Genomic DNA, 144179 nt, shown 5'->3' on the forward strand with positions numbered 1-144179 from the left:
CCCTATTTTTTTCTCAGAATTTCGAATATCTTACGTTGTCGAACGCTTCTGCCAGGTCGACAAATCCAATAAACGTGTACTGATTTTTCTTCAGTCTTGCTTCCATTATGGAAATAAAAAAAAAGAAAAAAAAAAGAAATCTTAAGTTCTCTAGTTAACATGAGACACTCAACACATATATTCGTCAACGATGACTACGACAGAACTTGTTTTCTTCTGTCCCTTCTTTTAATCGTGCGCCTATAAACAGATGTGCTGTAATCGAGAATTTTGTTATTTAAACGTTGCCGTGTTGTCAACTGAAAGCTTGCTATCTTTGCAAATGTTTGTGTGATAATTTATTACGCCGGAATCGCTTTTTATATATATATATATATATATATATATATATATATATATATATATATATATATATATATAAAATGCCGGTTTTGGGTAGCGTTAGCCGGCCGGAGTGGCCGAGCGGTTAAAGGCGCTACAGTCTGGAACCGCACGACCGCTACGGTCGCAGGTTCGAATCCTGCCTCGGGCATGGATGTGTGTGATGTCCTTAGGTTAGTTAGGTTTAAGTAGTTCTAAGTTCTAGGGGACTTATGACCACAGCAGTTGACTCCCATAGTGCTCAGAGCCATTTGAACCATTTTTTGGGTAGCGTTACTACCTTCAAGTGTGATAAATCAGTGAAAAAGCTTTGTGCAGATGTATAACAAAACCAGGTATTCACTTCCAATACCATGAAATCAACCCAAATATTTAAGTGAATGTACATCATATAGTCACATGGTGAAGATATTTGTACGAGGTTATTTTAATGAATTGATCACATTTGAATATGTAAACTACTCGTCGAAACCTGTAATGCGAACATTTTATACATGCAGGGTACCTTAATTTGTGCACACAACACTGTGTTCGCTGTTTTTCTCTGTGTCGAACAGTCTTCCCAAAAACATGTCACGTAATTTGCTACCTGATGTTTTCTATATGGTCATAACTGCAGTACGAAGTGGACGATGCCTGTCAGTATGGGCCAACAGTTTTGCTTCCATGTGACCATACCTGAACACCTCACCCTTTTGCCCAGGCGAAAAAAACCGTTAATGTCTTGCTCTTGCCACATGTACTAGAAGTTACTAACTAACCTAAAAACGAATGACTTGTAATAGCTATAATTATTAGTAAACAAATGACGTAAATACTGTTGTAATTCTGTTCAGTACACCGTCCTCAGCCACGAATACAAGTCTGCACTTATACCCGTTACACCTTGTACTTAAGCGATCGTGACATAGTAAATTATTACACAAAAAATGTTGTAACTTCAGTTACTAAATGTTAATGGGAAAAGGAAAGAGGCAAACCTACGCCATTCTGGTCTCAGATGGGCCGCCCAGAGTGACCGACGGCCGTGTAATCCTTGGACAGTGGCGTCATCTGAATGCGGTATGAAGAAGCTTGGGGTCAGCACACTACGTTATCGGCTCTCCAGACCTTGGAGCCGCTACTTCTCGTTCAAATAGCTTCTTAGCTGGTATCGCGAAGCAGAGTAGATGCTATTCGAGCCCTTTCACCAAGGAAAATTCTCTGGCAGCATCGGGAATTGAACCAGGGCCCTCTGAAAGGCAGTCCATCTGTACTGACAAGTCGGTAAATGAGGCAGACGGAAAAAGGAATCACAATATCCTCTACTCACGGACTGCCACTGAATATGATCGCTTTGCTTAACATCTGTTTAATCAAAATTACGACAATAAAGAAAAAATAATATTTACACTACTGGTCATTAAAAGTGCTACACCACGAAGATGACGTGCTACAGACACGAAATTAAACCGACACGAAGAAGATGCTGTGATATGCAAATGATTAACTTTTCAGAGCATTCACACAAGGCTGGCGCCGGTGGCGACACCTACAACGTGTTGACATGAGTAAAATTTCCAACTGATTTCTCATACACAAACAGCAGTTGACCGGCGCTGCCTGGTGAAACGTTGTTGTGATGCCTCGTGTAAGGAGGAGAAATGCATACCATCACGTTTCCGACTTTGGTAAAGGTCGGATTGTAGTCTATCGCGATAGCGGTTTATCGTATCGCGACATTGCTGCTCGCATTGGACCAGGTCCAATGACTGATAGCAGAATATGGAATCGGTGGGTTCAGAAGGGTAATACGGAACGCCGTGCTGGATCCCAACGGCCTCGTATCACCAGCAGTCGAGATGACAGGCATCTTATCCGCATAACTGTAACGGATCGTGCAGGCACATCGCGATCCCTGAGTCAACAGATGGGGACAACCATCTGGACGAACAGTTCGACGACGTTTTCAGCAGCATGGACTATCAGCTCGGAGACTGTGGCTGCGGTTAACCTTGACGCTGCATCACAGACAGGAGCGCCTGCTATCGTGTGCTCAACGACGAACCTGGGTGCGCGAATGGCAAAACGTCATTTTTTCGGATGAATCCAGGTTCTGTTTACAGCATCATGATGGTCGCAGCCGTGTTTGGCGACATCCCGGTGAACGCACACTGGAAACGTGTATTCGTCATCGCCATACTGGCGTATCACCCGGCGTTATGGTATGGGGTGCCATTGGTTACACGTTTCGGTCACCTCTTGTTGGCATTGACGGCACTTTGAACAGTGGACGTTACATTTCAGATGTGTTACGACCCGTGGCTCTACCCTTCATTCGATCCCTGCCAAACCCTACATTTCAGCAGGATAATGACGACCGCATGTTGCAGGTCTTGTACGGGCCTTTCTGGATACAGAAAATGTTCGACTGCTGCCCTGGGGAGCACATGCTCCAGATCTCTAACCAATTGAAAACATTTGGTCAATAATGGCCGAGCAACTGGCTCGTCACAATACGCCAGTCACTACTCTTGATGAACTGTGGTATGGTGTTGAAGCTACATGGGCAGTTGTACCTGTACGCGCCATCCAAGCTCTGTTTGACTCAATTCCCAGGCGTATCAAGGCCGTTATTACGGCCAGAGGTGGTTGTTCTGGGTACTGATTTCTCAGGATCTATGCACCCAAATTGCGTGAAAATGTAATCACATGTCCGTTCTAGTATAATATATTTGTCCAATGAATGCCCGTTTATCATCTGCATTTCTTCTTGGTGTAGCATTTTTAATGGCCAGTAGTGTATTACGTAAGTTACCTAAAGACGGATTCCACACGGGATATTAAAGCGCAGTTTGCAATAGCCTCGTCTCTGATTCGTTTCCGTATTTCGCAAGTACTATCGCACTGGGAAAAAAATCTGGTACACAATGGAAAATATCAACAAAATTAAACAGAGTGAGTGACTACCAATTTTGTACAGCTGCGGTTGCGAGTCGGATGAAACAATACGGCGCGTTTCGGCTTTTCGGCTGTGTTAATATTTTGCCTGCGGCGAGTCGTATTTAGAAATCTCGGCGTGTCGGATTATGAAGAGGAATTGCGATGCGCTTCGCGGGTTTTTAATAAAGTCTTTGATCGGCCGCGAGCGCGTGAAGCAGGCGAGTGAGCTTTGCGTGTGGCGGAAACACATGCGCGCGGCTTCGGAACCGTTTAGGCCGTCCCTCCCCATCCCCCAGACGGCACCTGGCCTCGGCGTTTACACGGCCGACCTGAAATAACGAAGGGCAGCCACAAATGCGCCTATACTGGCCGAGATCAAAAGCCCGGCAGACACCTAAAAGCGGGCTTTACACGTTGTCTGCCCTTTCTCCTCGCCGCAGCGCACCTCTGCCCTCCTCGGCCCCAGGCCGAGCCGCCAATTTCCGCACGCCCGGGCCACGGTGTAAGCTCGGCGCAAGCAAGCCCGCCGCGGAAGCACACGGCTCTGCTCGCCACCGGATATTTCGCGCCCCTACGGAACACGGCCTTTCGCAACACCGCCGATAGTCTGCTCGATGGCGCAATATTTTGTGCGAACACCCAAGGCAGCAATATTGCTGTGACTGTTTGTCACATATGAACTGGGTTGTTAACAGGTGGCAAACGACATGATTAATTCACGCACGAAATGTAAGAACTGAAATATATTTACAATGATAAGGAACACTTATCTTTTGTTATACAACTTCTTCTTCCCGCTTATGGCCTCACCGTTGAGCGCCCATTAGCTCCAAAAATCGTCACCACCACCACCATCATTATCAGAAACAACAACGACTTCTTCTTTGCTGTGACTATGGGTCAGAGCGTAGGTACATGAACAGGGTGTTTCCGTAAGAGCGTGCAAAAATTTAGCAGGTACGGAACCTGGGATCAGGGAAGCCATCTTAAGGAGAGAATAGGAATAAAATCACATTACTGTCTACTTATTTATTTGCGTTAGGTACAGTTGACTTCAAATGCCATCATTGACACAATGAACGCATCATTTGTACAGTATCTTACAAAATGTGCTGCGACTGACGGGCATCAACGTGAGTGAAAGCACCCTCACAAATATCCCTGGTGTGTTTCGAATCACATCGCAGGCAGTTACAATTCGGGCAACTAATTCCATCTGCGTATGCACTAGGGTGTCATATTCAAGTGGCTTCAGATATCCCCACAGCAAATAATGAAGGGGATTAGGTCAGGGCATGGAATAGGACCTCCTCTAGTCCAGCGACCAGGAAATACGGCATTGAGATGGTTGCGGACAAAAAAAAGGTTCAAATGGCTCTTAGCACTATGGGACTTAACATCTGAGGTCATCAGTCCCCTAGAGCTTAGAACTACTTAAACCTAACTAACCTATCACACACATCCATGCCCGAGGCAGGATTCGAACCTGCGACCGTAGCAGTCGCGCGGTTCCAGACTGTAGCGCCTAGAACCGCTCGGCCACAACGGCCGGCGGTTGCGGACATCCTCACCGGCAAGTGAGGCGGTGAACCTTCATGTTGTATCCACATCCTCACACGAACAGCCAGGAGTACATTGTCCAACAACTCAGGTAGAACTCCTTGCACGAATCTCAATTACGGATAGTCATTCAGACTTCGTAGTAATCAGTCTCGTCTTCCTTGTTTCCTTGCAGGAAATAAATACATGTAAATGAACAGCACAGTACGTGTAAGCTTGTACACATATTAATTGTAAATAGGCTGTAATGCTAGACAAAGCGGTAGACAAGTTTACTTCCGTATCACCTTAAGCTGGCTTCTGGGGCCACAGGATCAAAATGTTCAAATGTGTGTGAAATCTTATGGGACTTAACTGCTAAGGTCATCAGTCCCTAAGCTTACACACTATTTAACCTAAATTATCCTAAGGACAAACACACACACCCATGCCCGAGGGAGGACTCGAACCTCCGCCGGAACCAGCCGCACAGACCATGACTGCAGGGCCCAAGACCGCTCGGCTAATCCCGCACGGCGCCACATGATCCCCACCTCAAATTCTTCAGTGGAGCATTCTCTATGTCATGTTACTATTTTGCAAGCTCTTACGGGAACACCATTGTAGACCTATACATTGTTAGAAGCATTCTTAACACTTGTGCTGAAACAGAATGGGTTAGCGTTACAACTCGAAGCACTGTCCAGTAGAAACTTATTCTCGTAGCACCGTTCGTTCAGTAGAAATGCTTTCTCGTAGACTTGTTCAAAGACGAAGTTCACAAACGTACGCAAGGACTTGTAGAATAACTTGAAGAGTATTAACTGATTGTCTCTAACTCCGGTGTCAGTGGACACGGTGCTCTTGTCGCTGATTACTGTTTACTAGGCGTTGACTGAAACGTAGCCTGACGTAGAACTAACCTCGTGTCCATGTGTTAGTCTGTTTCGAGACAGGCCTCCGACAATGGCGCGTAGAACTTCGTTGGGCGTGTCTTACTGCCTCTGTCTCATTGGTGTTGCCAGCGATGCTCCGATAGCAAGCAGCATCTTCTTGGTGTCGACAGCGGGCGTCTGCGCTACGACTATGGACTACACCACAAATTTAAATGGAGTAGTAATCCAGGCAAAGGCTTATTACATACATCACAGAGCTTCACTAAGCATGTTTCTTTTCGGTTTAGTACATTTCTTTAAGTGATTTTGAATCTCCTCTGAAGCGGGCACGTCTACTTCTGAACGATCTTAGGTGTACATTTCGGTTTGAGATGAACGATATGTGTAGAGTGCTTCAAATATGACATAAGCGCTGTGTCTGGCGTTGAGCGAAATCCAACATCCCCGATGACGCAGTGGTCCGTTGTTCGGGAGAAGTCCAACATCCCTGATGTCGCAATTGTTCGTTATTCGGATTGTGGCAGAATTGGGGTGAAAGGAATGGAAAGGAAACCGGATGGGAAAGAGATGGTAAAGAAATGATGACTTCCAGCGGCACAGGGCATTGCCGCAATGCAACGACGAGAGTTGAAAGTTTTTGCCGGGCCAGGACTCGAACCCGGATGCTCCGCTTCTCTAGAACCGTTGCCTTAACCGCCCCGGCCATCCGGACACTGTTTCCGTTGGACCCAAATTCTCAACTTTCCGCTCACCGCACCACAACGATTCCATCCCACACGCAGATTTCTAATTCCCGTACGAATACGGACATTGGTTATGGATCCCCACTGAAACTTTTTCAACAAACAGCCACAACCATTCTTCTTTTGTTCCTTCCGACCTTAACTTGTTACCGTTTACTTAAAGCGTTCACTTCTCCACTTCATTTACAATCCACACCATTGTTCGCGTCTGTGAGAGAACTGTAATTCTTTATCAGAATTTTTTTAAGCAATGTGACATAACTTATCAGTAGAGTAGTGTTATTTTAAATAGATATCTTTGTTACTGGATATGCTGTATGACAAATAATGTCTTGAGTCAGATTGTTATAACTATAAATGTCTGATAAATATGAAATTGTGTAGAAGAAATTCGTCTTGGAGGAACAGGGAAGCAGATTTTCGTATTAAAGTGCTATTTAATAGTGCTGTAGTTTGCTTTCATTGGGTTCGTGTATATTTTTCTTTTCTTTAATAATATTACCTTCCTCTGATGCGACTGCTTCGCCAGGAACCGGCGGAGAACTTCGATTAAAATTCTGAATCCTGAGAATGGAGCTTTTAGTCTGAAATACGTTTAAATGATTATAAAAACGTAGTACCGCCAGTTGACGGGCGTTTATTAACAAAACATAATTGTCATATAGAGGTTCTGTTTGTCACTATGAATTTGTAACAAGTAGATTAACTCAGGAAATTGGCAAAAAAATCTGTAATCAAGAACTTCACGCTATCACTTCCTCTTTTTTTCCCCATCCATTTACTGGACATGAATAGGACTATTTCTTGCAGTACCTGAACTGAGCCAGCGACCTCTATGTCGCGTCGACTGCACACCTAGGCTTCAGGCTAACGGGTTTCTTATTATATGTACATCTACTCAGTAAAACCCACTCAACAATCTGTGAATTTTTAGCGATTGACATCGTTACCGCTTATAAACGCCGCAGAAGTAGGTTTTTCTAACTGTCTCGCGCAGACCTTTCTGATAACCCTACAACACTAATTTCAAGCGGTAATGTGAGAAAGTTAATAAGCTGACAAAGGGGGGCGCAGTTTAAAGGAAAAATGGCGTGTAGCATAGGAATGCGATCATCGTCAAAGTACTAACATTCTAAAGATATTATTTCGCTTCATAAATTGGCAGAATCGATTGAGTTGTTTAACTGACGAGAGTCCGTCTTTCGGGTAGGACACTGCCGAAATTAGAAAGGCCTGCTATATGAAAGGCAAGATACGGGGCGAACGTTATGGAGAGGTTTTAGGCAGATCTCTCTCTCTCTCTCTTTCTTTCTTTTTCTTTCTCTTTTTGCGCTGTCAAACTCGCGTTATAGCCAGATGCAGAATGAATGAAATTCCGCATCAATAGGAGATCCCTTTTTACGTGAACGACGATTGTAAGCTTGCCCCGCAGTTTTTATTCTGAACAGTTTGTGACAGAAAGGATCCGTCCTCGCTGAGCGAGGCCTGTGCTTTACAGCCGGGGGTAACGTGCGAAGTCTCATACGCTAGGCGAACTGTTTGGTCCAGATTCAGTTTGCAACTTCCGCTGACTGCTGCGCACATAAATCCAAGTCGCGAACAGGCGCCAGCACCGAGATCGAACGTATTACTCTTCTCCACTTCTGGGAGCTACGAACAGCAAGTTTTCTGTCTATAAGTCACGATTCCGGGAATAGTTTTCCTTGCCATTTATTCACTGTTGCGCAAGCATTTTCGATAATTTCGTCTCCGTGTCTCACGATGCTGTCGCATTCTTTTCCAGCAGTGCATGTGTTTGCAGTTTATCTGTTCTGACGTTATCATTGATTGATTACTCTTTTACCAGGAACGTGCTGTAGATACGGGACTTCCAAGATTTCAACAAGCACGTTGGTTCTCAAGTGAAGTTTTAAATTCTGTGGATGCAGAATTAAATCGCCAAGCGAAGGAGACGTTGCTCGCTTTCATCTGCTAATTGGAAGTCACTGGTGAGACTTAGGGGGAAGTTCATTGACTCTAACATTTTTTTATTATGATCAGAAGAAAGTCATTTGAGTGACTGAACTTTAGAGGTAATACCCGGTGTGCCAGAAACAGAACACGAAGAAAGGAAGGAAGATTAGTACTCGATGTCTCCTCGGCAACGATGTCATTGGCGACGGAGCAACAAATGCCTTGAGCCCGCATCTCGTGGTCGTGCGGTAGCGTTCTCGCTTCCCACGCCCGGGTTCCCGGGTTCGATTCCCGGCGGGGTCAGGGATTTTCTCTGCCTCGTGATGGCTGGGTGTTGTGTGCTGTCCTTAGGTTAGTTAGGTTTAAGTAGTTCTAAGTTCTAGGGGACTTATGACCACAGCAGTTGAGTCCCATAGTGCTCAGAGCCATTTGAACAAATGCCTTGGGTTTTATAGCCACCACAGTAATCATTTAAAGAAACTTTTAAGGAACTCAGTTCGGATTGGCTTCATAAACAATGCTCAGTTATACTTTGGAGTATCCTCAAATTTTTGATACATTGAACAGAAGTTTTCCCTACTTTCTATACCACCGTACAGAGTAAGATTTGGCAAATTTGTTTAATTTTAACATTATGGTCAGATCTTCTACATACGGCCAAATTGGCCAGTATGTGCGCAAATAATGACTCCTAAATCTGCACTGATATTATAATCACTATTTTAAACACATGTGCGATTACTAAAGAATTGTTGCATTCTGGTGATCTTATTTAACGTAATAGATATTTAAGGATGTGGTCAGAGGTATATTTTAAGATGCAATTTGGCAGTGAACGCACCTTCCATTGCTAGCGGATCTGGCGTCACGTAGTTGGTGTGGGGAGACATTTGGAGAGCAAGTAGCACGTCATTATATTTTTGGCGGCCACGAGGACAACATCTACTCCACATAATAGTAAGGAGTGAGTTTCAACAAATACGTTTTAATTCGCTCGATCACAATATATATTCAAGTACTTAAGAATGTTTTCCATTTATGCATTTATAAACTGTGAATAGAACATTTCATAATCTCGAATTTGATGACAGCTCTGCTACTTTAGATTCAGTTGGTGTTCTTTTGTTTTTGTAAGGTTTGACTTGATATCTTTCTCTCTTCCCTTTATATCTCATTTATCCCTGCAGCACTCATCTCCCCCCCCCCCCCCCCCCCGCCACCTCCCACACGCTCTGCCAAAGAAAAAGAAGTTTCTCAACCCAGGTAACCTGTAAGGGCCACTTCTCTTGATTGCAATACTAGTGAAAAGTATCCTTTCTATTTTCCTATAACTGTTATAATTCTCGAGCTCCTTAGTTTACGGTCGCCGGCCGCTGTGGTCGAGCGGTTCTAGGCGCTTCAGTCTGGAACCGCGCGACTGCTACGGTTGCAGGTTCGAATCCTGCCTCGGGCATGGATGTGTGTGATCTCCTTAGGTTAGTTAGGTTTAAGCAGTTCTGAGTTTTAGGGGACTGATGACCTCTGATGTTAAGTCCCATACTGCTCAGAGACATTCGAACCAGTTTACTGTCGCATCTAAGACTGTAGTACAAACAACAGCAAAAGCGATTTCAGTTTACTTTCCTTCATGCGTCCCACACCACTGATATTCTTCAACTGTGAGGAGTATTTCTCATTTTGTCCATTTGTCTACCGTTTTCAAACGCAGGGGAAGCAGCCATCAAGAGTGTAACTGACTTTCTCCATTTTTCGCGCAATCGTTGTACATAGATGTAGCACTTGCTGCTCTAATAGTACGGCCTTCGCAAATGCGGCTAGTGTTCTCGTCTGCCGCCTTAGTCGGTCGGACTAATACCGCTGTTCGACTAGCGGTCTCGTATGGTATTTAACAGGCTCGTGCAACTTTTATGGGATGGCGACATGAAGGGCATCCGGCCACCCTCTGACACTAACATTGCCAAATCCACAGTAAGAGTGCTGACCCCGCGTTGCAGTAGGACAAAGGCCCAATGAAATGATGATTAAACTGAGAGGCTGCTCAGATTAACTCCTGATTCGTTGATACAGTTTAAGAACAGCCGACAGCCTATAACACTCGTGTGGGGCACCCCAGATATCACTTCTGTTTCACTAGACGACCTCCCATGAATTAGAACGAACTGTGACCTTTCTGACAATAAACCACGAATCCAGTTGCGCAACTGAGATGATACTCCATAGGCAGGCAATCTGATTAGAAGCCACTTACTAGTGAGGATCGTTGTCAGAGCCTTCTGGAAATCTAGACATATGTGATCAACTTCCTATCGTTAGCACTAATTTCTTCGTTTGAATAAAGAGCCAGTTGTGTTTCAGGAGGACTATTGATACCGTTGGAACCCAGCATATGATCCGACCTGCTAGATGCCTTGTGCTGAAATCGCTTAGGTACGCAGCGTTCCCCTGACTCACTGCTCGCCGGTATGCGGAGCGAGCAGTGTGCGTTTAAGTCGTAAATCGTGCGGCGAGATAACGTCAGAGCCACGTCGCAGATAAGGCTGTGTCAATAGGAGCGATCGGCCGACGCCGGCGTGGTGTCGCAGCGCGGCTGCCCGCCTGCCTCCCTCTCTCCCTCCCCCTCCCCCCCCCCCCCCCACCGGCAGTCGCGTCTTTCCACCCTGCACAGTGGATCTGCCTGAAGGCACGCAATCTGTGTAAAACAACTGCACGCTTCTGCTTGTTTCCCTACCGTGTGCATTTTCTGGTTATTCTGAACTTGCCTGATGGAGTACATGTACATTTGTGTGGAAGGTTTCGCGGTGAATCAACACAAATCACCAGCTCAAAAGTGGTTCAAATGGCCCTAAGTATGGGACTTAACATCTGAGGTCATCAGTCCCCTAGACTTCGAACTACTATAACCTAACCAACCTAAGGACATCACACACATCCATGCCCGAGGCAGGATTCGAACCTGCGATCGTAGCAGCCGCACGGTTCAAAACTGAAGCGCCTAGAATTGACAAACCACGTGTTACGAAATTTGTAACTTCTTTTGATAACATTGGTGCACAAAAAATTTCTGTCACAAAAAGAAAACACGCTGTTTCTGGAAGATAATTCGTCCCTGAATCCAGTCCTTAGTTTCCACATGATACTCCTTTTTGTAAATTCTTACTTCAGTATATGTATTACAGCATTATATGTGTCCGGCAAAAGGAGTAGAAAAAAAATGTTTGTCAGTACACAAATTAATCAAAGAAATGAGCACCATAGCAGTAATGAAAAGTGAATAAACATACTTAATAATATTTTCTTCCCGTTTTCCTACGATAGCCTCAGGAACGTGAGGTTTACCATTGGAGTAAATTAGGAAATTGCATAGTTTTCTATGTTCAAAAATGGTTCAAATGGCTCTGAGGACTATGGGACTTAACTTCTGAGGTCATCAGACCCCTAGAACTTAGAACTACTTAAACCCAACTAACCTAAGGACGTCACAAACATCCATACCCGAGGCAGGATTCGAACCTGCGACCGCAGCGGTCACGCGGTTCAAGACTGTAGCGCCTAGAACCGCTCGGCCACTTCGGCCGGCCAGTTTTCTGTGTCTCAGAGGTGGTCCCAGTAACTTTTGGCTCACCCAAAAATCAGTATCTTTTGTAATCCGTCAGTTCCCTCCAAATCGTGGAGACACAATCGGACATGTGACGTGATGCTTTTAACCGGCTTGTCAGGAGCGTAACACATGTCCAATAGCGTATTTGGGGAGCCCGTTCTTTGTCTTAGTTGCCAGCGTTGCACTCAAAATAAAGTTCTTAGGATATTTTTACAAGGTGATTAAGTTTTTGCGATTTCAGAGGTAACTTACCACACTTATAACAAAAAGAATTTGGGGGAAAGGGGTTATTTATAAACGTGCGAAGCAATGTTTTCTTCTCAGTTCACACAGAACACAGACCTCCACAAACTACAGCAACTGACTTCACAAGATCAGAGCTCTACCACTACAGACGCTGATGCAGCAAACTCAACGCAATGCGATGCAACGTGAGCAAGACCCATCGGCCTCCTTCGTGCCCTGGCGGTGAATGTCAGACCTGAGGGTCATGCATGGAATCCCTTGTAGTATAACAGAAAACTGAGCCAGACAGGCAAAAATTGATTTCATTTTCGAATTCAGTAACCACTGCGTGGCTGGGGATACCATTCAGATTCCTCGTAAAAAAATGTTTCTGGCCAGTGTAATTGGATTTAATGTGGAGAGAATACCGAATACACATCTCCAGAGATCAGGGGCAAAACAGAACTGGCACAGAAAATACACTGGTGTGCAGAACCTAAGAACGAAATTAACTTACGCGTAATGAGTGCCTGCCAAGTGTCATAGCTCAATCAGACTTGGACCATACGAACAAATAAGTGTTACAGTATAGTACGGAAGGTAACTGAAAGAAATACACAGTGAGACGAACAGAAATGACACTTTTATTCGTAGACAACAATCACACAAAAGTCACCGCGAGTTATGACGGTACGCCTGGACCGTACAAAAGGGGGGTGGGGGGGGGGGGCGCATGGTTCTTAATAGGGTGTGTGATCACCACGAACGGCAACGCCTGCTCTGCGGCGAGTTCCGATGCTGGTCACAAGGCCGGTAAGATGCCTTGTCATAGAGCGTTCTCTTCCTAAGTGTGCGCGGTTGACAGATGCTGCATGGTCGTTGGTGCTTGTCTCCTCAATGCTTCCCACATGTTCTCGAGGGGGTTTAAGTCGGAGGAACAGGCAGGCCGGTCCATTCGCCGAATATCCTTTCGTTCCAGAAGATTCTCTACCTGCGCAGATCGATGCGGTCGCGCATTGCGATCTGTAAATATGTCCCCAGAATGAGATTTTCACTGTACAGCGGAGTATGCACCAATATGAAACTTCCTGTCAGATTAAAACTGTTTGCCAGACAGAGACTCGAACTCGGGACCTTTGCCTTTCGCGGGCAAGTGCTTTACCGACTGAGGTACCGAGTTCGAATCTCGGTCCGGCACAGTTTTAATGTGCCACGAAGTTTCAAGCGATATGTTGGCTGACTCTTGTGGAAAGGTACGTTTTCGGAAGTTTTAACAGTGAAGTGAGTCGTGCTTGGGTAGCTCAGGTGGTAGAGCACTTACCAGCGAAAGGCAAAGGTCTCAAGTTCGAGTCTCGGTCTGGCACACAGTTTTAATCTGCCAGGAAGTTTTATAAATATGTTGTCAGGGGCGAATGCACCCCTCAAAAGACGCTCGTGGGGAAAGAATACAGTGTCACTACAACACTGACCGGTGAGTGTGAAGTATTCAGAGATTTGGAGGTCTGTACGCGTATGTAATGTTATACCTTACCTCATTGTGGCACCCAGATCACCAAAACGATCGTGTTCGACAAAGTTTCTGGATGCATTATGTGTTCCCACGTCTCACCGTATTAGGGTACGTCCAGAATTATCAAACATCATCGTTCTGATGATGTAGGAGTCATGGTGTGCCGAGAAATGTGGCAAGAATACTGAATGCACTGCGCCATCAGCTACTTATAGTTCCAAAAATGCAGCTAGCATCATACAAACAAATCAATGTAATGTTCGCTTTGGCCGTTTCCCGCAACGTAAACAATAAATTTAAAGTTAAGCTTTTTAAACTTCCTTTAAAATTTGAATAAGATGTGTTTTATACAGAAACGTAATTTAAGATTTAAATGTAAAGTTATTAGCTTACCGTCACATCATTTTATGTGAATCACATTTATGTCATAAAATATGGTAACTGCAGATATTATAATCTAGCTCTTTTAAAGTTTTTATTGAGCAACAATTTACACCCGCCAGGTTAGCCGAGACCGGTAATGCGCTCCTACCTGGACTCGGGTAGGCGCGCCGGCCTCGGACCGAATCCACCTGGCGGATTACCGACATCGGCCGGTGTGCCGACCAGCCTGGATATGGTTTTTAGGCGGTTTTCCACATGCTGCTAGGTGAATACCGGGTTGGTCCCCACGTTCCGCCTCAGTTACCCGATTGACAGACACCTGACCACGTTTGCACTATTCCATGGATTACACTAGACGCAGACAGATGGGGTACACTAATTCCGTCCCGGGGAGTACGGCGTGGCGGCAGGAAGGGCATCCGGCCACCCCTTAAAATTACACTTGCCAAATCCGATCCTAACAATGCCGCCCTGCAAAACCGCGGGCCAAGGCACCAACAAAAAAACTGAACAAGAATTTACTAAAACAAATATCAATAGAAAGTGAATAGTTGGTCAGTATACCATTAGAGGGTAACTTTTATATACAGCACCTGTTCATGCACATTCATTAACAACGCGGTTTTCTGCAGTGGTGTTTTGTGATATTAAATCAGTGTATTTTATTGTGCTTTAATTTGAACGTCATCAGCATATTTTCTCTCATAATTTTTGACGTTATTGCCCACGTAGGTGTGAGGATGGCCGCTGCAGGCTGGAACCGGTCATTTCCTTCGAAATTATTGTGATTATGCAGGGAAACAAAATGTTTTCACAATTATCAGTCACTGTGTGTCTCCAGCTCTACTAAAATGTCGTTCTCTCCAAAACACCGAAATTCTGTGAATCTGCTGTACATGGACTGTGCCAACCTTGGTGCAACTTGGCAATTTTCACATCAGTTAACAAATAATTACCGTCACTGAAAGAAGCTGTAAGTGACAGAGAAAATCCTGGGAATTACTGAGAATGTGGTCTCAGGCCTTTGGATTTATCTTTTGTAAGTAATAAAATAAAAAAAATATGCTGCCGTCATTTTGATGTTATTATATTGCTTCCGTTGGTTGAGCTACTGATTCACCAATCATGGTAAGCTGATTATGCTATTATTGCTGATTATGCATACAGGCCTGAAGATTAGTGTACTGAATTACCAAAACTGGTTGCAATTTAATCAAATAACATCAAAACTATGGCTGCAAGTGTTTAATTTTATGACGTAAGCGTACGGCGGAAGCCCCGCAGACCACACAGGCACAGAGCTGTGGCGGTATCGTCGAGTCCGCCTGCAGTTCCAGTCAATTATTTGGTGTGCTAAACTGCACTTCCACAGAGCCTCCAGGAAGTATTTGGGCTGGAGCCAGTAGGTACGGCAGAAACTCGCCGGCGAACTCTGCCAGGCGGCGTGTAGCTCGCACTGGCGTTTGCAGAGTGAATTATTGGCCGCGGGCGGGAAGAGCAGAGCTCTGTTCTGGGCCTCACTTATTGATATTTATGGTGGGAACAGCGCGCTCCGGATCTGTGGCCGCCGCATCCAGCATCCAACAGACTTCGCTCCGGACTCGGAAGCGTTATCGCCTCCAGCAGCTGGCACGCGCCCTGTTTGGGCTACTGGGAGGCGTAATTTCATTTCACTCGAACATAATGTGCTGTCAGCGGCCTTAGCCAGTGGCAGCAATCTCGATGTAAACAATGTTCACTTTATGTGAATATTTCTGGCTTACGAGATCGTCAGTCACTTCGAGTATTTAGGGTCTGTTGTTACTGATACTGGTGACTGAGAGCCTTGAGATCCGTAGGAAGGACACCACCAACAGTGGCCAAGACAAAGCTCGCCCTCGTCCAAACTTTAACCTTCCCTGTGGTACCACATGCAGCAGGTATTTAGTCGATGACAGCAGATCGTCGCAGGATTGATACTCTGGAGATATGGTGTTACAGAAGATTACTTCGAATACTATGGATAGCACATCGCACTAATGAATCAGTCCTGTCGACACTTTTGAGTCAAAATTAGTTGAAATATTTTGGTCATCTACATCTACATGATTGCAATTCACATTTAAGTGCTTGGCAGACGAAAAACGTCTTTGCTTTAATGACTTCCATCCCAACTCGCGTATCATATCTGCCACACTCTCTCCCCTATTACGTGATAATACAAAACGAACTGCTCTTTTTTGGACCCTTTCGATGTTCTTCGTCAATCCCACCTGGTAAGGATCCCACACCGTGCAGCAATATTCTAATAGAGGACGAACGAGTGTAGTGTAAGCTGTCTCTTTAGTGGACTTGTTGCATCTTCTAAGTGTCCTGCCAATGAAACGCAACCTTTGGCTCGCCTTCCCCACAATAGTATCTATGTGGTCTTTCCAACTGAAGTTGTTCGTAATTTTAACATCCAGGTACTTAGTTGAATTGACAGCCTTGAGAATTGTACTATTTATCGAGTAATCGAATTCCAACGGATTTCTTTTGGAACTCATGTGGATCACCTCACACTTTTCGTTATTTAGCGTCAACTCCCACCTGCCACACCATACAGCAATCTTTTCTAAATCGCTTTGCAACTAATACTGATCTTCAGATGACCTTACTAGATGGTAAATTACAGCATGATCTGCGAACAACCTAAGAGAACTGCTCAGATTGTCACCCAGGTCATTTATATAGATCAGGAATAGCAGAGGTCCCAGGACACTTCCCTGGGGAACACCTTATATCACTTCAGTTTTACTCGATGATTTGCCGTCTATTACTACGAACTGCGACCTTCCTGACAGGAAATCACGAATCCAGTAGCACAACTGAGACGATACCCCATAGGCCCGCAGCTTGATTAGAAGTCGCTTGTGAGGAACGGTGTCAAAAGCTTTCCGGAAATCTAGAAATACGGAATCGAGAGTCCCTGTCGATAGCGGCCATTACTTCGTGCGAATAAAGAGCTAGCTGCGTTGCACAAGAACAATGTTTTCTGAAACCATGCTGATTGCGTATCAATAGATCGTTCCCTTCGAGATGATTCATAATGTTTGAATACAGTATTACATTGCCAGAATACAAGAGGCATTGGAAAGAACAGTAGTAGAGGGAAATGTCGACGGCCGAAGACCTAGAGGACGTCCGCCATTTCGGTGGATGGATCAGATTAAGAGCTTGGCCGGGAAAGGCATGCAACGAGCAAATCACCTTGTCCAAGACAGATCTTCGTGGATACTGGTCGTCAGGTGGCTTACCGCGTGGTACCACTACAGCCTTGCGTGCGGTTAGACCAGAGAGAGAGAGAGAGTGAGGGAGGGGGGGGGGGGACGGGAGGGGAGAGACAGAGAGAGACCTACCCGCCGTGTATAGCTGAAGAATAGCTCTTGGGTTTCCAGCTGAGTGCCGGTGTTGAAAACGCCGCGACGTTTCGAAGAGTGTCATACTCATCACCTTCTGGTAAAGTGTCGAGATACTGCGGATGGCGTAATATTTATACTAATGCTGTTGTCCCCTCCACTTAGCCACGGGTGGCTACGTCCTGCCCGACCGGCGGGCGGGGAAGGAAGTGCGCTTGTAGTAATGCGGTACCGGGAGTGCCGGAGATTGCGTTGCCATCGCTGTCATGGCATTCCGGATGCGCACCTTTGACGTACTGCCTCTGACGCAGGGTTCCGTGCCACTCTAAGTTGGTATCCTCCGTCCCTATTGACCTGATTGTCTTGAATCCTATTTCTATGGATTCCTTTATAATGATGTCCTAGCAACCGGTTGTTTGGCAAAGCACCTTGATGTTCTGGAAGTCAGAGGTATGGTTTGGTTCAAATGGCTCTGAGCACTATGGGACTCAACTGCTGTGGTCATCAGTCCCCTAGAACTTAGAACTACTTAAACCTAACTAACCTAAGGACATCACACACATCCATGCCCGAGGCAGGATTCGAACCTGCGACCGTAGCAGTCGCACGGTTCCGGACTGCGCGCCTAGAACCGCGAGACCACCGCGGCCGGCAGGTATGGTTTAATGGTATGCCCAGCTATCGCTGATTTATATTTGTATTGCAGTCGTCCATGCGCGATGTCCTCCTCACAACTTTTCGAAATAAAGCGCTGCGTTTGTCCAATGTTTTGTTGGCCACTTCGATATACAGTGTGTTATTTTTACCTTGAGATAACTAAATATCTCTAAAACGATTAATCGCACGAAAAAGTATTCTAGGTTAAAAGGTGATGTTAGTAAAGAGGAAATTTGGCCTGTACTAAAACTAGCCATCTGCTCACCACCCCTCCTGCGAGCGCGTGGTGAAATTTGTATTTTTAAAAGTGAAACTCCCATTTGTATTGCATATTCGGATTCTATGCCAAAAGATACGTACGGTTAACTCAAACCGTTGATTTCCCATTCGTGGCAGATGGCACTATAATCGACAAATTTCAGGTGCACCTTTGTTTACAGTTATGAACCGAAGCATTTGATTCTGCATTTCATTTAGGATTTGTGCCCTGTAGGTTGATATTTAAGTTCTAAATTTACTTGAGTGTTGCAAATGTGATGGTACAGTACAAATAATATGACCAGACATTGAAATTTAGGGAAAGTAAGCAACTTGTATGGGAAGGTAGTTTTCTGTTCCTTACGGAGTTGATTGTGGTGGGTCCCCAAGCCTGATGTCGGTGGCCGCCCTCGAACCCCGCCATCAGGGTGACTGATTTCGTTGTGTGTTTCCATCTCGCGGGTACAGGCAGAATACAAACCACAACCATCATAATAGAGTAAAATAATAATGACAGTCGCACCTGCCGTGCATACTCACCAAAATCAAGCACCGCAAAGGTGAGAGGCGATACCAAGCATCCCGTTGGGAACAGAAAGCTATTACATCCACGTTGTTGTTCCTAGATCAAGCTAAAACTAGGTATTGAAATAGCTAACCGTATTTTACTGTACAATCTAATTTGCATCACTAAAGGAAATTTCGATCATAAACATCCACCTTTAGAACACAAAGGTTTACATTTATATCGTAAATGAAATACAGAACCCAGTGCGTCGGTTATTAATTGCATAAACAAGGACTCTGGATATCTGTCGATTGCAGCGCCACCTACCACGAATAGAAAAAAAATAGTTTGAGTAAAACCTGCGTATTTTTTGCCGTAGAATCCGGGTATGCTATAAAAATGGGACCGGGCTTCCAGTTTGAAAATACGAAGTTGACTACGCCCACGGAAGAGGCGTCGTTAGGAGATGGCCAGTTGTATCATAGCTTGGTGTCCCCGTTACGTATATCAACTTCTCATCTACAACATTTTCTTAGTACGATCAGTCGTTTATGAGATATTTGCTTGTCTCAAACACACTGTATAGGATTTCCTGCCGACGAGGCCAACAATACATCGGGCAAACGCACCACTGTATTTCGAAACACTGCGCGGAGAACATCAGCAATGTACATCTACATCTACATTTATACTCCGCAAGCCACCCAACGGTGTGTGGCGGAGGGCACTTTACGTGCCACTGTCATTACCTCCCTTTCCTGTTCCAGTCGCGTATGGTTCGCGGGAAGAACGACTGTCTGAAAGCCTCCGTGCGCGCTCTAATCTCTCTAATTTTACATTCGTGATCTCCTCGGGAGGTATAAGTAGGGGGAAGCAATATACTCGATACCTCATCCAGAAACGCACCCTCTCGAAACCTGGCGAGCAAGCTACACCGCGATGCAGAGCGCCTCTCTTGCAGAGTCTGCCACTTGAGTGTATTAAACATATCCGTAACGCTATCACGGTTACCAAATAACCCTGTGACGAAACGCGCCGCTCTTCTTTGGATATTCTCTATCTCCTCCGTCAACCCGATCTGGTATGGATCCCACACTGATGAGCAATACTCAAGTATAGGTCGAACGAGTGTTTTGTAAGCCACCTCCTTTGTTGATGGACTACATTTTCTAAGCACTCTCACAATGAATGTACGACTGGGGCAGAGTATAGCATCAAGGAAGACCACGCTTTTGACTTTCAGAACACCTAGGTGCTATTGCAAGCAAATAATTATTGACACAGCGTTATAAAAGAATCAATCGAAGCAAGGATTCACGAGAATCTGGTCAGCAGGGACGAAGGATACCAGATTTATGCGGCATGGAATCCGCAATAGGGGCAATACGACGAGTTCGTGTGAAGCACCATTCATCAGGCAAAACGCGATTGGAATGGCCAGACGATGACGCGAGCACAGCTTCCAGCACATCCACTACCCCCACCACTGCAGCCTCCCCCCACCCTATTCACCCCCTCCCCCCACCCCCACCCCACACCCCACCCCACCCCTTGTCCATGGTCGGACAGCATCCGGCTGACGGCAGCCCGTTTGAGGGGGTACATCACTGTTATAAATATTACGGCATCCGCAGTATCTCGAAGACGATGAGACTGATCGAAACATTGCGGTGTTTTAACAGTGCCATCCCACTGGAAACCCGAGAGCCATTCATCAATGTTCAGTTTACAGCTGTATTACATGTACTTCACAAGCAACTGGACAAAAATTAGTCGCTCCCAGGGGTCATCACGACAATACGGTCTAGCAGAATTTGTGCCCATTCGATAGAGTGGCCCCAAATTGGTCTAGTGCGATGTTCGTTTAATAAATGTGTCTTAATACGGGCAGCAAAACAGGAAGAATAACAGGTAATCCAGCAGCCACTGTACTGCCCTGCCCCTCGCTGATTGCTACCGCCATGCAACAACGCTTCCCAGTCACTGCTCGTGGTCATTCTTCGTGTTTTGCTGTCCGTATTAATACACACTTGTAAAACGAATATCGCACTAGACTAATTTGGGACCGCTCTGCCGAAAGAGCACATAAAATTCCACTTTAAAAGTAATTTTGTTTGTAACGGGAAAAAAACCGACGCTTTCCGTCATATGAAAGACATGATCAGCAGTATTTGTTTGCGATGACTACATATTGCAAATTGCAAGAATCTGCCGAAACACAGGAGTAAATGCGCCACCGGCCGGAGTGGTCGAGCGGTTCTAGGCGCTACACTCTGGAACCGAGCGACCGCTACGGTCGCAGGTTCGAATCCTGCCTCAGGCATGGATGTGTTTGATGTCCTTAGGTTAGTTAGGTTTAATTAGTTCTAAGTTCTAGGCGACTGGTGACCTCAGAAGTTAAGTCGCATAGTACTCAGAGCCATTTGAACCATTTGAGTAAATGCGCCTGACGACTCTTTGGAGGGACACTCAGTGCTAGCAAGAAATCGAAAAATGTAGGAACTTTTACTTTGGCATGACTGACAACATTGGAAGGGCATACATAGACAATGATAGTACTGGCGTTGTCTGGGGCACCAGTAGTGTAGCCGTGTTACCATGTGTTCCAGATTTGCCAGGAACTTTCAGTTACTCTGATAATGCAGTTCAGTGGGTGGAAAAATGGTTCAAATGGCTCTGAGCACTATGGCACTTAACATCTGAGGTAATCAGTCCCCTAGAACTTAGAACTACTTAAACCTAACTTAGCTAAGGACATCACACACATCCATGCCCGAGGCAGGATTCGAACCTGCGACCGCAGCAGTCGGGCGGTTCTGGACTGAAGCGCCTAGAACCGCACGGCCATCGTGGCCGGCTCAGTGGATGGACTTCATTATTATATTTTATCCACAGGACATGTTATACTATGCCTTGTAAAGCCGCTCTGTTCTTGCATTTCCTCCATGGCAAGTGAGTTAATATAAATTTACTTTTTTGTTGCAGGTTTGTACCACAATGATGCCAAAATGGATGAGTTGGATACGATCTGACGTGTTCAGAGGCTTACGGAAGCATATTTGCAAACAAGAAAGTTGCTGACTTCAGTAAGGTATTTACTGCAAGTGTATTGATATATTTATAGTCATTATTCGATTATTATTATTCTAGCGTTATTCTTAACTGTGCGGAAAATTATTGAAGGCACTTTAAATCCCTGTGGGCAACTAGAAGAAAGTGAGTATTTTTATCATCATACGCATTTTGTTTTATAATACAAAACATCTTCAGTGTTATGTAATGAAACATATTCACAATTTGGTTTAGTTTCTAGATCTGAAAACAGTTCGTTAACGTATAAAAAATATTGAGGTGTGAGTTAATTACGATATTTTACGTTCCATTTTCGCTTACATCAGGAAGTGTCTGCTTCCACGTCGTCGAGGTATTCCTTCGTTTGGCGTTACTCTGTTTTTGTGTAGTCTCATATTGGTTCATCGCACCACACGTTTCTTGATATGTAATACGATACAATATAGTATTACTCTTCGTTTTAATACCATGGCACTCCGTCATCAGGCCACAAGTGTCCCATCGGGACCATTCGACCGCCGTGTCATCCTCAGCTGAGGATGCGGATAGGAGGGCCGTGTGGTCAGCACACCGCTCTCCCGGTCGTTATGATGGTTTTCTTGACCGGAGCCGCTACTATTCGGTCGAGTAGCTCCTCAATTGGCATCACGAGGCTGAGTGCACCCCGAAATAGGGCAACAGCGCATGGTGGCCTGGATGGTCACCCATCCAAGTGCCGGCCACGCCCGACAGCGCTTAACTTCAGTGATCTGACGGGAACCGGTGTATCCACTGCGGCAAGGCCGTTCCCCGTTTGAATACCATACTTCTCGCTAAACGTGTTTCTCTTTGTTTTTGTGTGAGTAATGTTGTCAATTGACAGTTTTGGTTTCCACTTGACCTAAAAATTTTCTTTTCGTCTATGGTTTGTCATCTGTGTATCATGTCGTTTTAAATTTCTTAATATGTATTTATCTAATACCTAAGTGTAATGAAGCAATATGGCTGTAGATCTAAATGAAGAGTATGTTCGGTGATATGGGGAGGAGGTTGAAAATGAATAAAGGTGTAAAGACAGTTAACTGTGAACGCAGAGCAGAGGAAAGGAAAGTGAACTGAACTGCTGCTGAGATGGGGAAGTTGAGGGGGGGGGGGGGAAGAAGGAGAAAGAGAGAAATATTTTTTTATGTGACTTGTTCAAGGGTTTTGTATTGTGTCTGGTTTCCACGATATATCTGCTCATTAAGTAGCTGTTTACTGCGTGGTATTACTTTGTGTACGTGGTAGTATTGCTCGAAAATCTTCCGATTTTTATGGTGCTGATATCGTTTTGTATTGTGCTTAGCATTTGATGTTCCTTTTTAAGGTGGCGTGCAAATTTTGAGTGCTTTGTACAATATTTCCATGCCCTGGCGTGCTCTTTAAACCTTTTGTCAAACGTCCTGCCAGTCATGCAAATGTATGTCCACGCAAATGAAGGTTTAATGCAGAAGGGGCCATCCCGGCATTTGTCTTTAACTACTGTGGGCAGCCAACGAAAAACGTTAGTCTGAATGGCTGTACTGGAATTTGAAACACTGTTCTTGCAGTCCACTGTCTTAACCACCGCGCTGGCTCAAACGGTTCTCGGTTTCTGGATTCCGAAGGAGCCTGCTCGTGAAGCCCGTACGCATGTACCGCAAGAAAGTTTTAACACACTGCAGAGATATAAATGTTGTCCCATGTTCTCGAAACACGATTAGCAGAAGTGAGATAAACTCGGCTACCGTGGATCCCTGGAAGACTAGTATTTACTCGCATTGTTGAATCAGGCTGTAGAACATATTTATCAGGATACATGCGGCACATAATCGGTCAATATTTTCTATACAAATATGCATGTTTTCTATTATGGACGAGGTATCTGCAGTGTTGCGTAAAGAGCATTACGAAGTGAGATTGAGATACAGCTCATTGCGGAACGTAGGTGACATAATGTAATAACATGCATACCATGCCTTGAGCCCACTCATTCAAGTTACCGCGAACACGAACGAGGCCGTTTATTTCGATATTCTCTGTTTACAAGTGTTGTCGTTTTTCTACGTCATCATGCTGAGTGTGCCGTGGAAGGAAGTCCACAGCCGTCTTCACAGGGCTACATGCGTACGTTACTGGTTTGGCGAATACTCTGGCGTCCTTTTGCATCTCGACTGGCCTCCTAAACCATCCTATCAAATTGTCGTAGAAAACGTCTAGGTGTATTTGGAGCAACGGATGAAGCGTAGCAATCATCGTCGCAGTTTAGTAGCTGTCCGGGAACTATTCATCAGTGAGTGATTTCAGCTGGATATGGCATTCCTGAAGAAAGTTGTGGATTCTGTCCCTATGATTATGAAGGCTAGTGGCGGTGTTACAGAGTATTAGCGTGATGACTCCCTCGGCTACACAGTGATCGCAGAGAGTACTCCAGGGCATTGTCTCCTTACTTAGCTAGCATTTGTCACGAATCGCTCGTCCAGCACAAAGCCCCAAGAGACTGGAAAAAAGCACATGTGACTCCTGTATATAAGAAGGGTAAAAGAACGGACCAGCAAAATTGCGGACCAAAATCCTCAGCATCGATCTGTTGCAGAAGTCTATGACATATTATGAGTTCGAATATAATAAATTTTCTTGAGACCGAAAAGCTTCCGTCCACGAATCAGCACGGTTTTAGAAAGCATCGCTCGTGCGAAACTCGGCTTTCGCTTTTCTCACATGATAGACTGCGGACTATGGATGAAGAGCAACAGGCATATTCCGAATTCCTCGATTCCCGAAAAGCATTTGACACGGTGTCACACTGCAGACTGTTAACAAAGATATGAGAATGTAGAATAGGTTTCCATATACGTGAGTGGCTGGAGAACTTCTTCAGTAATCGAGTGACATTATGTTGTCCTTGAGGGCTAGTGTTCATCGGAGACAAGAGTATCGTCAGGAGCGCCACAGGGAAGTGTGATCGCCGGTATTTTCTATGAACATAAATGATGTGGTGTACTGGGTGAGCAGCAGCCTGTGGGTTTTCGCTGATGACGCCGTGGTGTACGGAACACTGTCAAAGTTGAGTAACTGTAGGAGGAAACAGGATTACGTTTGGTTTATGGAACGCTCAACTGAGCGGTCGTGAGCGCCCGTGCAAAGCCCCAATTTTTTAACAGTAAAATTTTTTCACAGTCCAATCTAGCCACTGTCACGAATGATGTTGTTGTTGTTGTTGATGATGATGATGATGATGATGAGGAGGAGGAGGAGGAGGAGGAGGAGGACAACACAAACACCTAATCCCCGGGCAGAGAAAATCCCCAATCCTGCCGGGAATCGAAACCGGGACCCCGTGATCCGGAGGCAGCAACACTAGCCACTAGACCAGGAGCTGCGGACAGGATACATGATGACAAAGTTTTTAGCTGGTCTGATGAAAGTCAGCAACCTATAAATGTAGAGAAATGTAGAAAAATGGTGACGGGCAGGAGAAACAAACCCCTGATGTTCGGATAGAGCATTATTAGTGTTATGTTTGGCACAGTTAGGTCGTTTAAATTTCTGGGCGTAACGTTGCAAAGCGATATAAAATGGAACGAGTATGTGAGGATTATGGTAGACAAGGCGAATGGTCGACTACGGTTTATTGAGAGAATTTTGGGAAAATGTCGTTCACCTGTAAATGAGTCCGTGTATGGAAGCTAGTGCGACCTACTCTTAAGTACTGTTCGAGTGTTTGGGATCCGCACCAAATTGGATTAAAGGAAGGTTCATACAACAGGCATTAAGGAGATACTTCGGCAACCCAGATGCGAATCCCCGGAGAGACCCGGCACTGGAAGCTGACTGCTGAACGAGTCTACTGCCGCCAATATACTGTTGGCATAAGACCACGCAGATAAGGTACGCGAAGTTAGAGGTCATACGGAGGTACACAGACAGTAGTTTTTCCCTCGCTCTGTATGCGAGTGGAACATGAAAGGAAATGACTTGTAGTGGTAGTGTGTAGCCTACACTACGCACTGTAAGGTGGCTTGTGAAGTAGATCTATGTATGTAGATGTAGATGCGGATATAGATTCTCTAAGAACAGATACAGATCTAGAAACGATTTCTTGAGTTCGTGTAAGAGAATAAACGTAGAATAACTTAACTTCTGCGTGACTGAAAATATTTCGAGTTCAGCGGCTCCCAGAAACGTGGGGTGAATGATACACCTCGCAGGACCTGCGGCGAGGAACAACGAAGTCCAACGAACGAGTGTCTCGGGCGCTCAGTACTCACTGACGACACCGCCATTGTTCGGGCTGCATTGTGAGCGCCGTCTTACAAAAGCGTGCTGCCTGCGTCAGTGCCGCTGGCGCCACACCAGTGATTCACGACCCGTGCGATGCCTCCTGTAATCAACCCACTAATACCATTTCGCAGCGAGGGACTGAAGGCGGCGGTGACGTCAGATGAGGAATTGTTGCCTCCCGTAATTACTGCGATTCACTTCTCGTTAGTGCCGATGCGAGTCTTGTGCCCCTGAGCGCAGTGCTAACAAATCCGCTTAGCACGAGAACAGGCACGCCGAGTAACTTGATCCACTTCTGTCTGCATTGGTGCTGTATTAGTGAGAAACAGAGTTACAATCACGCATCAGAGGTAAGAGAGCAGAGTTGACCATTTTATAAGACTGCTTGGCTTGTTCGTCTTCTTCAGATTCTGTTTCACCTATAGTTTTTGATGAAAATGCTTAAAAATAAGACGATACGTTTAATTTTATCCATTGTTTCTCAATTAATCTGGGCACCAAAGTCACTTTATAAATGGTTCAATTTTTCAGCGACTGATGTCACGCAGAGAGATGAAAAATTTGTCGTGTGATTACTGCTCGTAACAACGTTATCTATGAAGTTACTTAAAAACTATAGCATTTGTCTTTAAAAAAAGCGCAGTACATTATATTAGATTGTCGATGCACTGTAATTCTGTCAGAGACGGCAAAGGACTCGGAGAAATAGTTCAGCGGAGCTGACAGTGTCAAGAAAATAGGTAATAACATGAACACGGACGTCAGCAAAAATGAAATAATGATAACGGAATGTAGTCGAACTAAATTCGGCTACGCTGAGAGAATTAGACTAGAAAGGAGACACTAAAGGTGGTAGTTTAGTTTTCATATTTTTGCAGTAAAATAATTGACGATGGCCAAAGTAGAAAGGATATGAAATGCAGCCTGGCAAGAGCTAGAAAAGAATTTATGAAAAAAGAAAATTTAGTGACATCAAAAATAAATTTAAACATTAGGACGTTCCTTTTTAAAGGTATTTATATGGAGTGCAGCTTTCTACGGAACTGAACGATTAACAATTCAGAAAAGAAGAGAAAAAAAACTTTTGAAATTTAATGCTACAGGAGAAAGCTGAAGATTAGATGCGTGGACCTGATAATTAATAAGGAGATATACTGACTCGAATTGGATAGATTGTAGTGGAGAGTTGCAACAACAGCAGCAGCAACAGCAACAACAGCAAGATCGACTCTGTTAAGATCTGCTGAGAAGAAAAGTACGAGCATATAATGCTTGCTTCTGTTTGCATAGAACTTTCTGATCTAGATGAAAGATAGGGCACAAGTACTCTATAGATGAACACCATAACGCAGTTTCACTTCAACTGCTTTCTATAAATTGCATGACAGAGCTCGAACTGACGTCCTATGTACCTAGAGCTATTTCATTTAATGTTTTACTGCAGACATTAATAAACTTTGTGTCATTATAATCTGATTTACGGGGATTCTTGATGCCATTAATATGTACCTTGTTCCATTTTTTTTAAAGCTATGGTTCATTTTGGCGGTAGATAAAAGAGTTGTGGTTATCAAAGCTGCAGTAAAATATCGTGTCATTTGCATAGATCGACTGTCAAAAACTCGTTAAGTGTATCAAACCTTCATAAAATATTAGTCTCCACCACATCTGATAATACACCCGCAATTGCCAAAGATATCTACATTCAGACAGGATTACCGAAACTTTAGATTCCAGCCGTCTGCTTTGACCTGTGATGTTATCAAGTTGGTGGGCACCCTTATTTCAGGAGTATACAATATGGCAAACATCATGTCACTCATTACACCCGTAAAGAAACACACATTACACGCGTAATATTTAAGTCCAGAAATAGAATGAAACTGACAGGACAGTCGTGGGAAATAGGAGTTTTGCAGGTGGACAAAATAAATATACAACAATAAGAATCAGTAAACTTTTCCAGGACAAATATTACCCGTAATTCAAACAAACGAAATCTTCAACAATCAACCCAACAAAAAATGGTATCGTGAATTTCGCTTGACCTGTACCCCGGCACCATTACTTATTTTCCTGACCTCTTGTTCTCAGTATTCTTACGTCTGTGCTTGTCACATCCTTAAGCACTACCTTCCCCAATTCTAGTGATCTTGTGGTTAGCATCGCTGTCTCTAGACTGCAGGGTCCTGGTTCGATTCCCTACCGTGTCGCAGATTTTCTTGGGGCTTGGCATTTGTGTTGTCTTAATACTTTTCTCTCATCTTCACCGACGCGCAAGTCGCCGAAGCGGCGTCACATGGAAGAACTTGCACCTAGTGTTTGAACAACCCAAGACATGGTCTCCCAGCTAATAATGCTGGACGATGATTTCATTTTCAGGTCTGGTGAACGAATTACGTAAGAAATAATAGCAATGAATTTGAAATCTGACGTTGCTTTTCCGTTACGTTCCCAGTGTGAAACGTAAATTTCGCCCACATTCGCCGCCTCGGTTTCCATGCCATTCCTCACACTGTTTTTCTTTAAGGGGACGTTTTCGTACGCATGGCTCAATCCTGAGATGAAAGAATGGTAACACGACAGCCCTTAGAAGACAGAGTTAAGTTACGGACATATGTGCAGGAAAGAAGCATTAAATTTAAGCTTCAGATTTTGGTTATGTTGCATCAGACGGTTTTTCTGTGAAAAGCCTATTTTCATTACAATCGTAGGGGTTGCCGTTTCCCCACACTATACGTTAATGATATTCGATCAAATTTCAGTACTGTGTAAGGAATTGACACTGCACTGTACGCTCGTTAAGAATTGTCTTGTCAGTTACCAGTGAGCTTCAAAAGGACTAGCCGGCCGAAGTGGCCGTGCGGTTAAAGGCGCTGCAGTCTGGAACCGCAAGACCGCTACGGTCGCAGGTTCGAATCCTGCCTCGGGCATGGATGTTTGTGATGTCCTTAGGTTAGTTAGGTTTAACTAGTTCTAAGTTCTAGGGGACTAATGACCTCAGCAGTTGAGTCCCATAGTGCTCAGAGCCATTTGATTTGAACCAAAAGGACTCACAGATGGTAGAAATTTTTGTCGAGTGGGCAAATATGCTGATGATAAAGTTCTCATCCAACTTGGCAGTACATCTTTCAAAATAAACTAACTAAAAGAAAGGTGGGATGTGGATCAAAGATCAACTGTTATGTAGATATTGCTAGAGACGGCCAGTTGAACAACGACGAGGAAGAAACTATCTTATTTTTTTATTTCTTAACAGTGAATGCAGTGACTCCAAATAAGCGCGCAAAATATGAGGCGAGTTTGAGTATCGTCTGGAAACATTGATCCTAAACATAATTTTTAAAGGGTGCCCCGAGGTAGTAGTCCATGGAAGTAAAAGATATATCGTTGTAAAATCGGATGGTTCATCTGAAAATAATAAGTCAGTATTCCTACGCTTAAGTTTAAATTAATCCCAAGTTCCTATCCTCATTCGCATCTTGTGATATCGGCTGAAGTAACCTTTGTTCTTCATAGAGTGACATATTGCTTGCGGAAAAGGGAATAACTGATGGTCCGTTGTTTGCTAGGCAGAGTCTTTAGTTTCTTCCTTAATAACTAAAAATTATTTTTTGTGCCTATATAATTCACGAGGTAATTTTTATTGTTAGATGAACACTCTTCTACAGTGGTGGAAAGCTTGGGACGAGTAGTCTAGAATGCTGTTGTTTTGTTGTTTATGATTAGAATCCAACTGGCGCGCCTGGAAGATTCTGCTCGCCAGCTGTGAGACGCAATATCAGACCACTTCCAGGAACATTGCGCAGGAAACACTGCAGATAACAGCCATATCGTCGACACTGCGCTGTAGAAGTGGGAGCATCCGAACATGACTTCCAAACACACACACACACACACACACATACACACGTCGCGCGGCTTTAATCGAGCGGTCTAAGGCGCTGCCGTCATGGACTGTGCGGCTGATCCCGGCGGAGGTTCGAGTCCTCCCTCGGGCGTGGGTGTGTGTGTTTGTCCTTAGGATAGTGTAGGTGAAGTAGTGTGTAAGCTTAGGGACTGATGACCTTAACAGTTAAGTCCCATAAGATTAAAAAAAAAAACCACACACACACACACACACACACACACACACACACACACACACATATATATATATATATATATATATATATATATATATATATATTCAATTTGTGGCTGTTTCTCAATTGACCATACTATTTTACTGGAAAAAGTTGGTTTTCAGGCTTAGTATTGAATCAAGTACGTAGTTAAACTTGCAACACAAGATGCGACTAGACTTCGTCCCCTCAGACATACAGCAAATTTCTTCAGAGTTATAGTAAAACAGGTCTATAATACAGAATGAGATTTTCACTCGTCATCGGAGTGTGCGCTGATATGAAACTTCCTGGCAGATTAAAACTGTGTGCCCGACCGAGACTCGAACTCGTGACCTTTGCCTTTCGCGGGCAAGTGCTCTGCCATCTGAGCTACCGAAGCACGACTCACGCCCGGTCCTCACAGCCTTACTTCTGCCAGTATCTCGTCTCCTACCTTCCAAACTTTACAGAAAATCTCCTGCGAAACTTGCAGAACTAGCACTCCTGAAAAAAGGATACTGCGGAGACATGGCTTAGTTCGAGTCTCGGTCGGGCACACAGTTTTAATCTGCCAGGAAGTTTCAGGTCTATAATAGTCTTTCTTTATTCATAGTGCATTTTTTTGTATTTAAAAATGTTGTAAATATACAGAGAAACTTGTATTTGAGATTAAATAGTCTAATGAAGCATGTACGTAACTTCTAGAAAGTAGTTCTGCCTTAGGAAATTAAATAAGATTGACTGTTCGAAAGAGATATGGCCTAACACGCGCGTGGAATGTGTTACATCACTTTGGGAACGTTCAGCGTAATTTAGTTGTCATTCGAGAAATAGTACCCATCACTACTCCACTAGAATGATAACAGGCAAGCGCGACTCATTACAGTACGCCAACTTCTGTTTAGTCATACGAAGAGGCGTGAATCAAGCTTTAAGGTACGAAGCAGTCGGTCTAGAAACACAGCTGATTTCAGAAGTGGTTTCGGAATGTATAAGAAAATTATAACTCGACTTGTAACTTCCAGTATAAAAACAAACACACAATATGGCAAATGCTGTACTGCTTCATCAAAGTTAATAGTGTATACGCTTTGCATATAAATGTGAAAAAAAAGTTTCTTCAGATTCAGAATGAAACTAAGTGCACTTTGGACAGGGCATTTGCAGGATTCAAAACCTACTCGAGAAAAATGTTGTATTGAAGATGATTTAAATGTATTACACCAACTGAAGAAGAATGAAATGGTTGCTGTATTTCTTCAAGTAATTTAATCTGCATTCGTGGAGCTCAACCGCCATTATCCTGGATAAATAGATGTTAACTTTTTGGCATCGTGAACAAACTGGCACAGGAAGAGTCCCGAAGCGTTTGAGATGTGGTACTACAAAACGATGTAGAAAATTTTGTCGACAGAAGAAGAATGAGCAGATTCTCAGGACAATTGGCGGGAGGACGGACATGTGGAAAACACTGACGAGAATAAGAGACAAAATAGTGAGAAATGTGTTAAGACCTCACCGGAATGCATTCGGGAGGACGACGGTTCAATCCCGCGTCCGGCCATCCTGATTTAGGTTTTCCGTGATTTCCCTAAATCACTCCAGGCAAATGCCGGGATGGTTCCTCTGAAAGGGCTCGGCCGACTTCCTTCCCCATTCTTCCCTAATACGATGAGACCGATGACCACGCTGTCTGGTCTCCTTCCCCAACCAACCAACCTCACCGGAATAAAACGATACTCGAGGAAGCTGTAGAGGCTAAAGACTGTAGGGTAAGACGGAGATTGGAATATATCTGATAAATGACTGAGAACATCGGGTACTAGTGCCGCTCTGATGAAGAGATTGGTATAGGAGAGGAATTCGTGACGGGCCGCATCAAAGCAGTCTGAGGACTGATGACTAAAAGAAATACACGAGTTACAAGAATTGGACAGAAATGTAGATACAGCACGAGAAATGCATGCTTCAACATAAGTGCAGGTGCTAGCCGAGCCTGCAGGCCTCACTCAGTACCTCGTAAGTGTTAATCGTGGGCAGGACAGTGTTCTGCATAGTTGTGAGTGTATAATGTTGGAGCTGAGAGATCGCGAACGTGTCCAAGTTGTTGGTGTTCGAATAGTGGGCGCTGCCGTAACCAAGGTAGCCTAAGTGTTGGATGTTTCAACAACACCGTTTCGAAGATTTAGACAGCATACAGGAAAAGCGGAAAAAAACATCATCCGCTGAGTCACAACGCGGACAAAAGCGCGTGTCGAGTGATCGTGATGGACGGACTATCTTTGAGACGAAACATAAAGAGGACGACAGCTGCAAAAGTCGCTGCAGAACTGAATTTCGCACTAGCGAACGTTGTCAGTACCGAAACAAACACAAAGGGAGTTCCATAAGTAGTGAAATGCATGGCGAGCTCGAATTCCAAAACAAGTCGTCAGCGATGATGCTCGTAGCAGGAAAAGTGGGTTCTAAGCCATAAAACGTGGGCTTTTGAGGTATGGAAAATCATTTTGTCGGATGAGTCTTGTTGCAGACTTTTTCCATCTCTCGGTCTAATTTCTGTCTTTAGAGTGAAACATGGCGGAGGATTGGTGATGGTTCTGACGGCCATGTAGTGGTATTCCGCGGGCCCCATGGTTACTCTTCATGGTTGCATTACTCTCACGAATTATGTGACCGTTTTGCCAATCAGGTCCATTCCATGGTACAATGTTGCCCAGCGGCGGTGCTGTGATCCAAGATGATAGCGCCTATGCTCACACAACTCACAACTTCGAGGACTGGTTTTCTGAGCATCTGCACTGGCCACCATAGTGATAAGATTTCAGTGTTACTGAAACTATATGGTCTACTTTGGACAGAAGGATGCGTGATCGCTGCCCACTTCCATCATCGTTTCTTGAGATTGCCACTGTTTTGAAGGAAGAAAGGTATTAGATTCCATTCATACAAGATATTTATATATCCGTTCTGAGACGACTGGAAAGTGTTTTGAATGTCAGCGGCTTGCCTACACCGTATTAGGCACGGTAATGTCTTGTTTTTGGTGTTTCCATATTTATACCCTCCACAGTGCCATCGCTAGCCATTCGTGGCCCAGAGCACAACGCGAGGCAGCCACATTCTCCGGAATTCTGGCTGAGGGACATTATGTGAATCCCGTTTCATTACTCTAATCCCCACGTTGGCTCATTTGTCCTCGACTCCAGGTAATTACTTAAGGCTTTGCGAAATTAATTGTACCGCAGTGGCTCTCTAGCGCTCAGTCGTTTCTCCATTTGCCAGACTCTGACGTGGCACACACGGTTTCGAGCTGGCAAACAAATGTTCGTACCAGTAAAATCGTGGACACGCATTTCCCAGTGTTCGTGCGCGAGCTGTAAATGGAAAGTACGTGGTGGGAGGGGTAAACGAAAGAGAGAGGCCAGATGGTAGGAACAGAAATTCGGCTTATCTGGCGCCCCACATAGCGGCGGTGGCAGCCGTGTGTCGGGGCGCGACTAGAAAGTGATTTAGAGTCGGCGCGCTAAACTCTGTGACCCGGTTCCATCCTCTGGCCGTTCGCAGTGGGCAATGGCTGCGACCGCACGCCGCAGCTGCGAGCCGCGTCCCTGCAGGACTAGCAGCGCCACATGTGTGTGTGTGTGTGTGTGTGTGTGTGTGCGCGTGCGTGCGTGCGCGTGCAGATTCATTTGTCGGCCAAAGCTCTTAGGCACTCGTTACCCTCCCGTTCTCTCGTCCCTCAGGTTCGTTTTCTCTGCTGAATCTGGAACTGGAGGAACTCGTTCCATATTTGAATACTGTGTAATACGTTAATCCTAGTGTTCCTGTGCTCATATAACGAGTTTAAGTAATAATTAATCAGTACTTGTTTCCGGAATGAATATCAACTCCGTAGCGAAGTGTGTCGGTCCGGTACACAGCTTTAATCTCCCAGGAAATTTCAAACCGAGGCTTATGTTCGGAAATATCGGTGGTCGAACACCTCCGATCCACGTTGAGATTTTCTGCTATTTTTATTTTATTGATCACTGGGTACACAAATACTGCGAGTTCAAACTTATTGGGCTACCTTTCTCCAAATTGCCCTTCTTCTTCTTTTTCTTTAGCGTTCCTCCCAGAGCCTCCTCTACAGCAGTACTCTATACCACTCTTCCCTCTATCTGTCTCTTCATTCTGCGTACGTAGCGCACCCTATAGCACCCTTAATCTGCAGCATGTATAATATACATGGTCGTCCCCCGCTATTTCTTCCCTCAATAGCTCCCTCTGCTATGGTTCCAGAGATGGTACTGTGTCTTAAAATATGCCCCACGTCTCTTCTTGTCTGGACGTCCATCCAGACAGAGAGAGAGCTGATTTGCTGTATTCTTATCAGCATCTCTTCCTGGACATCATTCTCTACCGATTGAGGTGGCGCAGTGGTTAGCAAACTAGTCTAGTATTCGGGAGGACGACGGTTTAGATTCTGGCCATCCTGATTTAGGTTTTCTGTGATTTCCCTAAATTGCTCCAGCCAAATGCCGGGATGGTTCCTCTGAAAGGGCACGGCCGACTTCCTTCCCCATCCTTCCCTAGTCTGATGGGACCAAAGACCTCGCTGTTTGGCCCCTTCCCCCAAATCAATCAACCAACAAACCTTCTTTAGCGACAGACCACCAGGACTTCTAGCCGTCTTCTTTCTCCTCTTTCTCCATTTCCTATAGGGTCACACACAGAGCAAATGATTCCATGATACATCTCTATACATCCAGATTGATGGTCTTGCTGGTGAGCGAGTTCTTTCTCAAATTAACTGCGGTTTTGGACTTCCATATTCTGCTCACAACATATTTCCAGCTTCCGCTATCCCTTATGATCCTGTTTTCCAAACTGGTAAATTCCTCTCTAATTTCTCTTCCAATTCTCACTCTTAAAGGTTCATATTCTTCTTCAGTACAGCACGCAATCGATTTAGTACTTTCCATGTTTTTTCTTTTGCCATACCGGTCCCACAAAACGATTTTAATTGTGATGGGGACCTTCTCTAGATCTTCTTTCGTCTCCATGACCATAGAAATTTCATTGACATTAACGATAATCTTTAAATAAGTAGTGGCCAGAAAGTCTGTGCATTATAGGTTAGCAAACTAATTTTAAATATGAAAAATACACCTCCCCCCCCACATACACACACGCTCTCTCTCTCTCTCTCTCTCTCTCTCTCTCATACACACACACACACACACACACACACACACACACACAAGAGTGATCTACTATATTTCATGTCAACTTTTAGAATAATCCCGCGAACTCATATTCACTACTGTGAAGAGTATCGGCACTTCGAGGCAGGCTCTTGTTCCAGTTAAAGAACTCCGTTAGTAGCCAGACTGATTTCTTCCTGTGTGCAAACAAGGGAGGTGTTATCTTCAAAAATCGTGTAATGTTTATACCAGAACGCTTGTGTCAAAAAAGGTTCGCTGCCTCTTCTTCCTCACCTTCGTCCAATACGAACTTGTATTCTATCCTCTAAAAATTTATTTTTTGTTTTCCTCCAGTTCTCGTTCCTACTGTTCCTCTTTTCGTCTAGATGACTGTATTTTTACTTTTCTTGTTGTTGCTGATCCATTGCAAATATTCTTAAGACAGAGATTTCAATATTTATAAGCTAATTTCACTCTGTTTCCCTGTGTGTATGTATGTGTGTGTGTGTGTGTGTGTGTGTGTGTGTGTGTGTGTGTGTGTGTGTAGATCTGCAGAGGTGACATTTCCAAGGAAAGCCAGTTGAGACGACTGACGTGCAGTTCCTTTATAAATAAAATTTCTCAGTAATAGCTCACCGGCACCACTGTCGAATCAGCGCAATCTAAATTCCTCTTACTCACACGGAAACAATTATGGGGTGAGCTGTACTGCACGAAGAGTTCCCAGAAAAGTAAAGCACTTCCGTCGCGTACAGGCGCTACTGCCACTGTCGTGAGAGGCAGCCCGACCTGTAAAGTGTGGCCGTGCCTGACACCTTTTCCTCGTGAATAGACACCACACGCCGTAACGTGTCGCCCACACCACCGGCCGGCGCGCTCTTCTCGGGTAACAGCGTCTTCTCGGAAATTCCGCTTGCTCCGGCGATCCTGTTCTGGCTGATACCTCCCGGGATGCTTTGATTTCTGCCGCCTGCTTCATTTCTCAAAGCGTTGCCTCATACCTCTTACATACACGTCGCTCGTGATTTCCTTACTACAGAAGGCTGCGACATTTACCAATCGGACCTACGGTGCCAGGGCAATCTAAAAAGCTGCCAGACTGTATCTCCTTTCGTCTCCGTAATTATATACATGTATAAGATGTATGGATATGTGTGTGTGTGTGTGTGTGTGTGTGTGCGTGTATGTTCCCTGCCTCCTCTTAAACCACGGGATCGATTTCATTCACGTGCCACATATTGCCTGGAAAGAAGTACTGTGGAATTACCTAGTCCTTTAAGGGAGGGGTGACTTCACTTGATTGCTTGTTTCCATGTCCCACCAACTTATTGCTGAAGGCGGGTTCTAAATTTGCTTCTTTGTCACTTTGTCTGGGTAACGAGACGGGTGACTGCCAGCCTCGGCCAGCACCCACATTCTCACGTACTGCTCCCCATGTCCCGCCAGGTTGAGGCGGGATGTTCATTTAGTGAGATTTCCTTGCAGATTAAAATTGTGTGCCAGACCGAGACTGAAACTCGCGACCTTTCCCTTTTGCGGGCGAGTGCTGTAGCGAGTGCAGTAAGACGCACGAGCCGTCCTCACAGCTTCACTTCCGCCAATACCTCTTCTACCTTCCAAATTCGTCTGCCAGGAAGTTTCATTTGAGCGCAGACTTCGCTGCTGAGTGAAAATTTCATTTTGCTTCTTTATTGTTTCATTTTTTTGTTATTGTTCTGCAGCTTTTAAAACCCACAGATGTAATATAAACTTTGGAAACAAAATTTGAATAATGAATAGGCAAAGGTCCCGAGTTCGAGTCTCGGTCGGGCACACAGTTTTAATCTGCCAGGAAGTTTCAATGAATAGATATTTAATAAACACAGAAGATAGGAGAGACGATAGAGGTTACTGCCACCACTGTCGTGACTATGTGTCAAAACCGCGGAATTATTTCTTCCAGCCGTTGAGCGCCAGTTACGCTTTTTAGAATTACACTACTGGCCATTAAAATTGCTTCACCACGAAGATGGCGTGCTACAGACGCGAAATTTAACCGACATGAAGAAGATGCTGTGATATGCAAATGACTAGTTTTTCAGAGCATTCACACAAGGTTGGCGCCGGTGCCGACACCTGCAACGCGCTGACATGAGGAAAGTTTCCAAGCGATTTCTCATACACAAACAGCAGTTGACCGGCGTTGCCTGGTGAAACGTTGTTGTGATGCCTCGTGTAAGGAGGAGAAATGCGTACCACCACGTTACCGACTTTGATAAAGGTCGGATTGTAGCCTATCACGATTGCGGTATATCGTATCGCGACATTGCTGCTCGTGTTGGTCGAGATCCAATGATTGTTAGCAATATGTGGAATCGGTGGGTTCAGGAGGGTAATACGGAACGCCGTGCTGGATCCCAACGGCCTCGTATCACTATCAGTCGAGATGACAGGCATCTTATCCGCATGGCTGTAACGGATCGTGCAGCCACGTCTCGATCCCTGAGTCAACAGATGGGGACGTTTGCAAGACAAGAACCATCTGCACGAACAGTTCGACGACGTTTGCAGCAGCATGGACTGTCAGCTCGGAGACCATGGCTGCGGTTACTCTGGACGCTGCATCACAGACAGGAGCGTCTGCGATGGTGTACTCAACGACGAACCTGGGTGCACGAACGGCGAAACGTCATTTTTTTCGGATGAATCCTAGTTCTGTCTACAGCATCATGACGGTCGCATCCGTGTTTGGCGACATCGCGGTGTACGCACATTGGAAGCGTGTATTCGTCATCGGCGTGATGGTATGGGGTGCCATTGGTTACACGTCTCGGTCACCTCTTGTTCGCATTGACGGCACTTTGAACAGTTAACGTTACATTTCAGATGTGTTACGACCCGTGGCTCTACCCTTCATTCGATCCCAGCCAAACCCTACATTTCAGCAGGACAATGCACGACCGCATGTTGCAGGTTCTGTGCGGGCCTTTATGGATACAGAAAATGTTAGACTGCTGCCCTGGCCAGCACATTCTCCAGATCTCTCACCAACTGAAAACGTCTGGTCAGTGGTGGCCGAGCAACTGGCTCGTCACAATACGCCAGTCACTATTCTTGATGAACTGTGGTATCGTGTTGAAGGTGAATGGGCAGCTGTACCTGTACACGCCATCCAAGCTCTGTTTGACCCAATGCCGAAGCGTATCAAGGCCGTTATTACGGCCAGAGGTGGTTGTTCTGGTTACTGATTTGTCAGGATCTATGCATCCAAATTGCGTGAAAATGTAATCACATGTCAGTTCTAGTATATTTGTGCAATCAGTACCCGTTTATCATCTGCATTTCTTCTTGGTCTAGTAGTTTTAATGGCCAGTAGTGTATATTAGTTGGAGAAGGAAAGCCGACAAATGACATTATAGTTGACACTGTGTAATGTCTCTTGCAGCGGTCTCTACGCGAAATTTTCAGAAATTTTATAATATATGTAACTCAGTACATATCTCGAAATATCTCTTCTTATCTTACCGATTGTCAATGCAAAGTAGTTTCAAGCCCAATTATTCCTTGGAGCGTCCATTTACTCCATGGAATATCTTCTCTGCTATCTATTTTTTTCTCTTATGAAAGGAATGAAGGAATTCTTGCCGATTAGTCGTGAAAGGAGGATGTATATGTATGTATTGTTGAGCTAGTCGCCATCTTGATGAGATTCTGTATGAGAAGGAATTTAATACATGAACTAAACTAAAGTAAGTGTGTTCGCGTATCATTTAACTGATTATTGTTGACAGTGTCTGCTTACTACGCTGTGTTGCACGGGATCAGATGGGAACGTGTGATTTACACTGGACGAACCTGCCGTTTGGTATACTCAAGATATCCAGTTACTTCAAATAAATAGGCTAACACGGTCTTACCAGCAGATCTACGGTCTTCCCCATGTGATCACCGAAAGTTAATAATTATTACAAATGTTTCCAAGAGATCGACTGACAATTTTCGTCGCACCGAGACTTCGAAATTGCTTCACTGCCTTATGGAATTTAAGTTAAGCTCAATTTAATCAGGATAGAACTGTATTGAACTGTGTGAATGTGATAAGCCTGCTTTGTGAATGAAAATTCCCTTAACATACGCATGTTTTTACTACCCTGATCAGTGAAGCTAAATCAGGCCGGTGTGAGAGAAGTTTTTAAATTTTAGATTCCACACAAAAAAAAAATATTAAAACTGCTGCAGGGTCCTGCTAATTAATATTAGTGGCAAACCGATCTACTGTGTGCGCGTACAGGTTCTGTTTTAGCGACACTGAAACGCTCATCAAACTCCTGTAGCACACCAATGAGTGTGTTACATACCACGGAGAGGTTTATCGATCTATGTATTTATTTTTTTAAGTGCATGGATGGTGCTGCGAAGAACTTCGAAGGAGCATGAGCGTTTCACGATAAAATTTTCGTTTCATACTTATTTCGGAATTCGTCTAGGCTGGTATACATGGTTGACGTGTGACGTCTCTCTGGGTTGTACCGGGGGGGGGGGGGGGGCTGGAAAAGGAGCGGGGTGGCGTGGGAAGGGAAGGAAGGGAGCTGCGCACACGTGAGGGCTGACATTAACAGGCGCCACTCTCTCCATTAAATCGAGCGTTTTGCAACTGGAGACGTGTTAATGGCGGCGCAGCGCAGCGCTTTCGCAAGGCGCCAGCTGTGAAAGACGACGGCTGCAGACCGCACCAGCAGCGGCGGGCGCCTTTGGCGGCTCATTAGCGCAGCTAAAGGCTCGTGTGGCCGCGCCGGCGCGCGCCGGCCTCATTCGGAGCACGCGTCCGCAGTCATCTGACGCTCCCTGCAAAGCTGTGTTTGTGCTAGCCTACTGCGTCATCGAATCTGATTCGAAGCACACTTTGCTGCGGTGTTGTTTGTACTAGCACGCTACGTCATTAATGTATCAAACTTGTTTTAAAACACACATCGCCAATCATCCACCTTTCGCTACTAACTGATGGTAGCTCCTGATACAAATAGACTGCTAGGCATTAAACTTGCAACGCAAGGAAAGCTAGAAAAAAACGATACTTTAATTAGTTTATGTATGTAGTAGATGCTTTGACCTGCTTTCGTCCGGTCACCACTGTGATTCTTTGATTGCTCTGGGAGAAAGCTCATCATACTAGAACACATGAAATATCAGCTAACTTTATTACTCAAATGAATAAAAGATTTACTTTGATACACTTCCAAGCGACAGGAGTACTAGATAATTTCAGTTGCTGTGGACTAGCAAAGCCTGACTGGACCCACTAATTAACAAACGGTTCTCTCGAGGTGCAACGTTAAAGATAAAGAACACTACAGGTTCATCTGAAACTGTAACTACTCGTTGGTCCTAGACGATGATGTTGACTGCCGTAGCTGAGGTCTCGAACTGGGCTCAGTTCTATATTGACCTCAGTGAGAAGGTGCTGCAAGTGCTGGGGAAGAGGCAGGGACTTCAGGAGGACCCCTAACACGTCGTCGTGGATTGCAGCGAGTCCTGGTTAATGTCTTCGGTATCGGTTCACTTTCCCCGCCGCGATCTCTGGACGATATTACAGTGTACTAGGAAGAATACACGGCTACCTTTGCAGCCTATTTCTGCACAGAGTGTGGCAGCTTCTGACAGCAGCATTGGCTCTAACCTGCATTCGAATTGAGCCTGGACGACAGATTCAGGTACACCATTCCATGTTGATTCAAATTTATGCCAGAGCTCGTTAAGTGGAGAGCAGTGGCACCCCATTCTCTCTTCAGTGAGTGAGAGACCTGGAGAACAATCCCACATGGAAACAGTCGAACACACTCTTTATCGAGGTATGTCAAGACAGCATAAGCAATATGGGGTCTGGTGTTATCTTGTTGAAAGTTAAATGGTTCAAATGGTTCTGGGCACTATGGGACTTAACTTCGAGGTCATCAGTCCCCTAGAACTTAGAACTACTTAAACCTGACTAACCTAAGGACATCACACACATCCATGCCCGAGGCAGGATTCGAACCTGCGACCGTAGCGGTCGCGCGGTTCCAGCCTGTAGCGCGTAGAACCGCTCGGCCACCCCGGCCGGCGAAAGTTAAATGTTACAGAGATCTCGAAGATAAGATTCAGCTCAGGTCTTAACCTGTCAGACATGGAATGTTTACTGTAGAGATTTGCAGCAACACGGACTAGAGGCGATCGTGTTTTGTGTGCAATGGTACCTCGTACTAACACGCCAGTTGCTGAGCCCTTATGTCTAAGGCGAATGCAATGGCCTCCGCACAGAGATAGGCCTACGTCCATTGTGACACAGAATCGGGACTCATCTGAGAATATAATGAATCTAATGTTATTGAGGGCACCATTGTCAGTGCACCTTTCTCTGCTGTGGTGTCGTGGTAAGACACAACAAAACTCGTCGTGCTGACAGGCTATGGTGCTATGGACGTCGTGACACCGCTCGCGTAGATAATTGCTGTAAACATGCCCATTCCATCATTCAATACAAGTGATATGGCTCTTTGATTTTGCACGGCCAAGGGAACTGTACGTCTTTCCACTCTGGCGCTAGTCACGTGGAGCCGTTGAGATCCTGTACGGCGTTGAGTATAAACCTTTCGAGCCCATTGATTCAAAATTTCCATGGCAATGCAAGCAGCAATATCGCAGAACGATCAACCGCAGTTTCTTCTCACAAAAAACCAACATTTAAATGCGATTTCTGAATGAGAAATCCTATGCGTAATCTTCTCTTGTATATAGAAGGTACAAGGGTTGAGTGTAAATTACTTTGTGTGGTTACACGTAAATGTTAATCCTTTGAATATCCAAGCATGAAGTACACTTTATGCTACTTTGACGTTTCAATGAAATTACAAATCGTCAGAGTTGCACAGAAGTTTGTATTTATTTAAATCGCGACCAGTTTCGGCCCTTAGTCTATTATCAAGTCCTACCATATTGTGTGTACGCTGGCCACATTGCTTTTTTAAGCGGCTAAGTGCAGGTTACTATTTGCATACGACAGTCCAGTGGTGCGTGCAGCACTGGACTGTCATACGCAAGTAGAAACTTGCACTTAGTGACTCATGCAAGCAATGTGGCCAGCGTACACGCATTATAGTGTTATGGTAGGACTTCATGATGAACTAAGGTCTGAATCTGATAGATATTTAAATAAAAACAAAATTTTGTGCAATTTCGATGGCTCTGTTATTTTATTGAATCATAGTAACTTGCTGCCTTTTGTCATCGAGCATGCTGGAAGTGAGTAAATCTGACGTTTGTTGCACGACACCTATATGACTTTGCAATTTCAGTGGCCAGCAGTGTACGTCAACAGAGATATCACGACAACGATAGCGGGGGAAATTAGTATAATACTTGGGTTTTGCAGCCGTCAGTACCATTGTTTTTCCATATATCCCATTGCTGTTCCTTATATAGAATGAATGATTATTAAGATAACAGTACTTTTGTTCATATTCTTTATAATACAGAATATCAGAATGTGGTTAAGGGAACATAGGAAACTAACGTCGCGGTGTCCTGATGAGGATTTCCATACGACTTCACTGTCTCATCCAGTGTACCACGTCAAGCGCAGAACCATTATGCAACGTTGGCATCTACAGATTTCTCTGTATGTGCTGTACATGCCATTAGATACCGTTTACGAGGAGTTTTCAAATTAGCATTCTATCAGTAGGGTGGCACGCAGTTTATTGTTTGTCATTTCTGCTGTCATTATCTTTCCACAACTATATAATTTCATGGTATCGCTGAGTATTGTAGGTAAAATGGTTATTTACATTAGTTGATACGTTGCGTGTATTATACGTAACAGTTCGTCAATGGAAATCATGTGATCACAAATCCCAAAAAGAAAAAAATAATGGTTCAAATGGCTCTAAGCACTATGGGACTTAACATCTGAGGTTATCAGTCCGCTAGACTCAGAAGTACTTAAACCTAACTAACCTAAGGACATCACACACAGACACGCCCGAGGCAGGATTCGAACCTGCGAGCGTAGCAGCAGCACGGTGCCAGAGTGAAGCGCCTAGGACCACTGGGCCACAGCTCACAAATCACCCGAGATTTTAAGCACTACGAAGATGAGTAAGTTGATAATAGTGAAGGGGAGTGTGTGGAAGAAAGGGGGTTGAACGTGAGCTCAGTCAACGCCAATATTACAAAGTTTCCAGCAGATCTTAATCAAAACCAGGAACATCACTTAAAATATATTCATTTTGTCTTTTTGTTTTTGATGCCTGTGTTAGTTATTCCGTGTTTTGAGGCTCTAATAAAGTCTCATTTGGACTAGACACGTTTAGCTTTGTCTGAAGCAACTTCAGTGGCCAATTTTTTGGCTCCTACCATATATCCTTGCGTTCTCCTATACTGGCGTTCGATTATTGCACACTGCACTGCAATGACGCACTATATTTTTTTCGTTTGCATGTTTTTATATATCCACACCCACCTTGCGTGCTTCTGTACTTTGTTTTGTTCACAGGAAATGTGATCGTCTTTTGTTCTGTTGTTGTGGCCGTGGCAGTCTTCTTCAAGATTAATCATTACGAGGTAGCATGTCACACAAGCTGAGCGCTTCCGGTGAGTCGCTTGTCGATGAAACGTTCTAGAAGTTTCCTAGTTCCAGTAAAAACTTCATATAACTTACGTACCGTATACATCTTTACAGGTAAAGAGTTTTGTTGGTCACCTTTGAATACACGAATCGCATAACGTATGGAAGAAAAGGTCAATTATGTTGCTGCCGCGATGACTACGCCTATCTGTGTAAAAACAAAATGATGAAACTTCTATGGAAAGAGGAACCACGATCATTTTTGGTAGTTAGAACGATAAGGATACGCTCTTACGTACAACAAGTGCTCGGACTTTGCTCCCCGACAGAGCAGCTGAACGCCGGGGATTCCCCGAGCAGGAAGATAGAGCGCACGGCGCCTGCGAATCCATTTCTTAACCGCGAGATAAGTCCCGGCCGCTATCTTTAGCTCGCAACAAATTGGATCCAATTTTTATGGCGGACCCGCCAGTCGCCAGGGCCGTGTTTCGCGGTGAGCAATCGGGGCGGGAGGCGAGCTAGCGGGAAGTCGGCGGCGTTCGCGCGTCGCAGCCGTGAGGCAAGCGGCCCTGCACGGCGCTGCCCGCTAATTCTCGCGGCGCTTCCCAGGAACTGGACGGTCACTAATCCGTTGCGCCGGCTCCGAAATAGCTGCCGCCACAAATACCCCGCCCGACCCTCGCCTTCAATACGGCGTCCCCGTCCGTGAAACCCGGTCCCCCCGTGCAACAGAGCGGGCCGCGCTATGGCTATATCTGTGGCAATACGAGCGAAGCGGGGGCTGGAAGTCCGTTTTATGAGCTCACGCTGTGTGATGGATTAAGAACGGTATGTGGGCAGAAAAGATAAACAAGCGAGAAAGACACAATGTTAATTTTATTATTATTAACTGCCGTCCACGCACTTTGTTCAGTATGAGCACTGGAAACGTTGACGAGATGTTGTACATCGCCAGATTTGCACCTGGTGGCCAAAATTGGTACTAATTTTTTTTTCAGCGTATATCGGTTTCGCATTAAGAAGGGGGGCGGGGCGAATGTAGATGAAACCGAACAAAATTGTAAAGAAATTTTTATTGGATTTCAGTTACCACGTGGTACTGAAATTTCAATTCCTCAATATTACGTTCCAGTTCCACTCCTAAGTGAGATGAAAATAGTAATTAACAAAAGCTTGCACGGGCCCAAATCCGTTTCTTGTTCCGTATTTCTTCATATTATTTATTCCTGTGGTGTTTTCTTCCACTTTTATGTAGACATAATGTGGGGAATATTTCGGTGTTTAGCAGATCCACAACTTTTACAAAAGTGTATCCTTGGAAAATCTCAAAATCCTAACGAATGTTACAACTCTCTGATAGGAAAACCAATGGCCCAAGACAACATCTCTTACCGTGACTGTTGATCAAGGCCGGCCAGTGTAGCCGAGCGGCTCTAGGCGCTTCAGTCCGGAACCGCGCGATCGCTACGGTAGCAGGTTCGAATACTGCATCGGGCATGGATGTGTGTGATGTCCTTAGGTTAGTTGGGTTTAAATAGTTCTACGTTCTAGGGGACTGGTGGCCTCAGATGTTAAGTCCCATACTGCTCAGAGCCATTTAAACCATTTTTTGTTGATGAAGTTGCAGCGTATGTTGTTTGTTCAGTTTTTAACTCTGCTAATCTTGGCAGACTACGGACTGTGCAGAGGCTAGTATTTGATCCAGGAGCCTTCACACTGTCGATATTGAAGGAAATCGATAACAGGAGATTTGATGCAGCTGACTTTATTGTCAGTTTGAAAATCAGGATAACCTAAGAGGAGAAGCAAAGAAAAGACTGCTGCGGATGAAGAGGAGAACGCATATCATTTGCACTAGTTCTCCCAGGTAAGGTAAGGCATAATACAAACACTGTCAAATCTTTGATTCAGATTTGTCGTAACTTATATTGTGGCAACTTTATATACCCTTTCCTCATAAACCACTGACAGTAGAGTACTTCATTCGGCATGCAATTAGTCAGTACTATAGTCAAACATTCTGTAGATAGAATTTTGATTTACTACAATAGTAAGAAATTTATGTAAGAGAAAAGGCATAAGATTTGGTTTATTTATGGTTCAAATGGCTCTGAGCACTATGGGACTCAACTGCTGAGGTCATTAGTCCCCTAGAACTTAGAACTAGTTAAACCTAACTAACCTAAGGACATCACAAACATCCATGCCCGAGGCAGGATTCGAACCTGCGACCGTAGCGGTCTTGCGGTTCCAGACTGCAGCGCCTTTAACCGCACGGCTACTTCGGCCGGCCGTTTATTTATTTACAGAAATTTGGAGAGCTGTAAAAATCTAGCAAAATAAAATAGCAATATTTTGCTCCACAGATATTTGTAGTAATGGCATATCAGTCTTCGTACAAAAATATATTAATGTCGTTCTGACAGACTTTTCGAAAAAGGAACATGTATACTGACTTTGTTGAACCCCAATAAGCATGAAAACTTTGGAATTAACGACTTTTTTTTTTCAACTTCGCATACGTCCCCCCTTAACATATAGTACTAGCGTATGTACCAGGATTCGCTGCCACACAATAATTACAGCCCACAATTGTCCTTCGTGAGTAGATGCGCTATAATTACAGACGATCGGGATACTATTACCATCTCGCATACACTCGTTACGATTTCAAACTGATACTGTCTGTGTTATAATACTGACTGACTAAAGAGTGACACAGTGGAGGGGTTGTTACTTTAAGTTGCGGAATCGAGTTGATTTTGGCACCGCTGAACTAGACTTTTTTGGCTGCACATGCTGGTGTAACCTGCTTAATAAGTTGTACTGTTTTCATTTGAAGACTGCTTAAGTGTTTGTCATTGTGGTTCGTACGTTGATGGCATGTTTCGAATTAACAACGTTACTATTACAACAGTGCTGCTGATTTCAATATTCTTTATTCAAGTGTAAAGCAGTAGTTCTTGACAGTTGGTTGTCAGCAGACTTATCATCTACATGGATATTACAAAGTGTTGGAGACTCTCTTTCCATCCTTGTCGTAAGCTTAGGAGAGTTGTTACACGGGCATGTTGAAAAGTAATGCCTCCAAATCTTTTATGTGGAATCTCTTGAAGCTTTTTAAATAAAACAAACGTCATTGACGTTTTTGGTCTTCCGAATATTTATATCTCAACATAGTCGCCATGGCGACGAGCCTATTTCTCCGAACTGGAGACCAGTTTGTTGATACTGTCACTGTAGAATGGTTGACTTTGTTGACGAAGCCACAACATCAGCTCTGGTTGCATCGCATCACTTTCAAAGTGAAACTCTCGAAGATGTTATTTAAGTATCGGAAACAGACGGAAATCGGATGGGGCAAATCGGAAGTGAACGTTGGCAGCGAACCGAAGGCATGGGATTGTTGCACATGTCACAGCGCTCAAGTGCGGTCTCGTATTGCCATTCTGAAGGAGAGGTTGCTCCACGTGTGGATGAACTCAAAACCGAAAGTAGATTGCAGCACGCTGTTTGTCACGCACCGACGTATGCGCTTATGGACTCTGGGCCGGGGATGTACAATTGACAGCTGCGTAGCTAGCCAGTCAGCGCTAACTCTGTTTTTGCATTCCGTACTATATAAACGTCCGTAATATCTGAGCATTCTATCGTGTTTTACGTGCGCGAAACTACGATTGACCGATTTCTGCGAGTTTTTTCATAATGATTGAATCACCTAGAAGGCGCCAAGTGTTTGACGAACAGGCAAGGGACCTTGTTTTTAAAGTGTACTCATTCTTCAAATGTGAGGTAAATTCAGGAGAGCCGTTCAGCAAGGCTGCGTAAGTGCTGGAACACACTGCAGCGGCCTGTTTATGCGCTTTCAGCACAGTTGACAACACACCATTCTTTGTGGGCTGCGCGGCCAGTGGCTACTAACGCTGCAGCCGACTATAATATCGCTTGTTTCACATAAAAAGCTTTAAGAGTCTTCAAATGAAAAATTTGAGGGCATCACATTTCACCACGCCCTCGTGTTTTAATATTCTCTTTTCTGTCACTGCCAATTTAGTACTCTTAGAACAGTTGTTGGATTACCCCCAGTGAGGGTTGCGGTACGCTTTTTCTACCTGCGCTTGTGGCCACTAAAATTGCTACACCAAGAAGAAACGCAGATGGTAAACGGGTACTGATTGCACAAATACACTAGAACTGACATGTGGTAGATTTTCACGCAATTTGGGTGCATAGATCCTGAGAAATCAGTACCCAGAGCAACCACCTCTGGCCGTAATAACGGCCTTGATACGCCTGGGCATTGAGTCAAACAGAGCTTGGATGGCGTGTACAGATACAGCTGCCCATTCACCTTCAACACGATACCACAGTTCATCAAGAATAGTGACTGGCGTATTGTGACGAGCCAGTTGTTCGGCCACCATTGTCCAGACGTTTTGAATTTGTGATAGATCTGGAGAATTTGCTGGCCAGGGCAGCAGTCGAACATTTTCTGTATCCAGAAAGGCCCGCACAGGACCTGCAACATGCGGTCATGCATTATCCTGCTGAAATGTAGGGTTTTGCCGGGATCGAATGAAGGGTAGAGCCACGGGTCGTAACGCAACTGAAATGTAACGTCCACTGTTCAAAATGCCATCAATGCGAACAAGAGGTGACCGAGAGGTGTAATGAATGGCACCCCATACCCTCACGCCGAGTGATACGCCAGTATGGCGATGACGAATACACGCTTACAATGTGCGTTCACCGCGATGTCGCTAAACACGGATGCGACCATCATGATGCTGTAAACAGAACCTGGAACCATCCGAAAAAATGACGTTTTGCCATTCGTGCACCCATGTTCTCCATTGAGTACGCCATCGCAGGCGCTCCTGTCTGCGATGCAGCGTTCAGGGTAACCGCACCCATGGTCTCCGAGCTGATAGTCCATGCTGCTGCAAACGTCGTCGAACTGCTCGTGCACATGGTTGTTGTGTTGCAGACGTCCTCATCTGTTGACTCAGGGACCGAGACGTGGTTGCACGATCCGTTACAGCCATCCCGATAAGATGCCTGTCATCTCGACTGCAAGTGATACGAGGCCGTTGGGATCCAGCACGGCGTTCCATATTACCCTCCTGAACCCACCGATTCCATATTATGCTAACAGTCATTGGATCTCGACCAACGCGAGCAGCAATGTCGCGATACGACAAACCGCAATCGCGATAGGCTAGAATCCGACGTTTATCAAAGTCGGAAACGTGATGGTACGGATTTCTCCTCCTTACACGAGGCATCACAACAACGCTTCACCATGCAACGCCGGACAACTGCTGTTTGTGTATGAAAAATCGCTTGGAAACTTTCCTCGCGTCAGCACGTTGTAGGTGTCGCCACCGGCGCTAACCTTGTGTGAATGCTCTGAAAAGCTAATCATTTGCATATCACAGCATCTTCTTCCTGTCGGTTAAATTTCGCGTCTGTAGCACGTCACCTTCGTGGTGTAGAAATTTTAATGGCCAGTAGTGTAGCATTTCGCTTAACATTCCCCTGTCTACATTGAGAGGGCTCTCACTTAGACAAGAAACAGCACACGCGTTTCTTAATTAAAATTCACGCACTCTTCAATTATTTTTTCTGATGGCAAACGAGTTGTCTGGACAGGGCGTACGCTTCCTAAGGTAGGGATACATTTTTCTTGGCGCTCGGTCCCCGGAGCTCAAGCAGTAAGTATTTAGTATTCAGAGTGTTTAGAGGGCGGAGTGGCGGCCCGGCCGTGGAATCTGTTTAAGGCGCGCCCACAATGAGCGCGCTGCAACATTGATGCGGGCCGACACAAAGCGGACGCCGGGGAGCACCGCCTCAATATTTCACGCGCCTCCCGAGGCGCTGGGCCGACCGCCCCGCCCCTTCCCACGGGATGCTCGCCGCGTGCCCAGCTCAGCTGACGCGCCGCGCCGCCACCTCCCAAGTCGGACAACACGACGTTCGCGCCCTTCTCTCCTGGCGGGTTCGTAAAACTCACTGACGGAAAAGAATCACAACATCAAAAAATAATTAATGTAGAGTAATGAAATTTCGGCAATATACAGGGTGTCCGAAACGTCTTTCCCTGATTACATAAATTGATAACTCAGGCTAGAAGTAAGATACAAATATGAAACTGGTGTCTAATTGTTTTTTTTTTTTTTTTTTTTTTTTTTAAAAAAAAAAAAAAAAAAAATTCTTTATTTCATCATCATTATTATGATACAAATAACCTACTACCTTAATACATTAGTAGGTCCTATTTTTTACTATTTCTTATTTTCTATTTGCAGCTTAAGTTTAACACTACAGGATTTCCTACAATCCATCACCACTATGGGAATATTCTGCTACTATGCTTACTATGCTTACTATGTTGTTTTCTAACTACTCTACCTGCAGCGTTACAAATGTGCCAGTGTTCTATACAAACCTAATTTTTTGGCCATTCCCACTGAGCTAATCCCAGTGGGAGTGCCCCTGGCACTGGGCTGGCCCATAACTTAATCGCTGCAGTTTTATACTACTTCTCTTATCCTATTTTGATCTTATAACTAACTTAATCTAATGTCATGATTAGTGCTTGTCAAATCCAGTGGTTATGTACTTCCCCCCAACCTAATCCGGAGACCTGGCGGATTCCAGCCGTGAAGCGGCTGGCCTATTCCACGTTCCGGCGGAACAGGGGGGCGTACGCGACAAATCCAGTGTTTAGTTAATGATTGTTACGTAGATATTCATTGAGGACTTTACGTGATACTTCATTGGTTAATTGATTCAGAATTTTGAAGGTGTTTTCATGCCTTAGCAAGTGGTACGTGTCGTAGTTCGGCAGTTGTTCCCTAAGTTGGTGTGCAACATCGTCGAAGAGGGGACACTCGTACACCACATGGTCTGGAGTGCCCTGCACTGCTCCACAGTCACACGCTGATGCCGCCCTTTTCCCAAACCGACAGAGATATGTCGGGTAGGGTCCGTGCCCAGTAAGAAAGTGCAGCAATCCCCTTGATGGTTTGACATAGGTAAGTTCAAGGCGTTCCTTTATGCTTGGGAACAGCTCATGCGTTCTTCGGCCAGTTTCATCCCTGTCCCAGAGTTCCTGCCACAGTTCCATTCCCCTTCTTTTAATGCTTGGTTTATCCCCAACATATGCCCCCATAATTTCTTCTATCTTTTCCCTCCTATTTTTCTTGACCCAGTACCAGGTAGCCTGTTCCCTAATTTTTATGTCCAATGGACATAACCCCATCAGTACTAAAAGTGCACCCCCTGGTGTTGTTCTGTATGCGCCTACTGACCGTAGGAGCATATTTCGCTGCACTCTTCTTACGGCCACGGCAGGCATGACCCTCGTGAGCCTGTGTGCCCAGACCGGTGATCCGTAGCCTATTATGGATGTGAGAATACTGTTATGATACAGTTTAATGAGATCAGGTGGGAGGTGAAATCTTTTGTGCCCTATTCCAATTAAGTTGTGTAATACTGTGAGTGATCGTTGCGTTACTGTGTTTATATGTGATGCATAGTTCCACTTCTCGTCGATGATGACACCAAGGTACCGAGCTTCTCTGCGCCTGAGGATCGGTTGACCATCTATTCTGACAGTAGGGTTTCTTATGAGTTGACCCTTAAGCAGCAAGTAGGTTGACTTGTTAGGTGCTATCGACATCTTTGTTTTCTGACACCATGTGGTCAGTATTGTGATAGCTCTTTCTACCTTTGGCTCCAATTCTTCGCGGCTATGGCCGCCGACCAGCAGGAGGAGGTCATCTGCGTAGGCTATGACCTCTAGCACATCTTCACTACTCTTTAGCTCTTCCAAGAGTGGCTCCATATTTATGTCCCAAAAGAGTGGCCCCAGGACAGATCCCTGAGGACACCCCTTGGTGATTTTCTTACTGACTCTTCCACTAGGGGCCGATAGCCAGACCTCCCTGTCTTCACAATAGCTCCTCAGACAGCCATATAGCGGCCCTGGGCATTCTTTCTCCCGCAAGCAGGAGAAGAGCGAAGGCCACCACAGGTTGTCAAAGGCGCCACTGATGTCCACCATGATGCCAACTATGTACTTGTGCGGGGCAGAGTCACAGACATCCGCAGCCAGGGCGATTGCGTCAGACGCGGACCGTCCTGTCCGAAAACCGAACTGTCTGTCACTCATCCCGCACAAGACCCGGTGTGCAGCCAGCCTGTCTGCCAGCAACCTCTCAAAGAGCTTGCCTAACAAGTCTAGTAGACATATAGGTCTGTATGACTTGGCTTCTTTGGGGTCTTTATCTGGACCTTTCTTAATTATGACGACGTTCGCCTTTTTCCATATTGAGGGGAATATCTGAAGCCGTAGACATTCATTGTATAGCTGAGTGAGAGGTGCTACCAGCTGGGGGGCGAGGTGCTGTATCACCTCCGCAATAATGCCGTCTGGGCCGGGAGCCTTGCCTTTTTTGAGATCTTTTATTTGGGAGCTTACCTCTTCTTCGGAGAAGGGGTAGACCACACGATTGTTTACATAGACCCGCTGGTTCTCTCGTCTTATTCTTTGCTGTTCTTCCGAATCATCTTCTATTCTATCGTCAGGTAACAGGGCACGGAGTAGGGCCTCCGCAGTTTCCTGCCAGGTCTCCGTCATCCGGTCCCCGTCCCTGACGGTAGATAACACCATAGGTGATTTTATTTTTTCTCTGACTATTTTGTAGGGAAGTCCCCAGGGGTCCGTAGCCAATTGGCTATTCACATATTTCTCCCAGCTTCTCATCCTGACAGCCTTGAGTTCCTGTTGGAACTGTTCTTTGGCTTCTCTGTATATCTGCTGCCAGCGCTGCTTTTCATGCCAGACGACACATCGCTGGTAATACCTCCTCGCCCTCCGTACTGCCTGGCGCATTTGCCCCAGTTCGGCTGACCATGGTGAAGGGGAGGCCGCGACGGCTCTCCTCCTGGTTGGTACAGCTGCCTTTACTGCCCTGATTATCGCATCTGTTAGATCTTTGGTATATTCTTCCACGTTGACATCACCCTCCAGCAACGCAGGAATGTCACACTCCCTCGCCAGGCGGTCCCAGTCAGTTTTGTTATAGTTGAACTGCGTCTCCCACCCCATGTCCCAGTGGCACTCGCTGTCTCCTATGATGAATGTTATCATGTTGTGGTCACTGGTAGTGATCTGATCCCAAACTGTCCAATTTGATAATTTCATTGCAAGGTTTGGTGTTACCAAGGTTACATCAATGTTTGTGCCATGTCCCCCCCCTCCGGTATAGGTGGGAGGGTTTCCTTGTTTGTTTGCGACTATGAATTGTAATGACATGATTGTGTCGACAGCTTTTTCTCCTCTTTCATCCTGAGTACCACTGAACCACAGGGGGGATTTTGCATTGATGTCCGCAGTCACGAGAATTTTTTGTCCCCGCAACGCCGTGGCTATTAAGACAAGCTTATCTAGAAATTCGTCAATTTGTCTTCCGTACTGGAAGTACATGTTGACTAAGTATAATAATCCTGTTGGTGAGTGAAGCTCCACGACGTTGCAGTGTTCATCTGAAAATTGTGCTAATGTGGTGGCTCTTAATGCTTTATTTATTATTATAACTGCGGCTTTTGGTTCAGCTCCACTGTAGATTTGCTGCCAATTGACTGCGGTGAATGGGATCCGGCCAGCCAGGGAGTACGGCTCCTGTATGCAGAGTACGTCTAGACTCTTCTCCTCCACCACTTTTCGGAGTTCCTGCAGGACCAGTCTACTATTATGAGTGTTTACCTGTCCGACTCTTAATTGGCTCACGTGGATAATATGTGTGTATATGAGATTCTGGCCAGTTTTTGCGCCAGTCGTGAGCTATTCTGCCGTTTGTGATGACAGATTGGTTGTATAACTCATCAAGGTCAAATTTTTCGTTTCGCCTTTCAAACACTTTCTTGACCAGGTCTCGCAGGGCTCCGAAGTCTGTGGGGAGATTCATTGTCTTGAGCTGTATTCTGTCTACAGCCTCCATCACTGGAAAGGTAACGTCTCTACCGTATTCGTGGCCGACACGCACCACGTGCCTCAAGGCTGTTGTGAGGGTGGCCGGCTCTTCCAGCCTAGACAGTTGCAAGGCATGCTCCAGGTTGGGGTAAATCCTGGCAGGATCTATTCCTGGCTCTCTTTCAGTGTGTGGGCTTGTTGGTGTTCCACTATTGATCGGTATACTAGTGCTGCTTACTTTGTTTACTTGCACTGACTCTTCCTGCATTTGTAACTTCCCTACCACAGGATGCCCAAGTGGTCGTTCTTGATCTTTAGGCGACCTTTGTCCCCTATTCGGAGGGGAGGGTGCATCATTCTCGTCATAGGGATCTGTTTGAATTGAAACATCTTTCATGATGATGAGATGTTGAGGCCTGGTAATCTTTTGTATAAATTCTCTGAACTTATTGGCCCTTATTGCATCCCTCAGCCTCTTGCTTGGAGACTTTCTTTTGGGCTTCTTATTCCCATTTAGGGAGTCAGCCATAGTCAATTCGGGCTATAAGTCTCTGTTCGAGCATCCTGTAAGTAGGGCAGTTTCTGCCAGTGGTATTGCATGATTTTTTCCCTCTCTTTGTGCAGGGTATACAGATCCCGGCTTTATTACAATTTTTTCTCGTGTGTTCTTCGGCCCCACACCTGGAGCAGGCCGGCTTCCTTTCACAGTGTTTGTGTATGTGGTCTAAATCGCCACAGTTGTGGCATCTGGGAACTACAAGGTAGTCCCGTACGTTTATAGCATGGAAACCTAGATAGATTCTCCCCATAGTGGTGATTTTGCGCCACATCTTTCCAGAGACCTCGGCGACGTGATGTACAACGTCACGATCCCGAGGCCCTGTTTTGAAGCGTAATTTGAAGTCTTGTCTGAATGTCTCCCATTCCATGTCGTCAAAATTTTGATTATATAATGTTTCATAAATATCTGATTCCGTTAGAGCTACTGGAACATCATAGAGTATTACCAGCGGATTTCTCTTTTTTGGTGGTTCGCACTTGACTGCTGTGTTCAATTTGGTGTTTTTTAGGATTTTATCTCTGTCTACTTCTGTTGCTACATCAACTACTAACACATTTTTTGTTGCTTTAACTTTGTTTATTTTTATTTTATCTTTGGCAGGATCAACTATTGTGGTGAATATTTCTTGTACATTTTTTACTGTTTGTCCGGGCAGGGGTCTTAGAAAGACCGCCGTGTCCGGCCTTTTTGTGACCTTTGCTATTGTTTCTTTGGTAGTTTGAGTTTTTGTGGCTGGTTGTGCAGCCACTGCTGCCCATGTTTTGGTTGTACAAACTATCAAAGTTTTTTTTTCACACATCAGTAAACTTCCACTTCCATTGTTGCCCAATGACAGTACAGGTCGATATGACTTTGCGGTCGAAATGGTATCACGTATTGAGGACGATGATGGTTATCTCAGACGAATTGCCTTTTCCCACGAAGCGACCTTCTTTGTCAGCGGAGTAGTGAATAGCCATAATGTGCGCATTTGGCGTTCACAACCCCCTGGCGAGGTCATGGAGCGCACCAGAGGCAGTCCAAAGGTGAATGTTTGGTGCGCGCTATTGCACGATCGAATTATCGGGTGCCGGCCGCGGTGGTCTAGCGGTTCTAGGCGCTCAGTCCGGAAACGAGGGACTGCTACGGTCGCAGGTTCGAATCCTGCCTCGGGCATGGATGTGTGTGATGTCCTTAGGTTAGTTAGGTTTAAGTAGTTCTAAGTTCTAGGGGACTGATGACCACAGATGTTAAGTCCCATAGTGCTCAGAGCCATTTGAATTATCGGACCATTCTTCTTCGCTGAGGCTACCATCACATCTGCAGTGTATCTGGATATGTTGCAACTGTATGGTGTTCCTCGACTGCTTCAGTTTCACCCCGATGTCTTGTTTCAGCAAGACGGTGCACCGCCTCATTGGCGTTTGGACGTCCGTGCCTGTCTCGATATGACCTTTCCTGGGCGATGGATTGGTCGTGATGGGCCAACGGTTTGGCCTCCACGCTCTCCTGACGTAACGCCATTAGACTTCTTTTTATGGGATTATGTCAAGGACGAGGTCTACTGAACACGTGTACCAGATCTTGAAACCCTACGGCAACGGATAACCACAGTCATTGAATCGATCCCTCCAGTGATGTTGGCTAATGTGTGGACGGAAATTGAATATCGCGTAGATGTGCTACGTGCTACCAAGGGTGCTCATGTGGAAGTTTACTGATGTGTACTAATTGTAAACAATTAGACACCACTTTCATATTTGTATCTTACTTTTAGCCTGAGCTATCAGTTTATGTAATCAGGCAAAGACTTTTCGGACACCCTGTATATGTCAAGGTAACATACCGGGTGATCAAAAAGTCAGTATAAATTTGAAAACTTAATAAACCGCGGAATAATGTAGATAGACAGGTAAAAATTGACACACATGCTTGGAACAAAAAAAAAAAAAAGGTTCACAAAATGTCCGACAGATGGCACTGGACACCAAAACGTCAGTGACTGCGCATAACAATCGTGTATAAAAGGAGCTGTAATGAGAGAGAAAATAAGATGCGCCAGCAGTCACAGCATGTTGACGTTACCTGAAAAGGCGCTTTTAGTGAAGCTGTATTATCAGAATGGGAAATGTGCTAGTTCAGCGTTACGATCCTATCGCCATAGGAAGGGGTAAAGGTCCGTTGACAAATGCAGCTGTGGCGAGAATGATTGCGAAGTTCGAAGCCACGGGTTGCTTAGACGATAGACCCCGTAGTCGCCGACCGAGCACAAGGCGTAATGTTGCTGAGATAGTTCAGGAAGAAATGGAGACTGTAGCCGGTTCGTTTATGCACGGGGAAGTCAGCGCTCGTGCAGTCGCACGTCGCACCGGCATTCCATACACTACTGTTTGGTTGGCACTTAGGCGTACCCTCCGATGCTATCCGTACAAAATCAATCGGCATCATGAACTGTTACCTGGCGATTTAGTGAAGCGGAGGACATTTGCGGTGTTGGCGTTTCAAAAGATGGCGGAAGATGACGATCGGTTGAGTAACGTGTTGTGGACCGACGAAGCTCATTTCACGCTCCGAGGGTCTGTCAACGCCCACAACTGCAGAATTTGGGCTACCGAACTGTCATGGAAACTCCATTGCACGACGAGCAAGTCACGGTGTGCGTTGGATTTACCACATATACCGTTATCGGGCCTTTTTTCTTCGAGGAAATGCGTGATTCTGGTTTTGTAACTGCTACCGTAAGGGGTGAGAGGTACGCCGGTATGTTACAGAATCGCATCATCCCCAGCTTGGCTGATAAACACCTGCTGGAACGCACGATGTTTATGTAGGATGGCGCTCCACCCCATATTGCTAGACGCGTGAAAGATCTCTAGCGGCCGTCGTTTGGTGATGATCGTGTGCTCTGCTGCCACTTTTGTCATGCTTGGACTCCCAGGTCCCCAGATCTCAGTCAGTGCGATTATTGCCTTTGGGGTTACCTGAAGTCGCAAGTGTATCGTGATCGACCGACATCTCTAGGGATGCTGAAAGACAATATCCGACACCAATGCCTCACCATAACTGCGGACATGCTTTACAGTGCTGTTCACAACATTATACATCGACTACAGCTATTGTTGAGGAATGATGGTGGATATATTGAGCATTTCCTGTAAATAACATCATCTTTGCTTGGTCTTACTTTGTTATACTAATTATTGCTATTCTGATCAGATGAAGTGCCATCTGCCGAACATTTTTTGAACTTTTGTATTTTTTTGGTTCTAATAAAACCAAACATGTGTGTCAATTTGTACCTCTCTATCTACATTATTCCGTGATTTTCAAATTTATACTGATTTTTTGATCACCCGGTATTTAAGTGATTAACATTGGAAATTCACAGGTTAATGTAAGCGCGATATAAGCCATTGCAAGTGTGAAATGCTGATACATTAACAACGGATGCAACCGCCAGAATATTGAATGCAAGCATGCAGACGTACATGTATTTTGTTGTACCGGTGACAGATGTCAGTTTGTGGGGTGGAGTTCCACACCGGTTGCACTTGGTCGGACATTACAGGGGCGGATAACGCTGTTTGTGGATGACGCTGGAGCTGTTGCTCGATGACGTCACAATTGTTTTCTATTGGAGACAGATCTGGTGACTGAACGGCCAAGGCAACATGTCGACAGTCTTTAGAGCATGTTGGGTTACAACGGCGGTGCCTGGGCGACTGTTATCCTGTTGGAAAACACCCCCAGAAATGCTGTTCAAGAATTGCAGCTCAATAGGTCGAATCATCCGATTTACGTACATTCAGGGTTTGTGGGGTAAGCACGAGAGTGCTCCTGCTGCCATAGGAAATAGCACCCTACGCCATAACTCCAGGTGTAGGTCCAATTTTGTAGGTTGCAGACATGTTAGTTGCAAGCCCTCAGCCGGCCGGTGTGGCCAAGCGGGTCTAGGTACTTCAGTCTGGAACCGCGCGACCGCTGCGGTCGCAGGTTCGAACTCTACCTCAGACATGGATGTGTGTGATGTCCTTAGGTTAGTTAGGTTTAAGTAGTTCCAAGTTCTATAGAGGATATAAAATGTAGACTGGCAATGGCAAGGAAAGCGTTTCTGAAGAAGAGAAATTTGTTAACATCGAATATAGATTTAAGGGTCAGGAAGTCGTTTCTGAAAGTATTTGTATGGAGTGTAGCCATGTATGGAAGTGAAACATGGGACGATAAATAGTTTGGACAAGAAGACAATAGAAGTTTTCGAAATGTGGTGCTACAGAAGAATGCTGAAGATTAGATAGGTAGATCACATAACAAATGAGGAGGTATTGAATAAAATTGGGGAGAAGAGGAGTTTGTAGCACAACTTGACAAGAAGAAGGGACCGGTTGGTAGGACATGTTCTGAGGCATCAAGGGATCACCAATTTAGTATTGGAGGGCAGCGTAGAGGGTAAAAATCGTAGAGGGAGACCAAGAGATGAATACACTAAGCAGATTCAGAAGGATGTAGGTTGCAGTAAGTACTGGGAGATGAAGAAGCTTGCACAGGGTAGAGTAGGATGGAGAGCTGCATCAAACTAGTCTCAGGACTGAAGACCACAACCACAACAACAACAACAACAAGTTCTAGGGGACTGATGACCTCAGATGTTAAGTCCCATAGTGCTCAGAGCCATTTGAGCAAGCCCTCAACTGGACTCCTTGTAACCTACAGCGACCACCACTGGCATCGAGACATAATCAGATTTCATCAGAAAACAGACCTCCACCCTCCCCTCCATTGAGCTCTTGCTTGAAACGACTGGAATCGCAAATGGATGTGGTTAGGGTCAGTGGAAGTAACGCTACAGGGCGTCTGTGTCGGAATTGCCGGTGAACTAACCGATTCCTAGAATGAGATTTTCACTCTGCCGCGGAGAGTCGCTGATATGAAACTTCCTGGCAGATTAAAACTGTGTACCGGACCGAGACTCGAACTCGGGACCTTTCCCTTCCGCGGGCAAGTGCTCTTCCACATTTTACTTTTGTTTTACTCGATGATATTTCTTTGGTTACTACGAACTGTGACCTGTCTGACAGGAAACCACTGTCCATTAGCATTCCTTCTTCAACTAAAATACATTGACGGAAAAAAATCGCAGCACCAAGAAGGAGTTGTACATCTGAAAGATGATATCTGTTAAAAATTCGCGCCAGTCGCATACGAATGACGCTAGTTAACCGATTCCTAACTGTTCGTTGTGTCACTGTGGTATAAGTTGCTGCAGAAATTGCTGATACAGATGCAGTTCGATGCGCCACAGCCATATGCCGATCACAATGGTTTCCCTCTCGGTAGTGCTACGCGCCCATCCGGAGCGCTGTCTTCTTGCCACCTTATATGCTCGTGACCACTGCTGCTAGCAGTCATGTACAGTGGCTACATTCCTGTCAAGTCTATCTGCAATATGGCAGAAGGAACATCCAGCTTCTCGTAGCCCTTTTCGCGACCTCATTCAAACTCAGAGAGCTGTTGATAATGGCATGTGCGTCGCCTTAAAGGCGTTCCTGGCTACACGTCCAATCTCAAGGTAAGCAGCACTCACGACCGTTACAGCGTGGATTTAAACCAAACCTGATTTGTATCCTCATAGTGGGGCTACTAGTGTCATTCGTATGCGACTGGCGCGAATTTTTAACAGATGAACAACTCCTTGGTGCTGCGATTTTTTTCTGTCACTATATTGTAGTTGAAGAAGGAACGCTAATTGACAGTGGTTTCCTGTCAGACAGGTCACAGTCCGTAGTCACCAACAAAAAATCATCCAGTAAAACCAAAGTAAAATGTGGCGGTCCACACTGAAGCGTTACAAATCCTCTGCTGCCCGTAATCTTTATAAACGATTTAGGAGACGATCTGAGCCACCCTGTTAGATTGCTTGCAAACGATGCTCTCACAAACCGTCTAGTAAAGTCACCAAAAGATCAAAACCAATTGAAAAATAATTTAGATCTGTTATCTGTGTGGTAAGAAAAGCGAGAATTGGAACGATCGCATAGATGACGTGGGGAAGGCGAACCAACGATTGCGTTTTATTCTCAGAACACTTTGAAGATGTATCAGATCCACTGTGTTTTGCGCTCAGGTTGTCCGTCCGCTGTTAAGAGTATTGCTGTGCGGTACGGGATCCTTACAAGAAAGGATCGACGGTGGTCATAGAAAAAATTCAAAGAAGGGAGGCTCGTTTTGTATTGTCGCGAAATAGGGGAGGTAGTATGAAGGATATGATCAACGAGTTCGGGCGGCAGTCATTAAAACTAAGGCGTTTATCGCTGCAATGAGATCATTTCCCGGAAATTCGATCACCAACTTTTCCTCCGAATGTGAAAATATTGTGTTGATCTCCATCAAAATAGGCAAAAATGACCATCGTTCCAGAATGAGAGAAATCAGAGCTCGTACGGAAATATTCATGTATTAGTTTTTCCAGCGCGCAACTCGAGAGTGGAACGGTAGAGAAATAGTGCGAATGTGTTTCGATAAACCCTCTGCCTGGTACTTAAATGTGAGTTTCAAGGTAGTCATATATATGTAGATGTATAGTTGACACAGCTGCACTCTATTCTTAATTAATGGTTGTAGTATACCCGTATACCGTCTGTGTTATTTATGTATACAGGGTGTTACAAAAAGGTACGGCCAAACATTCAGGAAACATTTCTCACACACAAATAAAGAAAAGATGTTACGTGGACATGTGTCCGGAGACGCTTAATTTCCCTGTTAGAGCTCATTTTACTTATTTCACCTACGCTCAATGGAGCACGTTATCATGATTTCATACGGGATACTCTACCTGTGCTGCTAGAACATGTGCCATTACAAGTACGACACAACATGTGGTTCATGCACGATGGAGCTCCTGCACATTTGAGTCGAAGTGTTCGTACGCTTCTCAACAACAGATTCGGTGACCGATGGATTGGTAGAGGCGGACCAATTCCATGGCCTCCACGCTCTCCTGACCTCAACCCTCTTGACTTTCATTTATGAGGGCATTTGAAAGCTCTTGTCTACGCAACCCCGGTACCAAATGTAGAGAGTCTTCGTGCTCGTATTGTGGACGGCTGTGATACAATACGCCATTCTCCAGGGCTGCATCAGCGCATCAGGGATTCCATGCGACGGAGGGTGGATGCATGTATCCTCGCTAACGGAGGACATTTTGAACATTTCCTGTAACAAAGTGTTTGAAGTCACGCTGGTACGTTCTGTTGCTGTGTGTTTCCATTGCATGATTAATGTGATTTGAAGAGAAGTCATAAAATGAGCTCTAACACGGAAAGTAAGCGTTTCCGGACACATGTCCACATAACATATTTTCTTTCTTTGTGTGTGAGGAATGTTTCCTGAAAGTTTGGCCGTACCTTTTTGTAACACCCTGTATATGTGCAGGTTTATATGCATGCACGCATGCATTGACTAGCGCTACCTAATCTGTATACGTGTTTAAAGTGCATTTTGAACGACAGTACAAATACACCGCCTAAAGCTATCTTATATTCTCCCTTATTGCGGATACGATGTATTTCAATCTGTTGTCCGTAGTTATACTGTAGTGGACAACAGACAGAGTGCACATGTATTGTGGTTCAACTGACAGACCCTGGACCTGTTATCAGTTCTCTGCAGGACTTTTTACAATTTTCTGGCATCCTCCGACATTTTTTTTAAATATAGAACTGCGCCTGTCACCGACAGCCTTCGACGTTATCCACTAGGTCATGTACACATATCATGAACAGTAACTGCTAAATAACGATGTGAAACTTGAGTTTGGAGCCGCGTGACGTCTATAACAAGCGCCTATACTACGGCAGGCGTACACACCGCCACTGTCGAGGCACAAATGCAACAAGAGAGAAATATGAAAATAAATTTATACCCTTAATAGACGGGGCTACACAAGCCAACAATTACACTGGTGTGCAAAACTTAAGGAAAAAAGTACCCTTCGCATGATGTGTCACTGCCAAGTAATATAGCTAGATGAAACTTGAGCCTTACATACGAGAGCTATCCAGAAAGTAAGTTCCGATCGTCCGCAAAATGGGGACTACTGTAAAAATCAAAAATGTTTTATTTGGAACAGCTAGACACAACCCCTAGCTAGTTTGTCGTGGCGTTGTACAAATTTTCAATACCCTTGTCTTAGAAGGCAGCCGCAAGTGCGTTCCGCTAATTCTCTACGCAGGTCTACAGCCCGTTGTCTGTGCCAAAATGCTGTCTGCATAGTCAGCGGTCCGTGCGAGCAGAGATGAAACTCAGGGGGACAATTGCGGTCTGTATTGTAGGTGATCAAACACTTCCCACTGAAAACGCTGTAGGAGGATCTTCATTGCCCCTGCAGAGTGCAGCTAAGAATTGACATGAAGAAGGAACGGAGTGACAGTTGTGTTACGTGGGCTGCATAGCTTCAGGCGAAATTTCTCGCCAGGCCCTCGTACTTGGCGGGAGACACTATATTCTAGGTACATTTACGTGCTCACTGTGCGCTCAGAACTGAAAAGAGCGCTGTGATGCTATCGACAGGCGTTCTACAGACACTGCCCCACACATCTCTGCGAAGCTTCATCGGATTTTTACAGTGGTTTCCATTTCGCGACCGATCGGAACTTACTTTCTGGATAGACCTCGTAGAACGAACTGCTACACTGTAGTGAACAAAGTTAAAAGAAAGAAATATATTGCCAGACGAACAGAAATGACACTTTCATTCGAGGACAATAATTACACTGAAGTCATTGCCATCCATTATTGTCCTTGGGTGAATGAAAAGGAGGGATATGGCTGTTAATAGAGTATGTGTCCAGAGTCAGCAATGCATGCCCTGCAACATGCCTCCGTGTGTCGTTAATCTGCCAGCTACCTAGGTACTTACCTTAAGGACGTAGCACATGATCCTGACAACACAGATAATATGCTAATAACATTTCACAAACGAAACGAAAGTCACAAACTGAACCTCAATGAAGAACTACAGCACACCACATGGACATAACACACTCAGAGGCAAAGCTGAGACAGTGGCAATAGACGTCTTTGAAGTTTTTTAGGCTTATTAGATGATGGAAAGTAACTTTACCACTGTTTTTCAGTGACCCAAATCATGAAAACAACTCCCAGATCACCAAACCGAAACATTACCAAATAGATAAACTGAAATACAGGTGTATAAGTTTGTTATTATATTTTGCACTAATATTCTTAAGCGGAAAGGCTATAAAGAGTTGAACATTTACATACAATATGTGATCAAAAGTATCCAGAAACCCCAAAAAACATACGTTTTCATATTAGGTGCATTGTGCTGTCACCTACTGCGGTACTCCATATCAGCGACATCAGCAGTCATTAGACATCATGAAAGAACGGAGTTCTCTGCGGAAAACACGGTCTTCGAACGTAGCTCCCTCGAATGTCTCTTTATTTTTTTTTAAAAAATCTGTTGCTTCCATATCCCAGAAGTTAAAAGAAGCAGCTGCTAGAAGAATACCCACCCTATTACGTAGTAACACTTGTTAAACATGTCTTTCCGACTATCCTAAAGAGTTTGAAAATTACGTTATCAACGTGTTTAATCGTACAGTTGAAAATTGCTATCACTCGATTTAAGGTATGTTTGGTTCAGCGAGTCCTGCTTGCTGTAGGTAAGTAGTAGGCAACAAATGGGTTTGTTAGTTTGTCTCCGCCATTGCATTCTACACCAGTATTCGACTAAGATTTCCACAGCAGATGTCCGCATCTATATTCTTGCGTTTCTGGCCGGTTGATCATGCTCCTTTGAAATCCGACGAAATCGTATACTTGTACTGCGTTGCAAATGTTTTCAATCAAAGAACCGTTAGAAGTAGACTAAAGCTACCACTGGATTTTGCATACTCCAGTAGCACTAAGAGAGAAACCCTCAAGGCGAACTGCTGTGCGCCTCGGTGCTTTTCTGGGTTTCAAGCATTGCTGCCCAGCATTTACTCACGCTCTCTACAGATACCTGTTATTTCTTGTGAATATTATTTTGTTGTTGGCGTTTTGTTGTAATCTTCAGCTACGTAAGGTTCTTCAGACTTTAGAGTTTCTACATATCGCCTACTTTTTTGGAACTTCATTCGTGACTTTTGGGCAGAATAGGATATACATCTACGTCTCATTTTAACTGATGCAACATATCAGTATCGTCGTGAATGTTGCTGTATAATAATTGTGATTACATATGACATTTTTCCCGTGACTTTTGACACGTTTTGTGCGCCAAGAGGTGGCTTTATTGTAAGGATTGGTTTCGTATGGTACTTACTTGGTAATGTACTATATAGCCTAAAGGTGGTCCAATAAATACAGAAATCGTCTGCTGAATTACAAATAAAAAATTATGTGCAGCTGTTGTACATACTGTGAAATTCTTCAAATATTCTACAGATAACAAAGGCCACTTACGCAAAGTATTAGAAGCTAATGGGTTCGACGATATTTTTTATACAGAATAAAGGAAAAGTAGCCCCATCAAAAAGTAATCAAGAATATATCAACTTATTCAGGAAACTCATGCACGAATTCGTTTTACCACATACGAATTCATGGTTTTTCGACGATATAATGATGATAAAATGCCCGCATCTCGTGGTCGTGCCGTAGCGTTCTCGCTTCCCACGCCCGGGTTCCCGGGTTCGATTCCCGGCGGGGTCAGGGATTTTCTCTGCCTCGTGATGGCTGGGTGTTGTGTGCTGTCCTTAGGTTAGTTAGGTTTAAGTAGTTCTAAGTTCTAGGGGACTTATGACCACAGCAGTTGAGTCCCATAGTGCTCAGAGCCAATGATGATAAAATTTTCTCGGTCTTCCATCTGCGTCAAGTAGTTTAAAATTCACGAGCTTTCGGCTGAGTACTCCTTGGCTATTGTCACGTGATAACTGTTGTGCAAATGCTGCAGCCGTCCTCATGTACTGCCACTATCGCGGGACTCGAGAGAATTCCTGACGTCACGCTGCAGTCATTCCCTGTACGGCTGGTCCCGGAGGAGGTTCGAGTCCTCCTTCGGGCATGGGTGTGTGTGTTTGTACTTAGGATAATTTAGTTTAAGTAGTGTATAAGCTTAGGGACTGATGACCTTAGCAGTAAAGTCCAATAAGATTTCACCCACCCACCATGACGTCAAGCTAGTCAGTTTGTTCGCCACACTTCGCGAACGCACGGCTCCGTGGAGGGCCCACGGGAAACCAATATGTAAATTGAGTAGACCTTAACTTTGACGTGTAGTATCGAGGGCTTACATGCATTTAAACACGCAGTCAAGAATTATTAAACTCGTCTGAAATAGCTATTCGCTCCACGCCGGAAACGGCTGCTGCCACTCTTAAGACTTGCTGTGACGTACGCGCCACGGCCTTTCTCGTAGGCCTCGCGCTATCGCCTGTGACGTCACTGGCGACCAGTCCAGGGCCTTATGAGGTAATGTTATGGTCGCACGACCGCTGCATCCGTTTCATCTTTATGATGGTCGTGTCCCAAGCTGTGCTTAGCTGCACACCGCTGTCTTTGTTTCGAGTGGTTTCCAAAATTTTGATCCCTGTCACTCGTTTTGTGATGCTATCCCAGAAACCAGTTGTCTTTAATAAAGACGGTGGTCTGCAGTTAAGAACGATTCTGGACCAGGCAACCGGAAAACATTATCTTACATGGTGCTGGAGGCAGCACCCTTGACGTCACAGGCGGCAGCACTGCTACATAAACAGGACACCACCACTCGACAATGGCCGAAGGTTACTCGGTCGAAAGCTTGTACGTTTTACCATGCTTAAAGCCACGTTTCGGGGCATCACATTGATGTTATTCTCCTTGTTATGTTAACATTTAGTTCCGCAAGCGTGTACAGCCTGTCTTCATAATCCTTTCCTTTGAGCTAGCCCCACAGAAAGGAGTCTACAGATGATCAATCGGGAGAACATGGGAGCCATACTCCTTTACATATGATTCGATCACCAGAAATTCGCATAGGAAATGAATTGCTCCATTAGATGTGTGACATGTTAAAACAAAATATAACTTCGATCTGCCTCAAGAAGCGAAATAAACTATTTAATCATGTCCTGGTATACAGTACTGTTCGTTGAAGTTTCAAAGAAAATTGGGCACACTATTCGATGACATGATACGACACATCCCACTCTAATTTTCTGACCGCGCAAGGTGTTTTCGTGAAAGACGTGTGAATTTTCGGTTGACCAAATTGTTGAGTTTAGACTTGACCTATCCACTAATGCGAAAGCAGCGTGGTCTTAGGCGCCATGTCACGGATTGCGCAGCCCCTCTCGCTAGCGGTTCGAGTCCTCCCTCGGGCATGGGTGTTTGTGTTGTTCTTAAAAAAATGGTTCAAATGGCTCTGAGCACTATGGGACTTAACATCTTTGGTCATTAGTCCCCTAGAACTTAGAACTACTTAAACATAACTAACCTAAGGACATCACACACATCCATGCCCGAGGCAGGATTCGAACCTGCGACCGGAGCGGTCGCGCGGTTCCAGACTGAAGCGCCTAGAACCGCTCGGCCACACCGGCCGGCTGTTGTTCTTAGCATAAGTCAGTTTAAGTAGTGTATAAGTCTTGGGACCGATGACTTCAGCAGTTTGGCCGTTAGGAATTCACACACACACACACACACACACACACACACACACACACACACACTAATGGGAATCCTCGGTATACCTGAGAAGACAATATGGCCCAACTGTGCGATTCCGTAGATGTCAACAAATGTTCGACTTCAACTCTACCAAATCTGCTATCTTGTAGTTTTGGTACAGTATGCAAGTGACGTGGTAGATGGTAGGTTTACCGGTAGTACTGGTAGCACTGGTGGGGAAGGAATATAAATGAATGTGTACGAGAGGAACAGGGAGCCGCCGACTTCTCTTTTCCTTTGTTTGCTTCTTTGTTTGTTTAGTTCTTTTCCACATAATTAGTGTTAAAGCACTGGTTATTTTGTATTCTTACAGGATATAAATTATATTTTATAAGTAATAAAAATTAGTAACCTCTGTGCCTTTATGTAACCAAAGCAATTACTTTTGATGCAAGCACAGTTTACACGTACGAAATTTTTAAAAAAAGTGTATATATAATTATTGTTATTTTGTACTCAATAGAACGTTCTTCATTATGATCATTTCTTAAACTGTATTTTTATTTTGAGAAAACTGCGTTTTCTAGCGGTTTGGTAAATTAAAACTGTATTGTTGTGTTTTATTTTTCCTACAACGTCCCTCGATTTCGTGTTACAAATCAATAATTTCCAAATAAAACCTGCATTAAACATTTTTAGTAACAATACAACTATATAGAACAAAAATGATCCGTAGGTTACACGGCCGATTATATTATATATACTCACTAAAATTGTAGACGGTTCACTGCGTCCGGTTTGTAGGGGAACCCGGTAAGACACTGAACACACGTAAAATGGCCGATATGAGGTAAAGAGGTGTGCAGCATACCTAACGTACAGGTAACGTGGTTTGATCTTAACGGACCAAACCTAATAGGAAAACGTCGCTTATTTGTGATAGCCTACGGTAGCCTTTGGTAGTTCTACAATTCTAATTACTGTCCGCTACGAACACGATATGCACGTAATTTGAACTTCCGCATCGCTTTTTGACCACCGTCATACGAAATCTGAGATTGAATAGATAGTTACCTCAGACTTCTCGCAAGCGAACACAGCATCACATTATCCCCCCCACCCCACCACACAACCCCACCCCTCACCCCTCTTCAGACAGGTTGGAGTCCAAAATGGCCGGTCTCCCGGTTGTCTTCTTGCCCGAAAGTGATCTGCATCCCCAAGACGGAAGGTGGACCTCGTTACTGTTGAACTGTGTGGCATTGCTGCATCTGAATGTTGCCTACGATATGCATCTACGATACGTGGATATGAAGAACTGGTGAGATATTAACAATGGAAATAAGCGTTTGGCGTCATTGGCCGGGAGGACCCTTGCGGGGCAGATCCGGCCGCCTTGGTGCAGGTCTTATTACATTCGACGCCACATTGGGCAACCTGCGCGCCGAATGGGGGTGAAATGATGATGAAGACAACACAACACCCCGTGCCTGAGCGGAGAAAATCTCCGACCCAGCCGAGAATCAAACCCGGGCCCGTAGGACGGCAATCCGGAACACTGACCACATGTTTACCAAGGAATGAAGTGGAGACACTACAGACATCTTGTGATTTGTACCCATCACTTCGGTGTATTCATTTATTGTTGGTAATACCTATGGTGCTATTTTGTGGGATCTAATGGGAAGAATGCAGTGCAACTCCTGTTTACACACACATTTGTTTTCGTGTGAGCGACTCTTGGACCGCACCGTATTACGAGTGAAAACAGGACAGCGAGACGGTGGAATACGTGGCCCGTCGCAGACAGGGTACAGGTGAGCGGCTTTTATGACGACGAGACAGCAGAGCGCAGTAACTGTTGTCTGAGGCGGACCGGCGGGCGCACATGTGTGCTCTGGCCGTCGGCAGACGCTACCGGAAGACGGTGTGTATCTCCGGCGCTGACAGCCGGCCGCTATATATAGCGCCAGCCGGCGACAAGGCGCAGCCAGCACGTGCTGCTAGCAGGCGCTGCCTACCCCTGCTCGCCGCCAGCGACAAACGCACCCCCGCCTCGCCCCGCCCATAATACAGTCCAGCTCCGCTTCCTCATGCACGTGCCCCAGCATAGCCTGTTTCCTAAACGGTCACAGCTGAGTAAGCTTCTACATCTACATGACTACTCTGCAATTCACATTTAAGTGCTTGGCAGAGGGTTCATTGAACCACTATCATACTATCTCTCTACAATTCCACTCCAGAACAGCGCGCGGGAAAAACGAACACCTAAACCTTTCTGTTCAAGCTCTGATTTCTCTTATTTTATTTTGATGATCATGCCTACCTATGTAGGTTGGGCTCAACAAAATATTTTCGCATTCGGAAGAGAAAGGTGGTGACTGAAATTTCGTAAATAGATCTCGCCGCGACGAAAAACGTCTTTGCTTTAATGACTTCCATCCCAACTCGCGTATCATATCTGCCACACTCTCTCTCCTATTACGTGATAAGACAAAACGAGCTGCCCTTTTTTGCACCCTTTCGATGTCCTCTGTCAATCCCACCTGATAAGGATCCCACACCGCGCAGCAATATTCTAACAGAGGACAAACGAGTGTAGTGTAAGCTGTCTCTTTAGTGGACTTGTTGCATCTTCTAAGTGTCCTGCCAATGAAACGCAACCTTTGGCTCGCCTTCCCCAGAATATTATCTATGTGGTCTTTCCAACTGAAGTTGTTCGTAATTTTAACACCCAGGTACTTAGTTGAATTCACAGCCTTGAGAATTGTACTATTTATCGAGTAATCGAATTCCAACGGATTTCTTTTGGAACTCATGTGGATCACCTCACACTTTTCGTTATTTAGCGTCAACTGCCACCTGCCACACCATACAGCAATCTTTTCTAAATCGCTTTGCAAATGATACTGGTCTTCGGATGCCCTTACTAGATGGTAAATTACAGCATGATCTGCGAACAACCTAAGAGAACTGCTCAGATTGTCACCCAGGTCATTTATATAGATCAGGAACAGCAGAGGTCCCAGGACGCTTCCCTGGGGAACACCTGATATCACTTCAATTTTACTCGATGATTTGCCGTCTATTACTACGAACTGAGACCATCCTGACAGGAAATCACGAATCCAGTCGCACAACTGAGACGATACCCCATAGGCCCGCAGCTTGTGAGGAACGGCGTCAAAAGCTTTCTGTAAATCTAGAAATACGTAATCAACTTGAGATCCCCTGTCGATAGCGGCCATTACTTCGTGCGAATAAAGAGCTGGCTGCGTTGCACAAGAACGATGTTTTCTGAAACCATGCTGATTACGTATCAACATATCGTTCCCTTCGAGGTGATTCATAATGTCTGAATACAACATATGCTCCAAAACCCTGCTGCAAACCGACGTCAATGATATAGGTCTGTAGTTCGATGGATTACTCCTACTACCCTTCTTAAACACTGATGCGACCTGATCTTCGGATCTCGTTTTACAGGGATGCTTTTCAGAGGCCCTCAACATTACGAATATGTCGTAATTAATGACACTTCGTGGCAGACTGCATTACCTATTAGGCTATACGCTGATGGGAGAAGACATTATGACCACTGTGTCACAGTTAGAATAAGACTAGACCGATATATACTTGAGGGTAAGAGCTACTAGGAATATGAAATGGAATAATCACCTAAGCTCATTCGTAGGTAAGGCAGGAGGCAGCCTTTGATTCATTGGCAGGGTGCTGCAGAATCAGTCTACAAAAGAGACTGCTTACACATCATAAGGTTCTTCGAGGTTCGCATATTCCTCAGGTGTGTGGGACTAAAAGGAAATACCCAGCGCACAGCACGTGACTGGATGGGGAGAAATCCTACCAAGTGGAGCAGAGATTTGTACCCTCTGCCATACACTTCGCAGTGATTCGCAGAGTATTTACATACGTGTATACTCCTCCAGATCTGCCTGAAAATTTCATTGTCACTGATACAGCGACCTGTGATTTCCTAACACTGCTACTGGAGGTTTTCTCACGGAGCACCAGTGAGGGAAGTGGTTAGATGGACTGTCAGGACATCCTGAATCAGTTGAGGTTCAGGAGAAATGTAGGACACACAAGGCAACATTGACCATACTACTTACGCTAGAAGGTAGTTTGAAGAAAGACAAACATTTCAGAGAAAGCTTTTTGACAATGTTGATTGGACTAAACTCTTCGAAATACTAACGGTAGCAGGGTTACAGGGACACAAAGGCTATTTACAATTTGTACAGATACCAGACTGCAGTTGTAAGAGTTGAAGGACATGAATAGGAAGCCATGGTTGAGTAGGTAGCGAGTCAGGTTGGTTGGCTGTCCCAGATATTGTTCAACTGCACGCTGAGCAGGTAGTGAAGGAAACCAAGGTGAAATTTTGAAAGGGAATTAGAGTTCGTAGAGAAGAGACAAAAACTTCAGTGTTTGCCAATGACGTCCTAACTCTCTGAGGAACGTCAAACGATTTGGAAGAGTAGTTAAATGGAATGGATAGTGTCTTGAAAAGAGATTAAAAATGAACATCCAGAAAAGTAAAACAATTGTAACCGTGTGTAAACGATTTATTGCACATCAGGCGATGCGAAGAGAATTAAATTAGGAAATGAGCGACTAAAATTAGTAGATGAATTCTGCTATTTAGGCAGTAAAATAATTGATGATGGCCGAAGTAGAGACGATATAAACTGTAGAGTGTCAATGGCAATAACAGCGTTTTCGAAGAAGAGAAATTTGTTAACATCGAATATAAATCTAAGTCTATGGAAGTCTTTTTTAAAGGCATTTACGCTGCAGTGTAGTCTTGTACGAAAGTGAAATGTGGACAAGAAGAGAATAGAAGATTGGATGGGTAGATCGGATTACAAATGAGGAGGTGCACATTCAAATTGGGAAAAATCGTCTGGTACGACTCGACCAAAAGACGAGACCGGTTGATGGGACACATGACATCAGGGAATTGTCCATGTGGTAATGGGAGCGGTGGGGGGGGATATAAATTGTAGAGCACAGATTGAATACACTAAGAATCTTCAAGCTGATTTAGTTTGTGATAGTTCTGCAGCGATGAAGAGGCTTGCACAGTATTGATTAGCACAAAGAGCTGCATCAGACCAATGATAGGACTGAAGACTACAACATCAGCAACGAACAAGGGCAGCAAGAATGGTCACAGGTTTGTTTGACTCATGGGAGAGCGTCATAAAAATGGTGAAAACCGCGAATTGGCAGACGCTGGAAGATAGACGCCAATTATCCCGCGAAGACACATTTACAAAGCTTCGAGAACCATTATTAAGTGAATATCTAGAGATGTACTACAGCACCATGCTCATAGTTCCCGTAGGAGCCGCGAGGGCAAGATTAGACTAATTGCAGCGCACAAAGAGATTTTTAATCAGCCATTCCTTCTGCACTTCAAACGCGACTGGATGGGGAAGAAATCCTTCCAAGTGGAGCAGAGATTTGTACCCTCTGCCATACACTTCGCAGTGATTCGGATTATCTACATAAATGTATACCCCTCCAGATCTGCCTGAAAATTTCATTGTCACTGATACATTTCCCTGTGATACCCTAACACTGCTACTGGAGGTTTTCTCGCGGAGTACCAGTGGGGGAACTGGTTAGATGGACTGTCATGACATCCTGTCACAAGAGAATGTATAGTAATTAAAGGAGGCACAAATTTTCATTGGTAATTACATGTTCATTGAGTTTACAGAATTGCTGACCAATTTCCTCTTATATCATCAGCGTAAGCTACAATCTTCCGCCAAATTCTTGCCCCTAGTGCGGGTATTCCACGTACCGCATTGGATAACGCATGGTAGTGGGAGAACGCATGGTAGTGGTGTTCAGAAACGGTGGATGGGAACATCGATGACAATGAGAGAATTAGATAGGCTTGGAGCCGTGCTCAAATGGCTAACGATTGTGGTAACTGCTCATGAAAAGAATTCTGGGTTCGTATCACAAACTTTGAATAGTTGTCGTATTCATCACATTGTAGGTTCAGCATTACATAACCAGTTTTCACTGATATAACTTAATGAATTTACATCTCCATTTATTTCAACTCCATCGACGTATTTATACTATTTCCGTGAGTCTAATTCAGTTGATAAAATTATATGAATTTGCTGATTGTGACCTTCGGCGTCCACATCCTCCTGGAGACTGAAGATTTTAAACCCTAAAGCTGGTCAGAGAGATTTTATTCAAACGATTCCTCGCATACAAACTGTCCCATTTATTTCAGCGATTGCTACACGTTAGCTGATCCTTAATTATTTTCCTAGTGCCAACCACAGTTGCTGGACATTATTTAAATCTGGCAGTTGTGGAGCCATGGAGCGCTACTTCGTCCTTATGATGACAGATCTAAGGCTGCCAAACACAACAGTCTGTGGGTATTATAACGAATTTGGGGTTCGCATCTGACGTGAACGAAACTGCAGCTCAGCAGTTTGTCCAAATTCCCTGGGCCAACAGGCTTAACAACCGTGTACAGTTACGCTGAAGATGGTATTGTTTTGCATCTCACCTGTCTCACGCCGCTACATATGAGTGATCAACAAGCTAAAGAACAATTTTGTTTTTGCATCGCATTTGCTGCCGCTTGATAGTATTGAGCAATGCCTTAGTATTCGTGTTGTACATGAACTACTTCACACTCTGCCTCTATAAAGTATTTAGAAAGAAGTAACCAACTAAAGCTGACGGGTGTTTAAAAAGCGAAGCACCATTAGTCATTGATCACAATTGGTCGGCTGGGAACCACAAGGTGGCGGAGCCTCTGAAGAACCCGAACAGGAAGCGGTGGGCCCGAAATCAGAGTTGCCAGGACCTACCCACTGTCGCGTCTAATTGCAAAAATGGTTCAAATGGCTCTGAGTACTATGGGACTCAACATCTTAGGTCATAAGTCCCCTAGAACTTAGAACTACTTAAACCTACCTAACCTAAGGACATCACACACATCCATGCCCGAGGCAGGATTCGAACCTGCGACCGTAGCAGTCGCACGGTTCCGGACTGCGCGCCTAGAACCGCGAGACCACCGCGGCGGGCCGTCTAATTGCCCCACGCTTTCAGTCGTGCTCGCGTATGCGAGAAAGTCAAGGCAGATCGCAGTTCAGGTGCTAAACTAAGGATCCTGTTGATAACTAGTTCGATGAATTAGTTCATTGGTATAGGATCCTGCCTTCTAAAAGAGATGTTCAAATCAACCTATGGGCGGAGAACCGCACATACGAGGGCGTTCAGTACGTAATGTAACACTTTTTTTTCTTAGCCAATTTCGCTTGAAAATATGAGGAATTGGTTGTGGGACATCATGGTATATTCGCGCTTCAGCCCCGATAGTCTCGTGAAGATATAACAGGTGGCGGCGCTGTACATACAGGGTGTTTCAAAAATGACCGGTATATTTGAAACGGCAATAAAAACTAAACGAGCAGCGATAGAAATACACCGTTTGTTGCAATATGCTTGGGACAACAGTACATTTTCAGGCAGACAAACTTTCGAAATTACAGTAGTTACAATTTTCAACAACAGATGGCGCTGCAAGTGATGTGAAAGATATAGAAGACAACACAGTCTGTGGGTGCGCCATTCTGTACGTCGTCTTTCTGCTGTAAGTGTGTGCTGTTCACAACGTGCAAGTGTGCTGTAGACAACATGGTTTATTCCTTAGAACAGAGGATTTTTCTGGTGTTGGAATTCCACCGCCTAGAACACAGTGTTGTTGCAACAAGACGAAGTTTTCAACGGAGGTTTAATGTAACCAAAGGACCGAAAAGCGATACAATAAAGGATCTGTTTGAAAAATTTCAACGGACTGGGAACGTGACGGATGAACGTGCTGGAAAGGTAGGGCGACCGCGTACGGCAACCACAGAGGGCAACGCGCAGCTAGTGCAGCAGGTGATCCAACAGCGGCCTCGGGTTTCCGTTCGCCGTGTTGCAGCTGCGGTCCTAATGACGCCAACGTCCACGTATCGTCTCATGCGCCAGAGTTTACACCTCTATCCATACAAAATTCAAACGCGGCAACCCCTCAGCGCCGCTACCACTGCTGCACGAGAGACATTCGCTAACGATATAGTGCACAGGATTGATGACGGCGATATGCATGTGGGCAGCATTTGGTTTACTGACGAAGCTTATTTTTACCTGGACGGCTTCGTCAATAAACAGAACTGGCGCATATGGGGAACCGAAAAGCCCCATGTTGCAGTCCCATCGTCCCTGCATCCTCAAAAAGTACTGGACTGGGCCACCATTTCTTCCAAAGGAATCATTGGCCCGTTTTTCAGATCCGAAACGATTACTGCATCACGCTATCTGGACATTCTTCGTGAATTTGTGGCGGTACAAACTGCATTAGACGACACTGCGAACACTTCGTGGTTTATGCAAGATGGTGCCCGGCCACATCGCACGGCCGACGTCTTTAATTTCCTGAATGAATATTTCGATGATCGTGTGATTGCTTTGGGCTATCCGAAACATACAGGAGGCGGCGTGGATTGGCCTCCCTATTCGCCAGACATGAACCCCTGTGACTTCTTTCTGTGGGGACACTTGAAAGACCAGGTGTACCGCCAGAATCCAGAAACAATTGAACAGCTGAAGCAGTACATCTCATCTGCATGTGAAGCCATTCCGCCAGACACGTTGTCAAAGGTTTCGGGTAATTTCATTCAGAGACTACGCCATATTGTTGCTACGCATGGTGGATATGTGGAAAATATCGTACTGTAGAGTTTCCCAGACCGCAGCGCCATCTGTTGTTGAAAATTGTAACTACTGTAATTTCGAAAGTTTGTCTGCCTGAAAATGTACTGTTGTCCCAAGCATATTGCAACAAACGGTGTATTTCTATCGCTGCTCGTTTAGTTTTTATTGCCGTTTCAAATATACCGGTCATTTTTTAAACACCCTGTAGCATTGGGAATGGTGTCTGTAACGAAGGTGTGTTTCAAGCAGAGATCTCTAATTGTGTTTCTTTTGGCCGAAAACCAGAGCATCGCAGATATTCGTATGCGCTTGCAGGATGTGTACGAAGCAAAAGAACAGTGAGTTGTCGGGAGGGGCGTCATCGTCATCGGAATAAGGGCGTGCAAACCTGTCCGACCTCCCGCCTGCCGGCCATCCGCACACAGATGACTGCTGCAATGTTGGAACGTGCGGACACTCTCATTCGAGGTGATCGACTTATCACAATCAAAAACCTCGCTGCTCAACTGAACGACTCTGTTGGTTGTGCTGACACTCGCCCACCATTTGTGGTACTCAGAGATATGTTGCCCGCTGGGTTTCCCGGCGCCTGACAGATGACGAATTTCTGTGTAGAGTTGCCTGCACGTTTCAAGGAAGTTATTGATTCGGCAAGACGTTGACTCCGGCGTCGACCAGTAGAGTGGGACCATACGGGCATACAGCCCTTTATAGTAAGATGGCGTAAGGCCGTGGCATTGAACCGAGATTCTCTTGCGAAATAGGGTTTTGTAGCTGAAAGTTTAGGGAAATAATATGGTGTATTGGAATCGTGAATAAAAGCAATCTGCTTTCAGAAAAAAATGTGTTGCAGTACTTATTGTACGCCCGTAGTAGTTTCGTAAGTGCACTGGTACAGTTTAACGACCGAGCGAGGTGGCGCAGTGGTTAGCACACTGGACTCGCATTCGGGAGGACGACGGTTCAATCCCGTCTCCGGCCATCCTGATTTAGGTTTTCCGTGATTTCCCTAAATCGCTTCAGGCAAATGCCGGGATGGTTCCTTTGAAAGGGCACGGCCGATTTCCTTCCCCATCCTTCCCTCATCCGAGCTTGCGCTCCGTCTCTAATGACCTCGTTGTCGACGGGACGTTAATCTCCTCCTCCTCCACAGCTTAACGTAAAGAGAAAACGTACAACAGCTACCGAACCTCAAAGCGTTGATTAGTTGACTGCTAAAGAGCAGCAGTACCGAGCAGTGCTACAAAAGGTCCCCAACTGTAGCAGGAGAGCAAGACGCGTGCGGCGTGCACCACTGCAGGCAGAGCCGTACTTGGTGTTGCGTGGAGCGCGCGAACTAGAGGCAGGCGGAAGTGGACGGCGGTCAGGCGTCGACTTCCGCTGCGGGAGGAAGTCGCATACCGCACGCGCTCGCCTGCATCCTGCACCGCCAGCAGCGCCGGCCCAAACTACCCGCTGCTGTGTTTACGCCGGTGGCAGCTTTTAGTGAATCACAGCTTCCTGCCGCGTAGCACGAGATTGTTCGACCGTGAACATGTTTTGTCCAGTTAATTTCAACGTGCTTTGGCAGCTGCTGTGTACCTGCGAAATTTGGTCGCCAAATGACACAAAAGCCAGATGTACACTGCCGGAGAAAAAGAACGCAACACCCTCGAGGACAAGGACGTTTTACTGACAATTGATGCCACAGGTAGTTCATCACTGCAGGAGTATATGACGACAAATTCAGACAAAGTGAAGCACAAGTGTTATAGTAAAGGGTGCCCAAACAGGCCTATCAATATGCAATGTACGCCCCTCTGGTGGCCGCGCACGCGTGTTTTCTCGCACGCAAACTATGGTAAAGGGCCGAGTGGGATACTACGGTTGATGGTCCCTAGCACCTTGCACCTTTTGTTGCTCCTGAAGGCTCTGGTGAACGAGTAAGTTCCCGCTTCACCATCCACCAATTGGCGATAGATTGTTGATCTTGCTTTCCAGAGCAGCTGTTGTAGAGCACGTTGCATCGTAACAGTCACCTGTGGACGTGCATTGTCCTGCTGAAAACGCTCATCACCTTTCTACAGAAATAAAGGGTATAACAACCTGTGCAGTGCTGAGGACGCTGGTTACTTTACCACGCAAAAGCACCAAATCTGACAGTGAGTTGCAGCTGGTGACCCACCACACTACGAAGCCTGTGGTGTGACCTGTCTGGCGTGCACTCTGGAATAGGTCGCTCACCAGGTCTACCCTGTGCAGCTGTGCGTGCATCACCCGCATACAGACAGAACTTCATGTCATCACTGAAAACAGAGTGCCATCTCCTCTCCATTCACTCTTTTACATCAAGAGAATAGCCGTCCTTGACTGTTGTAGTGGCGAGGGTCAGTGGCAATCTGTCCAAAGGCACAAGTGATATTAGTCTGCTGCAAGCAGACGGTTCCCAATGATCCTTGGTGACACATCAGGCGTAGCAAGTGCCCACATTTCGTACTTGAATGATGTGCAGCTGGCCACTGCTACTCTCACAAAGCGTCGATCTTGATGCCCGTGTGTACAACGTGGACGTCCAGAACCTGGTCTACTGGTGTCTGAATATCTCACAGACTACTGCTGAAAACGGGAGATACGTTTTGCCCAAGTTGTGCAGCAAACCGTCGACAGATCCATCCAGCTTCCCACAGGCCCGTAATGTGACCCTGTCCGCCAGCCGGTGTGGCCGAGTGATTCTAGGCGCTTCAGTCTGGAACCGCGCGTCCGCTACGGTCGCAGGTTCGAATCCTGCCTCGGGCATGGATGTGTGCGATGTCCTTAGGTTACTTAGGTTTAAGTAGTTCTAAGTTCTATGGGACTGATGACTTCAGATGTTAAGTCCCATAGTGCTCAGAGTCACTTTTTTTAACTTCTTCATTTTTCACTGCTGGGATTATGAAACGGGATAAAATGCCTTCGACTACTTCATAAAAACGTATTTTCGTCGACACGTTCAACTTTTCGATGGATTGAGCGGAATAAAAATTCCTTTTTTGCGGCGTCCTCGGTACTAAGAGAATTGCCAAGTGATGCGGCTTGCAGTTGCTGTGTTGTACAGAGTTGGAAAATATTTGTGAGACTGACGCGGAACGGACCCTTGTTAATGAACAGGCGTACTGCCCATCACAGAAGATGCTGGAACCCGTGATTCCGACGCACCAATTGATTGCTGCCGTATGTCAGCGCGTGCGCGTCTCTCGCATGCTCAGTACCGAGTACTTCGCTGTGTCATTACGTTAGAGTGGACGAGAGAAGCAGACGTGTTTAATGACCAATCGACTGCAACACAAAACGGAACTAATGACAGAGCAGCACGTGTTCATTAGCGAGTGTTACGCGAACCACAATTCGTGGGAAACCTGTGCAGAACTGTTTGCGCACGGGTTTTGGCAAAACATCCAGCAATGCTTGCAGTCCAAAACTTAGAAGAGGACCGCGTAGCAAAGTGATTTATGTATTTGTTTCTTAATATTTATGGTACGTTAAGTTCACAACTCAAATATCAAAAAAATGTTCAAATGTGTGTGAATTCCTAAGGGACAAAACTGCTTAGGTCATCGGTCCCTATACTTACACACTACTTAAACTAACTTATGCTAAGAACAACATAAACACCCATGCCAGAGGGAGGACTTGAACCTCAGGCAGGAGTACTCAAATATCAATCTGCAAAATCATTTCGATGCAACTCTTAAAAATTCTCGAAAAAATCAACTTTAAAGTTCCCTGATCGTCTGTAATATGCAAGACCCAAATCGATTTCCCTCGAGAGGTCGTGCGGCTGTATGGTAGAGTGCTCGGATATCATGTGTGTGCCATGGCTTCGATTCCCATCTCTGAAAAAAATCTAAAAAATGTTGCATATACAATGAACATTTTCCTGAGCTCAAAATACACAAGAATGGAAAAAAATTAATTTGTGATGCTTTTATTTAATTCAAACAATGTTTTATAAAAGGTAAGTAACAAAGAATTTCTATGCTCATGGAAAAAATGTTCAAAACAAAAAAATTAATGTAGAGCAATGAAATTACGGGAATTTATTTTTCTAGGTAACATATTTAAGTGATTAACATTGCAGTTCACGGGTTAATGTGAGCGCGAGATATCCATTGCAAATCTGAAATGCTGGTACATTAATACGGGAGTAACCGCCAGAAGTTCAATGCAAGCATGTAAACGTGCGTGCTTTGTGTTGTACAGGTGCCGGGTGTCAGTTTGTGCAATGGAGTTCTATGCCTGTTGCACTTGTACTCGACTGGAGACAGATCTGTAGATCGAGCAGGCCGTTGCAACATGTCTGCACTCTGTAGAACATGTTGGATTACAACAGCAGTGTGTGGGCTAGCGTTATCTTGTTGGAAAACACCCCTTGGAGTTCTGTTCATGAATGGCAGGACAACAGGTCGAATCACTAGAATCATGTACAAATCTGCAGTCAGAGTGCATGAAATAACCACGAGAGTACTAGTGCTGTGATACGAAAACGTACCTCAGACCGTAAATGTTGTGACCGCGACCGAAACGGCCGCGGGGTGGCCGAGAAAGCGCGGCGGGACCAAACGGAGAGCGGCCCGCGAACAAACAAACGAACGGAAAGGACAGTCACGAAACAAGGACGGAGGATCGAGGGAGACCTTACGACGACAATATGCAAGAAGCAACGGGGTGACAGAGACATCCGAACGATTCCAAGACGTCCACTAGTAATGAAAACAAAGAACCGTTAACATGCAGTCTGTTGCCGAGGCGATATGTCAAGCACGCAACGATTCGACTCACTGGCTGATCGAGGGTGCGGCTATTGGCCGCTGGGACCACGTGTTCCACTGTGGCGCCCTCACATTAAACGTGGGCCAGGAGGCGCGTGCCGTCACGGCTTACGGCGCGATGGTCTAGGGGTCCTCGACGTCCATGACGTCTGGCACGTATTCCAAATCCGCGGTGCGCGATACCAGAATAACTTCAAGTGTAGGTCAACTGTGTCTAGCACGTAGAGAAGTTGGATGCAGGCCCTTAACTGGCCTCCTGCTAACCCACACGCGGCGATCACTGGCACGAGGCAGAACCAGCTTTCATCAGCAAACACAACAGACTTCCACTTTGCCCTCCAATGAGCTCTCGCTTGACAGCACTGAAGTCGCAAATGGCGGTGGTTTTGGGTCAGTGGAATGCGCGTTACAGGGCGTCTGGCTCGGAGCTGTCGTTGAAATAAGAGACTTGTAACATTTCGTTGTGTCACCGTGGTATCAACTGCTGCTCATATTGGCTGCTGCTGATGCAGTACGATGCCCCAGAGCTATGCTTCTTTTAACCCTATTAGACGACCTCGTTCAGACTTAGTGAGGTGTTGATAATGGCTTCTTTGTCGCCTTAAAGATATTCTTAACTATCATCGACTCACCACGTCCAGTCTCAAAGGTAATTAACACTCACGATCGTTACAGCGTGTATTTTAAGCAAACCTGATTTGCATCTTTGTAGCGGCGACTGGCACGAAATCTGAACAGGCATTATCTTTGAGGTGTAAAAACACGTCTACCAACTTTCGTTTATGTCTCACAACTCCTTCTTGAAGTTGTGATTTTCTTTGCTGTCAATATATTTGCAATGTAAACTGGATTTTTGTGTGCAGTATATTATTATAATTAAGAAGACGTTCATTTTCATAAAATAATAATTAGATAGCTGTTAACTAGCATGTATTTGATGTATTAAATATTTAAATGACGCAGGTGTTCGAAGTGAACGGAAATAACTTTACATATAAGTTTCACACGAGCAAATTATACAAGCAACCGTTTGAAAATAATTTTTTGGTACAACTTACCTAGGTTTCGACATCTGCTAAGGATATCTTCATCAGAATGAAATTTTGAGAAAATTTTTTCACAGTAGCATAACTGCTCTAAATACTGACCATTGCTTAATTTTACGTCTTCTATTGGAAATTTTTGTGGTAAGTTCTTATGGGATCAGACTGCTAAGGTCATCGGTCCCTAGGCCTATGCACTACTTAATCTAACTTAAACTAACCTACGCTAAGGACAACACATACACCCATGCCCCAGGGAGGACTCGAACCTCCGACGGGGGGAGCCGCGCGAACCGTGGCAAGGCGCCTTATAGCGCACGGCTACCCCGCGCGGCTTACGTTTTTTCCTCAGAATTTCATTCTTAAGAAGAAACCCTTAACAGGTGTCGGAACCTAGGTCAATCGTACCAAAGAGTTATTTGCAACCGGTTGACTGTATAATTAATATGTTTGAAAATTATATACGGTTGCTGAGAAACAGCCATGTTTGAAAAAGTGTAAAATATAATTACCGAAATGATACTCGAACTAGCGATTACCAGTCCCGAGAGCTACCGATTTTTTTTCCGTTTTTAGATATTTTAAACTTCAAGGCATTACTAGTAGAAAATAGACCTCTGTTTGAAAATTTATGTAATCTGGGAGTTGAACCAAAAACATCTACATGGCAAGCGAGCATTCTATCACACAGCCACACTGCCTTTCGACAAAAATCAGCCTCGCTTCAGCTTATTAAAGATGGTCGGAAAAGTTCTAAATCTGTTTTCTCGAGAATATTGTAAATATTTTCCGGTCCAGTCGCATTTTGGCCACCCTGTATTTAACCATTTGCTACCAAATAGGGTTTTCGCTCCCGTTACTGTGAAAAGTGAGGCTGAAATGCTTTCGCTTTCCCGCCCGCAGCCGGTATTCTCGGCAGATACCTGCACACCCCCAATTTGTCTGTTTACATTAGGGCACCGGAGCGAGTGCGCTATTGGCGTCTGTCCGCGGGACCACCCTATGGAGGGACTGATATGCAAGGGCGGCAACAAAAAACGAGCGTAGGAAAGGCGTGGTGAAAGAGAGGCGGTGTCTATTAGGTGGGCCATCCATCATTAGCCCTGAATGAGCCGCTTTTCCTTCTCCCTCTACTCGCTCCCCCCCTCCCCCCTACCTTTTTGCAGCTCCAACCCCCGCCCCTGTTTCTCCCACCACCCTTGGAAACCACTACCGGCGCTCAAATTGCAGCCTTCTCACTCTCGCGCAGAGCTGCCATCTCTATTTACGCGCGGCGCGTTTAAAGCCGACTGCCTACCTTGATTGATGACGGTGCGGAAGTTGGCAGCCCTGCCGGCGATGTGTGCGCCGCTGCTGCATCGAACACGTCGTGGTGAGTTCTCCGTCGTTGTCGTGGGCGCGCCTGTCATTAAGGCAAGCATAAAGGACAAGCACTTTTTAATAATTACACTTTGATTAATAAACTGCCCTGCACTTGGATGCTAAACTTTAACAAAATTCTTCAAGCTTACTGGACTGTGCGAAACAATTATTTAAAGGGTCAGTAGAATTCAGCGAGGTATATGCGCGTTCCTCTACCTCATAGCAGTTTTGTAACTAATAGAAATGTTTTCGATGTACGGTCCTATATCAAAGTATCAATTTAACTGCAAGAGGGTTAATGGGGTTGTAGCGTCTGTTGCTCCGGTATTAAAACCTGCTTCAGGTTTCGTAACGTATCAACATAAAATTTCCAGAAGCAGTCTCAGTTAAATATCTGTCATGGTAATGGTACTTCGCCTCTGATCACGTGTACGCTGAGGGACAACTGGCTCAAAAGAATCTGAGATGATTCATCGAGCGGACTCTCTGAACTAGACTTTCAAGATTTTCGTTTTCGAAACTTTCGATTTTGCACAGCACCAGCGGCTACTATGGAACATACATTCATATATGGATTTCAAAACAGGAGTGTGACTGATCTTAAAGCCCCTAAACACGCTATGGGTCAGGGAGATGCATTCACAGATGCAAAATTATTTTGAGTAGGCTATAGGGAAATATGTTATGGCCAATATTGTTAAAGTTAAACGAAGTGTTGCACAATTCGTCTGTGATGTGACTAACTGCCATGTCTCGATATGTTCACCCTCTAAAATTTATGCAGCTGAGATGGTGCATATGTTTGTAATAGAAGACCACCTCAACTTTCCATGTCTAACTGCAGGTACATTTTTTATCTGTCGATACTTCCGACAGTTTACAACCATTCGATCAAGGTGACTTGCACCCTCTCAAACATTCTTATCTCAAAGAATTTCTCACAGAATTCTGACTGGCCTGGATAAGGTCTTTGTGGTATTTTTGCTCCTTAGAGTCAAATTCTTTAGAACATCATGGTTTGCAAGGAACCACATTAATATAAAGAATTTCCTGACAGGAAAATAATGCTGAAGTTGGCCTAACTATGCAGTGAGCAAAAGGAGGAAGGATGACAGTGCCCACGTTCGAGGTCTTCGCGGGAGAAGACGATGACGTACTGGCTCTCGGAGAACTCACGGATGACGACATTGTTTTCAATTCTGTAAGCACGTCCAAGTATAGAAATGGCGTGATGATGAAGACGGTCAGGTAAACCGCTTGTTTAATGAGGATGGAGTGTCCTTTCCACATAAATATGTAAAGTTGGTATTAAGCCGAATGCTGATTTGGAAGCCGCATCAATTTATTAGCATGGTGCTGTTGGATGTGGCAAGCTCTTTCGTTTCCTTTCAGCCTTCAAGTGGAGTATCCACTCCAATATAGGGGGACTTCAAGTTTGACGTTGACTGGGACCGTGGTGCAACTCGACATTTTCATGTAGGCAAACGACTGACTGCATGCGGTCGGTCTACGGCTGGGGAATGCGGTTGACGCATGATGAGGCACCGACGCATTCTGCTGCTGATGAAAGACGACGTGTAACGCGCCCATATGATCCAACTTGGGTAGGTCGAGTACGGTTTGTAGCTTTGTCTTCGAGGTCACCCTGTCTCAATCTGTATTTATCCGTCCGGGGTGATCCCGAATGTGAAACGTACAACATCGCCTTTGATAAGACTGAAGAACTGGAGCAGCAAACTGAACCGTCTTGTAAAGCTACCGAAGGTGTTTGAAAGAATTTGTTGCACACAGTATAGTCCATTGCATAGCAGCATTCAAATGCGAAAGGGGACGCGGGGGAAAATACAGCAAATACTGTACAGTAAATTGTGAAATAGACAGCCCGTGCAAAAAATTACGAGACTGATTTTATTCCTGGCGTATGAGTAACGCCAGCGCAGTGATTACGGTGGCAGCTTGAACTAAGAACTGTAAACAACAGAAACGCATTCCACCAGTCACTTGTGAGCAGCCATTGTTAAGTAGTGGGCGTGCGGCCGTAGTGTGCAAATTACTGTGTCACAAATCGCAATGGAGCAACATCTCTGAATCAAGTGTTCAGGACATTCTCCACTGTGTTCTGAAGAAGGATAAAAGTATCTGCAAAGGTTGTCCCGCACACATTGACTCCCGGACAAAAACAACGAGACATGGAGGGCTGCCGCAGCTTGACTGAAATGCACGATGTGGACAAGGGTGACGTGACTTGGTGTTATCGATCTGAACTTACCACGAAACGATACAGTGCACAAACTGAAATGAAGGAGCATCGCTTCGACGACATTAACAGACATTCAGATCAATATGACGCGTGAGTTCAACAAAGAAGGAGTTTTAGGCGGTTTCACATAGTTGTATGAACATTCTGTACGTTTGTTCTTTGGGGAGGGACGGAGACTGTGTACAATACCTGAAACATTAAAACCACCATCTTAAATTTTCTCTACTTCTTATTAAGGGGCAGTCATTGCTGAACGCATGAGAAATGTGTGATCTTCGTAATTTATTTTTCAGGCAAGATAAAAAGTGATGGTAAATTTGACGGTTGTATTATCTTTCTCACACTTTTGTCTAGCAAATCATTTTTTTCTTTTTGGCCACATCGGACGCTCCCTGTATCCGCTGCACCAAGTGGAAGGACCTCATCCAGGAGGAACATTGGTCATCGGCGGGAATTCCCAAAGCCTTCCAAGTGGATCTGTAACAAAATAATTTGATGTACGTCATTTTCAATATATTTTCTGTCAATAAACATAGGATAATTGACAACTATTAATTCCGAGAAAATGGTGTCGAGTTAAAACAAATGTCGTTTTCTTAGCAAAAGAAAAAAAATTCGAGACAAAATCGCGCACAGAAAATAAACTTTTGAAGATATCGTGAAGCGGCTACATACGCTGATAGAGAATTTAGTTGAGAATGCCGACATCAAATTCCCATCGAATTTTTGTGTTTTCCGCCAATTAGAAAAATACAGTTTCGAGCATTCGCGTCTAAAGTTTCAGCAGCAATTACAGCAACCCGTCCAGATGCAGAAAGAGGTCTTACTCCATCTTCTTCGTGGCAGTGGTGATCCTGACAGAGTCTTCCATCCGATGCTCTGGTCACTCAATACACGCTTTTCGTCCACTTTAGTGCAGAAGTTGTATAACAGGCTTGTCCGATCTCACATTCGAGCACGTTCATAATATCCATAATGTCCGTTAGGGCTGTCATTCAAATTACGTGCTGCCACATTGGCCACGAAGACTATATTTTTTTTCTCGCTGCGAATGGTTTTTGGAAAAACATTTTAACAAATGGCCTTGTAACTCTAGAATGGAGTTTCTGGCGAGCTCTGGATGAACACTACAATAAAGTAGACATCCCAGAGATCATTTTAAACCACAAACGCCGACCGTGGTGGCCACGCGGTTCTAGGCGCTGCAGTCCGGAACCGCGCTGCTGCTACGGTCGCAGGTTCGAATCCTGCCTCGGGCATGGATGTGTGTGAGGTCCTTAGGTAAGATAGGTTTAAGTAGTTCTAAGTTCTAGGGGACTGATGACCTCAGCTGTTAAGTCCCATAGTGCTCAGAGCCATTTGAACCAAACCACAAACAGAGGTTTTTGGAAAGGAATAACCCTATAATACAGCCTCAGAACGGTCTTAACTGATAGAATATAGCGTGCTGCAGCAATATTGCATTTCTCTTTACGAATGGCCCCGGTCAAAATTTGAGCCCAAGTAGATCGGTTTGATTGATTTGGGGAATGGGACCAAACAGAAGGTCATCGGTCCCATCGTAAGAGGGGAGGATGGGGAAGGAAATTAACCGTGCCCTCTCAAACGAATCATCGTGGCATGCCTGAAGCGATTTAGAAAAATCACAGAAAAAGTAAATCAGGATGGCCGGAAGCGGGTTTCAACAGTTGTCCTATCGAATGCGAGTTTAGTGTGCTAATCACTGCACCGCCTCGTTCGGTAGTAGATCGGGTTTAATCGAAGTGTTAAACTTTAAAATAAATTTTTGCTAGCTAGGACAATATTTCGTACCTAATTCTTAATGACACGTTCACAGTTATTTCGTGAAGTGCTCGTGTGTGGACCGATGTTTACTGGATGGTTTTTGCTTCTACTATCAAATACTTGGTGGCCTAAAAACCTGTTAACTTTTGAAAATGCACTGTCACGGAATAAAGTAGCTAGAAGGGTCAAGATTGACACACATGCCTGAAATAGCATACGATTTTGTTGAAACCTAAAAGGCTTCAAAAACTGGTCAACAGATGGCGCTGTACAGCAACACGTCAGTGACGCCGCATGATAATCGCGTATAAAATGAGGTATAGTGAGAGAGGGAGTCAGATCATCCCTCGCCTCGCTGATAAACACCTGCTGGAAGGTACGACTTTTATGCAGAATGGCGTTCTACCCTATATTGCTAGGCGTGTGAAAGGTCTCTTGCGCACATCGTTTGGTGAGGATCGCGTCATGCTTGGCCTCCCAGGTCACCAGACCTCAATCCGTGTGATTAGTGGTTATGGGCTTAACTGAAGTCGCAAGTCTACCGCTATCGTCCGACCTCACTACGGATGAGACGGCATCCGACGCAGATTCTCACCCGGCCGATGTGGCCGAGCAGTTCTAGGCGCTTCAGTCCGGAACCGCGCTGCTGCTACGGTCGCAGCTTCGAATCTTGCCTCGGGCATGGATGTGTGTGATGTCCTTAGGTTAGTTAGGTTTAAGTAGTTCTAAGTTCTAGGCGATTGATGACCTCAGATGTTAAGTGCCATAGTGCTTAGAGCCATTTGAACCATTTTGCAGATTCTCACCATACCTGCTGACACGCTCTACAGTGCTTTTCACAGCACTATCCCTCCAGCAAACAGTGTGCCGACTAACATTTTCTTCAGACCAGAGGAAACTTACTACCCTTAGGCAAAAAAAAAAAAAAAAAAACGCAGTGATTTGGTTAATGAGCAGATATACAAGTTATGTTTTTAACAATATTGGGAGCGATGAACATATTGAATACAAGATGTATATGGAAAATGAATTCGAGAAAATACTTAAATGTCAGAATCACAATAAGAAATATGGTAACATGCTCCGAATTGTCTTCAACAGAATGGGTATAGGTTAGGAACTGGATTCCTAGTAGAGAGGGAATGGGATGGGTCACATTCCCGACCCTAACCTCACCTGAAAGTCACACATGAAAAATAAATCAGTAGTACAGTAGATACAAGAATATGACGCAAACATCTGGTGTCTGATATAAAGGAAGATCTTGAACTCCCTAAGGATACGTTTCGAAGGCTAGAACTGACGAAAATAACAAGGCAGTGAATTATTTTGCGATATTGCTGTTCGGAACTGCTCTTCTGTCCACGTAATTTACCCTGGAAGGAACACACATCAAGGATTTACTGAATGATTAATTTGGGTCTGGGAAATGATGGTGAAAAACCTCAGACTGCAGAAGAAGAAAATGTGCATGATGAACTGCACTGCCACCAGCTGAAGGTGACAGTGAAGGTGCTAAATTGTGCTACTGCTAAAGACTGAATATGATTCCTCATTCTTTGAATGCTGTAATTTATGACTGCAATTGTCTGTCACCTTATTTATGTCATTTCATTGTAGCCATTTTTGTCACTGTTTTTGTGGAATAAAAAAAAAAAGTGGGCAGCGCGACAGAACGTCAATCCTAAGGGTCCGGGTTCGATTCCCGGCTGGGTCGGAGATTTTCTCCGCTCAGGGACTGGGTGTTGTGTTGTCCTAATCATCATCATTTCATCCCCATCGACGCACAAGTTGCCGAAGTGGCGTCAAATCGAAAGACTTGCACCCGGCAACCGGTCTACCCGACGGGAGGCCCTAGTCACACGACATACATATAAATATTTCAATCATGTGTGTCAGTTTTTACATCTCTGCCTACCATCTTCCGCGAGGTATTGATTTTTAAATATTAACGGACTTTTGGATCACTCCGTACTCTCAGCCGCGCAGTTTCCACCACACACACTGCAGATCTTGTGCCAAGGCCAGTTGGCCAATATCGAAGAATATTTCTAGCCTTCGGGTCGCTCTCTCCGAGGCGACGAATGCATCAGAGGCGGAGAGGATACGGAACATTTGCGTCGGCGTCTCCGTGGAGAGCAGGCGGCGTGAGAAAGAAGCGCCTCGCAAAGATAAGGAGGAAATGGCTCGCGGCCGGCTTATCTGCATAACGCAGCGGCCCGCACGCCCCGTGCTTAGCGTCCTTACGTGCGGCACTTGCCACGCAGTCGCCCGGCTCGGAAATGTGCCAGTTTTTGCCGCCTGCCTGCCCACTTCCCTTGTCGTGGACCCTGAGTCCCGCGGAAGAGCGGAGCCTGAGTCCCGCGGAAGAGCGGAGGAGGAGGAGGAGGAGGGGGTGGGGGTGGGGAGGGAGAGATGCCGGAACTGCTGCGGCAGCAAAACACTGCTGGCTTCTGATGGGAGCTTCTCTGCCTCCTACGGTCTCAGCTCGCGACTGCCGTCCGCGGCTGGCGCGTGACTTCTGTGGCTCTCCAGGTGGACACACACTGGTCGCTGAAAGGGAAGTGCGTCGACTTCCATCCTAGGCGACATCTTAGTCTGTACCGTTATTTAATGTCGAGGCGTGCTTAAAATGGCGCCACGGTGATATTCAGTTTATTAACTCACATCAACAAAACTTCTGCCTCAACCATTTATTTCGAAAATCACAGTAAACAAAAATTGGCTCTGAGTCGTGCATGTACAGGGTGTAACAAGTGTAAGAGTACTTCTTAATTTGGTACATCTACATCTACGTGATTACTCTTCTATTCACAATAAAGTGCCTGGCAGAGGGTTCAATGAACCACCTTCGTGCTGTCTCTCTACCGTTCCACTCTCGAACGGCACGCGGGAAAAACGAGCGTTTAAATTTTTCCGTGCGAGCCCTGATTTCTCTTATTTTATCGTGATGATCATTTCTCCTTATGTAGGTGGGTGCCAACAGAATGTTTTCGCAATCGGAGGAGAAAATTGGTGACTGAAATTTCATGAGAAGATCCCGTCGCAACGAAAAACGCCTTTGTTTTAATGATTGCCGCCCAAATTCAAGTATCATGTCTGTGACACTATCTCCCCCATTTCGCGATAATACAAAACGAGCTGCCCTTCTTCGTACTTTTTGGAAGTCATCCGTCAGTCCCATCTGATGCGGATCCCACACCGTACAGCAATACTCCAGAATAGAGCGGACAAGCGTGGTGTAAGCAGTCTCTTTAGCAGAGCTGTTGCACCTTCTAAGTGTTCTGCCAATAAATCGCAGTCTTTGGTTTGCTCTACCCACAATGTTATATATGTGATTATTCCAGTTTAGGTTATTTGTAATTGTAATCCCTAAGTATTAAGTTGAACTTACAGCCTTCAGATTTGTGTGACTTATCGCGTAATCGAAATTTAGCTGATTTCTTTTAGTACTCATGTGAATAACTTCGCACTTTTCTTTATTACTGTGCACTCACGTAAGTGTGTTGGTTGCTTTTTCCTCTACCTTTAACAGTCTTCCACAAATACGTCACACAATGTTTTCTGCACAGTCGTTACTGTACTACTAGAGTGGACTACGCCTGTCAGTATAGACTACCCGTTTTACGCCCATGCATCACACTCCAACACTTGACCTGCTGCCATGGGGAATAATGGCTTGCTCTAGCCACACATGCTTGGAGGTACTAACCAACTTAAAAACATACTGCTTCTAAAAGCTATAATTATCAGTCTTCCGTCCGCAGCTCGTGGTCTTGCGGTAGCGTTCTCGCTTCCCGCGCGCGGGGTCCCGGGTTCGATTCCCGGCGGGGTCAAGGATTTTCTCTGCCTCGAGATGACTGGGTGTTGTGTGTCTTTCATCATCATTTCATCAGCATTGACACGCAAGTCGCCGAAATGGCGTCAACTAAAAAGTATTGCAATTTCGGCGGCCGAACACCCCGCATGGGGTCTCCCGGCCAACAATGCCGTACGATCATTTCATTTCATTTCATCAGTCTTCTAACGAAGTGAATACTGATGCGGTGTTGTTCAGTACACTGTCCTCAGTCTCCAATAAAAAATATCTGTACTTATGCCCATTACACCCTGTATATTCATTTCCAGTGTTTCCAGATGACGAAATAAGTAAAAAATTGTGTGATGACAGAATCGTCTGTTTCCCATGGAGGTTTTTCAACTCCTGAGCAACGTCAATATGCAGTGGAACGTCCTCTTGCTCGAATATGAGCTCAAATGCGCCGTGGCATAGTATTGATGAGTTCGTCCCGCCAGCTCTGGACATAATTGCCATCCTTCAATGGCGATTATGCGTAAATCGCGCAGAGTACATGCTCGACGTCCAAAAGAAAAGCGTTTTAATCGATCCGACTGTTCGATTTGGTTTATGTTGCGGGAACAGGTAGGCCGGTCCATTGTGGTGATCCTAACATGCTGAAGGAACGTGTCCACGAGAATAGCACGGTTCGTACATTGTCACCGAAAAGTTGGCGATACGGTCGCAGTATTGCTTGTAGAATCTCACCCTGTACACAAGAGCACTGAAATTATCCTCAACAATCACAAGAGATGTACGATGTCTCCATGTAATGCCACCCCAGAACATCGCTCTAGCACCGCCTTGTTACACGTGTGGCACATTGTGTTGAAGGCATTCGGTATTACCGCGTTTTCACCAAACACGAAGTCTGCAGTTGTCAGGGTACAAACAGATGCGACTTTCGACCGTTAACAACAGCCGACGCGAATCCTGGTGTATTCATTCTGGATAACTTCTTCTTCACCTGTAACAGAATCCATGGTTTTAAAATGAGCAGCAATCGTAAGAGGAAATCTTCTTGTAGAAATAGTAAGTAGCCAATCACTTACAAAATGGAAGGTTTATAACACTTCTTGACCATGACTTGAACGTTTATAAAAATGTCTTCTTTGGAAGGATATATTGACAACTAGATTGCATGTTGTGGCAGAAGTACGTTAAAATATAACTGAAAGGCGTCAGTAAAATATAACATTTAATCTCCATAGTAATTAAAACATGCACAGCATGGTGGTTGTCATTTGGCATCTCAAACTGCAACGCCTTCAAAAACCACATGCGAGATTTTCATGTTCTCTCGCTCGCTATGTGCAAACTATTATTCCTACAGAAAAAACAAGCAGGACTTTTTTGCAGGAAATTTAACAGTTATTTCGTACATTAAATTTTCAACAAAAAAGTCCTGCTCATATCGTTTTTGTAGGACTAAGATTTTTTGCATAGCAAATGAGAGAATATGAAAATATCGCACGTGAATTTTGTAGGTGTTGTGGGTTGCATGGAACCTATCGGTAGGGGCAACTGAATCACACTCTACATTGCCACAAGTCTATGAGGTTTCTTATACATTGTAGCTTAACTCATTAAGTTCTTATGTATACACTTCGTTGCAGAAATTGCAACTATGGTTGGCGTTTCAAAAAGATCGTACATCGCCAAGTTTGGGGTAATTTGTTCGTCAATTCTCCGATGAAACGTTTGTGAACAGATACATCGGTAAAGGCGTCCAACACCAAGGTCACCCGCAGTGGTTAGACACTGGACTCGCATTCGGGAGGACGACGGTTCAATCTCGCGTCCGGCCATCCTGATTTGGGTTTTCCGTGATTTCCCTAAATCACTCCAGGCAAATGCCGGGATGGTTCCTCTGAAAGGGCACGGCCGACTTCCTTCCCCATCCTTCCCTAATCCGATGAGACCGATGACCACGCTGTCTGGTCTCCTTCCCCAAAACCAACCAACCAACCAAGGTCACCACGATCGCCAGATATATCCCCTCTGGACTTCTTAGTAGTGTTATATTAAGGATAAAATGTCCCTTTCACCAGTTCCTGATGAGCAGACTCTTACGGCACGAATCGCAGATATTGTAGAGGCGGAGAGGAATAGGTGTTTGCAAAGACATTGAGAGAAATTGAGTACAGCCGAAACGTTCTACAGGTAGCAAACGGGGCAATATGAGAGTGTGTTCATAAAAAGCTTTATGAGTTAAGCCACCATTTGCAACAAACCACCTAGCCATCTAGTATAGCCCCTTAGAAGCAAATTTTTTGAGTCAAGCGAAGACTTTATGCTCATCATGTATTTCAAGTGGAATGTATTGCTATGGAAAACCCGAATGGGGGAAATCGTTTGTGGATTTGAACCCTTATCCGGAACGGAGTTGCGAGAATAATCACAGCAAATATTGTAATTTTAGGAGAATATTAACCAACTGGTTACTACTTACAGCGTATTGCGATTTTTTTAGTTCTCCTTACCATCCCATGCATGCCATACCGCAAATCTGACACGTTTCAGCGGACACAGACTTCAGCTCGTAGCAGCTCTGGGAATCAGTAAAAACCGTGCCAGCGGCGTGTAGACTATTCCGTTAAAGTCCACGGCGCCTTCGCACCCTGGGGAAGGCGTACGCCGGAGCAGACTTCAAACTGCAATTTGCAATGTAAAGAAAGGCTTAAATAAAAAGAAGGTTTGTGCGAACGGCGCGGCCTCTGTTGTGTGAGGACAGAGAAAGAAGAGGGAGAGAACGAGCGCGCCTCCGTCCTGGCCGCCACGATTCAATTAACTGCGCCATGAAACATTCAGCGGCGCGCCGCGGCGACACTGCGCCGTCTGGCTACACTAAGCTAAACTACGCTACACGCTTCCTGTGGCAGACAGAGGGCAAGGAAATCTGCAGGCACGTCGGCCGGTGTTTTCGCTTTCTTAGGCAATAAAACCCTTGCTGCAGCGGTGTCAGCGCCTTAGAATAAAAACTCTCAGGTAGCCTATGTTGTGTTGGCAGAAGGGCCAACACCGTGTTACAAGTGGAGGCCGAAATGCACGCGTTTTAGCTCACGCAGACTGGCGTGAGGAGGGAAGGACTATACTGACGTGAGGTATGGAACATGACAAGGAATTAGAACTCAGAAAGCGGACGTAATTAGTTTGATACTTAACTTTAATCCATTAATGATGAACGTCGCTCTTGACGGTACATGGTTCACAAGTAACTGAATATGGCGCCTTGCTAGGTCGTAGCAAATGACGTAGCTGAAGGCTATGCTAAACTGTCGTCTCTGCAAATGAGAGCGTATGTAGACAGTGAACCATCGCTACCAAAGTCGGCTGTACAACTGGGGCGAGTCATAGGGAGTCTCTCTAGACCTGCCGTGTGGCGGCGCTCGGTCTGCAATCACTGATAGTGGCGACACGCGGGTCCGACGTATACTAACGGACCACGGCCGATTTAAAGGCTACCACCTAGCAAGTGTGGTGTCTGGCGGTGACACCGCAGCCTACATCCACTGACGCTGGAAACTCGGAATTATAAACAGGAAAGATGGAATGTGGTAACCAATGCCACAGTAGAGCAAAGGGCGCCCTGGGCAGTATAAAATGTGTAGTAGAGAGCCCCACGCAAAATTTCTCCGCGAATACTTCTCTGACGCAGCGACAGCTGTCTTGTAACACAAATAAGAAAAGGTAAAGTCGTATGCCATCGTTGGCTAGGAGACCCCGAGGGACATGTTAAGAGCATACTGGCACCTTTCCTGTGCTAAGTATATCTGGTAAGTGCAGATTGTAATGGGTGTGTTCCGAGTGTGGTGTCCTGTTTGCGATGTATGAGAATGATGCCCACTACCGGCATATGAACTACTACTCGTGAGTGGCACAAAGGGTGCCGCCGAGGTAACGTCCCCATCTACAGTTTCACATGACTGACACCATCAGACACTGCAGAGAGGTTTTAAACTTAATGCAGGACACTGTCATAGTCCACGTAACGCGTCCACCCTTCATCCTTTTTGCGCCAAAAGCAAATGGAAAGCTGCCAACAACAAATTCAGCAAGTCAACAACGCGTTGGTTCACCTCTCGCCGTTATGCAAGTGTTATTCAGCTTTGCGTTAACTTATAGAGTTGTTGAATGTCCTCCTGAGAGATACCGTGCCAAATTCTATCCTACCGGCGAGTTAGATCGCCAAAATCTTGAGCTGGTTGGATGACTGTGCTCGTAACACTCCAAACATTCTCAGTTGGATCCGATGACGTTGCTAGCCGAGACAGAGTTTAGTCAGCACGAAGACAAGCAGTAGAATCCCTCGCCTTGTGCCAACGGAGATTGTTCTGCTGAAATATAATCCCAGGATGGCGGGCGACTGTCAGATTGATACCACACCACTTCCGGGGCGTCTCGAGACACGTCTTCGTTAGTCATCAGGGCTCAGTTCGAAGCGGGACAATTCTACTCCAGGCCGTAGAGTTGCCCCAGAACGGGGGGGGGGGGGATACCATCCTCACTGTAGCCCGCCATACTGCCCGCCATAGTGATGGTCTGGGATGCCATTTCTTTTCATAGCAGAACACTTTTAATTGTTATCCGCGACACAGTTGCAGCACGGCGGTACGTCGACGATGTTCTAAGCCCCGTTTTGCTGCTCTTCATGGCAAGCCATCCCGGACGTACATCCCAGCAAGATAATGTACACCCGTGGACGGCGAGATTTTCTGCTGCTTCTCTTCGTGCTTGCCGAACCCTGCCCTGCCCAGCAAGATCCCCGGATCTCTCATCGTTGAGAAGGTTTCGAGCACTATGGACAGGGCCGCCTCGGGATTTTGACGATCTAACATGCCAATTGCACAGAGTTTGGCACAATATCCCTTAGGAGGACATCCAACAATTCTGTCAATCAGTGCTAAGCCGAATAACTGCTTGCATAAGGGCCAGAGGTGGACCAGCACGTTATTGACCTGCTCAATTTGTGCAGCTCTTTCTCTTCTACATCTACATGGATGCTCTGCAAATCACATTTAAGTGCCTCGCAGAAGGTTCATCGAACCACCTTCACAATTCTCTATTTTTCCACTCTCGTATAGCGCGCGGAAAGAATGAACACCTATACCTTTCCGTACGAGCTCTGATTTCCCTTACTGTATTGTGGTGATCGTTCCTCCCTATGTAGGTCGGTCTCAACCAAATATTTTCGCATTCGGAGGAGAAAGTTGGTGTTTGGAATTTCGTGAGAAGATTCAGTCGCAAAGAAAAACGCCTTTCTTTAATGATGTCCATCCCAAATCCTGTAGCATTTCTATGACACTCTCTCCCATATTTCGCGATAATACAAAACGTGCTGCCTTTCTTTGAACTTTTTCGATGTACTCCGTCAGTCCTACATGGTAAGGATCCCACACCGCGCAGCAGTATCCTAAAAGAGGACGGACAAGTGTAGGGTAGGCAGTCTCCTTAGTAGGTCTGTTGCATTTACTAAGTGTCCTGCCAATAAAACGGAGTCTTTGCTTAGCCTTCCCCACAACATATTCTGTTTGTTATTTCCAATTTAAGTTGTTCGTAATTGTAATACCTAAGTATTTAGTTGAATTTACGGCTTTTATATTAGACTCATTTATCGTGTAACCGATGTTTAACGAGTTCCTTTTAGCACTCATGTGGATGACCTCACACATTTTGTTATTTAGAGTCAACTTCCACTTTTCGCACCGTTCAGATATCTTGTCTAAATTGTTTGCAGTTTGTTTTGATCTTCTGATGAGTTTATTGGTCGATAAACGACAGCGTCATCTGCAAACAACCGAAGACGGCTGCTCAGATTGTCTCCCGAATCGTTTATATAGATAAGGAACAGCAAAGGGCCTATAACAGTACCTTCCTTAGGGAACGCCAGAAATCACTTCTGTTTTACTCGATGACTTTCCGTCAGTTACTACTAACTGTGATCTCTCTGACAGGAAATCACAAATCCAGTCACATAACTCAGACGATATTCCATATGCACGCAATTTCTCTACGAGCCGCTTGTGTGGTATAGTGTCAAAAGCCTTTCGGAAATCCAGAAATACGGAATCGATCTGAAATCCCTTGTCAATACCACTCAACACTTCATGTGAATAAAGACCTAGCTGTGTTTCACAGGCACGATGTTTTCTAAACCCATGTTGACGCCGGCCGGAGTGGCCGAGCGGTTCTAGGCGATACAGTCTGGAACCGCGCGCGCTCGCCTGGGGCATGGATGTGTGTGATGTCCTTAGGTTAGGTTTAAGTAGTTCTAAGTTTCCCAGCTGACTTCGCCACTTACTCATCTTTACAATGAATGCCTCAGGCAAAGGAAGTTTCCGAAGAAATGGAAAACGGCAAACGTAGTTATAATAAAGAAATGACCTTATAAGGACCCTGCAGAAGTGAAGTCATACAGGCCGATTTGCCTGTTGGATCTATTGGGAAAGATACTGGAGAAACTGTTAGCTGACAGATTGGCGAAACACTGAGTGTTGTGCGGGGTGAGCAACAGGCAGTTTGGCTTCAGGCCGGGGCGGTCAGCATCTGATGCAATCGCCCTGGCAGCTGAGGTCTGCGGCTTGACTCCGCACAAATACGTGGTTGGCATCATGGTGGATATCAGTGGCGCCTTCGACAACCTGTGGTGGCCTTCGCTCTCCTCCTGCTTGCGGGAGAAAGAGTGTCCAGGGCCGCTATATGGTTGCCTGAGGAGCTATTGTAAGGATCGGGAGGTCTGGCTATCATCCTCTAGCGAAAGAGTTGGAAAAACAAAGGATGCCCCAAGGATCCGTTTTAGGGCCCCTCTTCTGGGACATCCACATGGAGCCACTATTAGACATGTTACAACAAAGTGATGAGGTGCTACAGGTGATAGCCTACGAGGATGACCTCCTCCTGCTGGTCGGCGGCCGTAGCCGGGACGACATTGAACCGAAAATAGAGACAGCTATAGATAAACTCCAACAATGGTGCCACTCGACGAAAATGACGATCTCACCCAGCAAATCCACATACCTGTTGCTAAAAGGGCATCTAATCAGAAATCACACTGTCAGAATTGACGGCTCACCAGTTCTCCGGCGACGTGAGACACGCTATCTAGGGGTTATCATTCAAAAATGGCTCTGAGCACTATGGGACTTAACATCTATGGTCATCAGTCCCCTAGAACTTAGAACTACTTAAACCTAACTAACCTAAGGACAGCACACAACACCCAGGGGTTATCATTGATGAGAGGTGGAGCTTCGGGAAACACATGGACACCGTAACCCAGAGAGCTCTCCAGATATTAAACAACCTCATCTCAATAGGCCATAAAAGATTCCATTTCCCTCCACACCTAATTAAACTCTACCACAATAGCATCCTAACCTCAGTTGTGGGTTACGGCTCGGGAGTCTGGGCGCACAGGCTCACGAGGGTTGTGCCCGCCATGGCAGTGAGAAGAGTGCAGAGAAGCATGATATTAAGATCTATGGGGGCCTATAGAACATCTCCAGGGGGGGCTCTATTAGTCATAATGGGGCTCTGCCCTCTGGACATCAAAATAAGGGAACAAGCGGCTTGGTACTGAGCCAAAAAGGGAAATCATGAGAAGATTGCAGACATCATGGGAATACGGGTGGGGGATAAAAGGGATAAGGAAGAGAGGGGAGGAAGTTTGGCAGGAGTCTTGGGAGGTAGACGTGGCTGGACGTAGAACTTTCCAGTTCATACCTGATGTAAGGGAACGCTTGGAAATGAAATACTATGTGCCCACACGAGGACTGATCCATTTTCTCACTGGCCATGGACCCTACGCGACATACTTATGTGGATTTGGGAAGAGGGCTACAACAGCGTGTGACTGTGGCGATTTGGAGGGTACGCCCGACCATGTAGTTGACGAATGCCACCTCTTCAATGATGTTGCGAACACACTTCGAGACAGACTACCAAACTATGACACTTATGATACTTAGACGGGAGGACACTTTCCAGACCTTAAACACATTGGCCAACGAGGTATCACGGAAAGTTTTAACTGAATACTTGAGGGACTTAAACTTAATAACCAAGACAACCATCACTGATTGCGTCCAGAGCCCTATTCCCATACCGCCTGTGCGTGGACTGGCCGACTTTTCATCTTAGTTGGAATCCGCCACGCGCAGGATTAGGGGGAGTGGGGGTCAATACCACCGATAATGACACGCATCTGAAATTATGTAGGATAAGTTAGTTTGTAGGACTTAGTTTTTAGGAAACTACGCTAGGAACTGCAGCGAATTAACATCGTGGCCTGCCCAGTGCCAGGGGCACGCTCTTCGGGATTAGCTCGAAGAGCTAGGCAATTTAAAAGTAGTTTTATATCTTCCACTGGCACACATGTGACGCTGCATACGATAGCAATTAGTTATAAGAATTAGATATAAACTGTAGATACTAGAAGTTAGATACCCATTGTATGATAAAATTAACTGTAGCTCACTCAAAAACTGTAACTAGCTGCAAACTAAGTATAAAATGTATAAGTATTATGACCCACTAATGAAATAAGGAAGTGGGTTAACTTTGTATAATTATAATGGTTTGTTAATAGAGATTTTTTTAAAAAAAGTTCTGGGGGACTGATAACCTCAGAAGTTAAGTCCCATAGTGCTCAGAGCCATTTGAACCAGCCCATGTTGACTGTGTGTCAATAGACCGTTTTATTCGAGGTAAATTCATAATGTTCCAACACAATATATGTTCCAAAATCCTGCTGCTTTTGGACGTTAACGATATGGGCCTGTAATTTAGTGGATTACAAACCATCCATTTTTTTCTGAAATTAAATGACTTGTTTGTCGGTACGTGTACACCAGATCTAAAGATTTCCGTCCAATTCACGTAATTTATTCGTGGAGCTTCGTTTCCTTGTCTTAGTGTATTTTCCTTGCCACGTCAAGTGCGCGCAACGCCAGCAAGTGGCATTCAATCTCACGCCGGGCAGTGGTCAGTCTTCTTTTCTGACACTTAACAGGCCACGGAGGCACTGCTTCAGCGGGAGCTGCGAGAGCACGTACCGCGGGCAGTGGCGTAGCGTCATCCCGCGGCAGCCTCGCGGCCGCGGCAGTAATGGAGGCGCGCTGAGTGCAGGCAGAACGCAGCCGCCGGTCCCGCGGGAGCCGCGCACGTCGGCCATCACTCACGCGCAAAGTGCCCGCCGCCGCCTCCCCCACTTCCTTACTTCCTTTCTTTCTTCCTTTCCTGCGCTACATCGCGCCCTAAGAGCTCTGCCGCCTTCGGCGCTCCGGAGGACTGTGTCACCGTCGCGCCCCGCCGCGGGAGTCCGACCGCAGAATGCGCCACTGGAAACGGCCGCTGAACGCCGTCTCATTTCTGCTAGACTGTGGGAACATCTCGGCCGGAGCGGGTTACATTTCAATGAAGTGGAAGCGCCCCGCGACTGGCTGGGTAGTCGCTACCCGACTGATAGGAGGCTATACGTCGGACGTAAATGGGTATTCCGTTCCCTCCTCTTCCTAGTGTTTCTGTCGATGTGTTAAATGGTTCGCTTTTTCCTTTTGCTGAATTTATTTATACCCCGTCTTACCACCAGAGGAAAAGTGCTGCTGTCGGAAAACAATAAATGGACGCCAAAGGTTTTACAAAAATTGTTAAACATACTGACAAAGGTAAAATTATACAGCTGGTATCTCACTTTTCAGTCAGTCTTTTAAGTAAACAAGAATATATTTGCATTTTTGTGCTTCGATAGGAGCATGTTTCTGCTGGTTCCCTTCTTTTCTCCACTACACCGTGGCCTGTAACTCATATGAAATGAAATGTACTGGTCAGTAAAATTTAGATAGTACACTACTGCCCATTAAAATTGCTATACCAACAAGAAATGCAGATGATAAACGGGTATTCATTGGAGAACTGACATGTGATTATATTTTCACGCGATTTGGGTGCATAGATCCTGAGAAATCAGTACCCAGAACAACCACCTCTGGCCGTAATAACGACCTTGATACGCCCGGGCATTGAGTCAGAGCTTGGATGGCATGTACAGGTACAGCTGCTCATACAGCTTCAACACGATACCACAGTTCATCAAGAGTAGTGACTGGCGTATTGTGAAGAGCCAGTTGCTCGGCCACCATTGACCAGACGTTTCCAATTGGTGAGAGATCTGGAGAATGTGCTGGCCACGGCAACAGTCGAACATTTTCTGTATCCAGAAGGGCCCGTAGAGGACCTCCAACGTGCGGTCATGCATTATCCTGCTGAAATGTAGGGTTTCGCAGGGATCGAATGAAGGGTAGAGCCACGGGTCGTAACACATCTGAAATGTAACGCCAACTGTTCAAAGTGCCGTCAATGCGAACAGGAGGTGACCGAGATGTGTAACCAATTGCACCCTATACCATCACATCGGGTGATACGCCAGTATGGCGATGAGGAATATACGCTTCCGATGTGCGTTCACCGCGATGTCGGCAAACGCGGATGCGACCATCATGATGCTGTAAACAGAACCTGGATTCATCCGAAAAAATGACGTTTTGCCATTCGCGCATCCAGGTTCGTCGTTGACTACATCATCGCAGGCGCTCCTGTCTGTGATGCAGCGTCAAGGGTAACCGCAGCCATGGTCTCCGAGCTGAGAGTCCATGCTGCTGGAAACGTCGCCTAACTGTTCGTGCAGATGGTTGTGGTCTTGCAGACGTCCCCATCTGTTGACTCAGGGATCGAGACGTGGCTGCACGATCCGTTACAGCCATGCGGATAAGATGCCTGTCATCTCGACTGCTAGTGATACGAGCGCCATTGGGATGCAGCACGGCGTTCCGTATTACCCTCCTGAACCCACCGATTCCATATTCTGCTAACAGTCATTGGATCTCGACCAACGCGAGCGGCAATGTCGCGATACGATAAACCGCAATCGCGATAGGCTACAATCCGACGTTTGTCAAAGTCGGAAACGTGATGGTACGTATTTCTCCTCCTTACACGAGGCATCACAACAACGCTTCACCATGCAACGCCGGACAACTGCTGTTTGTGTATGAGAAATCGGTTGGAAACTTTCCTCATGTCAGCCACGTTGTAAGTGTCGCCACCGGCGTCAACCTTGTGTGATTGCTCTGAAAAGCTAATCATTTTCATATCAAATGGTTCAAATGGCTCTGAGCACTATGGGACTCAACTGCTGTGGTCATTAGTCCCCTAGAACTTAGAACTACTTAAACATAGCTAACCTAAGGACATCACACACATCCATGCCCGAGGCAGGATTCGAACCTGCGACCGTAGCAGTCGCACGGTTCCGGACTGCGCGCCTAGAACCGCGAGACCACCGCGGCCGGCCATTTTCATATCACTGGATCTTCTTCCTGTCGGTTAAATTTCGGGTGTGTAGCACGTCATCTTCGTGGTGTAGCAATTTTAATGGCCAGTAGTGTATACTTACGTGAAATTGAAACAGCGCAAAACTTATTTTAAACTTCAGACTAGATTTTATGTGCAAAAAAATTTTTGCATTTGCTTCAGTACTACAACTTCGGTTTCCCAGATGTTAACGCAGACAGTTTATGGCATATTGCTCCGCGTTACGTCCCTTTATAAACTACGTTCTCGCCTCACAGCGGATTTTACGTGCGCTTTTTACGTGTACAAGTAGGATAACTTTCAACTTTTGTTTTCTTATGTCCATCCTTTTGGCAGGAGGTCTTTGGGACGACGGCCGTTTACTTTTGTGAGAAAATAAAACGCCTACAGCGGTCCTTATGATTTTATTTATTTTGTTGCAACCAGTTTCGCGCTTCAGTGCGCCATCTTAAGGCTGTATTTGATGCGGAAGGGTTTGATACGATCCCTATATATATATATATATATATATATATATATATATATATATATATATATATATATATATATCTCATCAGTGGCCTGCATAACTGGATACGTAGATAATATGAAAACTTAGGTGTCAGCACTCTAACCATCAAAATGCAACTTTCACGTCTCGGGAACGGATAAAGATGTGAAGAGAATTTTCCAGGCTTTTCAAGATTGGGACCTTACGAACATATGGTAAAAATTACGGCCATTTTCTGTGCATACCTATCTCGGCATCCGCGGCTAGGTTTTGGTCAGATAGTGATGGCGAAAATGTGGTAAATAAATCGATTTTGTGGGTTTTCCGAGGAAGCGCCCATCAAATGAGGGTGCCCCCGTAAGTCCCATCAAGTCCAGCATAGGCTACATCAAATGCAAAAAGAATCAACCCATTAGTTCCAATTTCCTAAGCAGCAGGAAGTGCGTAAGATTCATACGTTGACCCTAAGACAGTCCTTCTATTGGGTGCACAAATGGTCCCTAGCCCGAGTGCTATCTAAAACACTTGACCCTACCTTTTGTCGCCAATAGAACCCAAGGTATGAGCACCAGAAATTCTTTTTTATGCGCGGTACATATTAGATACGGATCCTGTGTCATGCATACAGATTCGCTTCGCGGTTATTGTCTGTTTTTTGTCTGTTTTCGTCATAGGATCGGTTCTGTGTTGGATTTCCCATTCCAGTCACGGAAGCGACACGTGAGAAATGACTGTCTCTATGGCGCTTCATTTATCGTAAGCTACAAAATTTAACTGCTGTGTTCGCTGCTTAGTATATTTGTACGTTCTTACATTCATCTGCAACAACGGCATCTCCGAATATTCTAACGAGCCTGTCACAACTGATAAGAACGTTTAGCTGTGTATTCTTTCAGTAGTATATATTTTAGTTATGCTGTAATGATCTTATGGCATCATAGAGGTCTATATCATAATGCAGGCTTTGTCGGAGAATTTCGATGACGAAGTTTTCTCGGGTTATCAGCCGAGTCAAGGCGTCGTTCTGCGACAACGTTTCGACAAATTTCCTGCTCCTCATCTTCAGGTGAAGTGTCGGTTTCATGACCCAAAAAATCGTCACCGTCAAAAAGGTCGTTTGCATTTCATTGAAAATTTCCAAATTCGTCAGTCATTTCGATTAGGCAAGATTCCCCAAAGAATCTCCAGTTGTGAACCGGCGGTTTCTTCGATGATGTTACATACAGACCAAGGACTCGTAAGGCACGAAGACTGGCTGATGAAAAGTATTCTAGAATGTACACTGTTTTTCAATTTTATGAAATACATCGAAGAAAATGATGTCTTGACACACCAGAGAATGTAGTTTTTGTGAAACAAAACTCCTTTTTCACACGAAGTAAGGGTGCCATTGGCTGGGGATCTCAATGTAATTACATTTTATTACATATTTACTGGTTTCCTGGGGTTTTTTTGACACCATTCCTCACAAGCAGCTTCTAATCAAATTGCGTGCTTGTGGAGTAACGTCTCAGTTGTATGACTGGATGCACGACTACGTATCAAGACAGCTTCTTGCCGTGAACGCGAGTAAAACAGAAGTTCATGTCGTATTCCTCAAGGAAGCGTTATATCTCCTCTAGTGGTCGTAATCTATATAAACGGTTTAAGAGATGTTCTCAGTAGCCTTCTTAAACTTTTTGCAGATTATGCTGTCGTTTACCTCTAGCAAAGTTATCAGAAGATCGAAACCAGTTGCAAAATGACTTAAACAAGATATTCGTATTCTGCGAGAAGTGGCAGTTTACCCAGAACAATAAAAACTGTAACTTCCTCCTCGTGAGTACAAAAACAATCCATTACATTTCGATTGCAGGATACATAACACAAACTTTTAAATAGCTAAGGATTTCAACCACGAACAGCTTAACCTGGAACATTCACATAGATAAAGTTGTAAAGTTGTGGTGAAGGCGAACCAAATACTGCCTTTTGTTGGTACAACACTTGCAAGGAAACCTCGCCATCGCACCCCCCTCAGATTTAGTTATAAGTTGGCACAGTGGATAGGCCTTGAAAAACTGAACACACATCATTCGAGAAAACAGGAAGAAGTTGTGTGGAACTATGAAAAAAAAATAAACAAAATATACGAACTGAGTAGTCCATGTGCACGATAGGCAACATCAAGGATATTATGAACTGAGGAACACAGTGGTCCCGTGGTTAGCGCGACAACTGCGGAACGAGAGGTCCTGGGTTCAAATCTCCACTCGAGTGTAAATTTTACTTTGTTTATTTTCGCGAAGTTATGATCTGTCGTTCGTTCATTGACGACTCTGTTCACTGTAATAAGTTTAGTGTCTGTGTTTTACGACCGCACCGCAAAATCGTGCGATTAGTAGACGAAAGGACGTGCCTCTCCAATGGGAACCGAAAACATTTGATCGCAAGGTCATAGGTCAACCGATTCCTCCACAGGAAAACACGTCCGATATATTCTATACGACACTGGTGACGGCATGAGCGTCACAAAACAGGAATATGTTGTCGGCCCACCTAACTTGTACACTTAGCGAATGGGTAAAAAGATTCTTCTACCTTGCCCGATTTAGGTTTTCTTGTGGATGTGATAATCACTCCCAAAAAAGTGATGAAAACATAAGAGTTTGTCACATAAACTGAAAATAAAAAATTAAACTTTTCACTCGAGGGAAGACTTGAACCTAGGACCTCTCGTTCCGTAGCTGCTCTCGCTAACCACGGGACCACGGCTCTCCTTGACTCGCATTGTCCTTGATGTTGCCTGTCTTCGAATGGACTACTCAGTTTGTATATTTTACTAGTTTTTTTCATAGTTCCACACAACTTCTTCCTGTTTTCTCGATTGATCTGTGTTCAGTTTTTCAAGGACTATCCACTGTGCCAACTTATAACTAAATATGAGGGGGGTGCGATGGGGAGGTTCCCTTGTTAGAAGGTGCAACAACTGCACTAAAGAGACTGGCTATACAATGCTTGCCCGTTCCGCACTGGAGTAATTGTTGTGCGATATGAGATCCTTAACACAGAGGATTGACGGATGAAATTGAAAAAGTTCGAAGAAGGGTTGTTCGTTTTGTATTATGGAGAAGTAGAGGAGAGACAGGTAGGATGTTCCTTTTCGGAACGTTTATCTCCTTCTGGCTCTTACTGACACAGGTATGATATGCAAGTTAGAGCGGCAGTCATTAAAACAAAGGCATTTTTCGTTGTAGCGAGATATTTTCATTAGATTTCAATAATCAACTATCTTCTCTGAATGCAAAAATATTTTGTTGGGTCCCAGCTACATAGAGTGATACGGCCATCTTAATAAAATAAGAGAAATCAGAGCTCGCAATGAAGGATTAGATGTTCACTTTTCCCACATGCTATTCGAGACTGCAACGGCCGGGAAATAGTCTGAAAGCGGTTCTATGACCAGTCTGTATACGGTGCGCTGGTTTTTTGAAGAGCCATTTCGATACACGCCATCATTTATTTAGGCAAATCAGGCAAATCCTAAACAAGGGAACCTGGATGAGAATTTGAACCCCGCTCCTACCGAAGAGATGTATGTTGGTGCCCTTTTAACACACTCGAGACTGGTCTCGGTCACCTTGCACTGCTATTTTTAATAAATTGTACGAAAGTTATATGTGAATGTAATATATGTATTTGATATTTCATTTGAAATGATGAAGTGTGGTGTATCTAATCTAAAAAAATTATTATGTAATATTAAAATTAGCGGACATACTAAATGTTTTACTGAATAGTGTTTTTATTAGGAATAAGAAGTTATACTCATCGATTTTACACGTAATTTGCCTGTGTTTGGTATATCTTGAAAAGTGAAGGCATTCAGAGAGCTACAACAGAATTTCGATACCACGAGAATTTTTGTCTTCTGGACGTTTATCCCCTTCTCTCTCGTACTGAGATCGGAACACGCTTTGCAGACAGGGGCTGCGGTTTTTTTTATGATACTTTTCTACTATCAGAGTTGTTTTGTTCATTTAGACGAGACAATATTTAAAATGCTTCGATACATTTTTTTCGTTTATATTTACTTACCTGATAATTGTCCGCCCCCGGTAGCTGAGTGGTCAGCGCAACAGAGTGTCAATCCTAAGGGTACGTGTTCGATTCCCGGCTGGGTCGGAGATTTTCTTCGCTCAGGAACTGGGTGTTGTGTTGTCATCATCATCATCATTTCATACCCATCGACCGAGCGAGGTGGCGCAGTGGTTAGCACACTGTCCTCGCATTCGGGAGGACGACGGTTCAATCCCGCGTCCGACCATCCTGATTTAGGTTTTCGTGATTTCCCTAAATCGCTCCAGGCAAATGCCGGGATGGTTCCTTTGAAAGGGCACGGCCGACATCCTTCCCTAAACCGATGAGACCGATGACTTCGCTGTCTGGTCTTCTCCCAGAAACCCAACCCCAACCCCCATCCCCATCGACGCGCAAGTCGCCGAAGAGGCGTCAAATCGAAAGACTCGCACCCGGCGAACGGTCTACCCGACGGGAGGCGCTAGTCACACGACATTTACATTTTCATTTACCTGATAATTCAGCCACACAGAAATTTAGATCAATATCGGAATCATCAAGTTCTCCTTCTGAATTGGAAATGCCGATGTCTTCTTCCCTAGTCACACGACATTTAAATTTACATTTACCTGATAATTCAGCCACACAGTAATTTAGATCAATATCAGAATCATCAGCTTCTCCTTCTGGATTGGAAACGCCGATGTCTTCTTCCAGGGCATCGAAAAACAGCTTTCATCTAAATTACCAATTATGTAGAGCGTTAATGTTGAGCCAATAGAGGTACTACTACTAGACGAAAGGAATGCGGGACTCAGCTCGGAGCAGATACACACAGACATTTTGTGGAGTACACACAGCTGAGAATTCGAAAGCAGTGTCGTAGGACAATGCAGAGAGACCCTTCGTTGTGTAGTGTACATGGCTACCAACAGAGAGCAGAGGGCCAACGTTAGCTACGAATTTTTACGCAGAGCACGAGCAAGACTCGGGCGGCGTGTGCCTGACTGCTGCTGCACGAGTCCTATTCGGCCTCAGACCACCACGTGTTAGACTCTAGTTGTTTTCATCTCCGGCACAGGTAGAGTGTTCAGTTGTCGGCGACAGCAAGTGTACACGCTGACATACGGCCGGTGGGCGAACAGCATAGGTCGGAACGGGCGACGCGCGGCACTGGAAGCGTGTACTCCCGGGAGACGGGCTTTGATGCGCCGTTACTCAGCCGTCTGGCATCACCCCTCAACCCGCACGTGCGGCTTCCAGCCGGGGTCGTTGGCTCCCGCCGCATACGAGAGAAACATGCCCTCAGAAGCCTTATTCCCGAGGTACGGCATTCAAATACACACTACACCTCCGGTCACTGCGCAGAGGGACTCCCAGAAAAACTGACTTTACAGTTTGAAGCATTCAAACAGATTACTCATCCCCCGGAAACTGAAACAGTATTTGCTTCCCGCAAACTCCGCTGTAGTTCCTTTGAACAGGATATGACCGATTTCATTTCCCACTCTCGTTTCACCCGAGTTTCTACTCCGCTATTGATGACCTTGACGTTGACGGGATGTAAAACCCTAATCTGCCTTCGTTACTCAAGCAGTATCATATGTCAGCATTACACGTACAGAGTATCTCAACAAGCGACGGGAATTTTGTAATTTCGCTTGTTGTATTAATCCAGTTCACCTGATTTTTGTTGTTGTGTTGATAAATATGTCTGAAAACTATCTGTAGAGTATTAGCCGTATCGTATATTTAGTCTGCTATCAGCCGTCAGAAAGGTTCCGGTGTTTGCTTAGTACCGGCGACTATCCATTTTGTATTAAATGGATCAGATAATTTGTATTAAATTTTGCTGTAAGAACGGAATAGCGTGCAATAAATGTTAAATATAGCTTTCGTTGAAGCTATTATGAGTAAATCAAGGGTTTACGAGTGGTGAAAGCTTTCTGAAGAAGACCCTAACTACGTTGAAGATGACGAGCGAATGGGCGCCTCACCACATAATCAGCTGATGAATTAGTGGAAAATGTGAAAGAAATGAGTATGCAGTAAGGTCGAACGATCAACAAGATGTACTAATTAAACGTTTAACGCCATTTTCGTGTATGATTCGAAAAAAAAATTGCGAAACAATTCGTGCCTTTTAAGCCACGATAATGCACATGTACACACTTAGTTGATTGTTTGTGAGTTTTTTGCCCAAAAATAATACTTTAATGATGACCCAGCCTCAATGTTAGCCACTCTGTTCCCAAAAATATGAAAATCTTAAAGTACCGTCGATTTACAAGCGTAAATAAGATAAAAATTACGCATCGCTGAGAGAACTAAAAGGGATCACAATGATCGAGCTTTAGATGTCTTATCGGGATTCAAAAGGTCCTAACATACGGATGTAATATTTAAGAGGACTGTGCTGAAGAGGATAACGTTGATGTGGGCGAATAAATGAAATTATTTCCAAAAGCAAAAATTTCCTTATTTTACGAACACAAATTAACTTCTAAATTATTTGATACAGAAACAGCTGAGTAAAACTGAACGTACTCAGACAGTTCTCTCTTTACTTATTCTGATCATCACTAAACTGACTCACAATATTTTAAGCGCAACGCAATCTGACTTTCAATAATTCCTACAAAAGAATGGCCCTGACTAACAATAACCTCTACATTTCAGCAATCACTTACCTCACAAAATCTTCGTTACTCGAACTACTGCAACATAGAGAGCGCCAATACCGCCAGCTAAATGAAAGATTCTAACTACTGAAGGCACTAACTACTGATAGGCATAATCATCAAATGAAAGATTTTGATAGAGAACAAACAATGTATTTACCTTACTAGCGTTCAAAAGTCATAATATGTATATAATTTTGTGACATCCAATTAAACAAATTTCCATTTCCTTTTTCTGGCGGACACACGTCCAGATCGTCAGCTCAAAACTCTGGCATCTCTCTCCCCACATCCACCACTGCTGGCGGCTCACCTCCAACTGCCCAACGCTACGCGCTCTTCACATCCAACTGCCCAACACTACACTAGCGAATTTCCGACAATGAGTCCAACCAGCCACAGACTGCACACAGCACAGTCAGTGATTTTCATACAGAGCACTACGTGGCGTTACCAACATAAAAACCTAAACAGCCTACTTAACACTTGTATTTGAACCCGACACATAAAAATTGTTATCTAAATGAACGCAGTTTCCACCAGATAGCTCAGAAGGAAAGCGTTCTGAGCACACTAATACATGATCACGAGAACTTGATGGAGTCCTCTCAGGAAGAATGGATACAACAGCACAGTTTAGATGTGCGTTCGTCGATAAAAAGGCGCATACTCATTCAGGCAACAGACAGAGATGTACTAAGAGTAGTTTTTCCGCTCTGCAGCGCTCTTTCAGGCAAGATAGGAAGTCTGCTGAGCAAGTGTAACATTAGGTCAGTATTCGGACCACCATCGTCTCCGAGAATATTGTGTATACCACGTGCCCTGAGAATGCTGGGAAAATTGCGTAGGGCGGATAATACGCACGATGTCCAAGTGTTGTAATGTAAGGTATACAGCATATCACGTACCGCAAATTTGAAAAGTCAGCCGTAACTTCAGCTATGAAGATATCAAAAACCTGTTCAATATTTCGTCTCACTGGGATTCTTTAGAAAAGAAACGGAACAAATTCTCAAGTGCAAAAGCAATTTTACAAAAATACTGGTTCCATTCACAAATATGAAACATTAGAGGGCGAGGAGGATTACACTTTATTTATTGCCGACTTACTGTACTTACGTGTGCGAATCTCGCGCCGTCTTTCCACGTGTCGTCGTTTCATCAGTACTAAGCCAGAAACCATCAAATGAAAAGCACTCGTTGGTGCCGACTGCCAGACATCTCCTGACTATATACGTGCTGAAAATCTTCGAAAAATTGACTTTCACTCCAATGTTATACGACTTGGATGTGGAGCGAATATTATGCATATGGTACTATACTTGCAAAATAGCTTCAAGTAAATCAAACTGTGTTTCTACCACTGTTTCAGTGACTTCCCACTGGATCGTCTGGTGCCCCACTCCGTATACCACAAGAATCAAATAAAATCAACGATTTTCTAAACGTGTGATGCGATGTCGTTCTCAGTAGAGGAGTATGACGAAATGCTTTGAACTTTGGATCACAAAGTACAGCAATAGACACAGAAGGAGACCATAGCAACCGTGCTCACAACGTCGGTTTTATATAGTAACAGTTATCTTACAACATGACCGGCACCACGTCTAGAAAACATTTTTGCTAACACTACCGCCGCAGAAGCCTGCATACCTACACCAACATGGAGGATAGGCTACAACGTTATTTCTCGACTACTTTCTGAAGGATTTTGACCCCAAGGTTCTAGGACACCGTGCAGATTAAACATGATGTCCCACAATGACTTGATGAGGCTTATACAGTGCCGGCCGAAGTGGCCGCGCGGTTCTGGCGCTGCAGTCTGGAACCGCGAGACCGCTACGGTCGCAGGTTCGAATCCTGCCTCGGGCATGGATGTGTGTGATGTCCTTAGGTTAGTTAGGTTTAACTAGTTCTAAGTTCTAGGGGACTAATGACCTCAGCAGTTGAGTCCCATAGTGCTCAGAGCCATTTGAACCATTTTTTTTGCTTATACAGTGATGATACCTTGTAAAAGACCACCTTCTTATTTCTCATTCATGTTCAGTTCGAACTTGCATTCCGTTTCTAATTACCTCCATCTCGTCGGGTCATTGATTAAGACATACATATAACTTGTTGGTCGAGTCATCAGCGTTGTGGCGGAAAGTACTTCTGATAAACAATTCCTTGTTCCGTTTTTAAAAGATGTGGAAGAAGAACAGCGGAGTATTGCCATTCGTGTGAATGAGAATTATCCATTTCCCACCATAGTGGTTTCGCGGAATGTATCCTAGGAGAAGATAACATGTTGCTTGAGTTTTTTTTTTTGGTACGTACCCTCTCCAAACAGTAAACCCCTTGTCAATGCGTCTATGATACGTACTAAATAACCAGTGACGAAACGCACCGCTCTTCTTTAGATATTACTTATCTCTATGAACTCCATCGTCTAAGGCTGCCGAGCTATAGGTTAAGAATCGTCGTAACGAGATATTTTGTAATCTACTCCATTTGTGGTTGAATTACATTTCCTAAGAATTCGTCCAATAAATAACTGCCTGGCGTCTTCCGTACAACTAGCTATATGTGGTCGTTCTACTTTGCTTCCATCTCGACGAATAGTTTTAGACGTTTTACAGTCGTCACTGTTTTCAGTGATTGATCGCTAGTCGCATAATCGAAGACACATCTTGAGAATAGTGTGCGGTAGGGCTGCAGTTTATTGCCATTGCCGCTTAATTTGTAGTTCAAAAGTGCAATTAGGAAGCTTAGAATTTTTCCGAACAGTAATAGGAGTGAACGCGTAACTCATGACATTGTTAAGCTTCGAACACGACGTAACGTTGGTGGCAGAAAGTAAGAGTTTCGAATAACTACTGCACTCGGTTGGGTTGAGAACAAGCAAAACAAAAACCGAAGTGATGAAGAGTAATGTAGTTGTATATTTGGCTTCACGAATGTAAAAACAAACAAATATTTATAAGACTCGGCAGAAGGAAATGAAAAAACATTCCAAAGTCTGGAAATCAAGATTAGACATGTCTTTTGTACCAAGGGGAACAAATGAAGAAAATCGGTGCACCTGGTGAAACATTTCCTCATCTGGAATTACGACGTGTGTTTCTGAAAGTGTCGTTTGGAGATCATCACTGAAATAAAATCACACGTGGACTGAAAAAGAAATGTGTAAAGAAGAAGTGGAAGGGGTTCTGGAAAAGCTAGAGGCTAGCTTGTTAGATAAAATCCGAAATGAGAAAGTGCTTTAAATAAGAAGAAAGAAGTCTACGGATAACTTTTACCAGAAGAAGATACATAAAAGACGATATGACAGCAGCGAGTTTGTCCTGGAAGCAGCAGATGAGAGAGAAAATTATTGTGGCAGACAAAGATTGTAACAGATGCAACATAGTTCGAGGATGTTGGGTGCACTACATGCGTAGATACCGGGTGGTTATAATTAAAGTAAATCTGCTCTCGGAGGTCCAGTATGGGCTGTAATTGTCGCCAGGGACAGTGAAACTTAGTAAATATGTAAATGCGTTAATGCGAAACCAATATACGCTGGAAAAAACTAGTTCTAATTTTGCACCAGGCGCAAATCTGGCACTGTACACCATCTCGCGACATCTCCGCTCTTCATGTTGAACAAAATGTGGCGGTTAATAATAAAATCAACGTTATGCCTTTCTCTCGTGATTAATCTTTTCCGCCCGTATCATGTTCCTAAACCATGACATATGGAAAATTTTTATATGTCTCTCTTGCATTCACAGCGCCAGATTTGCACCTGGTGGCGAAATTGGAACCAGCTTTTTTTCTTTTTCAGGGTAAATCGGTTCTGCATTAACACATTAGAGTATCAACCATAATTCTCTGCCATACGATAATTGCAGCCCACATTGGACCCATGTGAGTAACTGCACTTTAATTACATCTACCACCTGCAAGGAGATGAGTAGAAGACTTGGGGCGAAATACGCTTCGTTACAGTGGCGTGGTGTAGCTCATAGTGCCCTGTACTGTGTGATTCGACGAGATACGTGTCGCCCGTCGTGTGCAGCTGCCACCGTCCTCCCTGGCTTGGCCTTGGCCATGAATCGGAAGGTTAACGAGGAGAGAATGGAGGATGCAGTGGCTAATGCAATTACAGCCGAGCTCTCTTGTCCTCGGCGTTGACAACTACATCACGCGAGCGTCCGTATACCCCGTCAGAATACGCTCTCTTAGCTGCCATTCATGGTTCCTGCACCACCCACAGATCTGATCGGATTCGTTTCAATGACTAATTCAAAGTCTGAACTCGTGACTGCCTAATTCCTCATATTCAAAATATCACGGAAGCTCCGTGGCTACCCAACGAAGTTAACATGGCTTACGGGATTCAGAAAGCAGCTGATACCAGGGCGTTCGCTGTGGGCCAAACCGCTTAAAACCTGGACAGATCGGAAAAGAAAAGTGCTCCTTCCGTCTTAAGTTCCGCGAAATCTTGCCCTTGTCCAGTTCGGCGGTGTCATTCCAGAATCAAGTCGATACGGTACGTGCCGCGATAATTGATGTTAAACAACGAATCGGAGAATGACACATTTTTCAGGTTTGTTTTTGTGGCCTGTCTAATAGAAGACAGCGTTCCTGTTTAGTTATGGTTACGAAAATAAGATGTGTAGCACTCCGGAAGATATGTTTCCGACTTTTTAACCAATGAAATGAGATGTATCTACTTAAAACAAAAATTACTACCAATGTTACCCGAAGTCGTAAGCTACAAAATTTCCTCTGCGTGTTTCCAATTTTGTAAATGGCTCTCCTACTACCTTAATAGTACAGTGAAGGAGTTAAAACGTATTTGTGTACATATATTTGTCCGTTTTTAGTCGACGGTCAAATTGTTTCTGCAGTGAGTCAACGCCATACGGTAAAAATGGGTCCCTCACTATTGCAGTTATCTCATAAACTATTGGTACCTACGCAGAATTGTCATTATGGTTTTCTACAGAGTTCTTGGAACTATACAGAATTGTGATCATAATTTTTGTCGAAAATTAGCAAAAAAATTTTTTTATGAGTTTACCATTCCCCGAGTAATATTTTTTTCGTGAAATGTTGCAGATCTATTTAAATCTTGTACAGAGAATTATGGAAGTAAAACATATCTATCAAGAAGTCTGAAAAAAATGGCGTAACCGAGAAGATTTTACACGCAAATATTCGTGTGAGAAAACGATGCATGTCGTATTCCATCCGTCTCTGACATCTTCGGATCCTTTCATCTAGAGAGTTCGGAAAATGACAATTGACGAAGAAAGACAGATGTCACCTGAGGTAAAATATCTGCTTTTAGAACCACCTCCTAGTGGACAACACGACAGACACACTTCTGTAGGCAATAATGACACAAACGACGATTGTGACCATGATTTCGACTGAAAAATGTAGAAACGGAATAAAACATTTCAGTACAGCAACGTCGAATTTTAATTCGTTATCACCGACGTGACAATACTTTATTCCGCGAGGTTTTACTCGGATCCGCAAAATTTACAATTTTTTATCCGCCAAATCAGTTCTGTCATTTTGAATTTTGTAATTCCGACATCGGATACCTAATCAGCGACCGAAAGAATGTGGAAAGGACGTTTTTACCATTATGTCCAGGTTTTGAAGCGAGTTGGCCCGCTGTGCGGCGATCCGTTGCTCGGTGCCAAGTTGAGGTGGCCGCGCCGTCATGACACATCGTAAACGGCACGTTGCGGTCTCCCGCACCTATTTTTTCCACCGCAGACGCGTGTGCGGCAAGCCAGCTCGTCGCCTGATGAGCGGCATCCGTCCTACGCTGTGGGCGAGCTGCGTGAGCACGCACACGCACACGCGCACATACACACACAGACGCAGACGCACGCACCGGCGGAGCGGAGAGCCCGTCGCGAACGCACCGGAAGCTCGCGCTACGGACTGCGCCCCCCCGCACAATGCGTGTCAAAAAAAATGTGTTGGCGCCGCCGACAAACAGGGCGGCGAATAAATACCGCGGGAAACAAAATTACGAGCCGCCCGCCAGCGCCGCTAAATCCTCCACGCGTGTCCGCGCCGCGCCGCGACTACAGCGCCCCTGGCGGGTGACGCCGGCTCCACGCGCTACTTCCCCAGCATCCGCTGTCCAAGGCCTATCCTGCCAACGGGACTCATTTTCTGCTGTCGCTGTTACAGAGGTATCCAGCGGCGCGTAGTACCATCGTCACGTGCAGCTTTTACTTTAACTCTGATACACAAATTGGGGGGGGGGGAGGTTCTTCACTTGACACCGCTGCACTCATTTATAAGGAACTGAGTTCGAATCCTACTCGCGTCATTTTGATGCACGTCCTCTGTGGTCCCCGTAAACTGTTTTTACCGTACAAAGGGGATTGAATAAAATAATTTTGCATTGTATGACGCGTCATGACGAACAATTAGAACACTGATATTACGATCGTCCTTCGAGCAGCCTTCTTCTGGGCGACTGAACTGTTGAGTTCTGGGAATGGTGTTTCCTGTACACGGGCTCATTCAACTGCCTCTACCGTTGTCGTTCTTTGCAACGCGCAGTGTTGCATCTGGTCTTCAAAAAGCACACGGGACTTTTCATATTCTCTCGCTCACTACGTGGAGATTTCTGGTCCTACAGAAAAATGAAGAGGACCTTTTTTTGTAGGAAATTTAAAATTGTTAAATTTTGTACTAGGATATATTTACGCTAGAGGCCATAGTTTTCGAGTTATTCAACAAAGGTTTTAAAAAATGGGGTTCAAACTGATCCCCACTCACACACTCAGCCCCCACTGGTCAGCATTTCCAGTATACTGTTCCTGGCACTCCCTCACACCAACGTACAAAAATTTGCGACTGAACGAGTTCTTTCCCACATTTAAAACTTCTTCGGGTTGCATTGACTGGCTTTATTAAGCCACCAGCTTAGTCGAGCACTTACAAATTGTAAAACTTGTGACTGTGTTAATTTTACATAACAATTCTGTAATTTTTAACAGCGTGAAATGAACAGTTACATCGTTGTATTGCTCAGGTCTTGTGACGATGAAACTGCTGTGGTTGTAAGGGTTAAGTGTGGATCGAATTATCAACGTAATTAGTTTTAGGATAACGTTTACAGAAGTCGTTTCTCTTTCATTACCCTCACAGGCACATTTAAATTAATAATGTTAACGAAATAGCCGACTACGGTGCTGGCGTAATAGCCCAATCAATAGAGACCAAAAACGTCGTATATCGGAAATAGCCCGTGCAGCTGGAGATTTTTGTACAATGGTAGGAGGAAGTGATACGAACAACATAATAGATATCCTGACATGAGGATTGAGTGTGGGAGTGGAGGTGCGTTTGAAGATCATTTTTGTACGTTTTTCGTGAGTAACTTTAATTTTGCGCTTAGAGAGTGAGAGAATATGGAAATATCGCTAGTGGTTTTTGAAGTGCAGGCATAGCATTGCAGGTTGCGTAAAATAACGGTATAGGGGTAGCTGGCTTAGCTTGTATGTCGTCTTATTTTGGTTGTCAGGTGACAACCGACGTCACCAGCAATTCTACGGATGGTCTTCCCTATACGTATCGGTATAATACATCGCCATCACTCGGAGTTTAGACGGCCTGAAAAGAATGCCTGCAAAGACGACAGAAACGTCGCTCTTATTGATTTGGCGTTTCATAAGAGAACGGCCTGTCACCCAAAACGTTTTTTTTTTTTTAATTGAAATTGACACTGTCCGTGGAACGAATCCTGGACTTAGAAAAGAATGGATAAACTGCAAAAGTAAATTTTAACAGAGTGCACTCAATAATTCGCTGTTTGCCTGAAGGGAGACGTACTTACCCCACGTCTTCTAGACATCTCATGTGGTCCACATTGGAATTCTTCCTCGTGTGTCAGGGGTTCTAGCATAGCTGCTTTCAATCTTGAAACTAATTGTGCTCATTGCGATCACTATTATTACCACTGCATTAACGTTCAAAGTCATTGATTGGCAAAAAAGAAAAACATATTTGTCCTTTGCTTTCCCTAGCGTTTATGCCGTTCAGTATGCGGTCTGCCTTCTTAGAATTTAGCAAATTTTATTTTATTAATTTACTTTGTGGCCGGACACCGCTTCTAACATTACAGTCGTCGAGGTAATCAAAGGATTGGAAGGCGTGTGCGCCCTTAGTGTGTGAATCGTGTAAAGTTTGTTCTGTATGTGATGGCAATTTAGCTGTTTGTCTATAGTATTCACCTTGGCGAAATGTGGCGACCAAACGAGAGCGGGAAACCGCCTACCAGGAGAATCCGACAGGAGAATTCGATCCGTGTTGGGCCCATCCCTCAGTCTCGTAAGTCAGCACTCTGCGCGATACGCTATACGAGAAGGTCACCTTGTTTGTTTCTCCGTTTGTGTGAAATGAATTCAGTGCCTCCAGCGAGGCAGTAACCGTCTATAAATCAGAGCTATGATCGCCATGCCGAGCATCGTAACCATTATACGTCACTGTCTTTTCTTGAGAGTCATTTAACATCTTACCGAACAATGCTCGAGACACTTTTCATGTTTATTTTCCACTTTTACAACTGTAGTTCCCCTTTCCCCAGTTGGATAACTGGATTAGGTTACGGACGCGCAAATCGACCAAGTGGCGTCAAATACAAACATTTGTACAGGGCCGTTGAAGCACACTACAGTATTATTACCATATAAATACATAATTTAGTTTGTATGGAACCCTTAGAACGCTAATCTTCCTCGGACTTCTGATTTTTGTATGCTTTATCATTTTCTAGTTACAGCGGGCTGTTTGAGAAATGACCCACTGTGCAGCAGTGTGCGATTTGTGCTTTTACCAGTGGGGGGGATGTCTTAGGGGGTTAGTATAATTACATATGTTACTATCTTGGACCGTGGCGTTACCCATGGCTAAACAGTTATTTATAAATAGATGTTAACGCCGAAACTCACTGTTCACGTGTATGCACTATCAGAAAAGCCAGCCCTTGTTATATCTTTAAAAGTACATTATTGGTAAAGCTTATTTACAAAATCATCTACATACAGGTATACGACGGGAATTCAAAAAGTAAAGGCACATTTGTGAAAAGTTGTACTTATTCTGATGATAGAAAACTGAAAATGCGTTATTTTTCTACGTAACCTCCCTAGACTTCAATGCAGTTTTCCCGACGTTTTACGAGTTTTTTTTATTTCATCAGAAAATACGTTTTTCGGTTGCATCTGTAATCAATTTTGCACCGCAGCAATGACGTCTTCATCACTTTCAAATCTTCTCCCCTGTAGTGCTTCCGTTAAGGGTCCAAACATGTGAAAATCACTTGGAGCTAGGTTTGTACTCTATCGTGGATGTTCCAGCACCTTGAATCTCAACTCCTTTATTGCATCGGCTGTCCGTTTGGCAGAATGTGGGCGAGCGTTATCTTGCTGCAGGATGACACCTCTTCACAGTTTTCGACGACGTTTGGATCTGATTGCAGGTTTTACTTTCGTACGCAACACATCACGTCCACCATACAATACAGACCTGGCTTTAAAGCCTCGTTTACGTCTGGGGCGACGTCTTGCAAGATTGTGGCATGCTACGGAAATGTGTCGTGCGTCGTCTTGTAGCATGCTACAACAGGCAACATCTTGCGGCGTATGTTGCATGCGGCAGGTTAATTTATACCAAAGCAACAGAATTTGTGCCACACGTGTGTCGGTCTTGCAGTATAAAGGATGATAAAGTATCGCAGCGGTGGCCTACTTGGTACTTGCACATGCAGCTAACAACGGAAATGAAAACCAGAGGAAAAGAAAACGATGGTGGAAGAGAAGAGTATTTAAAGGAGGTCCACGAAATAGTATCCTAGGAACTAGAAGCAGACGATGGTGCGTTATTTAGTAATCTGTGCTTTCGTCCCAGGCGCGTTAGTCCGCGCCATACCGTTGCCAAAAGGTAGCCTAACGGTAAATGTTGGCACAGGTACCGGGCCGGTCACCACCCTGTGTCAGGGCCCGGGGTGGGAATTTCAGCCCCCAGCTCACCCAACTCTGCGGTACGACTGCTGCGGTATGACTGACACACAACTTCCCTCGCAAGCTCGCAAGTAAACGGTTGACGCACCTTAGACGAAAGCAACAATGACAACATGAGAGTGATGATTTAGTTCTAAATGTTTTGAAATGCTTAACTACTACATAACACTTTTTCAAAATTAATAAGCAAACATATTAATGGTATTAATAGTAAGACTGTACTAAAAAATTTCAGTGTTCGGCTCCACAAATTTAAATTATATGTAAAGTTTTACTCCAGTGCGTGGGAAATAAACATCCCAGGTTGGGATGCAGAAACTAAAGCCAGAGGAGGAGATGGTCTGATGCAGAGGGGGGGGGGGGGGGGAAATCCCCCCCCATCCCCCCCCCCCCCCTGCAAATCGCACACTGCTATGCAGGCACAGACTCTTCAGCGAAACGCTACGCGAGTGCTAGGGACGCAGGAGGAATATCCATTGGGAGTTCTTGGCAGGGGATTTCCAATGTCGGGATTGGCTTTGGAAACCAATGGAAACATTCACAGAACCTCGGTTAGAATCTTGGAATGGGAATGATTTTTAATTTAATTCTGGGACATTGCGTCCTAGAGAAAAAAAGTGAAAACCTGGTATTCTCGTACATCCGTATTTAGATAAATTGTAGATGGTGTCTATGTTTTTATGTGAGTACTAATGCAGTCTTCGGCTAAATTCAAAGATCTTGCTCTGTTTGCTATCGATTTCAGTGCTACAATGCGCTATCTTAAGACAGCTCTGTGATAAACTCGTTGACCAGTCCACAACACACCTCAAAAAGAGAGCGTGTTCAAATCGATGTCCACGACGATGAAGTTGTTCCTTCCTGCCTGTGCTGTTACTGCTACACTGTTTATATGTGTCAGAAATAAATTTTGTGTTCACAAAGACAAAGTTTTTCTGGCTTGGAAGCGTCTGTTGCCGCTTTCCTGTGTTTGCGAATTAAATCTGGATTTTGAAAACACTGCCTCTTGCAAACCACAATGTTTTGTTTTTCGTTTTCCTTCGGATTCCTTATCCAAAAAAGTTTCACCACTTGTTTATCATCTTCACCGGGAGTCGTTTGACTTTTATAAGATATGGTTCAAAAAGTCTGGTTGGTTTTCTGTTTTAGTCCATGCACATTTTATAGTTTTATGACCTAAACTAAAGGAAAAACAACCAGACGTTTTGAATGTTACAAGAGTAAAACGAGGATCACTGAAGATAGCCCATACGTATCGAAATGTGTTTAGGTGAAGAATGGAAACAAAGGACAAATACCGTCTCTTGTAGAAGACGTCTTTTAAAACTCAACAAAGATTTCACAACATTAACTGAAAGCTAGAAAATAAAAATGAAGGCTTTCACGACCGGGTGACATGGCTGTTGATATACTTTCCGGGATGTGAGGTCGTGGTCCAAGAACTTTTCTGCTCCTTACGTTTCGTCCAGGACTGCGCTGGACTTCCTCAGAGGCGCTGCTCCGCTGAGTCTTGCCGACTGACTGGTCGGGTGTCTGAGAGCGACTTATATATTGTGAGAAAGGGGGGCGTGGTTCAGGTGACACGTGATGAACAGTGATAATCCATAGCAAAGATAAGGTTGACTATCGATTACCACCTTGTCAAAGATAAAAATTGTTAGCAATTTTGTAGAGCCACTGACCATATATCGCTAAGTTTCATAGCCTCCTCTTTCCTATTAAAATTATCGTGATGTTTATAAATTTCAATAGCTTCTCTATATAGCCGTGGATAGTAATTTAACGTTGTAGATAAAACTTTGGTATCCGAAAACTTCACTTGGGGGTTGCCTGGTTGAAGAGCATGTTCCGCTACAGCTGATTTTTCTATTTTTCCAAGTCGACAAAGACTTTTATGCTCTTTCAGTCGCGTGTTTACGCTTCTTTTGGTAGTACCAATATAAACTTTACCACAGGTACATGGAATTTTATACACGCCACATGTCGACAGGGGAGGGCGTTTATCCTTCACAGATCGTAGTACTTGACTTATTTTCTTTGTTGGTTTAAAGACAGGTTTTATGTTATGTTTTCGTAAAATCTTACCGATCCGATCTGTTACTTTTTTAATAAAAGGGAGAACTACTGTATTTTTCTGTCGTTGTGGATCATTCTTATCTTTTGGTGTTCTATTCCTTGGACGCAAAATTCTATTTACCTCTTTTCTTGAGTAGCCGTTTTTTTTTTTTTCAAAAGCCTGCTTCAGATGTTTCACTTCAGCATCCAAATGTTCAGGTGTACATATCCGTACCGCTCGACCGACGAGACTTTTTATGACACCCCTTTTTTGTTGTGGATGATGATTAGAATTTTTATGTAAATATCTGTCCTTATGTGTTGCCTTCCGAAAGACTTTATATTCCAAGCTTCTGTCCGACCGTCTCATAACTAAGACATCCAAGAAAGATATTCTGTTATCCTTTTCTATTTCCATGGTAAACTGTATTTTTGGGTGAATTTTATTTAGATAATCAAAGAAATCGTCCAAGGCCTTTCTGCCATGGGACCAAACCACAAATGTGTCATCTACATATCGATACCAACGAGACGGTTTGTTATTAGCTTTGTCTAGGGCTGATTGTTCAAATTTTTCCATGTAAAGATTGGCAATCGCAGGGCCTAATGGATTACCCATTGCTACTCCATCAAGTTGTTCATAAAATTCACTATCCCACTGGAACTGACTTGACGTAAGACAATGTCTGAAAAGAACAGTCAAATCTTCTGGAAAAATATCCGCTATGAAAATCATAACTTCGTTAACAGGAATCATTGTGAATAAGGACACAAAGCCAAAACTTACGAGAATATCTTCAGGGGTCAGAGTTAGCCCCTCTAGTTTTTCAATAAATTGACACGAGTCTTTTATATATGAGTCAGTTTTTTCCAATAAATGGTTGTAAACAAGTTGTTAAATATCTTGCTATTTCATAAGTGAGAGAATTGATTGCACTGACTATGGGTCTTAAAGGAAAATCTATTTTATGAATTTTAGGTACACCATACAATCGAGGACACATAGCTTCACTTTTCAACAAAGTTATTTTATCTTCTTTTCGGATAGAGGTAGATGACTTAATCAAATTATTTGTTTCCCTAAGTACACTGGCTGTAGGATCCCTCGCAAGTTTTTTATACTGCCCTGATGTTAAAAGGTTCAAAATTTTTCTTCGGTAATCTTCTGTATTCATAACTACAGTACCGTTCGCTTTATCTGCAGGAAGAACCACTATTTCTTCATCTGCATTCAAATCCATAAGAGCCTTCCTCTCACCGTTTGTTAAATTACTTTCTAGAGGTCTGCTGTGGCTTAAAACTCTAGTGGTTTCAATTCGAATTGCATTCGCGGTTGCCTTAGGGATATTTCGTATACCTGCTTCTATGTTCGCGATAATATCTTCAAGTGGTACTTTCACAGGTGTTATAGCGTAATTTCCGCCTTTTGCAAGGACGGAAATCTCGTCTTGAGATAACACTTTTTTTTGACTTGTTTATAACAGTATCAGTCATCATCGTATTACTTGTAGTTGTTACATTAGCTTGTAACTTTCCGAACTTTTTCTTATGTCTACTAGTACTCATTTCTATCGTAGCTTCCATAGTTGTAAACGTAAGATAATCAATTTTATTCCACAGGTCTATCTGTATCTTACAAGCTAAGAATAAATGAGGCTTCAGTAACTCACAGTCAACAGAATCCATTTCTCGTCTTGTGTGATGTATCCTTTCTCGAAGTAATGCTCTTTCTGTATAATCATAAATCCGATGTACACGAGCTGTCCGGAACATCCTCTTCAGCTTTAAACTCATATATAAATGACTCGCGTCATTTTATTGAAAAACTAGAGGGACTAACACTGGCCCCTGAAGATATTCGTGTAAGATTTGACTTTGTGTCCTTATTCACAATGATTCCTGTTAACGAAGTTATGATTTTCATAGCGGATATTTTTCCAGAAGATTTGACTGTTCTTTTCAGTCATTGTCTTACGTCAAGTCAGTTCCAGTGGGATAACGAATTTTATGAACAACTTGATGGAGTAGCAATGGGTAGTCCACTAGGCCCTGCGATTGCCAATCTTTACATGGAAAAATTTGAACAATCAGCCCTAGACAAAGCTAATAACAAACCATCTCGTTGGTATCGATATGTAGATGACACATTTGTGGTTTGGTCCCATGGCAGAAAGGCCTTGGACGATTTCTTTGATTATCTAAATAAAATTCACCCAAAAATACAGTTTACCATGGAAATAGAAAAGGATAACAGAATATCTTTCTTGGATGTCTTAGTTATGAGACGGTCTGATAGAAGCTTGGAATATAAAGTCTTTCGGAAGGCAACACATAAGGACAGATATTTACATAAAAATTCTAATCATCATCCACAACAAAAAAGGGGTGTCATAAAAAGTCTTGTCGATCGAGCGGTACGGATATGTACACCTGAACATTTGGATGCTGAAGTGAAACATCTGAAGCAGGCTTTTGAAAAAAAAAACGGCTACTCAAGAAAAGAGGTAAATAGAATTTTGCGTCCAAGGAATAGAACACCAAAAGATAAGAATGATCCACAACGACAGAAAAATACAGTAGTTCTCCCTTTTATTAAAAAAGTAACAGATCGGATCGGTAAGATTTTACGAAAACATGACATAAAACCTGTCTTTAAACCAACAAAGAAAATAAGTCAAGTACTACGATCTGTGAAGGATAAACGCCCTCCCCTGTCGACATGTGGTGTGTATAAAATTCCATGTACCTGTGGTAAAGTTTATATTGGTACTACCAAAAGAAGCGTGAACACGCGACTGAAAGAGCATAAAAGTCTTTGTCGACGTGGAAAAATAGAAAAATCAGCTGTAGCGGAACATGCTCTTCAACCAGGCAACCACCAAGTGAAGTTTTCGGATACCAAAGTTTTATCTACAACGTTAAATTACTATCCACGGCTATATAGAGAAGCTATTGAAATTTATAAACATCATGATAATTTTAATAGGAAAGAGGAGGCTATGAAACTTAGCGATATATGGTCAGTGGCTCTACAAAATTGCTAACAATTTTTATCTTTGACAAGGTGGTAATCGATAGTCAACCTTATCTTTGCTATGGATTATCACTGTTCATCACGTGTCACCAGAACCACGCCCCCCTTTCTCACAATACATAAGTCGCCCTCAGACACCCGACCAGTCAGTCGGCAAGACTCAGCGGAGCAGCGTCTCTGAGGAACTCCAGCGCAGTCCTGGGCGAAACGTAAGGAGCAGAAAAGTTCTTGGGCCACGACCTCACATCCCGGAACGTATATCAACAGCTAGAAAATAAAGCCTTTGTTGCAGAATACATGAACTGATGAACAATAGTCTTAATAATCAAGTGACTAGTCCACTGGTCACACAGACGTTCTTAGTGATATGCAACAGAACCAGGTGGTGCAGTGGTCAGCACACTGGACTCGCACACGGGAGGACGTCGGTTCAGATCCGAGTCCAGACATCCACATTTATGTTTTTCATTATTTCCCTAATTCGCTCCAGGCAAACGCCGGCGTGGTCCTTTGAAAAGAGCGCTTGCCGATTTCCTACCCCATCCTTTCGAAATAAATCCGAGCTTGTGTTCCGTTTCGAATCACCGCACCGTCGACGGAACGTTAAAATCTAATCTTCCTTTTTTCATATTATGCGGGTGCAGGGCATAAAACGCGGGTACCGGCGGGTCACAAATTTAGCTACTGGAGTTCCCCTCGTAGACTCCGTTCAGTCACGTAGATTCGTGATCTGACAAATTTGACGCTGCGTCGCTTTCATCGTGTCTCGGACGACGGATGTGGCCTCAGTGTGCTGTCAGAACGAAAGGCCTGAGGGATGCGTTTCCGGAAAATTAAGTGACGGGCTGTGGGCGGCATCCGGTGCTGTCCGTGTGGCTGATGCAGGGCCCACCGGACCCGAGTTTATCGGCGCGAGTATAACTCACCGGACAGTTGGCGACCCTGGGTGGAGCGCGGCGCTGCGCGGGCCGCCGATATCTGCAGGTGGGTTGCGGAGAGGCGAGGGGGGGATTCCCCGCAATGATAGCAGGAGGCGCGCAACGCTCGCCACCCCACTGCTGCCACCCGTCCCGCCCGAAACACCGGCGGCAATCTGGAGCGGCGCAGCTCCTGCCGTAAATAACGCGTGCGGAGCCCGCGGCGGGAGGATGGAACGGAGGCAGGGAGGCAGAGGGGGAGGAGAAGGCCGTCCGAGGACGTATTTCATGGGCCGTAGCTTCCGGCTTAGCGACTTGTCTGTAACGCGCTTTGTTACCTGTCGCACCAGTCGAAAGGATTTTGGCTGCGTGACACATAGCAGTCAGTCGGTTGCATCAACTGCTGACTAATTGACTACGTTTCCCACACACCCTGTCCCTAGTTTTTCACCGTTTTTTAGCTTTTCCTCCCTTTCTTTCCCACTATTTACCTGTGTGCGAACCTACTGTTAGCCGTGAAACAATTACCGTGCGCCCACACGCAGCCGTGAGCACTGGCACGCATGCACCAGACAAGTACTAAACACCGAGCAGAATATATGGAGCAGAGAGGTAGAAACTGAAATCACGACGATTCGGAAAGAGAAGAAAATAAATGGTAGCAACACAGTAGAAACAAGCACTACCTGCAGAAAAATTTACTAGCATTTCAAACGAAATCTATTTGCATCATCATTACATTAAATTATTTTATAATTTAAACAACAAGAAATGTAATTTCTAGATTCTGCTGTGGACGTTACTTTTCGCCTGAACTATTACAGCATTTTCTCTTTTGTGTTCCTACACTTAAGAAGTTCTTCCACTTCATTTAAGAAACTTCGACAGATACTCATGAAGAAATTTCGATTACAAGGGCTCCGTAATTCAGTCGGTAAAAACGGAGCCCTTATATGATCGTTGTTGTCTGTGTATACCTGCATGCCTGTCTGTCTGTCTATCCGACTGTTAAGAAACCCTTTTCTCAGAAACGGTTAGGCGTATCAGTTCAAATTTGTCACATACTGAGGTCAATGGTCACTTGGCGGTGTAAAACATTGTGATCAATGCAATCCCAATGTACGGCCATAGTATATCATACAGGGGATAGGCAAAATAATGTGAACACCTGTACTTACTTGGGAATGGTTTATTAATAAGGGGTTGGACCCCCATTTGCCCGTAACACATTCTTGAAATACTGGCATATAATGATTGTGTAGTCTCCAGTGGAATGTTATGCCACTCGCCGACCAGAACTTCTTCCAACTCCTGTAGCGACGAGGGAGGCGGAAATCTGCTCCAGATACTGTGCTCCAATACCGCCCACAAGGATACGATAATGCTTAAGTCCGGGGAGTGTGTTGGCGAGGGAAGACGGTGCAGTCCAGTTCCAGGCTCCTCCACCACTATTGTACAGTCCTGGCTGTTTGAATCGGTGCATTATCGTCCTGAAATATGCCATCATTGTTGGGGAACAACATCTTAATCATGGGGTGCATCTGATCACCCAATTTACATAATCGTTGGCTGTAACACTTCCGTTGAGAGTAATGATGGGTCAAGCATAATACCATGATATGGCTGCCCCCACCATCACCCTTTCACCTCCGTGCTTAACCGTTGGAATCAAGCAATCAGGATTGTATGCTTCTTTTGGCGTTCTCCAGGCGTAAACCCGGCCCGATGTTGGAAATAACGAAAACGTTGACTCGTCGGACCATATGACGCATTCGCTTTATGGAGTTCTCAGCGGACATTGTCGACAGATATGGGATCTCAAAGATGGCTGTTGAGCTCTGCATCACTTCAGCCTATGTTATTTTGTGTTATTTTGACACAGTTCGTGTTTGTGTACGACGACCTCTGTCATTTAGTTTTGATTTGCGCCCACTATTACGTTTACACTATGATGTCTTCCGCTGTTTTGTGTAGCCTGTCATGACTGTTAAAACAGTTGCTCTTGAAACATTCAGTAAGTTAGCTGTCTTGGTTACTGATGCTCCAGCTAATCGGGGCCCCACAATCTGCCCTCTTTGGATCTCTGTTAGGGCTTTCATTGCACGTCGACCTCGGCCTCTGAATGAAAATACGAAAAGTGCACTACTCGTGAACAACCTGCACTGATGCCCAGTCCTTACTGAACATTCACAGTCCAACGCGACGCGTGCCTTACCTTCGTTGTTGATCGTCAAACACAACCATCCCATTACTACCAATGTTCACTTTATTTTGCCTATCCCCTGTATATTTTGACACTCGCAAACTCAACGTGTAAGGTACGTCCTGTTGACCTAGAATCGTGAAATTTGGTAAGAAGCAAAGTTTCACAATACAAGAATATACATAACTAAGTTTGTGCGGAACATATCAGTGCGCGATTTGTACTAGCACTCGGCTATTTTTTCTCTTTTTTTAGGCTTTGTTTTGGGTTTACTATATGAAGTAAAACACATCAGTCATGAAGCAGCAATTACGTCAGATACATGACAGGAGAACTGTGACTTTCTTCCAGAAAAACTCGTCTCATTTTTCGGTTTACTTGTCTGAACTAACTGCCGTAACACCAATGAACTGCGTCTATTAATCTATACGCACATGAGACGAAACGGAGGAAATGTCCTTTGTCACTGAGTAATATCGGTGGCGCTTGTGTTATCTGTGGAAGCATGAGCAGTGGCGCGGTTCGCGGATTTGAAAGGACAGAGAGCATACTGTAGCATCAGCCTGCCGGCGCGCTCAGTAGGTAGCCGAAATGTATACTGCCAGAATATGAGGTGACGAAATAAGTTTTCTGTGATTGTACGCACGGGATGTAATGGATTATTCATTACGCTGCGAAAACATGAAAATACACTGGATGGAGGCTTTGCTGCACTATCAGATGGCAGTCGCTGTATTTAATGTAGGTTTACTATTCCTGAGAATCCAACACTGTCGAAATATCTGCAGTCTCGTGCTATTTCATATTGATACTTTCCTCGACAGCAGTCCACTTGAGAATAATATATTCACTGTTTCAAACTTTAGCAGAAATACAGCCGTGCTAAAGTTTGTAAACACTGAATATATTATTCTCAAGTGCAGTACCGCCCAGAAAAGCATCACAATGAAGCAGAATGGGACTGCAGATACATTATTGGTTTCTCAGGAACTGTAAACCTGAACTAAACACAGGAATTAGCATCTGATGATGGGACAATGCCTCCGAAACATCAGTAAATTAGAAGTCTTACATCTAGTGACTGCTTACGTTGTGTTTTTATTTGCTACTACTATACTGCTGCTACTGCTAGATTGGCCACACAAACTGCAGTCGGTTTTGGCCTATCCAGTCGCCCTCTCCCATCTCCCGTCCATTTATTCTTCTCCAGCTAAGTGTCATCCTATTTCATATCCTGCCTCATACCGACAATTTATCTCAGTCACTGTCACTTCATTGGTCTTTTACCCCTGATGTCTTGTTCCACACCTGCCTGGTGAGCTGGTGTCCTCGACGCATTATATGTTCATGCTACTTCAGCTTCCTCTCTTTAATCATAGCCACAATGTCCAGCGATTTGTACAAATCCTGCAATTCGCAGTTTTCCTTTTTCTCCAGTCGTCTCCATCTTTCACTAGTCCAAAAATCTGTCTCGGAATAGCATTCTCAGTTCTAAGATATCAGAAATTTTCTTCCTGTCTTTTAGATAAGAGTCCAGGTCTCTACTCTGTATAGTACAACGGGCCATATTATAGTCGTGTAAATACTGATCTTCGTGGATCTCGATAGAACCTGTAACTTGAGCAGCTGTCCTCGGGCAAAACTGACCTGACCTGTTTCCTATCTGGATTCGCTGCAATGAATACTGCTCCAGCATCCCTGAACTATTTTAACCTTTCAATGATTTTGCAATACAACCCATTTTATTTACGTAACTTTTCTTCACCTACAATTCTACATCTACATCATCGCTCTACAATTCAAAATTAACTGCATGGCAATGTTTTCATCGGACCGCCTTCACGCTATTTTTCTACTGTTCCATTCTCGTACAGCGCGCGGGAAAAACGAACACTTAAATATTTCCGTGCGACCTCTGATACCTTTTAATTTATTACGATGGTCATCTCTACCTATGTAGGTTGGCACTAACAAAATATTTTCGCATTCAGAAGAGAAAGTTGGCCATTGATATTTCCTGGAAAGATTTCGTCGCAATGAAATGCGCCTTTATTTTAATGACTGCCACCCCCAACACGCGTATCACATCCGTGACACTTTCTCCCTGTTTCGCGATAATACAGAAGGAGTCACCCTGCTTTGAACTTCTGCTTGCGTTGACTTACAAATTTGAAGTTTTTACACCGCCAAGGGACCAAGACCTTAGTGTGTGACACAAATTTTCAACTCAATACGTCTACCCGTTTGTGAGAAAGAGAGGTCTGAACCAACGGACAGACAGCAAGCCAGTGGGATAACAAATAACGAAAATAGTTTTTTCGTGTGATTTAATAACAAATTATCAATTTTCAGATTTTTTTCCCATACTTGTACTGTAGAACCTTGCTTCCTGAAAAAATTCATGATTCCAGGTGAACGAAAAGTGCCCTATAAGTTTCGATGAGTGTGTTTGCGATTACCAAAATATGTGACGTAAATGCCCGTATCTTTTTATTGCGTTGACGTAGAAACTCGCCAAGGGATCATCGTTCTCAGTACCCGATAGAAATTTTAACGCGATAACTCTACTGGATCCTGAGAAGAAGCATTCCTAACAGTCGTCCGCAGCTCGTGGTCGTGCGGTAGCGTTCTCGCTTCCCACGCCCGGGTTCCCGGGTTCGATTCCCGGCGGGGTCAGGGATTTTCTCTGCCTCGTGATGACTGGGTGTTGTGTGCTGTCCTTAGGTTAGTTAGGTTTAAGTAGTTCTAAGTTCTAGGGGACTGATGACCATAGATGTTAAGTCCCATAGTGCTCAGAGCCATTTGAACCATTTGAATTCCTAACAGTCGGACGGACATACAGACAGATGGACAAGAAATTGATCCCATAAGGTTTCCGTTTTTGCCGTTCCAGGTACGGAACCCTAAAAGTTATGTTATGTCGTGTAGTATCCCTATATCCGAAACACACTGTTCAGCCAGAACATTATGACCACCGACCTCCTATCAATACAAACCCGTCCAGGCGAAAGCAGTGTTCACCTGGTGAGCAATGACTGCTAGTCAGACACACGCACGGTGCATATAGTATCAGTGAGCGTGCTGTCCGCGTGCAGATTAGGTGATGGCAGATTGTGATGGCCCCAGAGGCACGACAGTGTAGTTCAAGCAATGCTTGAAATGGTTCAAATGGCTCTGAGCACTATGGGACTTAACATCTGAGGTCATCAGACCCCTAGACTTAGAACTACTTAAACTTAACTAACCTAAGGACATCACACACATCCATGCCCTAGGCAGGATTCAAACGTGCGACCGTACAGCAGCGCCGTTCCGGACTTAAGCGCCTAGAACCGCTCGGTCACAACGGCCGGCCAAGGAGCGCTGTGATGATTCTTTTCAGCACATGGCGAAACCAAGGTGAAACCATGTACAGACGTCATGGGGTCGGGTGGCCATCCCTCATTACAGATGTCGAAAGTCGTAGACTGGGAAACTGGTAAAACAAGATAGACGGCGAACTGTGGCGGAACTGAAATCAGACTTTAATGCTGGCAGAGTACAAGTGTGTCTCAACACACAGTGCACCAAACACTCCTAATGATGGACCTTCACAGTCGACGCCCCATGGATTTCCCAGTGTTAATACCACCACATCGGCAATTACGAATGAAAAGGGCACGTGACCATCGGCACTGGACACTGGCACAGTGGCAGAGCGTTGCATAGTCTGATGGATCTCGATGCCTTCTTCAGCATGGCGATAGAAAGGCGTGAATCTGTGGTCTTCCAGCAGAACATCTCCTGAACACTTGCACAGCGTAACGGAGACAAGCTGGCAGCGCCTCCATTAAGCTCTGGGGAACATTCACGTGTGCATCTTGGGTCCAGCAGATACCGTGCAAGGCACTATGACATCTACATCTACATGATTACTCTGCTATTCACAATAAAGTGCCTGACAGAGGGTTCAATGAACCACCTTCAAGCTGTCTCTCTACCGTTCCACTCTCGAACGGCACGCGGGAAAAACGAGCGTTTAAATTTTTCCGTGCGAGCCCTGATTTCTCTTATTTTATCGTGATGATCATTTCTCCCTATGTAGGTGGGTGCCAACAGAATGTTTTCGCAATCGGAGGAGAAAACTGGTGATTGAAATTTCATGAGAAGATCCCGTCGCAACGAAAAACGCCTTTGTTTGAATGATTGCCACTCCAATTCACGTATCATGTCTGTGACACTATCTCCCCTATTTCGCGATGATACAAAACGAGCTGCCCTTCTTTGTACTTTTTGGATGTCATCCGTCAGTCCCATCTGATGCGGATCCCACACCGCACAGCAATACTCCAGAATAGGGCGGACAAGCGTGGTGTAAGCAGTCTCTTTAGCAGAGCTGTTGCACCTTCTAAGTGTTCTGCCAATAAATCGCAGTCTTTGGTTTGCTCTACTCACAATATTATCTATGTGATTATTCCAGTTTAGGTTATTTGTAATTGTAATCCCTAAGTATTAAGTTGAATTTACAGCCTTCAGATTTGTGTGACTTATCGCGTAATCGAAATTTAGCTGATTTCTTTTAGTACTCATGTGAATAACTTCACGCTTTTCCTTATTCAGGGTCAATTTCCACTTTTCGCACCATACAGATATCTTATCGAAATCATTTTGCAAGTCGTTTTGATCATCTGATGACTTTAGAAGACGGCAAATGACAGCAAACAATCTAAGACAGCTACTCAGATTGCCTCCTGTGTCGTTAATATAGATCAGGAGCAATAGAGAGCCATGGAGTTTTTTTCACTTTTTTTGAAAAAAAAAAAAGCCATGGAGTATCGTATACTGATTGCAGATGACGTACACACCTTCACGACGATCATGTTTCCCGACGGCTGTGGCATGTTTCAACACGATAGTGCGCCATGTCACAAGGCCAGGACTATGATGGATTGTTTCGAGGAACGGAGTGGCAAGTTCCAATTGATGTGGAGGCTGACGTCGAACACATCTGGGATGTGATTGAATGTGGCGTCAGAGCTCATTGCCGCCCTTCCCGAAATTTATGGAAGCTGGGTAACTTGTGTGTGCAGACGTGGTGCCAACTCCTTCAGAGACCTACCGAGACATCATTGCCGCTGTTATCCGTGCCAAAGTAGATGTTCTGGCTGGTCAGTGTATCTTACAGTCACGGCTCAGAGACGTCCGGTATCGGAAGACCGAAGCCAGGCGAGCCGACCGCCGCGGAGAACAGTCCGGGCGCCGTCACAGTTGGTTAGCCGGCGGCCGGCGCCTTATTTCCCGACCGCCGTATACCAGCGAGCCCGAGCCGGAGGCGGTGCTACATCAGCGGCGGTAACTCAGCCCGGGAGCGCGTCTTCCTCCGCCCCCGCCGCCGCCGCCCCGGCGTCTACACACGAATTCCATTAGCGCCGCCTTCCCCGCAAACTTGCCGTCGCTGGCTGCCCGGAGGCGGCCGTCGTAAAGACGCCGCGCGGACGACAAACAGCGGCCGCGCTGTCGGCGTCGCCGGCGCACCGCGGGCCGTAAACTGCCGCCGGCCTCCCGCTGGCCGCTGTCTCCTGGCCGGCCGCCGACCCAGCGCGCAGCGGTGCCGTCGTCACTCCCGATCCCTTCCGGCCAGCCACACTCTGGACGCGGCAGCTAACGATGACGAGGACGTGGACGGGACATCCGACCCCACGAGAGACAGCGCCGTCGGGACACGGGACGGCGAAGCCGAGCGGCCGTTGTAGGCATTATTTCGCTCGCAAACCACGCAGTTACCTTAAGAAAATGGACACGCTTAAAATAGTTGCGTTAACTCTGTTTGCGGAGAAAATTGCAAAGAAGATTCTGGGCTTATCGATGGTTTGAACAGCGAATTGCTTTCAGACGAACACTACAGATTGCTGCACAACGATGTGGGATACACTGATGAGCCAAAGAAACTGGTACACCTGCCTAAAATCGTGTAGGGCCCGCGAGCACCCGGAAGTGCCACAACACGACGTGGCATGGACTCACCTAATGTCTGAAGTTGTGCCGGAGGGAACTGACACCATGAATCTGGCAGGGCTGTCCATAAATCCGCAAGAGGACGAGGAGGTGAGATCTCTTCTGAACAGCACGTGGCGAGGCATCCCAGATATGCTCAATAATGTTCATGTCTGGGGAATTAGGTGGCCAGAAGTGTGTTCCTGGAGCCACTCTGTAGCAATTGTGGACTTGTGGGGTGTCGCACTGACCTGCTGGAATTGCCCCAGTCCGTCGGAATGCACAATGGACATGAATGGCCGTGCAGTTACTGCCGCCATGTCAGGGATTGCGCGGCCGCTCCAGCCGGAGGTTCGTGTACTCTCTCGGTCGTGGGTGTGTTTATTCTTAGCATAAGTTAGAGTAAGTTAGTTTAAATAGTGTGTAAGTTTAGGGACCGATGACCTCAGCAGCTTGGTTCCTAAGCAATTCACACACATTTGAACATGAATGGTCTAGGTGATCAGACAGGATGGTTACGTATGTGTGACCTGTCAAGGTCGTATCTAGACGTGTCAGACGTCCCATATCACTCCAACTGCACACGTCCCAGACCTTTATAGAGCCTCCACTAGCTTGAACAGTCCTCTGCTGACATGTAGGGTCCATGGAATCATGAGGTTGTCTCCATACCCACACACGTCCATCCGCTCGATACAATCTGAAACAAGACTCTTCCGCGGGCCGTTGTGTCTGAGCGGTTCTAGGCGCTTCAGTCCGCAACCGCGCTGCTGCTTCTGTCGAATCTTGCCTCGGGCATGGGTGTGTGTGATGTCCTTAGGTTTAAGGAGTTCTAAGTCTAGGGGACTGATGACCTCAGATGTTAACTCCCATAGTGCTCAGAGCCATTTGAACCATTTGAATTTGAGACTCGTCCTACCAGTCAACATGTTTCCAGTCTTCAACAGTCCCATGTCGGTGTTGACGGGCCGAGGCGAGGCGTAAAGCTATTTGTTGTGCAGTCATCAAGAGTACACGAGTGGGCCTTCGGCTCTGAAAGCCAGTCTCGATGATGTTTCGTTGAAAGGTTCGGCATGGCACGGCATTGAAATCTTCAGCAATTTTCGGAAGGGTTGCACTTCTGCCACGTTAAACGATTGTCTTCAGTCGTCGTTGGTCTCATTCTTGCAGGATTTTTTTCCAGCCGGAGACCTATGTTAGAAACTTTATGTTGTACCTGATTCCTGATACTCACGGTACATTCGTGAAGGGCCATCAGGGTGACTGATTTTGGTGTGAGTTTCCATCCAGCCCCTGCAAATCTGGTGCTGGCCACTACGCGGCTGCCGACGCCATACAATACCACAGAAATTGTAAGATGATAAAATTGCGCTGAAGTGATAGTGGCAGGTGCACCTGTCATAGACACCGAAATCAAGCACCCCACTGGTGAAGGGGCAAGGTGACTCAATGAATCAAGCATCCCCATTAGAACAGAAAACTATTACATCCAAGTCGTCGTTTCTAGATCACACAATTTCTAACTGTTATGTGCTACTTCATATACGATGGTAAGAGGAGGTGGGCTCCAGAATGGTGCAGCATCTGTCATTCTAGGGAAATTGGACAGGAGCAGAAATAATTAACAAACACTTAAGTACAGCAAATAGAAATTTTACTTAATTTGTAACTTTCTCTAAGCGTTGTGAATAAAATCATTAAAAGAACAAACAACAATTAAGTCCAGCTGTTACAAGAAGCAAAAGAGCAGAGACGCTGATGCCAGTGTCTTAGCGACGAGCGGACGCCGACCGCGGAGAGAACGCCTCGCAGGGGGAGGGGATTTAAGACGGCCGCCCGCTCTCAGGAGCTCAGTTCGTTAGCGCACCTGACGATGATGACATGTCTGATCGCCGAAGTATTGTGCCTGTTGGAAACTATGGGCCCGTCGTAGACCCGCATATACTGTTCGAGCAAGAAATACACCAGGAGAAATTGAAGAATCGCGTTAGTTCTTAATTGCAAAAACACCACACTTGATATATGTCGATAACAGTGCTATCTGCTGCGAATGCAAGACAATGGTTTGGTAAATCGTTGGTTTTTTTGGCGTGGAATCCGAATGTGAAATAAAATTGGGAGGTCCCCATTGGAAAACACGAAGCTGGTCCACCAACGTAGGAGGGGTAGTTAGGAGTTGGTCAGCGGTAGCACACACAGATATCCTCTTTTCTAGTATTAACTTTTCACCTTGAACAATTTTTTTCGTATGACGTATCATTGTATTTAGTTGTTTCAAGTTAAACACTGTGCGTAATACACGCAACGCGAGCTAGCAGGTCTTGGCTCTGCGGCCCCCTGGTTGACTGCGTTACTTGTATTCGCCCGCAGGAAAGGCCATTTGCGCTGCGCTCGATCCTGCCCGTGTTGTTTTCGCCGGCGTCGCCTGTCAGCGACAAAGACCCGTGACGCGTATTTAGCCCGGCGCACATAATATCAAAGTTTATCGATCACCGTCCCCCGCCCCTTTTCAATTTCCTCTTTCGCCGTGATTCCCGGGCATCACAAACGCTTTATTACCGTGACCATTAATTTGTAATTTTAAACGGAGCGCGGGCGCGGTGTATTACTTGGGGCTTTGACATGCCCGCCCGGATACCGCAGCGCCGCCACAACCCGACTGCGGCCTCCGCCCGCCCCGCAAACCGCTGTGCTCCGCCGCTCGCACCGCGAGTATAAAAGTTCGCCGGGCCCGCGCATCGCCGACTGGTTCACGCGGAAGCGTAGGGCATGGTGTGGATGCAAAACAGCCGCTAAAATGACGCCGAGAACGAACGTGCTGGAAGTACGTTATCTCTGTCAAGGGGCGAGAACATAAACCAGGTGCCAGAGACTGTGGGAAAAACTTGAAGCGGCTCAAGCTTCACCCAAGCAGTGAATGAATGGACGGAACATTAGCGTTTCTTTCAGTAGCTTTTGTGTGCCACGTAAGTACTGACACGGCCAAATGGAGGAAAAATCTCAAATATGTGTTTTTTTTCTCTTTTTTCTTTTGTGTCCTCAGTCTTCTGACTGGTTTGATGCGGCCCGCCACGAATTCCTCTTCTGTGCTAACCTCTTCATCTCAGAGTAGCAAACATACGTCCTCAATTATTTGCTGGATGTATTCCAGTCTCTGTCTCCCTCTACAGTTTTTGCCTTCTACAGTTCCCTCTAGTACCGTGGAAGTAATTCCCTGATGTCTTAACAGATGTCCTATCATTCTGTCCCTTCTCCTAGTCAGTGTTTTATTCCTTTCCTCTCTGATTCTGCACATAACCTCCTTATTCCTTACCTTATCAGTCTATCTAATTTTCACCATTCGCCTTTAGCACCACGTCTCAAATGCTTCGATTCTCTTCTGTTCTGGTTTTCCCACAGTCCAAATTTCACAAACATACAACGCTGTGCTCCAAACGTACATTCTCAGAAATGTATTCCTCAAATTAAGACCTCTGTTTGCCCATTTTCAAATGGTTCAAATGGCTCTGAGCACTACGGCATTTAACATCCGAGGTCATCAGTCCCCTAGGACTTAGAACTACTTAAACCTAATCAACCTAAGGACATCACACACATCCATGCCCGAGGCAGGATTTGAACCTACGACCGTAGCAGTCGTGCGGTTCCGGATGAAGCGCCTAGAACCGCTCGGCCACCTCGGTCGGCTTTGCCCTTTTTGCCATTACTAGTCTGCTTTTGATGTTCTCCTTGTTCCGTCCGTCTTTGGTTATTTTGCTGCCTAGATAGCAGAATTCCTTAACGTTATCTACTTCGTGACCATCAGTCCTGATGTTAAGTTTCTCGCTGTTCGCATTTCTGCTACTTCTCATTACTATCACCTTCCTTCAGTTTACTCTCATTCCATATTCTACACTTATTAAATTGTTCATACCATTCAGCATATCATTCAATTCTTCTCCACTTTCACTCAGAATAGCAGTATCAGCGAATCGTATCATTGATATCCTCTCTCCTTAAATTTTAATTTCAGTCCTGAAACTTTCTTTTATTTCCATCATTGCTTCTTCGATGTACAGATTGAACAGTAGAGGGCAAAGACTACATCCCTCTCTTACACCTTTTTTAATCCGAGCGCTTCGTTCTTGGTCGTCCACTCTTATTATTCCCACTTGGATTTTTACATATTGCGTATTACCCGTCTTTCCCTATAGCTGGCCCCTGTTTTTCTCAGAAATTCGAAAACCTTGCACCATTTTACATTGCCAAACGCTTATTCCAGGTCGACAAATCCCATGGTTTGCTTCCATTATCAACCTCAACGTCAACTATGTATGACGCGACGAATGAAAATTTGTATGAAGGCCGGGATTCGAACTTGGTTCTCCTGCTCACTAGGCAGATGCGCTAACAACTTCCCCACCCTGGCACAGTAGTTTTGCGCAACTATCCTCAATCCAAATTCCCATTCACGCCTCAGTCCACTTGGTATTCGATGCAGTTGTGCAAAGCCACAGTGTCAGGGTGGCATAGTGGTTAGTGTATCTCCCTGGCGAACAAGTGAACCGCCCGCATCCCGTGGTCGTGAGGTAGCGTTCTCGCTTCCCACGCCCGGGTTCCCGGGTTCGATTCCCGGCGGGGTCAGGGATTTTCTCTGCCTCGTGATGCCTGGGTGTTGTGTGATGTCCTTAGGTTAGTTAGGTTTAAGTAGTTCTAAGTTCTAGGGGACTGATGACCATGGATGTTAAGTCCCGTAGTGCTCCGAGCCATTTGAACAGCGGACCCAGGTTCCAATACCAGCCGTGGTACAAATTTACGTTTGTTGCTTCAGTCTCCACATATACATCGTAGATGTCTAAGACCTGAAAAGGACTTTTTGTAGAAAAGAGTCGTATAGCTTCTCAACAATGTGAAGTTTTCTTCACCACACCTCTAGTTAAATTAGTGGATGTGGAACGTAGGAAACTTGTATAGAATGCAATACTTACGTTATTGTTATTTAACGATCCAAATAAACCACCGCAACTGCAGCTGAAAGGAAAACCACACAGGCCTGATAGTAAAGGGTCAAAAGCTATAAAACTGTTTCTAGTACAGAAGAAACCAGTGCCACAAATGTTGCTACATCTGAGCTATAAACAGCAAGAGTTTTCAACACATTCGCTTTTCAAACAAAAATAATTACATTTAGAAAAATATTCGTGTATTAGAATATAATTAAAGTGTAAGAATGCGCGAATAATGAGACTCGAAACAAAATTGTTAACTGTCGAGGGAAGTGCCTATCACAATAACAGCAGAAAACAGCATGAATATATGATTCTCTTCAGCGGTGTAAGCTGCAGTTACACACTCCGTCTATCCGAAAGTATTTCTTCATGAATAAGCTGCAGCTTATGTCACTGAATCAGTGAGATTCGGCTGCTTTTAGATTTATTTTACGATGACGCATGTATAATGTTTGGAGCACAAAAATGTAACAACTACTTGGTTAATAATGTAGAAAGGTAATTAAAAACGAATATTAATCTTACGGCTGGCTTTCTCGCCGCTAGGGGTACTAGTGTTGTTCCAAGTGTCAGACGCTAACAATTTTCGCAGCAGTGCGTGTCGCGACTTTGTAGTGTTAATTCGTCACATATATTCATCATTTCTGCATGTTACTGTGCTGTAATTGTTTATTTGTTGTGTTTTGTAAGCGGAGATGTGAAACGAGTGCAGCATTTATCTATTCAAGTGCGTGGAAACCATTTAAAAATCGCGCACGGTCAGACTGAAGATAGCTCATGTGAGCGAATGCGATGCCGGACGTAACGCTATATGTGTTCAAGTTGCGAGGACATTGTCGCTGAGCGGATGAAAACAGGCTTATCTGTTTCCTGCCGCATTACAGACAGTTCAGTAGGAACGGATACAGGCCCACATATTTTCGCTCATCAGTGTGACGTTCGTAGTTAAAAGACGTGTAAGCTTCAAATTTTCCCTCGTGAAACTCACTTCCGATTTACAGTTTTGCTATTTATACAGTATCTAAACCGCAACACGTCAGCAAACACTTAACGTTCGATATATACATTTAAAGTTTCTTACTTATTGTGACATTACTGGTATGTCAATACAAGAGTGACAAAACTGGAAAGACAACCTGCTAGTTTTGACATTACTGGTATGTCAATACAAGAGTGACAGAACTGGAAAGACAAACTGATACTTTTGGAAATTCTCTGTTGTATTCCGGCAGCTTGCCTATTGAACTGCTGTGTGAGTCATTCCTAAAGACGCGGCCTGACATACTTGGCATGCTAGAGATTAGAGATAACCTCTGCACTTCAAAACTATGCACCTTATCTCGCTGCACAAATTCCACATGTGACCTTCATCTGATCCCTAAAAGTTCACATATTTCTGTTATTTATCCGTTATTTACCGCCACATGTGAGTGTGTGTCGCCACTTTAATGGGTAAAAGAACTTGCAGAGCAATATCCTGCGACTGTTGAAGTACGGTACGGGAAGAAACGGGCATCCAATCTGCAGATTCTCTACCGACCGTTGCCGAAGTGTGGTTGAGATTTTCTGAGCAAAAGTCGCTATTTGTAGGTAGGTATGAAGCAATAAGAAAACAAAAGAAAATTTGATATGGAACAAAATATTATTATCAAAGTTGTTACAAGCAAACGATATCGAACCGAACAAAACTTGTAAATGTCTTTCAGAGCAAATGGGAAGGTGGAATGAACCCTAGGCAAGAGAACAAAAACTGAAAACAGTAGGAATATGAAATAAACAAGACAGATGCTTCTAATGAGTAAATATAAAATTTCAACAACTAAAACATCAGATGGTGCAGTGGGTAAAAACAGAGAGAATAGCGTGCCAGTATTTAAAATGCTCCTGAAATGTTTGTGCAGTCTAAGAGATGAATCAGAGTTACAGGTAGTTAATTAGGAAAAATATCACTGTTCGTGCTGTAATATCAGGTAATGTGAATAAAATATGAGAAAAGGGAAGGCGCGTGGAGCTAATGGTGTCAATACAGGAATTACTGAAGATGAAGGAAGCGCAATACGACAGCAAGTAGCAAACTTACAGAATATCTGCGGATAAAAGCAATTCATCAACGCTTGACCAATGCTATGATTGTTCCTTTTAATATGAAGCGAGACAGATTAGCCCCTTGTCCCTAATATGCAACATATTCACTGAAAGTATCAACAACCACATAGAAAGAAGTTAGGTGTTACTGAAACTGCTTTAGAGGATAGTGTGGCAAACTTCGCTTTTCTATCTAGTCGTCAAGAGAATGATTAAGTTTATTTCGAACGATTCTATATTATCTTAAGGAATTTTAGTACTCTTGTTGTCAGTTTCATGTTTCCATGGTTTTATGGTTCAAATGGCTCCGAGCACTATGGGACTTAACATCTGAGGTCATCAGTCCCCTAGAACTTAGAACTACTTACACCTAACTAACCTAAGGACATCACACACATCCATGCCCGAGGCAGGAGTCGAACCTGCGACCGTAGCAGTCGCGCGGTTCCGGATTCAAGCGCCTAGAACCGCTCGTCCCTCCGGGGCCGACCCATGGTTTTATAACATCGTCTTCTGCATGACACCGTTATTTAAGCATTACATCAGACAACACAAGTGACAAATGACCAAATCTGCAGAGTAGATGAAAAAAGTGGGTTGTGGCTCACTGCCTCACTTTCTGGCCCACTGGCTCACTCTAAGAAAATAATTAGTGATGTCGAGTTCGAAATTTATCTTTCCTCCTAACCCAGCGACTTCTAAAGTTTGTAATTCATAGAAAGATCTCGGTATTTTAGGGTTTTTCAGTGTAATCTCTCGTTGTTCAAGTTCATAATTAGGTTCGTATTTGACAATAGGAACACGAATTTTCATACATTCCATGACAATTTTACCTTCCAAAGGAAGAGAAGCTCTGTCTTCAGTTCCGTTATTTAAATCTGCCCATCAAAGTAGAACTCTTCAGCACTTGATGACCATGTAAAAACCACAGTAAGATCGCCTTCCCACATCAATTCTTTATAATCCTTAAAAAAATCCACCAAGCAATTCCAATAGATAAAGCACTTCATTTCTCTTAATTCTTATCTTTCCATTATTAACTATATGGTTTTCTAAGATATACACATCAATAATAGACGAAGTCAAACGAAGTAAAAGAAAAAAATGGTTCAAATGGCTCTGAGCACTGTGGGACTCAACTGCTGTGGTTATCAGTCCCCTAGAACTTAGAACTACTTAAACCTAACTAACCTAAGGACATCACACACATCCATGCCCGAGGCAGGATTCGAACCTGCGACCGTAGCAGTCGCACGGTTCCGGACTGCGCGCCTAGAACCGCGAGACCACCGCGGCCGGCAAACGAAGTAAAACTGACGAAGAAATAAAAGGATGCTCTGCTCTAGGAAACACGCTATTTCCTTTCGTTATGGTTATAAAATCAAACAGCTTTGGCACCTAGTTATCAATTAACTGTTTTTTCGATTTTCCATCATACGCTGGATAATCTGTTCCATCAGCATGTACAACACTAAAACTAATGTAAAACTGAGCATGGCTAGGATGCACAAATCCATCTCCAATATGAATGTTAATTTCTGTATCCTTGTTGGGCACATTTAAATTATTTTTACTTTTCTCATTCACTGGGAACGAGTAAAACTGATAGCTCTCAATCTTATTCATTTATTAAGGGTAAAAATGAATTAATAATTTTATTCCATCTCTAAAATAGCTGTTACAGTAGCATGTTAGACGTAGATGATTATTTTCCGACTCTATGATAGTAAAATTTCTGATATACACTACTGGCCATTAAAACTGCTACACCAAGAAGAAATGCAGATGATAAACAGGTATTCATTGGACAAATATATTATATTAGACCTGACATGTGATTACAATTTCACGCAATTTTGGTGCATTTGCCCTGAAAAATCAGTACCCAGAGCAACCACCTCTGCCCGTAATAACGGCCTTGATACGCCTGGGCATTGAGTTAAACAGAGCTTGGATGGCGTCTACAGGTACAGCTGCCCACGCAGCTTCAACACGATACCACAGTTCACCAAGAGTAGTGACTGGCGTAATGTGACGAGAGAGTTGCTCGGCCACCATTGACCAGACGTTTTCAATTGGTGAGAGATCTGGAGAATGTGCTGGCCAGGGCAGCAGTCGAACATTTTCTGTACCCAGAAAGGCCCGTACAGGACCTGCAACATGTGGTCGTGCATTAGCCTGCTGAAATGTAGGGTTTCGCAGGGATCGAATGAAGGGTAGAACCACGGGTCGTAACACGTCTGAAATGTAACGCCCACTGTTCAAAGTGGTGTCATTGCGAACAAGAGGTGACAGAGACGTGTAACCAATGGCACCCCATACCACCACACCGGGTGATACGCCAGTATCGCGATGACGAATACACGTTTCCAATGTGCGTTCACCGCGATGTCGCCAAACACGGATGCGACCATCATGATGCTGTAAACAGAACCTGGAACCATCCGAAAAAATGACGTTTTGCCATTCGTGCACCCAGGTTCGTCGGTGAGTACACCATCGCAGGCGCTCCTGTCTGTGATGCAGCGTCAAGGGTAACCGCAACCATGGTCTGCGAGCTGATAGTCCATGCTGCTGCAAACGTCGTCGAAGTGTTCGTGCAGATGGTTGTTGTCTTGCAAACGTCACCATCTGTTGACTCAGGGATCGAGACGTGGCTGCACGATCCGTTACAACCATGCGGATAAGATGCCTGTCATCTCGACTGCTAGTGATACGAGGCCGTTGGGAGCCAGCACGGCGTTCCGTATTACCCTCCTGAACCCACCGATTCCACATTCTGCTAACAGTCATTGGATCTCGACCAACCCGAGCAGCAATGTCGCGATACGATAAACCGCGACCGCGATAGGCTACAACCCGACCTTTATCAAAGTCGGATACTTGATGGTACGTATTTCTCCTCCTTACACGAGGCATCACAACAACGTTTCACCCCGCAACGCCGTTCAACTGCTGTTTTTGTATGAAAAATCGGTTGGAAACTTTCCTCATGTGAGCACGTTGTAGGTGTCGCCACCAGCGCCAACCTCGTGTGAATGCTCTGAAAAGCTAATCATTTTCATATCACTGGATCTTCTTCCTGTCGGTTAAATTTCGGG

The 144179-nt window shown here is 44.8% G+C and overlaps 1 pseudogene; it reads right to left on the reverse strand.

Moving 5' to 3' along the window:
* Window positions 1-22695: 22695 nt before the first annotated feature.
* Window positions 22696-22813, reverse strand: LOC126261129 (5S ribosomal RNA; annotated as a pseudogene).
* Between the last annotated feature and the right edge of the window lie 121366 nt (window positions 22814-144179).

This window comes from Schistocerca nitens, chromosome 5, assembly GCF_023898315.1.
Source record: "Schistocerca nitens isolate TAMUIC-IGC-003100 chromosome 5, iqSchNite1.1, whole genome shotgun sequence".
NCBI classification, from domain to species: domain Eukaryota; kingdom Metazoa; phylum Arthropoda; class Insecta; order Orthoptera; family Acrididae; genus Schistocerca; species Schistocerca nitens.